At 35.1% G+C, this 116042-nt stretch overlaps 1 protein-coding gene and 1 long non-coding RNA gene across 2 annotated transcripts; one reads left to right on the forward strand and one right to left on the reverse strand.

Annotated features, from left to right (window-relative positions):
- The first annotated feature begins 6273 nt into the window (after positions 1–6273).
- LOC136026276 (uncharacterized) lies at positions 6274–8528 on the forward strand. The gene is made up of 2 exons (XR_010617253.1): positions 6274–6406; positions 8353–8528. It is a non-coding gene; the product is annotated as an uncharacterized LOC136026276 (long non-coding RNA).
- A 408-nt stretch (positions 8529–8936) lies between these two features.
- On the reverse strand, positions 8937–95599 carry LOC136026266 (probable citrate synthase 2, mitochondrial). The gene is made up of 9 exons (XM_065702657.1): positions 95447–95599; positions 91141–91290; positions 86547–86744; positions 81721–81909; positions 77008–77207; positions 67642–67774; positions 48353–48556; positions 33984–34088; positions 8937–9284 (listed from the first exon to the last, which is right to left on the reverse strand). Exons 1-9 carry the CDS (start codon positions 95498–95500, stop codon positions 9117–9119), a joined length of 1401 nt encoding a protein of 466 aa, XP_065558729.1. The 5' UTR covers positions 95501–95599; the 3' UTR covers positions 8937–9116.
- Between the last annotated feature and the right edge of the window lie 20443 nt (positions 95600–116042).

The raw sequence follows: 116042 nt of genomic DNA on the forward strand, positions 1-116042 counted from the left end.
AACGTCTGAGACACAAGGTCTTTTCAAATATCAAGTTTCATTAAGATCCGATCACCCGTTCGAAAGTTTAGTTGCCTCAAGATTCTGTATTCTCCATCCCTTCACTCCCCCAACAGTGGTCGGATCGGGAAAGTGACTATTTGTAGGTTAGTTTGGTCGGATCCTTGATGTGCCTGCCAGGTTTCATCGTCCTAGCAATTCTGGAAGTTCCCTTTGAACATGTCACAGAATTTCCGGTTCCCCATCTCCCCCCAAAAGTCATCGAACCCATTCAAGACTTGAAATGTAACGTCTGAGACATGAGGTCTTTCCAAATATCAAGTTCCGTTAAGATCCAATCAGCCGTTCAAAAGTTATAGTTGCCTCAATATTCCAGATTCCCATCCCTCTACTCCCCCACGGTGGTCGCATAGAGGAAGGTTAGTTTGGTCGGGTCCCTGATGTACCTGCCAAGTTTCATCGTCCTAGCACTTCTGGAAATACCCTAACTCGAGAACAGTGGATCGCCCAACCGACCGACAGACAGACAGAAAAGTGATTGGTAAATGGCACTTGAGCGAAGCTGCAAGTCCCATAAAAAAAAATGTACTTGTGAGCCGGAGATTAAACATTAAATTTGAATGTGAAATTTTTAAAATTTTTAACTTTGCCGGATTCTGAACAGACTAGTTGAATCCTAAACACCAATCCTAAAACTGTTATTTTTAATCAAAGAATCATTCTTACCTTCATGATGCAAGTTAACTGGTGGATTTGTATCTCCTGGTTTTGCTTTCTGTGTCGGCACAATTTTATACGACATTGCTTCTTTACTTGAACGCAAACTGGCACGCGTGTACACGGGTTTGGGAAGTGAGCAGCCCTTCGTCTCATCCCCAATTAAGGACTGAAACCTAAAATTTATCCGACCGTGGATATTTTGAGTCCTGGGCATTTTGCGTCGTGGGCATTTTGAGCCGTGGGCATTTAGAGTTGTTGGCATTGTTCGTGGCAAAAAGATCGTGGTGATTTTGGGAACCACCCATTTATTGTGTGGTTGGGCACCGTATTGCTACTGGATTTAATCATAATCATACAGCAAATCAAAGAAAAAGAACAGGATAAAGACCCCTCAGTAGTGTAATCTCTAAAACCTCCGCAAAATGAAGCTATTTTCACCTCCAACAATTTGAAAGAGAGTCAACCACTTTTAAATAAGAAGTATTTGATTAACAATTTAGTACTTAATTCGGACTAAATCCAGAATGTTAATTCCTATTTAGGCCAATTGTCAAATTTTGTCCATAAGTCTAGTATTTATCCCGAAAATTTGCAACATTTGCAATACAAATAGTGCAACAAAAATTATGATTATTAACATTAAAGGCTACACCTTCCTCTACCTTAATTTCCTATGGATGGGGCTGATCTTGAGGAACTATGTAGAATAATTAAATCGTTGACGCAGAAAGTTGTGAGTTCTTCCAACTCATCCCTCATACAAACACACGACGAAACTCACTTATAATGTACTCACAAACCTGGCTAACATACCCTTCGAAGTGTGCAAAACACGGAAAAATTATCATAGGAGCCTGAAACTGCTACAACAGCTAAACAATTTCAAATTAAATCCACTTCTTCAGGATAGTAAAGTCACTGAAATAGGGTCATAAACTATTAATTTTTATTTTCTCGCATTCTATATTTGCCTTAATCTGTTTTGTTTGAACCTTTTTCCCAGTATTTAAGCGTTTCTTAAGCGATAAACCAAAGGCTAACAATATGTCGTGTAATTTATAAAATTAATTACAAGTATTCATCATCATCATCTTTTCAATAGCATTGCTTTAGAAAAGATCTGTGTGTCTTCCATATATTGCTATCATCCCCCCCCCTCCATGCCACTTCGTATGGAAGGTGTGGTCTTGTAAACTGGCAAAGGGACTCATTTGATCTAGAATAGTAAGTTCTAGCGCTCTTTTCAAAGCCCAAAAGTGATTGGAGGGCCACCAACCCTCTTTCCATGTTCTTTTTTGCATCCTTGTAACCTGTGTTCGAGGCACTAGAAACAGTACACCCGGGTCAAGTTCTAAAGTTTCGAATACCCCTTCATTTACTAACTGTGTCAAGCTCAATCAGGAAGTAGCATCTCTTCGTGAGACCGTTCGTAAGAAAAACAAAGTGATTGCTCAGAAAGATTCAAAAGCTTCAAACATTCAAGATGAACTCAACAAAATCGCGGCCGAGTCTAGAACTTCCTACCAGGAAGTGACCAAGCAAAACCATGAAATATCCCGATTTCAGTTGAAAATTGCCCTTCGACAGGCTCGTATAGCTTTAATGGAGCAAGAGTTGACTTCTTTTCACGAAAACCAGTGCTCCCTCAGTACTCAAATAAAAAAGCTTATTGAAGACTCGCTCATAAGTGCTGCAACAATAAATCAACCAAATGACTAACTATATAGTCACAAAATAACGCAACCTTCTTCCCCTGTTGAAAAAAAATCCACCACCTAAAAACTGTTATTATCCTAACCAAAATTCAGGCAGTGACTCATCGCATGCAAAAAACCTTGCTTTAGTGCCAAGTTTACCGCATAATAGCAGTCTCGGTACCTGCAATACCTCATCACAAGAAAATAACCTTGTTTTAGTGCCATGTTCAACGCGTTATAGCCCGCAGCCGACATTTAATGAAATGACCCAAAATATGAATGCTGTGAATGCAGGTCAGGTTACACAGCGACCTTGCAGATTCAATACGATAAGTAGATTTTTTGAGAGTGGTTTTTGTAAAATCAAAAAGAAGTGCAAATTTTTACATGTATACCGTGATTTTAGGTCGACAGAACTTGTAGTTCCGCCCACGTTTCCATACCCAGACAAGAGTTCTCCCCCCTGACCAGGTTATTCCACGAAAAACCTGCAAGTCCTTGCCTGATTGAGCCTTTGCCTTATTCCCATCCAAAAAACTTCGCAAGGTGGGGTGCAATGATTAGCCCCCTAGTCGGTTTTCTCCGATCGCAAAGGACCCATTCTTCCTTCCTAACAGCACAGCCCTCCTACCGAAGAACCGGCCTCTTTCCCGATTCTTACTGACTTTTCCCTCGAATGCACAGGATAGGTCGTCCGATTTTGGCAGGGAACTTCCCCTGTCTAGTTCCCCGAATAATGATCCAGACAGCCCTTTAGACGCCTCCCCCGCCCCACTCTAAAGTTTCCTCCACTCTTACCCACATTTATGACACCATAGTCTCCCCCATTCACTCTTCAGACATCCCCCAGTTATTCGAGTTATTCCCCTAGAGCCCGTTTGGTTCAACATACCATTTTCCAAGTTTCTTACTCTGTAATGCTGAGAGTCTCAATTTCGAGAAAAATAAGAGGACTGGCTATTACGGCGAATATCAGAATTCACACCTTGTTGCCGTAACTGAAGTCCAGGCGCAAGACCCTGACTCCCTGAAAGCTTCGGGCTACAAAATTTTTTGAAAGTGAGGCCAACTGATCACCCGCTTGGTGGAGGACTTCTCTTGCTGTGCCGTGAGAAACTTAGTCCAAAACTGATCACAATCCCCGGTATTGATGATTACGATGAAATCACGAGGATAAGTATAAAACTGAAAGTACAGCCTCGTCCACTGTCTAATACCCTAGCATGTAGTTTATATTACTCCCCAGGTCAGCATGCAGGGATTCGACGAAAGTTTGTTGAAAAACTTCAAGCCAGTACCAATTTTGCTCTCTCGAGAATCCCAAACGCTGGGATGCCAATGAAATGAACTCGAATACCTATGCAGGGGACTACACCTAAAGCAAGTGGTAAATATACCCATAACCAAAGGAGGCTCCTCTTTAAATGTCATCTGTACTAACTTGCATAAGTTCTACAGTCAACCAGAAGCCTTACCACCTTTAGGGGGGGAGCTACGATTAGATTCTCAAAATGCAACCACTGGATCAAAGTTGTCGAATACAAAGTCACTGAAACGCTGCATCGGCCACTAGCCGACGAATTTATTTTTAGTTTCGGTTCCTGGATTTCTGAAGCGAGCTGTTCTGTGGTCCTAGCTTCTTCTGATGTCAATTCTAAGTTCAAATCTTTCAAAGGAAGCTATCTGATAATTATTGAAAAAGTTTTCCTGAAAAGAAAACTAAAAAGTCTTCAAATGATAAGCCCTACGTTAACGAACCTCTAAAAGCCAAGATCAAAGAAAAAATTCGTTTACTTCGTAGTGATAAAAAGATGAAGCCAACCATATGCGTAAAATGATAAAAAAAAAAACAAATTCGAAAAGCAGCTGCCACGCACATAAAAAATACTATGAAGGATATTTTTAATATAACCCCAAGAAGTAGTATGATCTAGTTAAAAAACTTTCTGGCAAGCAAATTGGTAATATTGATTTCCAGTTTGATGAGCCTAGTACTAAAACTGCTAATGATCTCAACAAACACCTCGCCAAGATTGTCCAGGCATTACCTCAACTTTCCGTAGACTCTTGAGTCTATTCCCCATATCCATGATGAAAACCTTCCCCATATATCACCAAAGGATATCGAGAGGAAGATAAATAACCTAAAAAGGACAAGTACATGCCCATCAGATATTCCGATCGTAATTGTCAAAGCATTCGCTGACAAGCTGTCCCTACCACTGGCAGATATTTTCTGCACGATCGCTGAAAAAGGATGCTGCCCTGACACCTGAAAGCAGGGATTCGTGACGCCGGTTCAGGAGAAGGGCACTGACGAGGGTTTCAATGGGGTTCGACCAACTACGGTCACCTCAGTTTTTTCGAAATTATATGAAAGCTTTCTGACTGATTGGCTCAGATCAGAAACTGAAGAACTTGTTGACCCAAAGCAATTTGGTAATCAACGTGGCCTTTCTGCTACTCAATCTTGTAAGCTTACTGGATACAATAATTGGAAGACCTTGATGTTTGGCAAGATCTATTTCAAAGAGACCTCCAAAAAGCTTTTGATCTGATTAAGCACAATGTTTTAGTTAAAACTCCTAAAAGAATTTCATGTTAACCCAAACCTTGTTAGAACAATAGCGTCTTTCCTTTCCAGTAAAACTCAATGTGTAAAGTATAAAAATATCTATTCAGATCTCCTTCCAGTTTACTGTGGTGTGCCCCAGGGTACCCCCCTTGGCCGGCTCCTGATTATGATAAACAAACTTGCTACTGAACACCCTGACCGCTGGAAATTTGTCGACAGGTCCTTACTGGAAAAATTTCAAGAGCTTCGCCATGGAAATCATGGAAGATATTTCCAGTGACGCTGCAGAGGCCGACATGACTGTGGATGCCAGAAAGTCAAGTATCATGACTATCAGTTTCTTGAAGAGTACACCTTCGTTCAAGCAACCAATCCCTCCAAAGATATCCGTTCAGCAGTGCAAACTCTTCGCTATCACTATCTCGAGCGATCTGAAGTGGGAGGTCCACGTTACTAATATCACAAAGCACGCTAATTTGGCACTTTTTACGCTTAAATTTTTCTTCAAGTTTTCTTGCCCTGCAATTCACCTTTCAAGAATTTATACAAGTTTCATCCACCCTTTTCGTGAATATTCTTGTCTGGTTTGGCATTTTGGCTTAACTACTTCCCAATCTTATTCAATAGAGTCAGTACAGAAGCAAGCATCTAGGGTCAAGGTAAACTCCCATATCACTTTCTTCTTAAGTATTTCCAGCTCACCACTGTATCAGAGAGAAGAACCCTCCTGTGTACCCGGTTTGGCAATAAACCCACGACGAGCCCCCGTTTCCAAGATTTATCCCCTCCACCTTTTCAACCTTTAAGATCCCGACCTCAAAGACCCACCTCTAAAATGTTCCCAACCTTCAAACTCTCCCATCAATCCACGAGAGATACAGGAAGTTTCATTCCTGCATTTGTCAGCATTATTAATCAGTGACTTTGTTGTATTGACTCAGTTTTTTAGTTGATGATCGGTTCTTTTAATCTGACAAGTATCTGTCTGACACTGTGTGTCTGTGTCTTTCTCTTTTCATTTGACAGGTTTTATCGGACTGTAATACCTGACGTAAAGCGCCAACTCGGCGCTAGGCGCTGTGAAAGCAATTTTGAAAATAAAAGTCTCACTCTCTCTCTCATTATGTAGGATGAAATTTCGCGATATCCATTTGATTCAGACCTGTCAAAAAGGTCTATCCAGTACGCCTCTGGGGTCAACTAGAGCTCCAAAGCCCCAGGGAGAATGGGATTAAATTTCGCCAATTACCCAGTATTCATACATCTGCTTTAGTAGAATAAGTGAAATGTTCGGTTGAGGAGGGCCAAGTTGACCAATTTTCGGAGATAACGATGAGGGATAACATTTTGTTTGTTTCAATCCGCCTAGAAGTTTTGACACTACAACTTCCTCCGGGACTGGAATCTATACATGGTAAGTTAGCATTGTAATTAAAAAAAAAACTTTATGTGCACCCAGGATATCAAAATAGCGTATCTATATCTCAGGAATGGCTTTGGGAAATGAGTAGAAAATTTCAGGAGGTATTGAGGAGCAGATTTCGAATTTTGACCTAAGCAAAGGGGACCTAGGTATATAAGAAAACACTGTTTACCCAGTTAACTGAAAAGCAGTATTCGCTAAACCTCAGGAACGGCTGGGAGTATTGGAGTGGGGCACTGTACCTCGAAACTGGACTTGACGGAGGGATTGAAGGGAATAAGGAATAATCTGTCTCCAACCTGCCTAAACAAAAAATTCACAGTAAGTCCCTATAGAACTTGGAATTTAGTCATAGTTATATTGTGAGTAAATTGAGCACTATATGTAGCGTCAAATTAGCATATCTGCAACATCTCGAAAATGGCTTGGAAGGTCGAATTAAAATATTCAGGGAGTGCTGCAGAAGCCAAGTGGACCTCAAAAGTTGACATGGAGGGAAGGAACAGAGCGAAAGGGGGCGCTAATCACTTTTGTCTCTGGTCCTTCCAAACGTCGAGTGTTACGAGCCCCAGTAGGACTTCTATATGGAAGCACAAATGACAGTCTGACCTTTAGAGGGCGATAGTCCTACTTTAATTATGTTAATTTTCATTCGTTTTAGGTCTAAATTGATTATTTAATTAATTTTCATTTCTCATCTATTTATCCATGGTAGTATCTATTATTTTTAGACTTGATGTGTTTATACATTTTAACTCCTTTTTGTGAGAAGTTTGACTTATTAAATTACATTATTTCTACTCGTTTTAGGTTTCAACATGCTTCTTGAGTTTCTCTTAAAAAAGCATTTTTGTTTGGAATATATTTATTTAAATATAAACAAAACGTGAACTGCACTTAGCCACAACTTGGAACTTGTCGAGTGCGCTGTTTTGAATACTTTTTTTTTTTGTATCCTAATCCATACTTTTTTCGTTCAGATAAATATACTTAATAATCTGCATTTAATAAGCCAGCAAATAAGAACACGTCATACTTTCTGGTGGTATTATAATGAAGACTTCTAATTTGAAGTAAAATACACAAAAAATCGTTTTTAAACAAATCTCAACTCAATATTTTTTCATTCCCAAAAATATTCTGAAAAAATTGTTGCACGTAATCTATCCCATTGTATTAACGTTTAAGTAATCTTATTAATTAATAAAGCAAAGTTTACTTGGTAATAGTTTTTCTGTGTTTAAGAAAAATTTGTGCAATAAAAGTTTCAATCTAATTATTTAAAACTCTTGACCTTGTACATCTTTATTACGAGATGTCTATAACAAACTCAAGCACAAAAAAGTAGTTTTAGGTTCGTTTAAAGCCACTTAATAACCGGAAAGTAACCATTTTATTTAATTTTAGGGAGAGACGAACAAAGCGGAGCCTCCACTTGTTCGGCCTTAATGAAGAGACGCTTTCAAATAGTCTACATCTCTCTCGGGACTAAAAAAATCGCATAGGAAATATATTCAGTTGAAAAGAGCCGAACACAGTGAGCGGAGATTTTCTTCCGAAACATTTGGAAAAAATAACAACCTTATCTTATTTGCGTTATCCGAAAATAAGAGCATAGGAAGCAAAACAATTTGACAGTATTTTCAACTAAGTTTGTTCAAAACTATGAGCTTTAATAGCTAGGGTCAAAAAAAAAGATTAAACACTTATGAAAGATAGATACCACATCACAAAACGTCTAAAGATACTTATTGGGTCATTTATTACTACAAGTGGAAGTAAGCATCATTATATTTGAATTTCAGAAACACTCAAATCGAGCTACATGATTCTTGAGTGACCCAGCTAAGATAACTGCCCATTACGCTTTGTTTTTATTGGTTTTACTTCTATTATTATTTTTATGTTATTTCTACATATTCTATTTTATCTTATAGAAACCATTCAACATCACACAGTAGACTTAGTTCGATTTCACAAACACTTCAATCGAGCTACATGAGCGGCCCAGCAAAATTGGCAGCACAATATACTATTTTTATTATTGTTCCTGTACTCATTCTATTTTATATTCTATCATTATTTGATTTCATAAAGTACATACTGCTCTGTTTCACTAATGCTCAAATCGAACTAAATGATTCTTAGTGATCCCGGGGAATTGGTAGTCCAATATGTTATTGCTAGTTTGAAATAAAAACTAACTACACTTGAATCGAGTTTTGTTTCCAGGAAATACTATTCTAAGCAGTTCCAGTCTAAAACCCAAAGCAATCAATTAATAAAATTTCTGATTGGCTCCAAGCAGAACCTCATTCATAACTTGATTGGTTTTCTAGTTAAACTCCAAATAAATCAAGATATCGAGCATTGCCGGAGTTATGTCTACTTTACCCATTTAATCTATCTGACAGTCTCTGACCTAGATCTTTGCTTTAATACAAATAACATCAACAATCTCAAAACTCCTGAACCAGACCTTCCTATCAAACCTTTCATAAAATACACCGCACAACTACAATTTAAACACTATCTTTTATTAGAGACGACTCAGTTATTATGTTCACATGAACAAGGTCATTACACCAAATTAACAAGCAACTGAACTGGATTCATAGAACGCATATTAAACAATGATAAATACAACTTATTTGTTCTGACTAAATATCCATTTTCAGTCGCGTAAGTACTTCGAATAGCTTTAATGTTTGGCTCCAACCGCTTTCATTAGTCCGTCGGTTGACATTGACTTAGGGCGCTCAAGGGGGAGACCAAGGGCTCTGTCCCAAATGAGGGAGGCAAGTGTACCCAAAGCTCTTGAAACACCAAACAGAACGGTGTAGTAGTTCATCTCCATCATTCCATAATGCTGAAATAAATTTAATGTTAGTGCTTTTACCCATCTGGAAGGTATCTGGTGGTATCTTCAAGCGAAGATTCAACGGATAGAAAAATCTAGGGCTTAAACAAAATTAAGGAATTAGCTGACACCTCGAATATATTCAGAAAATTCTTACGCTCAATAAAACGATTTAAAGAAAATTGTGGTGAAGCATAAACCTGACTTCACCATTAATTCATTTCCAATTTTTTTTACAACAAAGTTCCTTGCGCCCACCCTGCGAAGACTGAAACCGAACTCTGGACAACATGTGTCTAGGCAAAGATCAACCCATTGACCAAGGGACAGTCTTCACCAAATATAAAGTAAATATGTATTCATAAAAAATGCAGTGATTTTCGATGTTATTTTGTGAAGCACATTTTAAACCCTCTAAATCGATATTAAGTTTTTACAGTCACGAAAAAATTATTCATCTTCAGGGCCGTAGCCAAGTTTTTTTTAAGGGGGAGGGGGTTCCAAAAAACTTAAAAAAAATACATCAAAACTTGATTATAGCATACGCATTTTTGTTACGTTTTTACGAGTCAGACAAGAACTGGGGGGGAGGGGTTCATATCCCCTACCCTCCTGGATACGCCCCTGGTCATCTTTACAAGCACCTTCACAAAATAGCAAAGTGAATATTCAGGAGAAAAGCAGTTCTGCCACTCAATGTAATTTCTGGCACTAATTAAAAAAAAAATGTGTGTGTGGGAAAGGGGAGAGGCAAGGATTTTCACCAATTTATTAAAATGAATACATAAAAAAGGTTCATTTTTGCTGGGTTGGTCTTTTTTAATGGTTTCAATGGGAATACTTATCATTTTCTTATTTATGTGTATTTTTTAATTTCTTCTTGTTTCCCACTGAGGATGGGGATTCTGACGCCCAAGCCAGAAGCTAGAAATTCCGACATCATTTGGTCGTTTCTTAGTTAAACTGGTATGATACATGTCGGTTCAATAATATTTTCCAGGAAGTATGTGCTAATGACTGTCAAAAATGATCAAGAATCTGATCATAATGATCTTATAATCTGATATAATAATGATTCATAATGAGTGCCAAAAATGATCTGGGTGACAAAGCAAAAACACATTTTTAGGGTGGTTAAGTAGTACACTTCTTCATTAAGAAGAAGGCATATAGTTTAACGTTTTTTATTTAGTCGACCAATAAAGAGCCTTTTTTTTTTTTTTTTTTTTTTTTTTTTTTTTTTTTTTTTTTTTTTTTTTTTTAGCGTCACCTCTTTCTAAAAATCACTCTTCATCACATCAAGGTGAACTAAGCAAACTATTTTTATGCGCTAATTATTTTAGCTTACCATTTTCAGGGCACTCAAGCTGCAGACCTAGGGAAATCTCCCAAAAAAGGAGAACCAAAGGCCCAAACTTTTAAATGCCAAATAGAACTTACTACCATTAGTACCATTTGCTGGAATCAAACCGTAGAAATGTTAGGAAAAAACCCTCTTTAGTGGAAAACTTTGTAGTTACGAAAACGGTACCTTAGGTTTTCTTCTTTCAAAACCTAATTATATAATTATTTTAGCAGACAAAAGCTAAGCGATGCAAATCAGCATTTTTTGTTTCCAAATTTTCAAAATCTATAATTAGAATTAGATCATAAATCATATGCTGTAGGAAAGCGTGCACTTTACACTACAACTTAGAAGTCAATAAAAATACGGCGCACATTTCAGATTACTGCAACTGAGCATTTCAGAAACTATCAGCACTGACCCAGGACAAGAAAAATTCAGAAAAGCTAATAATTCAATTTTACTCTTGATTGAAACCAAAGTTGCTTTATTTGAGTAATTGTCAGAAAAATTGTCAGTTTTCTAGTCTTGAAAGCCTTTTTAATATTAAAAAATTGAGCGTTTAACTCTCTCAATCTTATCTAGTAGGGAAGCTCTGTCTTATCGAAGAGATCGATTGGACACAAATCCACCAAGACTTGAAACCATAATAAAGTGATAAAAAAGATAAAAGTTTGGAAAAACTACTAAAAACAATTCTCAAGATAAGGCACGGTGACGACCCTATCAAGTGCCACTAAAGCATCTAGGTCAAAGAAGGGAAAGAAAAATTTCCAAAGAGCGATAATTGTCCAGATGTTTCTGAAAGCAAGGAACCAATATCTAAATTGTCAAATAAAAAGTGTCAATGCAAGATTTTCCCTCCTTTCCAAGTAAGAAGTTGAAAAAAAAACGTTTGGGACTGATAGTTTCATCATGAAGGAGAAACTATCAATTTAGTTTAATTATTTCTTAATTTTATAATACATTAGTAGACTGCAAGCGTCATGTATTTGCTATCATTTTATTGTGTTGCAAAGGTTGAAGATAACTTGACGTGCGATACCGATACACTAGTGGAAACTTTCGATACACTAGTGGAAACTTTCGATACATTAGTGGAAACTTTCGATACACTATTGGAGACTTTCGATACATTAGTGGAAACTTTCGATACACTAGTGGAAACTTTCGATATACTAGTGGAAACACTAGTGTCACTGACAACACTCGTCTGCACCATCAGACCTACCCGTAAGCGTTTTATTCAATATCTACCCACCATTCACATAGTATAAATATATTTAAACAGTAGCAAAAAGTTTGTTAAAAAATGGTACACATCAAAGCGCGCTGACTGGGAAGTTACCAATACGTCAGAGCAATAGATCTCCCATAATCCCATTGTAATGTGCTAAAAATTCGGCATTGCACGTGCGCGAAAGGTGGAGCCATGAAGATATGAATGTGATTGATGTGTCCTAAAAACCTTTAATAGAGAGTATAGGACTTTTCGCTACTGTGTATATATACATTTATACTGAGCACCATTCCGCATCAGCGAAAAACTTCTGTCAAACTGCTAATAATAGTTCATCGAAATGGAAGACTACAGCCTTTTCAAGCATATTCCCAACCCAAACCATGGCAACGACACCTCTTTAAAACCATGTCGTTCAGAATATGTGAGAGGAATGTGAAAAATTGAGGAAGCATATGAGAGGAAGTCAAATGGCTTCACTTCCTACTCTCGTGTTTTTCGATTCAGATCCTTTTTTCATTATTATTATTAATTTCTTTTTAACCCGTCCCACTGAACATTTATAAGAGCTGTAATCAAATCTTGGTACATTTTATAATAATAACAATAATCGGGTTTAATGCATTAGTCTATAACAACGCCCTGAGGAGGCTGTAGCCTGTAAGGGAAAAAGTTCTTCTGACAGCATTTTAAACTGAACTTTGCACATGTACATATGCCTTTTGGCCTTTATTATAATGACCTAGGAGTCCATCTTTGCCAGCTGGTAAGCTTTCATTGAGTGATAACATGGTGTGATTTCATGGAGTAACACCAAGAATTCTATGGCTCATTTACCAAGAGTAATTTGTATAGAGACACATTCGATAGAGCTTTATACAAGCGGATTTGCATTTTGGCCTTTGGTTTTAAAGACATATTAACCATCTTTGCAACTGAAAACTTTTACTAAGTGATTACGATACAAGTGACCTCTGATTATTTTGTACCTGTACTTAATCAAAATTAACAAAAAGAAAAAAATCAGAAAATTGAGCAGCAACAAACAAACATTACAAGGACTAAAAAAACGTCTAACAGTTCATTTCTATCTCTTTACATTCAATATTTAAATCTTCGGTTTCATTCAAAATTGATTTTTATATCAGCGTTTTATGGTCGAAAACTTGCAATTCTTTCAACTTCCAATACATTTAATCAACTTGATGAAAAATAAAACTTTTTCTGATATGTATGAAAAAGAAGAAAAACACCAATATATCGTCAATTTGCTAAAGGCAAAGATGAAAGTAAACACTCAAGCTCTCTGTAATCACCGACAGAATGAATAGTATCAGAAGAAAAGACAACACTTGACAGTCCACCTCAAAGACTTTCTTAGAAGAAGTTTCCAAATAAATTCCATCGCATGAAGATCAAAGGAAAGTTATTAGAAAGCCAAGATTTGCTTTCCCAAAAGGATATTTTTCTACTTTCTTATGGCAAATATACATATTTTCAGCTGGTAAAAATATAACTTCGAAGACCACACTGCCTTTCCATGACGAAAGTATAACAGTTCAAAATAGGGATGAAACCTTTTAATAGACAGTGAACAGATATAATTTTTATTTTTTTTTAAACTGGATATTTCGAACACATATACAGTGTTCATCATCAGCAGTAAAACTAAAAAACAAACAAAATTTATACCCAATAAACTAATTACATATAGTTTATTGCTCTTATTTTTTTCAATGCAACAGCGGAGGCATATCTCCTTGACCTTTTCGGTTCCGGTTCATTAGATTTATCTGACATATCAGGTGGACATAAATATTACTTCACCTAAGAGCTATGACCTATGTCATAACTGTTATAATGGTAAAAATAATTAGAAAAACAGTGTAGCGTTTAAACTAGGGTAAACAAGCGATTATTTTCAGGAATTGATGCTGAGCTGCCTCTGATATGTTATTCATTTGACCCTACTACCTTATTTAAAACATATAATTAGTCCAGGAAGCGACGATTAACCATATAGCAACGGAATATTGAATATTTTAAGGATATTAACTTGCGCATTAGTTTAATATAATTTTATAATAATTATGGGTTTACATGAAAGGAAAAAGCAAAAGGAAAATTGCTTGCTAAACTTTTCTCTATTTGAAAAAAAAAGTTTAAATACATTATTTGCTATAATAGTGACTCTGTAAGCTTAGCCAGAGTCAACCCAGCTCTAAATGGGTACCTGGAGAAATCTGGGGAAGGTAAACAGGAAGGGTGTGCGAAAGCACAGGATGGCTGGCCCCCAACCCCCCATTGCACTTCCTGGCTGAAGGGCCAAGAAACGGAGATCAGCACCGCCGGTACGGACTGTAAAGTCTAATGCCGTATCCTTTACCTTTACCTTTATTTGCTATAAACAACTGCTTTACAGACTGGTAGACTCTTTTTTCCTGTAAATGTTAACTTACCACTGAAAATAAAATAATACTTTAATTTACCAAAAATTCGACGCAACACATACGAGGCAGTAAAACTAGATTGTTTATTTATGATTATTTGAAAAATGAGGGAGAAAATAAGGTTATACTCCCCTTTTCTTTACAATTTTGGGCGTTATGTCCCTGTCAATATAGTATACGAAAGACAATGCAAAGTTTGTCAATAAAAAATGCGCTACTTTTAGAAATAAAAACTACGAATTTTTACTTTAACGACTTTTTATGGATACTCTACGTCTAAAAACGTTTAGATTTTACTTTTGACTTTTCACAGAGGGAAAAATAAGGTTATAGTCTCCTTTTCTTTACACTTTTGCACGTTATGTCCCTGTCAATACAGTATACAAGGCAATTCACAGATTGCCAAAAAAGAAAGAAAAATGCGCTACTTTTAGAAACAAAAACTACGACTTTTTGGATACTAGACGTCTAAAAACGTTTAGGTTTTACGTTTTGACTTTTCACAGAGGGGGAAAATAAGGTTATAGTCTCCTTTTCTTTACACTTTTGCGCATTATGTCCCTGTAAATACATTATATAAGGCAATACACAGTTTGCCAATATAAAATGCGCTACTTTTGGAAATAAAAACTACCGAATTTTTACTTTAACAACTTTTTATGGAGACTCTACGCCCAAAAACGTTTAGGTTTTACGTTTGAATTTTCACAGAGGGAGAAAATAAGGTTATAGTCTCCTTTTCTTTACATATTTGCGCGCTATGTCCCCGTCAATACAAGGCAATACACAGTTTGCCAATAAAAAACGCACTACTTTTTGAAGTAAAAACTACGAATTTTTACTTTAACACTTTTTATGGAGACTCCACGTCTAAAAACGGTTTGGTTTTACGTTTGACTTTTCACAGAGGCTTTACGCTCAAAGAAGTATTAAATTTAACGTAATAAAAAGTTACATTTACCATTTCTAAGACATAGCAATGTTTGTGCTGTCTTTGCAAATATTGTGAGGATTAAACTGTTCACTTGGACAACAATGCACCAAACAGCAGAACTTTCAGCAGTTGTATTTAATTTAAAAATGTAATTTGTTCAAATAAGTGAGAGTTTTATTAAAATTAGCATCAAAACAACAAGGACGTATATAATAATTAAATACATCTATGTTTACCCCCCCCCCCCCCCCGAAACGACGAAACCACAAAAATGATGAGGAAAATGAGGGAAACGGTTAAATTCTGATTTTTATTTTATTCGGTATTTCTCAACAAATGTTCAGTTTATGTTGGGTCTATTGTAGGTATACAGTAAAAACCTTCATTGTATTTAAGTACATGAAAGAATAAAAATTTGACATATGCTTCCGAATTCAAATCTGTATTTGTTCCTTTATTTATCACGGGAAGCATTTGAAATGAGAAATAAATGCAAGGTGTTTCCGTTTTTATTTAAGAGTTGTTATTTAACTTACTGTCCAAAATGGGGCAAACTTGCTGGAGCTAAAATCTAGCTGGATTTTACAAAAACAAATATCAAAACATGAAACAAGTATATTGAACTAAACAAGTTTATATTCATTAACTAGAAAATTTCAAATTTCTTTTCCCTCCAAGACCCACCTCCCATCCCCGATAGTCAAGTTTTAGTGCTAAATTCAAATCTGTTTTTTTCTCTCTATGAGGTCGAAGCTTTTTCGACTTCGATTCGACCCTCCTAGATGTATAAAGTAAATGTAAAATAACAATTAGTAATTTGTAAAATCAGTGTAGATTATAAATACCACACGGGTTTGCCAATTACTTCCATTGTGATCCGATAAAGTAAGAGTACATATAACAAGTTCATTAGCTATTTAATTCCCATACCAGGGTAACAGAGACGCCTCAATGTTCCCTAATATTCATTTTGGAATTATAGTTCTGCAACTTAATTATCTACGGTAAGACTAAGACATTTAGTTAATATTTGTCATATTCGGAAGAAAATGAACACCCAGGAGAAATACAAAGGCAATTAATTTCATCTTCGCCTCTTGAATTACCTCTAACCCTACTATTTTTAAGAGACGCGTGGAATAATTAAAAACCAAGGACTCTTGGCAGCAAAAAATAAGCTGAACTAATCAAAATAGAAACGAGAAAATAGATGGAAAAGTTCCAGAAACATGAGAGTGGGCCGATTTGTCAACTATAGCAAGCGGAAGCAACCGCATATATATATATATATATATATATATATATATATATATATATATATATATATATATATATATATATATATATATATACTAGCTGTTGGGGTGGCGCTTCGCGCCACCCCAACACCTAGTTGGTGGGGGCGCTTCGCGCCCCCCCAAGCCCCCCCGCGCGCGTAAGTCGTTACGCGCCATTGTAGTTGTGTCCCTATGTCCCACCTGTGAATATATATATATATATATATATATATATATATATATATATATATATGTTTTTAACTACGTAAAACTTGCGAATATACAACATTCTTTGCTGTCCCATTGTCTGTGCATATAAATAGATTGTCAGGTTTACCGACTCTTGAACATGCAACATATAATGGTCCATGGGAAAACAATCCGTATTCAGATCTATACCTCATGATTCTAATGATTGCCCTTGAGCTTTGTTGATGGTGATTGCTAATCGACCATTCCCTGAGTCGCCATCGTCATTTATATATCCCCCTGTGCACCCCGGCGTCCCCTTTGTAGTTATGTCCCTGTGTCCCGGTCGTCATTTATATTCCCTGTGTCCCGGTCGTCATTTGTGTCCCGGTGTCCCAGTCTGTGATTTCTCTTTGAGCGTCCCGGGCGTCATTTATATTCCTTGTGTCCCGGTGTCCCGGTCGTCATTTATATCCCCCTGTGCCCCCGGCGTCTCCGTTGTAGTTGTGTCATTTATATTCCCTGTGTCCCGGTCGTCATCCCGGTATACATTCGTTTTTGAATTGGTATGTGATGAAATAAATTTTTAATTTTTTCCCTTTTTTTCCTTTTAGTTTTTTTTATTGGTTTTGACCTTTTTTTTAGGTTTTTTAGTTTCTTTCTTTTTCTTTTTAGTTTTTTTTTTGAAGTTTTTATCTTTTTAGTTTTTTTACTTTTATTTATATTTTTTTAGTTTTCTTTTCCTCCTTTATTTTTCAGTTTTTTTTCCTTTTTTTAGTTTTTTTTCTTTTTTAGTTCTTTTAGTTTTTACCTTTTTAGTTTTTTTTAGTTTTTTAGATTAAATTTTTTTTTAGTTTTTCACCTTTTTTCTTTTTAGTTTTTTATTGGTTTTTACCCCTTTTTTTAGCTTTTTTATTTTTTTGGTTTTTTCTTTTTAATTTATTTTTAGTTTTTATCTTTTTTATTTTTTTTTATGTTTATTTTTAATTTTATTAGTTTTCTTTTTCTCTTCTATTTTTCAGTTTTTTCCTTTTTTTAGTTTTTAGTTTTTTAAGTTTTTTCCTTTTTTTAGTTTCTTTAGTTTTTTTAGTTTTTCGGCTGTTTTATTTTTTTATTAGTTTTTATTTTTTTTTGTAGTTTTTGCCTTTTTTAGTTTTTTTCAGTTTTTTTTTAGTTTTTAGTTTTTTACCTTTTTTAGCCTAACCAGGATTTGAACCTGAGACCGGGACACCGGGACACAAATGACGACCGGGACACAGGGAATATAAATGACGACCGGGACACAGGGACACAACTACAACGGGGACACCGGGGGAAACAGGGGGATATAAATGACGACCGGGACACCGGGACAGGGAATGGTCGATTAGCAATCACCATCAACAAAGCTCAAGGGCAATCATTAGAATCATGAGGTATAGATCTGAATACAGATTGTTTTCCCATGGACCATTATATGTTGCATGTTCAAGAGTCGGTAAACCTGACAATCTATTTATATGCAAAGACAATGGGACAGCAAAGAATGTTGTATATTCGCAAGTTTTACGTAGTTAAAACCATATATATATATATATATATATATATATATATATATATATATATATATATATATATATATATATATATATATATATATATATATATATATATCTATATTCACAGGTGGGACATAGGGACACAACTACAATGGCGCGTAACTATTATGGCGCGTAACGACTTACGCGCGCGGGGGGGCTTGGAGGGGTTGGGCGCGAAGCGCCCCCACCAACTAGGTGTTGGGGTGGCGCGAAGCGCCACCCCAACAGCTAGTATAGATATATAAATAAGTTGTCTGTGTGTCGAGTGACGTCATGTTTGTGTGTCGACTGACGTCATGTTTGTCGACTGATGAAATTACAGACCGGGACATCGGAACACAAATGACGACCGGGACATAGGGAATATAAATGACGACCGGGACACTCAAAGAGAAAGCAACCGGGACACAAGGAATGTTCGATTAGCAATCATCATCAACAAAGCACCGGGACACAAATGAAGACCGGGACACAGGGAATATAAATGATGACCAGGACACTCAAAGAGAAATTACAGACCCGAACACAAATGACGACCCGGACAAAAATGACGACCGGGACACAGAGAATATAAATGACGACCGCGACACTCAAAGAGAAATTACAGACTGGGACACCGGGACACAGGGAAACAACTACAATGGGGACGCCGGGGGCACAGGGGGATATATAAATGACGACGGGGACACAGGGAATGATCGATTAGCAATCACCATCAACAAAGCTCAAGGGCAATCATTGTAAACCAGACAACCTATTTATATGCACAGACAATGGGACAGCCAAGAATGTTGTATATTCGCAAGTTTTACGTAGTTAAATATATATATATATATATATATATATATATATATATATATATATATATATATATATATATATATATATATATATATATATATATATATATATATATATCTATAATTCACAGGTGGGAAACAGGGACACAACTACAATGGCGCGTAACTAATATGGCACGTAACGACTTACGCGCGCGGGGATGCTTGGGGGGGGGGGTGCGAAGCGCCCCCACCAACTAGCTGTTGGGGCCCCACCCCAACAGCTAGTATATATATATATATATATATATATATATATATATATATATATATATATATATATTATTCCATATTTTTCGAGAAAATTAGTGTCTTGTAATATTCTTGCATAAAAAATGACAGAGCAAATTCGTTAAGAGCCTTAATTTTTGTTTTTGCAAATGAACTCATGTACTATGTTAGTCCATCATATAAGCATTGCTTATGACATCATATATGGCATCAAATAAGCATTTGCTTATATGATGTCATACATAGCATAAATCAGATTGTTGGGGTTCCAACGCAACAGTCATTTATCTATATATATATATATATATATATATATATATATTATATAATATATATATATACATATATATATATATTATATATAATATATATATATATATATATATATATATATATATATATATATATATATATATATATATATATATATATATATATATAAATAAGTTGTCTGTGTGTGTGTCTGTCGAGTGACGTTATGTTTGTGTGTCGACTGACGTCATGTTTGTCGACTGACGTCATGTTTGTCAACTGATGAAATTACATACCGGGACACCGGGACACAAATGACGACCGGGACAGAGGGAATACAAATGACGACCGGGAACCTCAAAGAGAAATTACAGACTGGGAAACCCGGACACAAATCACGACCGGGACACAGGGAATATAACTGACGACCGGGACACAGGGACACAACTACAACGGGGACGCCGGGGGCACAGGCGGGATATATAAATGACGACCGGGACACAGGGATTGTTCGAATAGATATTACAGACCGGGACACAAATGACGACTGGGACACCGGGAATATAAATGACGACCGGGACACTCAAAGAGAAATTACAAACTGGGACACCGGGACACAGGGAATATAAATGACGACCCATGGACAATTATATGTTGCATGTTCAATAGTCAGTAAACCTGACAATCTATTTATATGCATAGACAATGGGACAGCGAAGAATGTTGTATATTCGCATGTTTTACGTAGTTAAAAACACACACACACACACACACACATATATATATATATATATATATATATATATATATATATATATATATATATATATATATATATATATATATATATATATATATATATATATATATATATATATATATATATATATATACTAGCTGTTGGGGTGGCGCTTCGCGCCACCCCAACACCTAGTTGGTGGGGCGCTACGCGCCCCCCAAGCCCCCCCGAGCGCGCAAGTCGTTACGCGCCATTGTAGTTGTGTCCCTGTGTCCGACCTGTGAATAGAGATAGATATAAATATATGTTTTTAACTACGTAAAACATGCGAATATACAACATTCTTCGCTGTCCCATTGTCTGTGCATATAAATAGATTGTCAGGTTTACTGACTCTTGAACATGCAACATATAAATGTCCATGGGAAAAACAATCCGTATTCAGATCTATACCTCATTACTCTAATGATGTGTCCCTGTGTCCCGGTCGTCATTTATATTCCCTGTGTCCCGGTCGTCATTTGTGTCCCGGTGTCCCAGTTTGTAATTTCTCTTTGAGTGTCCCGGTCGTCATTTATATTCCCGGTGTCCCGGTCGTCATTTGTGTCCCGGTGTCCCGGTCTGTAATTTCTATTCGAACAATCCCTGTGTCCCGGTCGTCATTTATATATCCCGCCTGTGCCCCCGGCGTCCCCGTTGTAGTTGTGTCCCTGTGTCCCGGTAGTCATTTATATTCCCTGTGTCCCGGTCGTGATTTGTGTCCGGGTGTCCCAGTCTGTAATTTCTCTTTGAGGTTCCCGGTCGTCACTTATATTCCCTCTGTCTCGGTCTAATGACGTCACCGTCAAAGCAAAAATGACGACAACTAATTTCATGACGTCAGTCAACACAGAAACATGACGTCACCTGATCCACAGACAGACAGACAGACAACTTATTTATATATATATATAGATAGAAGATATATATATATATATATATATATATATATATATATATATATATATATATATATATATCTATATATATATATCTATATATATATATATCTATATATATGTATATATATGGGTCCCTGTGGGACACAGGGACACAACTACAATGGCGCGTAACTAATATGGCACGTAACGACTTACGCGCGCGGGGGGGCTTGGGAGGGGGCGCGAAGCGCCCCACCAACTAGGTGTTGGGGCGCCACCCCAACAGCTAGTATATATATATATATATATATATATATATATATATATATATATATAAATAAGTTGTCTGTGGGTAATGTCTGTCGAGTGACGTCATGTCATCATGTCGTCATGAAGTTAGTTGTCGTCATGTTTGTTATGACGATGACGTCATTAAAGGTATTTAAGAAAATCGTTCAAAGACAAATTTTTAATTGTAAGAAGATCGTGGACGGAAAATGGTTTAATAGTAAAATGACTGAAGAACCTACAATGGCAACAGCCGAGGAAGCTGCTGAAAGAGTCTATGCCAAAAAACTTGCGGCTGATAGAGAAAGTAAGAAAAGAAAGCGTGCCGAGGAATTACAAGAACAGCAAGAAAACAGGCTTGTGGCTGTTAGAGAAAGTAAGAACAGAAAGCGTGCCGAGGAATCACATATATAATATATATATATATATATATATATATATATATATATATATATATATATATATATATATATATATATATATATAAATAAGTTGTCTGTCTGTCTGTCTGTGGATCAGGTGACGTCATGTTTCTGTGTCGGCTGACGTCATGAAATTAGTTGTCGTCATTTTTGCTTTGACGGTGACGTCATTAACGGTATTTAAGACATTTGTTCACGGAAAAATGTTTAATTGTAAAATGACTGAAGAACCTAAAATGGGGACGCCGGGGGCACAGGCGGGATATATAAATGACGACCGGGACACAGGGATTGTTCGAATAGAAATTAAAGACCGGGACACCGGGACACAGGGAATATAAATGACGACCGGGACACTCAAAGAGAAATTACAAACTGGGACACCGGGACACAAATGACGACCGGGACACAGGGAATATAAATGACGACCGGGACACAGGGACACATCATTAGAATAATGAGGTATAGATCTGAATACGGATTGTTTTTCCCATGGACAATTATATGTTGCATGTTCAAGAGTCAGTAAACCTGACAATCTATTTATATGCACAGACAATGGGACAGCGAAGAATGTTGTATATTCGCATGTTTTACGTAGTTAAAAACATATATTTATATCTATCTCTATTCACAGGTGGGACACAGGGACACAACTACAATGGCGCGTAACTAATATGGCGCGTAACGACTTACGCGCGCGGGGGGGCTTGGGGGGGCGCGAAGCGCCCCACCAACTAGGTGTTGGGGTGGCGCGAAGCGCCACCCCAACAGCTAGTATATATATATATATATATATATATATATATATATATATATATATATATATATATATATATATATATATAAATAAGTTGTCTATGGGTTATGTCTGTCAAGTGACGTCATATCATCATGTCGTCATGAAGTTATTTGTCGTCATGTTTGTTATGACAATGACGTCATTAAAGCCATTTAAGAAAATCGTTCAAAGACAAATTTTTAATTGTAAGAAGATCGTGGACGGAAAAATGTTTAATTGTAAAATGACTGAAGAACCTACAATGGCAACAGCCGAGGAAGCTGCTCAAAGAGTCTATGCCAAAAAACTTGCGGCTGATAGAGAAAGTAAGAAAAGAAAGCGTGCCGAGGAATCATAAGAACAGCAAGAAAGCAGGCTTGCAGCTGATGGAGAAAGTAAGAACAGAAAGCGTGCCGAGGAATCACAATATATATGTATATATCTATATATATAAAAATAAGTTGTCTGTGTGTCTGTCGAGTGACGTCATGTTTGTGTGTCGACTGACGTCATGTTTGTCAACTGACGAAATTACAGACCGGGACATCGGGACAAAAATGACGAACGGGACACAGGGAATATAAATGACGACCAGGACACTCAAAGAGAAATTAAAGACCGGGACACCGGGACACAAATGACGACCGGGACACAGGGAATATAAATGACGACCGCGACACTCAAAGAGAAATTACAGACTGGGACACCGGGACACAAATGACGACCGGGACACAGGGAAACAACTACAAGGGGAACGCCGGGGGCACAGGGGGATATATAAATGACGACGGGGACACAGGGAATGTTCGATTAGCAATCACCATCAACAAAGCTCAAGGGCAATCACTAGAATAATGAGGTATAGATCTGAATACAGATTGTTTTTCAAGAGTCGGTAAACCTGACAATCTATTTATATGCACAGACAATGGGACAGCCAAGAATGTTGTATATTCGCAAGTTTTACGTAGTTAAATAAATATATATATATATATATATATATATATATATATATATATATATATATATATATATATATCTATATTCACAGGTGGGACACAGGGACACAACTACAATGGCGCGTAACTAATATGGCGCGTAACGACTTGCGCGCGCGGGGGCTTGGGGGGCGCGAAGCGCCCCCACCAACTAGGTGTTGGGGTGGCGCGAAGCGCCACCCTCGGAGCCTGAGCCATCAATTGCAACAACACCGATACGGACAGCCAAAGCAAAAGGTCATTGCTAAATAGTCTGAATTAATCGAAATCCAAAAACGTGCCAAAAATGAAAATGAAGAACAAAGACATGGGCGGTAAGATGATATGCGAAAACGACAATTAGAACGTGTTAAAAATGAAAATGAAGAGCAAAGACACACGCGGTTAGAAGACATGCGACACTGAGCATGTGAGCAAGTCAAAAATAAAAATGAAGAGCGAAAACACGCGGTTAGAAGACATGTGACACCGAGCATGTGAGCAGGTCAAAAATGAAAACGAAGAGAAAAGACGCAAACGGCTAGAAGACATGCGACACCGAACATGTGGGCGAGTCAGTGAAAATCAACCTGGACAGCGAGAGTCAAAACGTGTCAAAACTGAAAACGATAGCAATGATGATTGGGTTTGGGATTTTGACATGGATAAGGTCATCAATGCCTACCATACCTTTGTTAGAAAAACAAAGGTTCGGCGATATGTATTTCACAATGATGAAAGATAAGCCGAGGGAAAACGAACCAAATAAATCGAAAATTATAGATACAAGATTTGGTTTTGGATTTTGCTATGGATAAGGTCATCACTTCCTATTATACCTTTGAAAATAAAAAATACGGACTAGATAAATCTTTGAAAGAAAAAAACTTTTTGTCCCACCACCTGAACAATTAAAAGAAAGAGGTTCGGAGATATATCTTTCATAATGACAAAAGATAAGCCAAGGCAAACGAAGAAGTTTTTGTCCCACCATCCGAACAATTAAAAGAAACAAAAGTGGTCGTAGATGCCTTCCATGCCTTTGAAAATCAAAAACCTGGACTAGATAAATCGTTGGAAAAAAAGAATGTTTTGTCCCACCACCTGAATGATTAAAAGAAACAAAGGTTTGGCGATTTGTCTTTCATAATGACAAAAGATAAACCGAGGCAAAAGTTAAAGGTCCAATAAAAAAATAATTAATTTTACAAAGGCACTACTTCTAATCTAAGGTCATCTAAGGTCGCCTACTTCTAGTCTAAGGTCCATTTGGACGTCATGACATCAAGAAAAATACTCAAATTGTCTGCGTTTAGATAAACTCTTGGCATAGTGCCGTCAGAAAGGATTTCAAAGCATTAGGGGGTTCAAGAAGCATGGTCAAGAGCGGAACAAGAAGTGGTTGGAGTATATTCAACCATACATAGAAGACAGAACACAATGGATGCAGTTCGCGACAAGAGAAGGAAATAGTACAACTGCTCATAGACTCACTCAGAGAAAAACGCGATTAAAAATCTTAAACAATTCGTTACAAACGCTCCATAGTTCAGCTAGCAAAATTCTATAAACTTCATTTCAATCTCGACTAGCTGATTTGCTATATTTGAATTTTTCTGTTGGTATTGTACATATTCCCCAAACGGAATTCGATAAAGAGGGATTTATTTATTTTTTTTTGTTCCAGACTCCACATAAGATAAAAAAAGTAAAGGATACGGCACTAGACCCTGAAAGTCCAAATCGGCGGTGCTAATATCCGTCACAAGGCCCTTTAGCCAGGAAGTGCAATGGGGGGATGGGGGCCAGCCACCCTGTGCTTTCGCACACCCTTTTTGCTTACCTTTCCCCAAAATTCTCCAGGTGCCCATTTAGAGCTGGGTCGACACTGGCTGAGCTTACAGAGTCACACCACTGACCCCCGTCCCAAACCTAATAATAGACTGTAACGCATGTTGAAGCATTAAAATTATATTTCTTGCTAATTTCTCATACTATAGGAGGGGGGGTAAAAAAGAGGACCCCCTCCCCTCTGCTACGTACAAAAAACCATAACTAGTGTTGCACTTGCTGCATTTGGAAACTACTAATGACGTTCGTACATTTTTGGAGTAGAACCGCGTCTGTAGCAGAGAAACGTCACGATTTTTACAGAAAACTCAACATATGAATAACATATTTATTAGTAGATTGCTCGATTAGTTTGGTTTAATTTTATTCACTTAACTTTAAAACCGTATATCTCGAAACCCAAGTTTTTGGACTCATAAAAATAACTGAACCCTTCATATAGTAAACGTAAAATACTTAGAATAATTTATTCTTTTGAAGGTCTAGGAGAAAAAGATATTAACGAATTTAATATCCTTCACAGTTTAGAAAAATATTACGATAGTTAAGTAGACCTCACATTTAGGTTCTTCACAATCCGTTTTTCATCTCGCTTCGACAAAAATATAAAAAAACAACTATCCACTATTAGACAGTGTCCATGAGTAGCCCTTCAGAAACTCATAACCCCGAAGATAGCAAAATAATTGTCAGATATTGTTTTTTTTTTCCTAATGGAAAACTCTAGCTTAAATAGAACTTACTTTTTATATACAAACGAAATAAATCTTCCGTGTCTATTATTTAATGTCTTGTTAAGTGTCTTTCTGTGTTGAAGGAAATTTATCGACACAGTTCTCTTTTTCGTTTCTATCATGAAAATAAAAAACATAATGAATCACTCTATTTTACCAGAAAACACCTTTTTAAAGGATTTGCAGAAAGGGTAAGGGGGGGGGGGAGAAAATTAACGAAATTACATGCACAAGCACTAACCTATAAAAAATACGCAAAACTATCATGATATGAAATGCAATTTGTTTTCTCAAATACCGGAGCTCTAGTTACGGACTGTTCGTGAAAAGAGGGGTTTAAACTTGGAGAGCAGACTAAGACTTTACAAGCGCTGAAATAGTAAGTTACAAAAAAAAAAATGAAGTTAAAGAAATATACTAAAAAAATAAAAAAAGAAAAAACAACTTTACTCTCTTGCCTTCCGAGGAGAACTTTGCGAACGACCAATATACAGTTTGATCAGGATTTATGAATATGAAGAAAGGGAAACCTGAACAATTGGCCGCAGGCTCCTTTTCACAGATGCTTGTTCAACTTTCACACTGCGTACATAGTTTTCTATCCATAGTGGTTAAGTTACGTCACGTTAAACATAACTTTTCACTCCCATAATTTTATAACAACTTGTCACTCCAAAGCTCGGTTGCCCGTCTGAGACTTAGGTTCTCAATATTTATTCACTTCCACGAAATTGATTTAATTCCAAAAATCTTAATTTGAGGACTAGAATTCCCTGTGTATTTGGTTTATCTAACAGCGAAATTTTCCTGTTTTTCCTGATTTAAAGAGAAAATTATAAAAAAAATTCTCAAATTCGCTCAAAAGTATAGACCAGGTTGAAATTCAAGTTGTGGAAAAAAGAAATTTAAGAAATAAAAAAGTCTTATCAAGAACTCACGCAAAGTGACAGCTAGTACAGAAGAAAATGTGTGTGTTATTTCCTATGTTCTTTCAATTAAACCAGCCCTTTCCAACTAGAATCACAAAGGAATCAATAGAACCATCATAATCATCATCTGAAATTCTCACAATCATCACAAGCAAACTAATCAAAAGTTAACAAGAGCTAAGAGCTCATATGGCATGAGCTCTAGCAAGATTCTAAGAATCAATAGATTGACTTAAAAGGAAAATCAGAGGCTTAATGCCGGTCGGGATATAAAATAACAGCTCAGAGTCACGAGAACCTTCTAGCTATCAAAATTCATTAAGATCCAATCGCCCACTCGTAAGTTAAAATACCTCATTTTTCTAATTTTTCCTCTCCCTTCAGCCCCACAGATGGTCAAATCGGAGTAAACGACTTTATCAAGTCAATTTATGCAGCTCCCTAGCATGCCTACCAGTTTTCATCGCCCTAGCAAGTCCAGAAGCACCAAACTCTCCAAAGCACTGAACCCCATCCCATAACTCCCCCAGAGAGAGCGGACCTAGTCCAGTTAGGTCAATCACGTATCTACGACAGTTGCCTATTCTACCCATCAAGTTTCATCCCAATCTCTCCACTCTAAGCGTTTTCTGAGATTTCCGGTTTCCCCCTCCAACTCCCCCCAATGTAACCAGATCTGGTTGGGATTTCAAATAACAGCTCTAAAGCACAAGGTCCTTCTAAATATCAAATTTCATTAAGACCTGATCATTCGTTCCTAAGTTACAAATACCTCATTTTTTCTAATTTTTCCGAACTACCCCCCCCCCCCACTCCCAGCCCCCCCAAAGAGAGTAAATCCAGTCCAGCTATGTCAGTCACGTATCTTAGACTTGTGCTTATTCTTCGCACCAAGTTTCATCCTGATCTCTCCACTCTAAGCCATTTCCAAGATCTTCGACTCCCCCCAACTCCCCCCGACGACACTGGATCCGGTCAGGATTTAAAATAAGAGATCTGAGTTACGGGGTCCTTCTAAATACGAAGTTTCATTAAGACCCGATCACTCCTTCGTACCTTAAAAATACCAAATTTTTTCCAATTTTTCAGAATTAACCCTCCCCCAACTCCTCCAAAGAGGGCAGATCCATTCCGGTTATGTCAATCACGTATCCAGGACTTGTGCTTATTTTTCCCACCAAGTTTCATCCCGATCCCTCCACTCTAAGCGTTTTCCAAGATTTTAGGTCCCCCCCCCAAATATCACCGGATCCGGTCGGGATTGAAAATAAGAGCTCTGAGATAGGATATACTTCCAATATGGAATTTCATTAAGATCCGATTATCCATTTGTAAGTTAAAAATACCTCATTTTTTCAATTTTTTCCGATTTACCAAGTGCCATAAAAATGCGGAATGGAGATTCAAGCTCTCATCAAGCGCAAAAGGTTTGTTATGAATTGTTTCCTAACTTAATTTCATCACCCATTGTTTTCAGCCAATCGGCAAAAAAGAATTGAGTGTGTAAAAATAGTGGCGTGAAGCATCACTATTTTACTGGCTCAAATTTTTGTATAGGGGAAAGTATATGACGAAAAATCAATGAAAAAGATCTGTCTCAGCTGTTAAGAAAAAAAAAAATTAAGTAGCTATGATTGTAATATTTAATAAATCAGTCAGTAAAAATGACCAGCCAGTCGGTAAAACCCATTATCCCTCTTAACAAGTACTTCAGGTAGAACTGAACAACTGTATATCTTCAACATGCGTACATTTGGAAATATCTGATATTGATATTAAATTTTGAACATCTCAGGCCTTTCTCAGCTGTTTTAGCTTTACATAAAAAAAAATTTAATAATGTTTTAATAGAAACACAATAGGCTACATTTTAAACGATGCGTCTGATAATGAACAACAAGCCACAAGTAATCAAATATTAGTATTACATTAAATCATTCACGATCAACCATCGCTGACAGTAGATCAACAACTTATGATGTAGCCTCCTAACACTGTCACTAATGTCAGTTTTAGTCTGGGTTTCCTTTCCCCACTGGCATAGTTTTAGAGGGAATAACAGAGGAATCCCTGCTATCGTTTTGTTTTTCAATTTATTACGAAAATATGGTCCAATACCTATTTGTTCGGAAATAAGAACCGTATTTGGTGTAGAAATAGCGGAGCGAATTAGCGTGCTCTGACTCAGAATAATGCATATTTGGCATGGTTATATTTGTATACACCTGGAAAACGATGAATACTGTAGCAATAGATATGATAATATGCATAGAAGGAAAAGAAAAGAGCTTTTCTTAAAGGGAGGTCGAAAGGCTCTTCTGGGGTTTCACCCTTTATCTCAGTCGAATCTTCTTTCTCCTCTGCCAATTTTTGCTTTTCTTTGGCAAAGAACCTGTCCAGAATAGAACTCTTCAACCTTAACAGATAGATTTCATTAAAATTCATCATAGCCGTTAGTATTGTAAATGGTTTGTTCTATTTGCTGTCATGGTGTCTAGATGTATGTCCCCCGGAATAGTTCCAGTTCCCATTTTACAAACATGTCCACAATCAAGAAACATGGAGCAGTTTCCTTCGAGGCAGTAAAAGATGAGCGAACACATGAAAATCAAGTGTGGATTTCAAAGAGGGAGAAGCTGTATTGACCAGATCTTCGCTCTTCGTCTTATTCACCAGCAATGCAAAAGCTAAGGCCTTGTCATAATTAATGTGCTTTTAGATTTTGTTGCAACTTTCAACTATGTAATCCGAAAAAAAATTTGAAAAATTAGGTTAGAGGATGGTAGGCTGGTTGAATTCGTAGAAGTGCTCAAGGTCAGCTGTGAGAATAGCAAATCGACTGTAAGAGTTCTGGGTGAAGGAATTGAGCTGCCTGATGCGGAAAGTGAAGAAAAACAGAGACTGCATGTTATCCTCTGTTTTGTTTAAGAACGGTACAGACTGAATTCCAGAAATTACCCTCGAGTTTAGATGGCGTTGTTATTGGCATGGGTATCAATCTATCTGACCTGGATTGCCCGGATGATATTATCCCACAAGTTGCTCAACCAGGAAAGTAAAAACAATACAAAATAAAATAGCACATTTCTCTCAGCTGCTGGGCATGAAGACCAATACGACCAAAAATAAAGGCATGGAACTAAATATAGAGTTGAATTACCAGCTCCTAGCTTTCAGACAACTACTAGATAAAGTTGAAAAATTCACTTCCCTTGGATCACTGAAGGATTCTCGTAGTTGATCTGACCTTGGAGTACAAAATAGAACGAATAAACTTTATATAATAATAGAGCGAATAATCTCATCACCAAGACATGGAAGTTTTTGACCACCACTGTCTACAAAATTCTCAAGGGTGCGATACTCACCACAAAAACCCCGAAAGAAATGTGTGCCACCGCTGCTGTAACATTGAGTCCTTCGCCACGATTACCATACAAAGAATATAGCACTGGCTCGGCACCTCCTGAGAAGACCCAACGACCCAACTTGCAAGAGCTTCTAGATGTTCCTTTCTAAGATAAGCGTATGCAACCAGGCTATCAACTGATGAATTGGTGGGCCTTTGTCAAAAACTGCCCGGAGCCTATTGGCGGATTTCACAATTTTGGCAGAAGATGAGATTTCTAGGTAAAGAACTCACACATAAACATGCCAGATTGGACTAAATGGTATGGAATCTTCTGGATGTCAAGATACATTCGCACCTGGTCCCATAACAAATACAGGTAATTAGAGCACCCTCCCTACCCATTTTTTCAAACCTCCGATCTCAGGCGATATTTTGATATCACAACTCTTCAATGGGATAGTTAACAAAGTTAATCTACATTTGATCCAGCCACTCAGCTTTAGGCGGTTGCATTAAACTATTGGGTAAGGACTCCAATTATAAGTTTGAACAGCGTTGCATTGTTTTCTTAATTTATAATCAAAGTCCAGCTTGTTCAACTTCAGAATCACTTGACCAATGAGGTACTGCTGTATATGCAGAAATGATTCTTTGAATCTTATTAAGGTGGCAAGGAATGTTTGCAGTGGAGATGCACAAGAATGGTGGGTGACTAAATATCTATGAATCGAATAAATGGATATTTTCAACATTATTCATTTCTAAATTACGTACAGGAAAACTAAAAAAATACGAGCAGCCCAGGTCTTTCGCAGCTTCTTAAAATGCCATGTAGTATAGCATTTAGTAGTATTCGCATTTTCCTTTTCTAATAAGAAAAAACTTCTTTTCAACTAAGAACGAAAATACAATACCACCAAGCTGTTAAGCCCATTTATAAACTATGGGACTGGATTCTCACTTCAATTTCTACAGCTAGATTTTTGAAACAAAACAAATGTTACGTAATCTCCAAGGCTTCTTTTCTTCATGCAAAACGAAAAACTCCCAAACTCTACGCAATAGGCACAAGCATCACGGAACCAGAGCAATTTTTTGTTTATAGTCACCTCCTCTTTATTTCACCAGGGTATTTAATCTAACTAAGATTTAATTAGAATGAACACAAGACTGACTAAAACTTCAGTCTGGTTATATATACTGGAACAGAAAACATTTCCGAAGGTAATTTTACTTACTCAGATTTAGGTGCCTAGAGGCGCATAAGGCAGTAACGCTAGACCTCCCATTCAGTCGGTCTTGTGCCAAGGACTAGAGCTCTTTTAGAGTAGTTTTATGACTTGTTGCCTCTTTTTACAGGGGCCAACCTAGTGTGTTGTGCAAGGTGGTTTTAAAAATAGCCCTATAAAAATACCTAGTAGCAGGTATGCACGCAGTATCTTTTTCCTTGTGCGGAGGGGGAAAGCGTTAGAAAAAAAGGAATCTTCATGAAAAACATAGGAAAGGGCGTGGGGAGAGAAGGACGCAAGTGCCTGAAGAAACCCCAAGTAAAATCTTTGTATGCTTCCTGTAAAGTAGAATTTCAGCATAATATCTTCCAGTCTATTATATTGACACATAATCCTGTGACAAGATTCAAAGGACTGGACACCTGAATAACGTGCAACCTGACCACTCGATCGTTTCAAGACAACATTCTTTTTTATGTTGATGGTGGTTTTATGTAGTTTTAAGATTTTTGTCCCTTTCTCCTGGGACTGACCTTGCGTGTTGATCTAAGTGATTTTGATAAAATTTCTATAAAAATATCTAATAGTAGGCATGCACACACTTTTTTTCCTTGTGGAGGGGCAAGAGTTAGAAAAAAGACAAAAATAGACGATCTTTATGAAAAACACAGGAAATTACAAAAAAAATCGTGTGGGGGAGCACGGTTCCTAGCACTACGAAGTAGAATCTCAGCAGTCTAGAATCTTGTAGTTTATTTTAAAAGTGATATGTGATCCCGTAATACGATTCAAAGGGTAGAATCCCGTAGTTTCTTAGACTATTATATGTAAGTATTGATCGCTAGACCGTTTTAAGACAACATCTTGATGTCTCATGTTACTAACCCGAATTAACCTTCACCTGTTTCAATTACGACTATGTCTATGACTTCTGTGGGCTACTGTAAAAACTCTTTGAGTCCCTTTAAATAGTAGCTATTCCAGAAAGCGACGCAATAAAATACTGCAGAAGTCGAGGGGCCATTTATCGACTACCAAACGGGTCATTTGTCAGATTTATTTCCTAGACTAGGTCACGAACTCCACAAAATATTTATTCCACATGAAGACCAATTCCCCTAACGAACCTCAATCAGATGTGCTTTCACAGTAGAAGAGAAAGATAATTAAAAATAAGAAAATTTGGCCACATTCAGCCTAGAATAAATTTAGGTCGAGACCTGAGAAACAAGGATGGAAAAGCTGTGCAGTTAATTAAGAATCATTCACACATGTTTTTAAATTTGACTCTTTCAAAGCGACTCAATTAATACATAACGGGATGGTTTTAATTTGTATAATTTTTTTTTTTTTTTTTTTCTCTTTCATCCTTAGCTAAGTGAAACGTTTTGAAAATGACACGGTAGTAATAATTACTTTTTATTATAGAATAAACTGGAATGAGGCTATTAGCCTTTAAAAATATTCAAGAAGCATTCTTTTTCATTTTTACTGCTTTGTTTATAAATATTAAGCCCTAGAAACAATAATGATAAGAAGAGGGCTATGGCCATTAATATTGCATCCAATCTAAATGCTGCCGCATATACCAAATAACAGTTAAGTAGAGTATAAACCTTTTGCAATCGCAGAAACAACACGGCCAAATTCCACTGAAATTTATGAATACCCAACAAATTACATTATCCGAATAATTCATATTTTTTTCTAACTTATTCCATCTCCCCAGAGGCAGTTTTAGGTGGGGGGAGACAAAGGGGGCACTTGCCCTGGTAGCAAAAGTTTTAGGAGCGCAAAATTTCAAATACATAATCTAACAGCTATAATTATTTTGTAATTTTTGAAATTTTATTTTTATTGAAATTAACTAGAGGAGGTAGTTAAGAATAAAAATAATGAATAAATTATTAACTAATTAACAAAATAAAACGAATAAGAAATAATTAATAATAATTAAATTATTTTACTAACAAATTGAAACATAATTAAAAAAAACAACTTTCAATTCAGGGAAAATAATTTGTCAATAAATGAAATTTCTTTTTAAATTTTGTCCCGGGCGCAAGAGGCCAGAAAAACCTATGCCTCTCTCCCTTTAATTTCTGTTTATAAGCCTGGTAGACCCTATAAAATAAATTAGCCTGAATACCTGGAGAAGAACACCAGAGTGAGCGTCAACATTAGGCCATGGGTTCTTCACTTTTCCTGTTTCCAAAAGAATAGGTGGTACGATTTCATAGAGCTCAGCAACAAGCTAAAAAGGATGAAATAAATTATACTAACTAAGACGAATTACAAAGGAAAAAAACTGTCGTTTGGGCACAGCTAAGCAACGTAATTGACATGCAGATTCTGTCCTGTTTCTCTTTATAAACATACTTCGTAATCCATGTAGGACAAAAATGGAGGCGGAGGGATAAAGAGTCAGATGCAAAAAGTAGGTAGAGTGAAAATGAAGTAACCCTTTTCTCATTCGAGATCATGGTAATATTTGAAGAATACCTGAAACGGTACAAAATAAATGAGCGTACATGACAGGTCACATACAATGGACATTTTTCGGGGAGAGGGGGGGGGGGTGTTGTGCTTGGGGTGGATTTCTATAGGAAGAATCTCCCTTGGGGAGGGGAACTTCTGGGGGTAAATTTTCCAAGGGAAATGTTACACTGGGGGGAATTTGACAGAAGCACTATACAAAATTCTTTAATTTTTTGACTTTTTTTTGCCAGATTTTACATGTGGAGATGTTCCGTTGGATATTTGCCCTGTGTTTTGGTTTCCAAGAAATAATTGCCATGGAAGGGGACCTTTCTAGAGTGATCGAGTAACTGATTCGAGATTAATGTCTTATTCAAATGAAAGAATGCTAAGGAGAACTTTTCAGGCTGAATCGTCCGCAAGCGATTTTTCGAAGGGGGGGGGGGGATTTTCAGTGAGGATTGGACTGTCTGGAGATAATTTAATGGGTGGGGGGGGTGCTTCAGCTTTACTTTGGATGAAATTTCCATAGAGGAGTTTTACGTGAGGAGGAGGGGGGGGGGGTATATTTCATGGAGGGCGATCTAGATTTACCGGCATTATTTGAAAAATGATCAGAAATTAAATAAAAAAAGTTTTTAAAACTGAAAGTAGGGAGCAAGATTAAAACTTAAAACAAGCAGCAACTATACCATGTATGAAGGGATACCCCTTCCTAAATACCTTGCTCTTTACGCTAAAGTTTGACTGTTTGTCCTAATTTTTTAAGAGCGGCTCTTAAAACACGGGGCCGTTTAATTATTATAGGAAGCTTTTTTAAAAGTGCTAACAGCTTTAGTGTCAAGAGCAAGGTATTGACAAGGGGGCAACCCTTCATATACAGAGTAAATCTGCCAAAATTAGTATGCAAATTTCGTTTTAATTTTTCATGTACGCTGAGCTCAATTCGAGCCCGCATTGATTGAAAAACGTTCAGAAATTAATTTTTTTAAAACAAGTTCTTTTTTCCTTGACGGTAAAGAGCGACATTAAGACATAAAACGAAAAAAAAATTATTCTGTATATGAAAGGGGCACTCCCCTCCTCAACGGCTCGCTCTTTGCACTAAAGTTTGACACTGTCACAACTCTACTTTTTAAAACAATAAAACATTTAGCATAAAGGCCGAGGCGCTGAGAAGAGGACATCCCCCTTCATATACGGAATAATTTCTGTTCATTTCAAGTTTTAATGTCGCTCCTTACTTTCAGTTAAAAAAAAACTTTTTTTATAAATAGTAGTGTACCGTATAAATACACGGTTAACAGGAATGAAACAACAGGGATGAAATGTATGATATTGATAAAGGTAACTCAGAGAAGACAATATAAACTAAGAACTTCTGTCTTGGGCATTGACAGGCATTGGACTTAAACAGTAGATTATGTCCTAATCCCACCCCATACCCTCTAATAAACGCATTTTGTTATCAATACAATTGCTGAACCACCTATTAAAGGATCGAATTTCTAAATGAATATATTTACGAAGACTTTGAGTTTGAGTTTGGGATTGAGTTTGGGGCTATTTCTTAACTTTGGAACAAAAAGAGAGAAAAATAGAGGAAATCTAGCCATGTTTTGATCAGGTCATGTGTTTTGAATAGGAAAGTTGTAGAAAAATGGTAAAATGAATAGGAATAGCTAGAAGATGTGATAACCACATAGATGTGGCAATAATACGCGAATGTCTCTGTGAGCTAAAAAACGGCACTGAAGACACTAGCGTCTATTGGAAAAAATTTGGCCCTAAAGTAAACTGGTCTTAAGACCAAAATTATAGCCCACTTAATCGATAATACCAAAAGATTTAAATAGTCAAGCAGTCACCTGCCTTGGTTCACTTGTCTACTTAAGTGGAAATCCAGATGCAGACATTAGCAAGAGCGGAAAAAGCGTACCGTTTTTGGCCGTCTCCTAAGAGCAATATTTCACAAATCCCGATTAGCCGCACACGAAAGCATGCATATGCTCTGGCTCGGTAGCTAACGTTATGCTGTACTCGTTGGAGATTTGGCCGATGACTCGATCGCATATGATGAAGCTATGTATTGTCCAGACGGAGCATTTCCGCAAAAGTGAACAAGTTATATGGTTTGATAGGGTGCAGAACTTGTATCTTCAAGTCCTTGAAATTAACACGCCTGTCTGAGCAGCTCGAGCCTCGCACGCTACGTTGGTATAGTCATCTAATTCGCCAGCCCACTCAAACAATCCGCCCGACTAATCTTTGACATGGACCCAACCGCAAACGGCTGGGAAAGTGGGAACACCCCACCGGTAGACCAAGCACAAGCTGGGGGGACATAATCCACGGTCGACTTACTACCCAGAGCATCGACCCCGACGTAGCTCCAACCCTCGCCTAGGAAAATCCACTATGGAGACTAGTAACAACACTGCAGTCTGGTTCCTTATATGCTGGCGATTCTCAAGAGCAAAAGCTTCAAGTCAAGTAAATGAAGTAAAATATTTGCAGATGAAAAAATCAAATTACATTTAATAGAATTTTCCCTTTTAGTGACTTAGAATAATAAATTGTATTTGCTTGCATTAAGTATATCAGATTGGCAACTACTATACATAAATTCGTCTCTTTTTTAATTTCACCAGATTTATGCGGAGAAACAATTTCATCTTCTATGCTCAGATAACTTGCAATTCTCTTGTGTCTCGTACAGTTCTGATTGATGTAAAAGTCGTTATTTGTTTTTCTATCAGACTCTCTTTCTAGCTCCTATCCTTTTACTAAAAGTTAGTTAGGTTTCGATAAAGCAAGATTGACATGAGCTGGGAAGATGCTGAATTGATAACAAAGCACTCTAATTAAAAACAGATTACTTGCTACTTCAACAAAAAAAAAATTCTGATTGGAGAATGTCTTTCATCAGCAGATAGGTGGTTCTATGCCAGATTACTTCTAACTCCCATGAGACACGTTAAAAAACAAAAATGAAACATAATACTCTACCAGACTTTTCTGTGATATTATTTCCAGTAAAAACCTAATTAACCCAGAAGGGGTAATGATATTTACGATTTACATCCGACTATTAAGTTTAAATCGGGACAAATAAAAAGTTGCAATCTAATTCAAAGCCAATGAGTCTAATAACAAGTCACACGACCGTATTGACAAAAAAAAACAACAAGATTTATGATTAATCTATCTTTTTATTTTTTTAAAATTGAAATGGCCTTAATTTACAGAAAAATGAAAAGCCTATATCATCACTAATTTCATCCCCAGTAACGTCTACTAATACTATGTCTTTATATTACTTGTCAGATTCATCGTACGTATAGAAAAGTTGTTCTTTAACAACCAAAACACTTTACAGTCACCAACCCACAGACAAAACTAAGATTTATGACTGATTTATATTTTTGAATTTTTGAAAACTGAAATGGCAAGAAATTTGAAAAGCCTATATCATCACTAATTTGGTCCCCACTAAGGTCTACTAATATTGTGTCTTTATATCTTTCGCCACACTCATTATACATATAGGAAACCACTTTTTTAAGCTTGCACTTAAAAATTTTTTTGAAAAAGTATGCCTAAAATTACACTTGAAAATTCAGCATAGCCAAACTTTCAAATTACGAAAACCACAGGATATGTTAGTGGTACTATAGCAGAGCGAAAATTTAATTTAATTTACAAGTGTGACTATACAAGAATAGTTTATTTTTAACCCAATATAAACAACAAGACAAAGGTTGAGCAATGAATAACAAGAAAAAAGCCCAAATAAAATAAAAAACAATCAACTGGAATAAAAAAAAAGACAATGAAACGGCTGAAACTTTAAAACAGAAGACTCGGATAGCCCGTCTTGCAACAGGGCCAGTTTTGCCGTTATATCTGGAGCACTAAATTTATACACAATTTTTCTATTCTTATATCATAGTGGCAAATGAAGTAAAAATCTCGAATAGCGAAAAAATACGGAGCGGAGAGCTCGGATATCTATTTTGAGGAAAATCTGAAACAAATCAGACAAAGATAAGACAGAGTAGTCGCAGAGTAGATCGAGTACAGTTTCACCGATGCTTTATGATTATATTTACTCATACAACGATGATAGCACTTATTTAATAAGTCCTATTACTTGTTTCTTATATTAAGTGCTGTTATTTTATATTTAACACTATTTGTATTCAGCAAATAACTACTAATACTAACAACTCACCTCAGCACCAAACCGACTGAGACCAACACAGCTACGCATGATACTTCTCCATCCCAATCTATTCAAAGCCTCCCTCTTTACACCCTCCCAGGAAGCTCTCCATTTCCTTTAAATCTTTCTTTATGACATCCTCTCATCCCAGACGAGGACGACCTACTTTCCGTTTCGCCCTTGAAGGTTGGCCGAAAAGGACAATCTTCGGCAATCTGTCATCCTTCATCTGCAGAACGTGCCCTAGCCATCTCAACCTTTCTTTACTTATAGCCCTAGAAACCGGAAATGAACCACATTTTTCGTACAGCCTACTGTTTGAAATACGGTCAGTCAGCCGGGTACCCAAAACAATCTGTGGGCAATTTCTCTAGAAAACATCTAGTATATTTTCATTCACTTTTCAGAGCGCCCATGCTTCAGAGTCATATTTGACCACTGTCATCACTGTACCATCCAATATTCTAGTCTTGGTTTGCAGACTTATCTTCCTATACTTCCATATTTCCTTTAACTATGAAAAAATGCACTGAGCCTTGGCTTTCTACTTTTAACATCTTCACTGCGCCCACCGTCTTTACTAATAATACTACCAAGGTGAGTGAAGCCTCCCCCTGATCAATCTCTCTGTTACCCAAAGTCACCTTTTCATCTTCATTTATTCCTAGCCTTAGTGACTTAGTCTTCTTAAAATCAATTTCCAAACCTATTCCAGCACCCCGAACTCGCAAAACCTCAAGTTCATTCATATTGCTCATACTTTCATATAGGATGCTTAAATCATCAGCATAATCTAAGTCCAGGCGATTTTTTCCTCCCCATTTGATTCCGTGGTCTTCCATTGCCTTTCCTGTGCTCTTTAAGACAAAGTCCATCAAAATGATCCATAGAAAGAGGAAAGAACACAACCCCGCTTAGCTCTTGATTTAAAAGAAAACAAGCTGCTAACCTCATTTCCTACCTTACCCGAAGCATTGTTATTCTCGTACAGATTTAATGTATTTGTCTGTGTACCATACAAGGATAATACCTCTGCTAGAGCTCTTCTATCAAAAGAATCGAACGCTTGCTCATAATGTTTGACAGCTCAGAAACTTCTCAGTTGTTAACCTAAGAGTGAAAATTTGGTTGACACAACTAAGGTTTTCCTAAATTCGTTAGGTAACTCCCCTTTTTCAAAAATCACTAGCTGTATCTTCCGGATCCTCGGCAATTTTATCAATGACCTCCACTTCCCACCTCCTTAGTTCATATTTAAATACTTTCTCCGCTTTCTTTACATTCCTTTTGTTTTCATATTATCTATCACTCAGACAATTCTTGTACAAGTCATAATATGCCACTTTTTCCATAAAAATGTTATCCAGAGGATAAGTTACAACCCTTCCCCCGGGCTCTAAGGAGGGTGGGAGGAGGGTTATTGACCCCAAAATTTTTGTTATCTGATCGTTGGACTATTTCAAACAAACTGACAAAATCAAAACTTTGATCAGATGCATTTGGAGAAACAAGGGTGTTCGTGTGTGTGTGTGGGGGGGGGGGTGATGACCTCATTTCCTACCTTACCCGCAACAGTGTTATTCTCGTACATAGCACCAATCACTTTAATGTATTTGTCTGGTGTACCATGCAAGGATAATACCTCTGCTATAGCTCTTCTATCAAAAGAATCGAACGCTTGCTCATAATCTATAAAACTGAGAACCAAAGGTGTTAGACAATTCAGGCACTTCTCCATTGCTAACCTAAGAGTGAAAATTTGGTTGACACATCCTCTACCTTTTCTAAAACCGTACTATTCTTCTCTTAAAACTTTGTCTACACCATCTCTCAGTCTAAAAAGTATAATATTACTAAGTAATTTACAGCCTACAGAGACCAGACAAATGCCTCGATAATTACCACGCTCACTCTTAGCACCTTTCTTACACATTGGTTTAACTAAGGTTTTCCTAAAAACGTTAGGTAACTCCTCTTTTTCAAAAATCACTACCTTTATCTTCCGGATCCTCGGCAATTTTATCAATGACCTCCACTTCCCACCTCCTTAGTTCATATTCAAATACTTTCTCCGCTTTCTTTACATTCCTTTTGTTTTCACATTATCTATGACTCAAGACAATTCTTGCACTAGTCATAATATGCCACTTTTTCTCTAAAAATGTTACCCAGAGCATAAGTTACAACCCTTCCCCCGGGCTCTAGGGAAGGGGGAGGGATTGTTGACCCCAAAATTTTTGTTATCTGATCGTTTAACTATTTCAAACAAACTGACAAATCAAAACTTTGATCAGATGCATTTGGATAAACAAGGTTGTTCGTGTGTGTGTGCTTGTGTGTGTGTGGGGGGGGGGGGAGATGCCGGCTGATCCCGTTTGACTCATACAAAATCAGCTAGAATTTTCAATTTTTAATCAAATAAGCTACCTTTGAAGTTTATACCACAAACCATTACATAAATCCTTATACACCCCCTGGGCATAACTTAAAACACTTGCCCCCGAGCTCTGGTGGTGCATGTCGACCCTGGAGTTTTCTTATTTAGTGTTGGCTATCTCAAAATCTTTAACGGATGGGTTTGGGGAAGAAGGGTTTGTTTCTTTCAAAGTGAACTAGACCTTTCAATTTCCAATCAAATGAGCTCTCTCTGAAGTTTATATGAGCATCCCTTCCATAAGAACCAAATGTGCCCCCAGGGTACAACTTACAACGCCTGCCTTCGGACCCCGTGTGGTTGTGTCGACACCGGAGTTTTTGTTATCTGAACTTTGAGCTGTTTTTAACAAAATGACTATCTCAAAATTTTTATCGAATGCATTTGGGGAAAAAAGGGCGTAAGGGGGCTAGTTGTCTTCCGATCTTTTTTGACTGTTAAGAAGGGCACTAGAACTTCAAATTTCCAATCAAATGAGCCCCCCCCCCCCCCGAAGGTTATACGAACAACCATTCCATATGATTGGCCTCTGGAGAAAAAATAATAACTAATAAAACATTGGAGCTAATAAAACGTAAAACGTATAAAACTTGGATAATAAAAACGTATGGCCTTTACTATAGCCAACGCTATAGTGTTGCCTCTGATATTGCTCTTAGAGGAGTGGTCTGATTCAACCGATCAACCCTGATGGTAAGGGTTAATATCTGTGTTACTGGAAAAAAGAATAGAAATATATACTAGCTATTCGTCAAATGATGATTCTTTGTCACTTTAGTTAGTAAGTAAGTACTTTTATTACCCGAAAACTCACTGGAATTACATCGGAGTACGAATGGAAGAAGAAAAGAAAATCACAATGCGAACATAACCATAAGTATATACACACTAGTTTCGATTCCCTCGAGATCAACATAGATCTAAAACAAAGAAATGTTGAAAATAAGCTATAATTAACATATTCTTACCAACTAAAATGAGGTATTCTCGAAAATTCGTATCTATTTCTTTTCAATTACTTTTGTCCCTGATTTTTTGTTCAGTTTATTTATTGCAATATAATCTTCCGACTCAAAATACATGGTCCGATTCAAAACAAATGGCTGTTTTTTGGTTTCGTATTTTTTCTATAACTTAATTAACTAAGGTTTTTCCCAAGAAATAAGAAGCATAGAAACAACCATAAAAACGTAATAGAAAATAGCGCAACAACTATTATTTTCCGGCTATCGCTCTTTTGGGAGCGTTCTAACTCTACTGTCATTCCTGTTAGCGACAGTAATATACTTTTTCTACAGGAAAAAACGACAAAAAATATACTATTCCTTCAGAGAATAGGGGTCGCTTAACTTGCAATTTCCTTTAGATATATAAATATCTAAAAAGAAAAAAAAAGCGGAAAATTAATATGGAACAACTGACATTTTTACATTTCAAGGATTTTACTTCTACGAACATTTTTCCGTTTTTACTATTATGCTAGAAAGGGTCAATAGAATTTTTCGACCCTAAATAATAAAAAATTAGGAATTCTGCAAGCTTTTTTGTCAAACTTTTTTTTCACGCCCTTAACCCCGGCTCAAATATGTCCTAAACCTATAATCGACGCATGTAAGGTATATTGATTTCTATATATGAGTAATAAAATTAATACACAGTGTCCCAATCCCTACAAAACATTTTGTGTCTATTCCGTGCGGTAAAGCATAAGCGTGTATAAATTTCGACCAATAGATTGTTACTGACTGACACAGTACAGTCCACCGATGTCAACATCGAATCATGGTTGCATTTATGGTTGATCCAAAGCCTCAAGGTGTAAGTATGTCATTTGCAAACGTGTATGGGCGTATCGACTAAACATGAATACTGTCTGGCGAATTTACTTTAAGACGCGTATTAATTTTTAATAAATATATTTGGACTTTAAATTAAATAAAAGCAGCCTACTAGATGTTAGTTGTTTAGACGTTTCAGTGTTCTACAAAAATAAGTTTAAAATTTCAAAATAAGTTTTTTCTGCTACTATTCTCACCACTTGCTAGTCGATCTAGTAGACTTCATCAATTTTTAATTAGGCTAGCATCCATGGATAATAAATCCTCAAGAAACAACATTTGTATTCATTTATAAGTGAAAACATATGCTTTTAGGTAATGGTAAGAGTAAACAGCCGCCTTTGAAAGAATCGAAACTTTAGCATTTATTTTAACAAGATATTGCTAACTAACGATTCTTTTAAGATTAGGTCTTCTTTACAAACTTGCATTAGCTCATTTTTAATAAAGCTCGGGGTAATCGGTATCATTATCATCGTCTATTTCTCTATTGTAGGCTACTTAATCAAAATTCAGCAAGCGTGTTGCTCTTACAGGATCAAAGTGGATTAAAACCCTTTTATTCAAAAAGTGGTATTTGACACTTCGTAATTAAGCATCACTCCTAAAATTATCCCTAAGCAATCCCCCGGGAAGACCTCCAGCGTGTTCTTCCTGTCTAAACATTTAAGAAGATGGGTCTTTTTTTCCTAGAAGACAATTATAATTAAGCAGTGTTATATAACAAGAGGCTTCTTAAGAGATAATCTGGAATGTCTACACATTTTCTAGCCTAATGTGAAGATTGAACAAAGTCTGGAAAATAAGCCGACATGAGATAAAATACTTCTTTTCTTAGCTATTTCTAGGCTTACGCTAAGTAGATTAGGAACCTCTCACAGATTTTCCAGGATTGACAACAATAGTCCCATTAACAAAAGTTAGGAAGACTAGCCAAAGGGAATAGATCCGACCAAAGACACAGCAAACCATTATTTGGAAGCTATTTTTTCCTGGTATTTATGCCGGAATAGAAAAGGAATACTTACCAGAGATTTCTTTTTCTCCGACGCAATCTCATTACGTTTAGGGGCCCAGAGAAACACTTGACTTACCAATTTACTTTTCTGTTTTAATCTTATTTGATGAGTTCTAATAAATCTATTACAGCAGCGCGTATCTTAGCTAATAGGTTCTCAGGGTCTCTCTATGAGCCTATCACGTTTATGGGCCCCTGAGAAGCAATTGACTTCCCAATTTGCTTTTACTTTTTAGTCTCATTTGATGTCAGTTACTTACAAATCTCTTTAATCTGTTACAGTACCGCAGACATTAAGAAACAGGTTCTCAGGGCATCTCAAGTTTAAGAGCCCCCTGAAAAACACTTGACTTTCCAATTTAGTTATGCCCTTTAATATTATTTGAGATTGGTTATTTCTGAGTCTCCTAAACTTGAAAGATTAATACATATCTTAAGTGACAAGTTCTCACAATTTTCAGCTCAATACCTCCCTTTTAGACAAAGATTACGTATACCCCCCGTGTAAGCTCAAGCTTTCTAAGAGTTGAACGAAGCAAAATATACATATTGTCCGCAGCCAAGTAAGGAACAAAGTTTAGTCCATAGTAACCAAAATCTAAAATGTATTTTGAAAGAAAAATCCTTTAAGATATATTCATGCTTATTAAGGGTCTCCAATGCCTCTTAGGAGGATTTCATACCACCCAAAAAGGGAGCAAATACATAAAAAACGATCCTTCTAGATGTCAATTGAAAACAAGTATTGTCTAGAGCTGTGTTTCTTGCTATATTGGCACCCCAAACACAAGCAATTTCAATTGTGGAGGATATAATATAGAACTGTTTGGTCTAAATGCTTTAAATATAATCAAATGGCATGGTAATGGTAATGCTATCTCTTTATGGTAATGGTATAGTATGGTAATGGTAATGCAATGGTAATCAATGGCATGGTAATGCTTTACATGGTAGCGATTTATTCCTGACATTCGATGGCCTTATCTACAAGTTAATTCAATAATCCTTACCTATAAGAAAGTGTTTATGGCAGTTGTGAAGTTGTAAAAGAATACTCCTTTTTTTAAATTTCCAAACAGAAAGGAGTGACTTCTATCAAACTTTTAGGGAACGTATTTTTTAATTCCCTATTTTGTATTTTTTTTGAAAGCAGAAAAATATGCTCATATCTTTCTTTATCGCATCGTATCGGTCTTGTTTGTATCGGTCCTGATTTGCTCGTATCGTATCGGTCCTGTTTCTTCTACTATTAGCGTCTTTTTAAGTTTCACAACAGAACAGGTATATTGTACCTTTTTCATCAATTTGGTGCCTGTTTTAATTTTAAAATTACACACACCGTTTAGAAAAAGAAAAAGGATTGGCTCTAACTTAGAACCTATTGGATTTGCAGTTTTTACTTATTCTCCTCTATCTTTCAAATGTAGTAATTCATAAAAGGGAAGGCATAATGTTTAGAATCCTCAATTTACACAAAAGTAAGAGTAGAAAAAATCTAGATTTATCAATTCATCCAAAAAGTTATATTCATGTATTAAAAAAAGGGGGAGCAGGAATACTACAACATTTTAGCTTTCACTATTCAAATTTAGTTTTTCATGTATCCGAGCGACATATAGTGCTTTCCCATTCCTTCCAGTTTATTAGTCCATATTCAAGTTCAAATGAGCGGAAAAATCAGGCAAGCGTAAAAAAAAAAAAAATCAAGACATGCATTATTTAAGAATCAGTTAAATATAGGTTTTAACCAGGAAGCTAAATCATTAATTGGATGGGAATTAACCCTTGTCTCCTAGTTGCACGTAAAGAGAGAAAAAAAAATAAATAAAAGAATAAAAGTCTATGTTGGACGTAGTTGGTGATTTCAGTGAAATCTAGTCTAATAAGCTGGATACAAGTCGCCGCTTATTCCAGTGCGCTAAAAGTTTATGTTTTTTGTGCAAGTTATTGGTATGTTATTCTTTTGTAGTCCTACGAATTTTAATATTTTAAGGTAAAACAAGACATTTTGTTATTATTCGATAGCTAGAATTTAGCTAGATCCATCTATCAAATTACAGTTTGAAATTGATTTTTTTTCCTCTTTATTTAGATTAAAAACGTTAAAAATAAGCAAAAAAAGCGAAAAAAGAAAATTTTAATCAGATTTAAGCAAATTTAAACCCTTCTAGTAATGTAATAATTCTGGTTCGACTAATGAATACATCTTGAACTAGTGAATCAAACTAAATAAATATTTCGTCCTTTTGGTGCAAGTCAAAGCTGTCAGTTTGTCCCAAAATCACACATTTCACAGGGTACGAACATTTTAAGAAAGTTCATATAAAAAGAGGTAAAGAATACGGCACTGGACTTTATAGTCCCTACCGGGGATAATGATTTCTATTTCCTGGCTCTTAAGTCACAAAGTTCAATGGGGAGGGAAACCCATCCTGTGCCCTTTCCTGTTTCACACGCCCTTCCTGTTTACCTCTCCCGGATTTCTCAAGGTACCCATTTCAAGCTGGGGCGCTTGCTCAGGATAAACTTACTCACAACTACTGACCCTTGTTCCAAACCAAATAGCTAACGATACCACAACTCAAACCTAATCCCGAAGTACATGGGATTACAATTCAGAGGTGTGATCACAAGTAAGAGAGTACACATGGGAACAATAAACTGGCCTTATCAAAGAAAAGACGGAGTTGCAAAACAGGAGGCTAAAATAAGAAAATTCGCTTGGCAAAGCGATCAAGCAGCATATTCAGTGAGGGTGGATGACCTTGGAAAAACTATGGTAAGGACATGCATAAATCTCTTCACTTTATTTGATTCAACATCTTGACTAAAAAAATGTTAAAAAGAATTTTTAGTTCAAAAGATGAAGTAAAATTCACCTCTATTGAACAAATATGGTTGTTTTTATTAAAATATGTTCCCCTTCCCTCTATTAGATTTAAACTCACTATTGGAGTGAAAATTTTAAATATAGTTAGTTATATTATTCGGCTTACCCCCTCCCCGCGGCTATAATACATCAAAAGGAAAATAATTACCCCGATAATTTCCACTATATGAAAAATGACAGCATATAAAGGCATGGTTGTACATTTGAAAGAAGACCAGGTTTCAGGTGACAAAAAAAAATAAATACAAAAAAAAATACAAATTCACCTACCCTAATCATTTCGCCCTCCTTAGATTTTGAATCCTTGTTTTGCTTCAAATAACAAATAAAAAAACATCCTTTTATCCTACTAAACTTTACACCGAAAGATATAGAGGAACTTTTTTCCAATTTAAATGTTAATCAATAATTAAAACTTCTAAAAAATTAACATTCATTCTCCCTTATCCTCTTTTCTTCTTTTTCTATCTCTTTTTCATAGTGTATAGCTTAATTTACTAGTTTTTGGACATTTTACTTGCGTAACCTATATTTTACTAAACTATATACTCTGAACTTATTTTCGACAAGTGGAAATGACATCATTTTCATTCATTCCTGAAAAAGACTTAGGCCATCTGTGCCTCTCCACTCAGACTATCTGTCTTGGCTTTTTCTCCAATCAGCCATGGATTGATGGCAACTTGATTTTAATTCAAAATTCAACGGACTCGGCTGATTTTCAGAGTTCTCTCTTTAGAGTTCATTTCAACCTTCCCTCGCGGTACTTGTCTCCCATTGGTCTTACTTTCGTTTTTAGACTTAGATGGAGTTTCTAGATAAATCTAAAATTGAATTCATTAAAAAAAAAAAATACTTATTTTACTAGCACGATTGAATATTTATTTGTCTTAACTGGTGTTGTAGGCTAGCATCCATTGATTGAACATATTTTGTCTTTGGACATTTTCGTTAAAAAAAAATGATTTGTGCGCAAAAAAAAAAACGATTTGTGCGTGAACCAATTTCTAGTTCAATTTCACTTACCGTAGAAGCTTACCGACTGTAGGCTAACAACTTTTTGTGCCAGAGATCCCAAAATAGAATATTCCTCTTTTGTAACGTTAGTATTAAGTGTATAATTCTAATTCTGATACAAAAAAAAATGTGCTTCAACCAGTTATTTTTTCTCATAAAATCGAGTAAATTTTTGAATATACGTACGCAGAAATAATATATATTGTTAATGCGCACGTTATAACCACTTTTGCCGTTATAGTTTGTAAAAATACAATGAATCTCGTGGGTTGCAAAAAGATTCAAGACGGCCACATCCGCCCACTGACCGCAGATTATCTGCAAATGATTTAAACCCTAGATAAGTTATTTTTCCGAAAATACTTGTTGAAAAAAGAAAAACACTTTCATTTCCAACGTAATACGTTTTTATTTGATAAGTAAAAATATTTTTTTTTCTATATTTCCAACATTTTTTCTTTTTTTTTAGAAATAACTAGAAACAAATACCTGCTCAAAATGGCTTAAATCATGGCTCTTATTTTCCAATTCTTGCTATAGACGAAAGACTTGCATTGGACAAGCAAATACAACTCTTAGAACTAAATTTTGATAGTAAAAAATATCGCAGTTTCTTACCTTAAACATTTTGTCATCAGGCAAGTGTTTCAATGCAAATTCTCTCTGGCAGGTATATCTTGGGTCCGTTTTCCTCAATACAGCATGACCATAGCCTGGAACTACTTGACCAGATGCGAGAGTTTTCTTGACGAATTCTTCGACTTTTGTGCGACTGAAGTCTTCATTTAAAGCTATCTTCATCTTATTCAAGAAAACAAGTACCTATAAAATAGATCATGATAACATAAAAAATTGGCAACACTGTTTGGATAGTTGTGTCGTTATTCTGCTGTATGTCATTGAAATGGCAAATCATGCAAATTCTCTAACCGTTCCCCGTGTCGGTATGGCGCCATACCAATTTACTTGACCAAATTCAATAGTACCTCTTTGTGACTAAATATGTCATTGCAACAAAATATATACGAAAGAGAATAGATAAAAACCATGAATCTATAAAACATTTTTAGTTACAAAGAAACAATATACTAAGAAAATTTGTGGAAGATGATTATGGGTAGAGTACTCAAGGGTAAGGCCATATCCAGGGGGGGGGGGTACTGTGTTTGACCCTCCACCCCGAAATTTTTGGCTGACTCGTCAAAACCTAACAAAAATGCATATAAACAAATTGTTGATGCGTTTCCTAATGTTTTGTTTGTGTAGCACCCCCCCAAAGAAAATAATTACCCCCGAACAAAAATCCTGGATATACCCATGCACAAGGGGTCAAATACTTATACACAAACACATTTTGGACTATAATTTTTTAATTTCTCCTCGTGCAGCTATAAGGTCATAGTAATTTAATTGGCCAAATCCTACAGCCGGGTTTAGGTGGGCCATAAAATTGTAGACGAGATGGCAGCAAACTATTTACAGAAGAAGAAGACATAAACATAATAAATCTGCAACACACTTTTACTGAAGAAAGAGAATAATTTCGAAAGTCCGTTTTTATCGATCCTTCGTCGATCATTTTCGTTTGTATAGGAGCTTGAGCTAAGAAAAAAGGTTTCTATGTTGATTGTACGTCCCTCGTGACAACTATTGACATTTTTCATTAGCACCATCACTCTGGAAGAACTGCCAAGGGAATTCGTTTAAAGTGTAAGAAATTCAATTACAAGAAATAACAACACGGCTGTGTAAGGGCTTGGTTGAAACTGTTCAAAGCATCTAACTAGTGGAAATGCGATAAACCAAACTGTTGCAAAAGAGTGCTCTTGCGTCATTCTAGTAAAGCAAAGTTAGGGCTATTGCGAAGTGAATTCTTAGTAATATTTCTAGTTAGAAAAACAGAGCAAGTATCTTTAAACAAACAAATAGAAAACAGGAAAATCATAAGGGCTTTCACACATCGTACATAATTTCCTATGCTAAGTAGGTAAGTTATATTACGTGTAACTTTTCACACTTAAACAGGTCCGTTCTCTCTAGACAAACGTAAAAATCCATAAGCCACTCTAATCATTGTCTGAAATCATCCCAATCGTCATAAACGAACTATCCAAAAATTAAAAATGAGGAACAGAGCTGGAGACACGAGCTGTGATCAAGCGTGAAAGGCTTTCTAGAAAAAATATAATTTATTTTAAAAGTTTATCATTTGCTCACCCAGAAAACCCATTTTGCTGCTACATCGACTTTTCCAAGTTGCAAAATAATTTTACATAACGTGAAATTCAAAGTAGAACTAGAATTGACTTAACACAGCCTACGTTAGGGACAAACTTTGCTCCGTCAAGTTACATAACGTAGCATAAAGTCTTAAGTTAGGCTGCATTGAAAAGTTTTATGGCGTAGTGGGAAAGAGCCATTACAGGAAAACCTATGTAGCGATTCAATTAGAACTGAATGGGAACTATTAAAATAATATACAATAGAAGAACACTGAATATTCTGGCAGATTATTCAAAAACAGTGGCTTGTCGTCAAGATAAATTCAAAATTTATCGTCTTTCCTTCAAAAAGTAGCCTTCTGCTCCTACGCGCAAAATGGATAAACGAAATTCACAGATTTCAACCCCTTACACGAAATATCATCTACTGTTCAACATAAGCGAATCGGAAGCCATGGCAGCAAAATTCATGGTGCCTTCGCAGCTGAGGTTTCGTTTTACTACATTCAAATTACCTCATTTGCGTGATTTATGTTTTAGTCGAATTTTTCTAATTATTATGAAGTGCCACTGTGAAGGGAAGAAAGCTAGTGGTACGATGGGGAATTATAATTCACAAATGCTCCGAGTCAGTTTAAATCGAGCTAACCTATACGCTTGCTATTTAACGTAGAAGGGATATAAAAGAAAATCACAGAGAATGTCCTAATTCTGACTAGGATGCAATGGGGCAAGGGCTAATAAAATTTTCTAACAGAATGTAAAGCTAATGAAGCAAGAGAGTATATCTGGAAATAACTTTTCCATTGTAAGATGATACAATTTTAGGTGCTATTAACATCCTTAATGAAAATATAATGGACGAACGTTACGAAATAAAAAGATAGAATAAAGCTATTGATGGATAATGCAAGAACAAGCAGACCAAACGACTAACAAGACTATTTGGACTAGAAAAGAAAAATAAATTTGGTGAACGCATATACCAGCGTTGTTTGTTGTCTAAAATAATTTGTTATGTCTACAGCATTACTCTAAAAATTTTCCCGGGCATAAAATCATGCCTCTGACAATTTTTGGTCGTCGGATTTCTTTTGCATTAAGTCCAAATTAACTACAATACCCAACGACATCACTTAGAAATTATTTTGAGCAAACTATGATCAAAACATGCTATCTTATAAGAGCAAAAAGTTTCATGTTCACGAATTATGTCACGTGGCGGTTCTGGCCTCTCTTATGCCCGGGGCAAAATCTTGATTACCCCCCCTCCCACCTGTCTCCCGATAATTTTCGGGCCAGATTTTAACAAAATTTGAATACAAAGTAAAAAAAAATCATGAAAAATAACAAAATTCGGTCTACTTACTTTTATTTTCAAGGAATGGTGATGAAGACATGAGAAGTTTTGGATTCAATTTTCTCATACATATGCCAACTACGTCCTATACTTTACTTTATTCAAAATAAAATTCGAAATTTTAGAAAAAATGATAATATCCATTAAATTATTCATTTGAAATTTTGTGCCAAAAAAACTCTTCAGCCGAGACAAGTGCCCCCTCTGGACCCCCACCCCTCTAAAACTACTTCTTATTGTGTCGAGTCGCATCGTAGTTAAAACTTGTAAATAAAATCAAAATTAAGCACGACTACAGCGCCAATAATGCACCCCGTAAATAACTTATTGCGCTGGCCAATCTTCAACTTTGAAGCATAAACTTTGACCAGTCAGAGTGAAAACTTAAAATATATGTGCCCAGTGCAGGTTTAACTTTCCGCTCTCTAGCGGTTTTAATACATCAATGAAAGGTGAAAATTTAACTGTCACTCCATAGTTAAAGTTTAATTCTATCTATCTATCGAAATAAAAGTCAGAAAATTTGTTGAAAATCATTGGAGGACAATTTTCGTTTCTATCTAGGCAGTTTTAGAACCTTCTCTAAGAAAATGCCAAAGTGACATAATAATTCTGGATCGAAGAATGGATAAATCTGAGACTAACAAGTCCAGTGCAAAGTCTCTTGTCCTTTAAATGCAAATTGTGGCTCGCTTCGACTTGTCGCAACGACCTTTAAGCTTTTTTATGTATTATGACTCTGATTAAATAACAAATACATAGTATTAATTGACAATATGTGTTGGCAACTAGCATAGTTGGTAATAAATTACCCCTAATATAGGCTTTTCATACCACACTTGACCGTTTAAATTTTACGTAGTTCTATGAATCAAATGTAACTCTAAAATCAAGGGAAAACCATAAATCTTGACTTTTTATCAACAGTTATTAGTTTAGCGAGGCCCTAGCATTATCATTTAAAATAAGAACCATCATGAGTACGTTATCCATTAAAATGACTATAAGTGATGTTTTAGCTTTATGTACCTCGTCTATATGTGTCACGAGACTGCTTTTTACACTAGACGGTAAGCATTAGACTATTGTTTTGTAGTATTACTTACCAAAGATCTTGTATTACGACAGGCATAAAAGAGAAGAAAAGCCGTAGCGCATATCCCACTGTAACGCCTGTATAACTTTGTTATTGTCCCCACCATTCCAAAAAAACAAATTTAAGTCATCTTACCCCTCCCACCACCACGAAACAATTCTGAAAATACATATTGAATCTCACAGCCGTGAGACAAAACAAGTTAGACTTCGCAAAATATAAAATCTTCAAATTTTAATGAAAACAACCTCATGAAATGTCTATAGCAAATAACCTCGCTTGAGTTCATGCATAAAAAAGGAAAAAAAAAACTTTACTCTGTTGATTATCGAGAACATACTGCAGCTCCAGGTTGGATTATTGTCAGGACGTACTTAGACCCTTTCCCCAAGTCCTAAATTTTCTTGATTTTCTGGGCACTTCTTATTCAAATTGTAAAAAAAGTTTTTTTATTGAGTCCTCCCATTTTTTGTATTATCCCCCCCCACAAAAAAAAAATCCTATGTTCATGCCTAATAATTGTATCTTTTGAGATATTCCAGCTATTTGTTGTACAAATTATTCCATTGTGTTCACATTATAATTGCCTGTGGAGTTACCGACCTTACCAATGATATAAAGAAAGATTTCTCATAAAAACTGTTCCCACAGTCAGCCAACACAGGCAGTTCTTCACCTTCATACTTTAGTTCCGTTAATTTAGTTTTCTTTTGGTTTTCTTCCTCTGTTTCTACGAAGTAGGACTCTTTACCATTCTATTGCACCTGTTCAATTCACAGACATTAATGAAAGAAAATAAAAATCATACATCTCGTTTCTTAGGAACGTTATCATAACCAGAAGTGTTCAATCAAAACAATAAGGCATATACCAAAATGGGGACGAAAATTAGCCGATTGACAACAAATCCAAAATTTGAAAAAATATATGCGAGCATACAAATGAACCCACTGCAGTATAGACAAAAAATGGGTAAAAGGGAGTTATGCTGATTCGGATATTGAAAGCCTTGCTCTTACTGTTCAGCAACTTAAGTTGACAGTTACATAATTTGGTACTTTTGTCTTATAGCCACCACAATCAAAATCTTGTATCGCGAACAAGATACAAAAACGGGTTTACATGGTCTTTATACCAGACAATATTAGCTTCGGCTCAGTGGGAAACTACATTGTAGCTATAGTTTAATTAAATATTTAGTTGGTATTTAGGTTAGGTTACTTTAGGTAAGTATTTAATATAGTGCGGTCTGGAAAGCCCCCCTTCCATAATTCTTTGCAGTTTTCATAATTTTGATGATAAAGTATTACATTTTCATCATATTTTGTTTTATTTCATTAGCATTAACCAAACTTCACTTCTCGACAGAACTTGACTGTGGTGGCTACAAGACACAAGTACTAACAGTTTTATTTTTAGATCATGAACCGCAACATTTCAATAAAAAAAAACACACTGGCTTCGCATTTCTTAGCAAAACAGAGTAAAAGGTCATACATTTTGCTATTTTTCTGAGCTTTTTTTGGAGAAAGCCCATTTTTTGACCCAACACTAGGCTCCCTTAATTAATCTTTCCTATTTGCTCTTTCTTTTCTTTTTCTTTTCTTTATTTATTCGAAATGGTCATAACATGTGTCAATACTTCTCTGTTCTAGTTTCAACGGGCAACAAGTCCTGACGTTAGGACACTAGATAAAACAAATTTTACTTAACACATAGGAGCATCCACAATTGTACCTAATTCTATAACATCTGAATGTATTCGCCAAGTTTCATAGAATTTTATTATTTCCAAATTTCACTATAATTCTCACGAACAATATAGGCTTTCCAGCTGGATCAGATTTCCATATCAAAGTTCATCAGCTAAGCGTTCTACTTGAAAATTTTATTAAATATTTTTCCATCGTCGGGTGGAGACAAGAGATCTTTTGTAATTCCCTCCTTGTATTCATTTCACATTCAAAGGCGATCAAAGAAATAAGTTCAGTTCAAATACTTTTAAAGCCCTTGTGAAATGGACTTTCCCTTCTGCTTATACCTCCTTTCCCTCAAACATATTTAATTAGGGAAATTTGGAGAATGCTAACGAAGAAATTTTCAAATTAAAAGTCACCAAGGGACCTGACTAAAGTTCCGACAAGAAGGAAACATTATTTCCTCCTAGTTTGGAATTACTTCCTCAAGTTCAGAAGGATATATGGGAATTTTAAATGAAACTAAAACTGCAACTAAGGACAATCCTACGAGGTTATCCTCTATAAGGTTCTAACTCATTCGGCACCAGAATTAGTTTTTCCACTTTTACTGTTTTCAAACTCAAATATATAAAATAAAAATTAATCTTCGATATTGTTTCAACCCGATGATCGGTGTATTATAAAAAAAAAGTAGCATTGTGTCTTTTTTTCCTCACTTTTTTTCAATCCTTTTTTTTGCAGATTCAATAAATTTCCAAACCAGAGAAAAGATTCATTAAAAATATTGCCAAGAACATTTAAAATTTATACCAACAGGAGAAAAGCTTTATAAAAAAAAATTTTTAATAGTTTTCAAACTTAAACATCAGTAACATGCGAACATATTTTTTTTCGTAAATTGCATCTTTTTAATGATGCTCAGGGAATGACAGTTGAATCATTCGGGTAGTGTTGGAGAAGGAAAAGGGGACTGAAATTTATTGGGATGGAGTGGGGCAGGGCGAAGTTTTTCTTCCGACCATCCAAACGTTTCCTTACTACTAGACGCTATGGGAATCTATTGAAGGTTAAGTAGCGAGGTACTTCAAAAACCGCAATATGAACCAAGATTATCAAAATAAGGTACTCATAATTTCTTAGGAATAATTTTGAGGATATAGTTTAAACCTGAAGCAGGTGGTAGGGGGGAGCTAAAGTCAATTTCGAATTTTGAATTGGAGAAGGGGCGGATGTTATCCGAAAGAAACTGTTTGTCCAGGTTATCAAAACGGGATATCTTCAACACCTTAAAAACGACATGAGGGGTTGAGCTGAAACATTTGGAGAGTTGGGGAGAGGGGTTAGGGTACTTCAAATTTGTGTTCAGAGTGAGGGATGAGTGAGCCAACAAATGTTTGTTTCTGATCCATCTAAAAGTTTTAAGTGAAACTTAAATTTATTCATGGTGCAGAGGCGAAGGGAATAGAAAGACCGTAAATGCACCCAGGATATCAAAATAGCGCATCAACAATATCTCGAGAATGCCTGGAGGATCGAATTGAAACCCAAAGGGAGTGTTTAGAGAGGGCGAGGGGAATAGAAATATTAAATTTAGGGAAAGGAATAAGTGTTCCGAAACATTTTTTGTCTCCTAAATATTGATTCAATAAAAATGAGCAAATATTTTTTTTCTTAAAACCTTGAAACTTATATGATTTTGGGTCAAGAAGATACCCACCCACATAAGACACTTAAAATATATTTGTTCACCAAAAGAATAAAGACTAAAAAGACTCGAAATACACAAAACAGGGCCTTAAATTTTGTGTTTTCAATCGGCTTAAGAACTACATTCATAAGTTTCTGGGCCAGGCAAACCACTACGTCAAAAAAAAATTGAAACTAATTTTTGCTCAATAAAATAAGATTACATTGGTGCACGTAATTCCAAAATGGACCAAACATTATTTTCCTTAGTGGCTTGAAGCTTTCGGGGTAAATAAGTTGGGCCAAGGGGACCTTTGTGAGAGCAAAAAAAAATTAGAAGAAAAACGTGGTAGAAGCTATTCTTAGCAATTTTTTTTCATATTGATCTGCATCGGAGTTGCAGACCATGTAGAAACCCCAACTAAAATTTCAAGGTCAAAGGAGCCTTAATTAGGGCAAAAAATAAGGAGAAAATATTATTGTGCTGATTCGAGACGTCAGACTTTTTTATAAATGACCTTGACATGCGTTTATTTAAACATATAAACAATGAAACCAAATATTGCGGACTTTACATAAAATAGTGGATCAAAAATATATGCAATTTCAGGGGCCTAACGGATAGAGGTCAGGAACTGTTCAACCATATAAAACTCTAAAAATTAGGCAGTTTTTGAATTCTTATGAACAACAATCAATCTACCCATCCACCCAAAATTTCAAAGCAAAATATTACTTTAAAATCAAACATTTTGACTTAATATTCAGATTTTGTTCAAAATTCACATTACAATTTAACATTTTGATTGTCAATCAGAAAAACGGAAAGAAAACTAAATTAAACAGAAATAAACTAAAGCAAAGTTTACCAAAAAAGAAATTTTTCAAGGAAAAGTAAAGGGCCATATTAAAACCAAAGACATGCAGAATTGAAGCCATATAAGAGTTCAAATCTAAAACGAACAAAAGTTACTATGAATGAATAAACGAAACCCAAAACAAAAAATTAAATGAGTAATCACATGAAGCATGAAGATTAAAGACATAATTAAAAAAAAATATTAAATGTTGAATACAAATTTTGAAGTCCCCCTTTTTTTCTTCTTTTCTTTTTTTTAGCTTAAACAGTTTTACTCGTTGTTTCGTCATCTTTTCATTGTGAAAGATATTAAGTCTGGTAAACAGCTATACTTTGTCATAAAGTTTGTGAAGATCTGCTATGGCACTTTAATTAAATGTGTAAAAAAAATAATAATAATAATAATTTTGCCGATTTACGCACAATAGAAAGAAATATTTCGAACTATACTATTCACCTTCATTAGCTTAACATTCTTTCAGAAAATCTTATTAGCCCCTGTCCTATTGTATCCAAGGTAGAACTAGAAAACCTTTATGATTACCTTTTTATGTCCATTTTTACCTTCCATAGCAACCATAGAAGTTAGCTTGATTCAAACTAGTTCAAAGCCTCTTTGAATTATAATTTTCTTTTGTATCACTAGCTTTTTCTGTTGCGAAGAGACCCATTATACACTAATTAGGAAAATTCGAGGATATGTTAAATCACAAAAAAAGATAATTTGTATTTTTAGGGGTAGAAAAAAAATTTCTTTTTGTCTTTTTAAGACTACTCTGAGGTAGTAAAAGAAGACTAGCTCTTAAAGTTCGGATGCAAAAACTAAAATAGTGTTCATTTCCTGCTAAATTTCGTTAAGTCTTTTTAAAACTTAACAAAGTCTTTTTAAGTAGTCATTTTAAGACTACTCTGAGGTAGTAAAAGAAGACTAGCTCTTGAAGTTCGGATGCAAAAACTAAAATAGTGTTCATTTCCTGCTAAATTTCGTTAAGTCTTTTTAAAACTTAACAAAGTCTTTTTAAGTAGGCTTTTCAAGACTACTCTGAGGTAGTAAAAGAAGACAAAATAGTGTTCATTTCCTGCTAAATTTCGTTCAACTCTTAACATGTTTAGTGATGAGAAAATAACGGAGAAATAGCGCCCACCCCCATTCCAATTTCCCATTGAGGTAGTATCGATCCGAACCCTCAAATGGCCCAAGTAGAACACGAGTTTTTATTACCCATCACGTCTAATTGTGATTCAACAGCCACTTCTGATACGATGTTTCGATGGCAATAATCTTGGATTTCCTTTGTCCTACAGAAGTAAGGCCGGTTCCAAACGCACACACACAAAAGAAACAAAAAGCAAATTTAATTCTTATTCTTCACCAAGTTTTGTCATATAGTTCGTAGTAACGAAGTAAGTAAGGAGCAACTCGGCTCAATAGTAACTGAAATTCTAAAAACGGAATTTTGATATCAGTATTTACATAAAAAATAGATTATTGTCCTGATTCCAAATACACAAGATTCATCAAATTTAGTGCTGCCCATCAAAAGTTACGAGCCTGAGAAAATTTACCTCATTTTGGAAATAGGGGAAAAATGCCCCCTAAAATTCAAGGAATCTTAATGAACATCACACCATCATATTCAGCGTACCAGAAAACCCTTATGTAGAAGTTTCAAGCTCCTATTTACAAAAATTTAGAATTTTTCTATTTTGCCAGAAGACGCATCACGGATGCATGTTTATTTTATTTTTTCCAGGGGTGACCGTATTGAAATAATGGTCCTGAAAGATCGGGAGAGGGTTATTTGAATGGAAGTTAAAAGTTCTAGTGCCGTTTTAAGTGACCAAAAAGATTGTAGAGCAACTGGCCCTTTCCCACACCCATTTTCCTCCAAAGCTATCTGATTGAAATTTTAAGATAGTCATTTTCGATTTGAATAGCACACTTCCTGAAGAAATGTTACACGAGGGGGAATTTGCCATAATTACTATACGAAATTCTTTTTAATTGTCTTACATTCTCAGTGTCAAATTTTACATATGGAGATGTTCTGGGAGAATTATCCAGGGGCTATTTTGTGTTTTGACTTCCGAGAAATAATTTACACGGAAGATAGTATTCCTGGAGTCATCAAGAAACCGAATAGAGATTCAAGTCTTATTCAAATGAAAGAATGCTTAGGAGAATTTTTTAGGCCGAATCGTCCGCAAGCAATTTTATGGGGAGGGGAATTCTCAGCGAAGATGGCGTTGTCTAGAGAGAATTTGACGGGGGGGTGTGCACTTTACGTTGGATGAAATTTCCGAGAAGAAATTTTCCGTGAGGGGGGTGGGGTTTACTTCATGGAGGGTGAGCCATATTTACCGGCATTATCTTAAAAACGATAAAAATTATTACCCCACAATCCTCAATACCTTGCTCTTTATGCTAAACTTTGACCGTTTGTCCGAATTTTTAGGAGCGGCTACTGAAAATGGGGGCTGTTCAATTAGAATAAGAAGCTCTTCTAAAGGTATTAACAGCTTTAGCGTGAAGAGTAAGGTATTGAGGAGGGGCCAACCCTTGATATAAGGAATAAATCTGCTAATATTGAAATACAAATTTCGTTTTAATTTTTCAAGTACGTTGAGCCAAATTCTAACGTATTAGTTGAAAAAACCTCCAGAAATTAAATTTAAAAAAAAGAAAGTTTTCTTAACTGAAAGTAAGGAGCGACATTAAAAATTAAAACGAAAAGAAATTATTTTGTATATGAAAGGACCTGTCCCCTCCTCAACATCTCACTCACTACGCTGAAGTTTGACTTTATCCCAACTTTACTTTTTAAAACATGAAAAAACTTTAGCGTAAAAAGTGATGCGTTGAGGAGGGGGTAACCCCTTTCTTATACGGAATAATTTCTGTTCGTTTTAAGTTTTAATGTCGCTCCTTACTTTCGGTAAAAAAAAAATTGTTTCTTTATTTAATTTAACTCTTTAAGAACCTGTTTTGGTAAACAGACTATTACAAAATAGCGCCACCCCCTCCTCACCCATTTAAGGTAAGACAGGACATGACCCCGAAATGACGCAGGTAAGAAAGTAGTTCTTCGTTCCATCAGGTTTGATTTGACTCAATCAACCATTTCGATAATATAGTCACAATACGAATTCGGTGACCCAGCCCCCCCCCCCTCACTGAGGTCGGATCTCTATAAATCTGACATTCACATAGGTCGGGTCGAGTGTGGAACCCCCCCTCCAAATGGCCTAAGCAGAGCCTTTTCCCTTGCCTCCAATAAAATTTGGCTAGGATACAAAAATCCCCCCAAACATATGTTTGGTTCAGATTAACCAATCTTTTCTGGTAGTTGTTAAGAGGATAAGGATTTCAGGATCACCTCAGTGAAATCAGATTGGATCTGCGCTTCCAGTTTGTATAACTAGGATACTAGCTCTTATTTCCCATCACGTTTTAATGAAATCCAAAACCCTTCGGGTACATGTGCTGATGTTAAGATTCGAGGACTCTCCCCCCTCCCCATAGTCAATTTTTCAAGTCAAATTCTAGCCAAAGCTTTACTGAAATTAAAAGATCCAAATTTGATATGACTAAAATTAGAATTTCATAAAAACAGAGGCTCAAAATCGAGTAAATTTTAGATAGAACTAACTTTAAAGATAGAAACATCAGATACATCCCTTGTTTTTGAATATTAGGCAAAGGAATTAGCCAGGTGCAAATAACGTCATATCTTTAGCGAATTAAACCTATCCTTTATACCCACAATTTCTTTTCCTTGTATTTTTTTTTTTAACGTACAAAAAACATTACCACAAAAAAAAATAAGTTCGAGAGTCTAGGATAAAGTATTCAGAGTAAAAGCCAGACAGCAAAGAATACAAAAAAAGCTCCAAAACAGACAGATCACGATAGATGCACGGATATGCTCGGTGTATCGAGTATTCACATAATGGCAAGCAACTTTAGGTTTTTCCGTTTAAATTGTGATCAAATCGCAATTAGCAATTGATTTTCTCAGGTAATAAAATAATCGTAAAGGAATAACAATGGCCTGCTTCTTGTAATTAATTTGCCAATTGTGCGTAGTGAAATGTCAACTGTCCATGAAGAGTGATATGTTCATAGTTTTTATGGCAATTGGTATTTACCAAGTGACATATAACGATCCCAATTTCTGTCTGTCTATCGGTCGGTCCCGGTTTTGCTAGTTTGGGCAGGCGTAGCAGGAACCAGATCAGATTAAATTAGAAATAGTTGTTTCTCCGATTCAACGATTTGGAGGGGATTGGGGGGACGGTTAATTCGGTAAAATTAGAAAAAATGAGGTATTTTCAACTTACTAACAAGTTATCGGATCTTAAAGAAATTTGATATTTAAAAGGATACCGTGTATCAGGGCTCTTATCTTAATTGGTGACACTAGGGGGAGTTGGAGGGGGTAACCTGAAATTTTGGAAATCTTTGGTGTAGGAAAAGAAAACAGTAGTGGCTCTAGGCTTTTGCAATTTTGGAGGTATAACAACCTAGTTATAACCAATATGGTGTTTGGTCACAAAATGGCCCATAAGTTGACATGGTATTCACGTGATGGTAAGACAGCAAACCTTATTGATTATGTTATTGTAAACCAAAGACTAGCAGAATCAACAAAAGATACCAGAGTGAACAGGGGTGCTGTTATTGATGTTAAAAGTAAAGATCACCATCTAGAAGTATCTAAGTTAATTTAAAGCTGAAATTTCGGAAGGGTAACTACGTAGCGGAAAGTTAAGATGTTGGCAGACTCCAGGATGAAAATTTGAGAAAAACCTTCCAGGAACAGTTGAGTACTAAACTTGAGAGTTTAAAATTTGACAATGTGGAAGATGGATGGAATAATTTTAGACAAACAATTTGTGTAGTTGCTAATGGTGTCTTAGGGAAGAGTGCTAGGACTGCAACTAGGAATATTAGTGAAAAGGCTTTAAGTTTTAATAGAGAGTAAAAGGGGTTTGTACAAGAACTATCTGAGTAATAGATCGTATGAAAAAGAAAGGAATATTAAAGAAAGTGGAGAAAGCATTAAAATATGAACTAAGAAGATGTGAAGTGGAGGGCATGGACAAAATTGCTGAGGATCTGGAAGACGCAGCTAGACGGCATAATAGTAAAAATATTATACTGGCATGTTAATAAATTGAAAAGGAGTAGTCAATCCGGATTAGTCCCAGTTAAAGATAGAAATGGGGCCACAATTAGTGATAAGGAAAAAGTTAAAGAAAGATGGGTGGAACATTTTGAGAATGTGCTAAACCGAAATACAGTTGCAGGAAAAGATATAAATGAAAATGAAAAAGTTTGTGATAACTTGGATGGGAAGGAAGATTTGTTTAGTGAGGAAGAATTAGCGACAGTACTAAAAGGATTAAAAAAAATAACAAGGATCCAGGTGTTGATAGTGTGATAAATGAGTTTCTTAAATATGGTGGCTCTGTGGTTAGGAATAAGCTACTGAAGATTATGAATATTATTTTTGAAAAGGGGGAAGTACCTAATGATTTTAAGAAAACCTTAATTAAACCACTGTATAAGAAAGGTGACAAGAGTGAGTGTCGTAATTATCGAAGCATTAGCCTGGTCTCTGTAGGTAGACTTAGTTTTCACTCTTGGGTTAATAATTAAGAACTCCCTTCGTTGTCAAACACCTTTGGTCCTCAGTTTTATCAATTATGGGCAAGCTTTCGATTCTGTTGATAGAAGAGCAAAGGTCTTATCCTAATATGGTACACCAGAAAAATACATTAAAGTGATTTGTGCTATGCACAAGAATAATACTGCTGCGGTTAAGGTAGGAAACGAGAGCAACTGGTTTTGCATTAAATCAGGAGTTAAGCAGGGCTGTGTTCTATACCCCTTTATATGGATCATTTTGATGGACTTCGTCGTAAGGAGCACAGGAAAGGCACTTGGAGACCATGGAATCAAATGGGGAGGAAAAACGCTCCTAGACTTAGATTATGCTGATGATTTAAGCATATTAGATGGAAGTGTGAGCAAAATGAATTAATTTTTAGAGGTTTTGCGAGTTCAGGGTGCTAAAATAGGCTTGAAAATTAATGTGAAGAAGACTGAGTCACTAAGGCTAGGAATAAGTGAAGATGAAAAGATGACGTTGGGTAACGAAAAGATTGATCAGGTTGGCAGCTTCACTTACCTTGGTAGTATTAAAAGTAAAGACGGTGGGAGCAGTGCAGATGTTAAAAGTAGAATAGCTAAGGCTCAGGGTGTTTTTTCACGGTTAAAAAAGTTTGGAAGAATAGAAAGATAAGTCTGCAAACCAAGATTAGAATATTGGAAGCTACAGCAATGACAGTGGTCAAATATGGCTCCGAAGCATGTGCGCTCCGAAAAGCAGATGAAAATTTAATAGATGTTTTCCAGAGAAATTGCCTAAGGATCATTCTGGGTACCCGGCTGACTGACCGTATTTCAAACAGTAGGTTGTAGAAAAACTGTGGTTCAATCCCGCATTCTAGGGCTATAATGAAAGAAAGGTTAAGATGGCTAGGCCACATTGTGCGGATGAAGGATGACAGATTGCCGAAGATTGTCCTTTTTGGCCAACCGTCTGGGGCTACACGGAAAGCAGGTCGTCCTTGTCTGGGTTGGGGGGATGTCATAAATAAAGATTTAAAGGAAATGATAACTTCCTGGAAGGGTGTAAAGAGGGAGGCCTTGAATATATTATGTTGGAGGAGAAGCGTGCGTAGCTGTGTTGGCCTCAGCCGGCTTGGTGCTGCAGTAAGTTATTAGTAGTAGTAGCAGTAGTAGATGGGATCTTCATTAAAGTTTTTATTTAGAAGGACCTTGTGTCAGAAATCTTATTTTAAATCCTAACCGGATCCAGTGGGATTGGGGGGGTCGGATGGTAGGGAACCGGAAATGTTGGAAAACACTTAGAGTGGAGAGATCGGGACGAAACTTAGCGGGAAGAATAAGCACAAGCCCTAGATACATAATTGACATAACCAGGTCGGATTCGCTCTCATGTGCCATATGAGCTCTTGGCTCTTATTGTTTCTTAGCGTTTCTTTTTGCGTCCCCTGATATGTTTCTTTCTTTTTTTAATGTATTTGTTTTTAGTTACTGTATGTATCGGATATCCGGTTCCCAGTTCAGTCAGAAATAAAATAAATTTCTATCCTTATAAAACTCCTTCAGCAACACCTTTGATCCATAATCAACTGATTGATATCTCAGTTTTTAAATGAATTAGTTTTATTTTCAGATGATGAACTGAGAATTAAATGTTCATTAAAATAGGCTAAAACATTCAATCAGATTTGTTTATTATGAACATTTTCAAATAGCCACAGGATTTTTCAAGTTAGCTTCAGAATCAAGTAGATATTTTGCTTCCTTTCAGGTTTTTCAATATATTATTCTTATATTTTAATATTAATATATTTTTTATATTATATTAAAATATTTAAATTCAATAAATTAAATAAATAAATTAATAAATTAAATATTTATATTAAAATATTTATATTTAAATTCTTATATTAATATATTTAATATATAATATTAATATATTATGTTTTAATATTAATATATTTTCAATATATGAAAAGCTAAAATTTTACAAGCTAAAAAGGTTCATTCATTTCACCAACTGTATTTATTAAAATTGGAATAATTTCTTATTGCGATATTTGCCTTCTCTGTAGCTAATCTTGTAGTTCTTTTGGGATTGGGCTTTTTTTATTCGTTCCTATTTTTGTTTTATTTTGAATTAGATTATTTTCTATAATTAATTGTGTGTATATAGTTACATGTACATTTGTGTACATAGTGTACATGTGTTAGCTTTTATCACACGGTCTTGGCTGAACTTTTCGTTAAGAAGTAATGATGCCTAGGCTATTTTAAAAAATTGATTTTTAACCGAGAACTTTTATTGTAAGTGTGTTATTGTTTATTATTTTCTTTACTGAAGACGGCCCTTAGATATAGGGCCGAAATATTCAAATAGGTTTTGTTCGTTCACTGTCTTGGGGAAAAAAAGTCCTCATTATTCTCTCTTCTGTATTTGTAATGGGGTATTAAGCAAAATACCACAGAAAGAATGTGAAATCGCATATTATGTGTAGCAATAAAAGTCAGAGCTGCACGGCAACAAAACTACTTTTCCGATATAAATGCCAGTTGTCGCAACAAGTCTCACGTTTTGGCTATGTACAACTTGTTTCTGAAATTTATAAGCTTGTTCTTTCTGAATATTCTATTCGCCTTTCACTAAATTAAAGTCAGAATCAAGAATCATACTGTTCTTTCCTTTTTATATTCACTTGTATCTTCAAAAGATGGACAGAGGAGGTATTTGGCAAATTAGAAAAATTTCATGCAAACAAAAATTATCTTGACGATCTAATAGACAGCTTTTCAAGACAAGTCTTTTAAAAACCTCACCGAAACTAAAATATATTTTTTAATCTTTAAATTTTTTGCATTTTTTTAGTTTTTTATGATATTTCTTAAATGTGTTTATTAAGCAAAATACCACATAAGGAATGTGAAATTGCAAATCATGTGTAACAATAAAAGTCAGAGCTGCCCGGCAACACAACTTCTTGCCGATACAAATGCCAGTTGTCGCAACACGTCTCACGTTTTGGCTACACACAACTTGTTACTGAAATTTATAAGCTTGTTCTTTCTGAATATTCTATTCGCCTTTCACTAAATCAAAGTCAGAATCAATAATCATACTGTTCTTTCCTTTTTTATATTCACTTGTATCTTCAAAAGATGGACAGGGGGGGTTCAAACAAGTTGAACGTCTCCTTTATAGTCATGATCGTTTTCCATTAGAAGAGATTTGGAAAATTAGAAAAATATCATGCAAACATTATGTTGGCCATCTAATCTAAAACTTTTCAAAATAAGTGATTAAAAATCTTACTAAAACTAGAATATATTTTTTAATTTTTGAATTTGTATCCTTTTTTACAATATTTCTTAAACGACTAAGCAAAATACCACAGAAGGAATGTCGGTAAAATTCTAGTTAATTGACTTCTTGCTATCTCAGAAAGGGTTTAGGTTAAGAAAATGAAACTTTCAGGGATGAATCTACAGACTAAAGTATGTCCCGGGAAGATATATTGAAGCAACTAACTCCACTCTTTCTCCCTCAAGAGGGCCCTGACCTTTGATGACCTTTAAAAATATGTTTGTTATAAATGTGAAACCTTGCAAAATAGGTCTTCTGCTTAATTGAAGTACAACAAAATTGTTTGCTCAATTCCATTTTATAAGGTTTTAAAGATATGCAGATACATTTCCTAAATTTTGAAAAAAAACCATTGATATGGCTCAAAGTTCTACTCAAGTAACAGGAATTGCATTTTCAGAACTGAAGGCAGAGAAAAAGCAACTAGTAACTGAAAATTAAGGTAAAATGTTGTTGTGTCAAAATTTCAATAGGTATAGACTTGTCATGTAGGCAAATTTCAGGGCCCTCTAGAGGGAGAAGGAGTGAAGGTGGGTACTTTAAAATACCTTCCCAGGACATACTTTAGCCTGTAGACCCATCCCCTGAAAGTTTCATTCTCCTTCCGAGATAGAAAGAAGTCAATTAACTAGAAATTTATCGGAATGTCAAATCGCACATCATATGTAGCAATAAAAGTCAGAGCTGCACGGTAACACAAATGTTTGCTGATACAAGTGCCAGTTGTCGCAACACGTCTCACGTTTTGGCTACGCATAGCATATATCTAAAATTTAAAAACTGGTCCTTTCAGAATATGCATTTAGCCTCTTACTCGTTACAGCGGAATCAGAACCAGGATTCATGTTGTTAGTTCCTCGTTATACTCATTTTTATCTTCAAAAGATGGATAAAGGAGGTTCAAACGAACTCACAGCTTAAGCAAGTTGAATGTCTCCTTTGTATTCATGATCTTTTCTTATAAAAAAGATTCCATGATAATTAGGAAAATTTCAAGCAAACAAACGTTATGTTGGTGAACTAATTTAAAACTTTTCAAGATAAAAGTGTTTAAGAACCTGAATAAAACTAGATCCTAATTAGGAAGCTTCATTTTACAGAAACTGACAGATTAATTTATTTTAAAATATGTTAATTAGTATGTTAAATATATTGAGTATTTAAAATTTGTAAGTAGCAGTTGGCACCCACTCATATTGCACGAATAACAAAAATGAATTTTCTAAAATCTTCATCACATCCCATAGTGATAAAAATCCATTTTCTGATCAAAATTTAACATTTGCATGCCAAATAATAATGAGCGCACTTCTAGACTTCAATTTAGGAACTTTCAACGAATCACCATTATTTACTATACATTAAAGGAGTTAAGGAGATTACACTAGAGGAGATTAGCATGACCAGGGACAAATCTCCAGCAAAAGAGGTCCATATCCGGATAGTCAAGGGGCATGGGATATATAATAAATTTTTTCTTCACATTATTGGAAGGGAGAACTGCCCCCATGCCCCTCTTCCCAAAACAACGCCCCCTGAGAATGACCCTTCCACTGATATTGGGTAAAGAATCTCCCTCGATATACTAAAAAATACGGAACACCGTTTTGTGCTTTCTACTTATTGCCCTTCAACTTTCAACACTACAAAAATGACCAAATCATGTGGATAATTATAGTATAAAATTTTAGGAGTATCAAATCCGTCCATGATTTCAATTTTTGCCAGACCATATCAGCGTGATCAATTCACGAACACTCAGGGGTGGAGAGCAAAACGTACTTTTCAACAGTTTGTGGTTTTTTGAATTCTTTCAATAGAATATCAAAAAACCCATTTTCCAATGAAAAACTCCCCCCAAAAATATTTTCAAAGTCTAAAGATGGGGTGGGGGGGATCTGAGACATCAGACCACATTTGAGCTAAAAGTTATTGTTTTTAAACCAAAATACATATCAAAATAGCTACAGATCCAAAAATTCACTTACTTCTTGATTAGCTAAGCCATGAAGAGGTCCAGCCAAGCCATTCATGCCAGCGGCAAATGATAGGTATGGATCCGACAATGCTGAGCCAACCAAGTGTACAGTGTGAGCACTTACATTACCACCTTCATGATCACTAAAATATAAAAAATTGGAATTAGTCAGTTAAGCCCTTATTAGATTTATTATATTTGCTGTTCAGGTGAGAACCAAATGAGGAACATTTTTTTGGGGGGGGATGGGGGGGGGAAAGAATAGAAAACTTAATTTTTATGTTTCAGAAAATTCTCCTTTTTTGGAAAACAAACCAAAATTAACCAACGTTGCTCGGGAATTTTTATAGTGGTTTATTATATGCTTTCTTATAGTATTCCATTTTTTAAAGCTTCCTGGTCACTCAACCACCAGTTGCCCCACCACCTTCTCCTGCGACTTCCCATCGCAAAAGCAAAATAATGGATCAATCGAAGATCGACCTGAAAACCTACAACGTGTAAAACCTACAGGACTTTTGTAAATAAAATAAGCTTTCAGAGTTATGATTAAAAACTATGCAATGAAGTGGTGAAATCTGCTCCCGTGAATTCTAATTGACAAAATTGATAATTACTGTCCTTATTTCGCATTGTTTTTATTCTTCAATCTCTCTATCAAGGTATTCTATATAAGATATCTACATCGTTATATATTTTAGGAGTCATGAATAAAAGGAAGAATTTCATATTTGGTACAAAAATACAGATACAAAAAAACAAATATGAATATCAGGATTGTTTCATTACCAATGAAATGGAAGGAAATATTTTCTTCCTTCTAACACTGAAAATTATTCATCATCTTATTTACATATTCCGACACAGTAGTTTGAAAATAAGATACATTTCTGTCAACAGACGTTCAGAAATTCAAAAAGTTTCAAATAATGTATTCAAACGACAGATGAAAGAAAACCAGATGCTTTCCAGTCGTCTTTCGAATAGAATTTGCATATAAATTGATGTTTTCCCTTTGGAACTGCCTCATGACAAAAACAAAGCTGAGATTATAAATAACCAAACAAGATAAAATGTTAAAATACTTTTGGTGTTCTGATCTATAATTTTGTTCTGAAAACTCATATTTTGACACTAAGACAATATGCCATACATAGCTGACCTGCATGAATGAATTTTACCGGCGGGGGATGAGGGGAAATCATCAAAGCAACAATGGAATGATAAAGTATACCAAAATCACGGAATAAACCGATAAAATCATGAAAATATGTGAATACAGAGCCGGTAACGAGTTAACAATCATAAAACCATTTTAAAGACCGTTTGTACAAGTCAGGTTTTTCTACTTTAAATTCTGTCAATATTTATATTATTGAATTTATCTGTTATTTAGTTATTTACTATTCAACACTAGCAAGAAGACCACTTAAACAGAATATGACACATGTACCCCAACCCTAAAACATACTTATATCTACCCTATTATTATGAGTATTATCTAACGAATTTTTAGATCCTAAATTTTTTTTTATAGATTTAGGAATCAGAAGTACGACTATGTTCAATTACATTAACAAAAACAACCCAGAAGGATCGCATCTAAGATTTTCTTTCGGAGAGGGGAGAGGGTACCATGGAACTGTCGCTTGGGAAGGAGGTTAAGAGTTTTTTTTTTTACTTGCGCTTTAAAACTAATATACAAAGTGGAGAAATATATCTTGCTTTTTTAGGAGAAATAGTCTTTCCTTGCATGTTTACAGCTAATACGAAGAAATATTCCAGAGGGGAGGGGGATTAAACTCTACAAACCCCAACCTCTGCCAACGGTCGTGCAATCTAGACCTTGAGTGGCTAGAAATAATAGTACTGTATTGATTTTCGATTCATAAGCTTTCAACAAAAAAAGAAAGCAATTTAAGCTGATAGTCTTTCTCCCTGATGTATTGTTACACCTCGCTTATTATGCATTTGCGTGATACATCAGGTCACGACATACTTCAATAAAACTAGGATTATAGCAAGTACTGAAAAAGCAGAATTCATGTTCCACACTCACTCATACTTAAGTTGTTTAAGTTCGGTTGATTTATTGTTTAGTAATTTTGTTTAATCGGCTGCCATCACAAGCCCTCCAGGGCTTTATTGCAGCCGGTTGTATTTTTTCTGTTAAATATTTTTATAGTAATTATTAATATATATATATATATATATATATATATATATATATATATATATATATATATATATATATATATATATATATATATATATATATATATATATATATATATATATATATATATATAAAATGATGCTTTTAACTAGGTGATTGATTCTCCTTTCTTTTAACTTTTTTTGCTTTCACACGAAGTCCTTCTAAATCACAAAATTCATTAAGGTCCGATCACCCACTCATAAGTTAAAAATACCTCTTTTTTTATTTTTCCTCTCCCTTCAGCCCCCCAGATGGTCAAATCGAGGATGACTTTATCAAGTCAATTTGTGCCTGTCCCTGACACGCCTACCGTCCATCGTCCTAGACACGCCTATTTTCATCGTCCTAGCACGTCCTGAAGCACCGAACTCGCCAAAGCACTGGATCCCCCCCTAACTGCCCCAAAAGAGACTGGATTCAGTCAGTTTAAGTCAATCACATATCTACAACATTTGCTTATTCTACCCACCAAGTTTCATCTCGATCTCTCCACTCTAAGGGTTTTCCAAGATTTCTGGTTTCTACCTCCAACTCCCCCTAATATTACCAGATCTGGTTGGGATTTAAAATAAGAGCTCTGAGACACAAGTTCCTTCTAAATATCAAATTTCATTAAGATCCGGTCACCCGTTCTTAAGCTAAAAATACCTCAATTTTTCTAATTTTTCCGCATTAACACCCCCCCCCCCTCACTCCTTCAAAGAGGGCGGATTCAGTCCGGTTATGTCAATCACGTATCTAGGACTTTTGCTTATTCTTCCCACCAAGTTTCATCCCAATCTCTACTCAAAGCGTTTTCCAAGATTTCCCGTTTCCCATTCCAACTCCCCCAATATCACCGGATACGGTCGGGAATTAAAGTAAGGGCTCTGAGACACGAGGTCCTTCTAAATATCAAATTTCATCAAGATCCGATCACCCATACGTAAGTTAAAAATACCTCATTTTTTTAAATTTTTCCTCTTCCTCCGACCCCCCGATGGTCGAATCGGCGAAAAAACTTATCAAGTCAATTTGTGCAGGTCCCTCACATGCCTACAATATTGCATCGTCCAATTTTTAGATAAATCAATTTTTAGATATAGTCAAAAGCAATCATATTTAATAATATTTTTCTTGCCAACACTACCACCTGACCAGGGCCATGTCCAGGATTTTTGTTCGTCGGGTGATTTAAATAAGAATTTTTGTTCAGGAGGGGGGGGGGTACACAAAATCGTAAAAAGCGCATTAAAATTTTTTAATATCAATTTTTTACGTTTTTCGAGTCAGAAAAACATTCCGGAGGGGGTACAAACCCCTACCCACCCCCCCTTCCTGGATACGGTCTTGCACCTGACACCTTTATCAGTGGAGATAAACGCCATCTTTTTAGATGAATCACTATGACCATTTTATCCATTAAATCTTCACTGCGTTCTAGCCGTCACAATTGCAATTCATCGACACAATGTGTCTTAAAGAGAATAAACCCTATCTTTTTTATTGAATCAACATTACCGTTTATGTTCATATCCCACTCATGACTCGCATCCAAAGATAATTATGCCAATTATCTTTTCTTTTAAAATAAAACACAAAACTAGAGGATCATCTAGACAAGAGACAAAAGGTCCTACACAATTTAGTCGTCACATGAGAGGAATAATTCGGGAGCAATGTCATTTATTTTATAATCAAAGCATCATCCCTTAGCCCGGTTCCTTGACTAAAAATAAATTAGAAAAACGGACAGTCAATGCAATGCTTGGTCAAAAGCACAATCAGGCAAAGAAATTCACGGTCGGATTCTCAGAATTCTGAGAATTTTACTTTTTCATTTTTCTTAAAGAAGGGCGATGGCTTTATTCTATTTCTAGAAGGCTTTCTAGAAACTTTTTTAATTCTGAAATTTATTTTCTGTCTATTAAATACAACTAATACAACAACAACTCACAGAAACACCAAGCGCCCTGAGGCAAAAACTGCAACATAGACTACTCCTACATCCCAATCTATTCGAAGTGTCCTTCTTTACCCCTTCTCAAGCAGTCCAAGTTTCCTTTGAATCTTTCCTTACGACCTCTTTCAGCCCCACTCAGGATGACATACTTTTATTCGGCCCTAGATGAACGACCAAAAAGGACGATCTTTGGCAATTTGTTATCCTCCAGCCACAAAAAGTGTCTTAGCTGTCTCAATCTTTCCTTCTTTATAAACTAAAAAATTGGGATAGAACCACATTTTTCAAATGTTGTTTGATCAGTCTAACGGTACCCATAACTACCCGCAAACACTTCCTCGAAAAAAAAACATGTAACAAAACTTCCTCCTTCTTCCGAAACACCCATGTCTCATAACCATACTTCACCACTGTAGCATCCAATATTCTAATCTTGGTTAACAGGCTTATCTTCCCGCTCTTCCAACTCTATTCAACTCTTTTTTAACTCCAAGCTCCATTTTTTTTTCCCAATGGGACTCAAAGCTTAGCACTAAATACTAAGCTTCGATCTAAAAAGAGAGATTAAATCGTTGCTTCGGAAGGGGAAGGGGGAGAATGTATCCCCATCCCCACACTTGAAAATGAGTTTCTTTGTCTGATTTTGCTTCTGGATTTTTTGTTTGTTTTTATCGTATATAATCAAGAAAGCGATTTAACGAATCACGACTGACGAAATAAATGACAAGTAGGAACTGGAATGAAAGAGACTTTCCTCTCTTTAAATTTATTAATCAATTCTTCACTATTCTTGGTGACATAGCATGTGTTTTCATTTTTTAAGCTATCGATCCTTTTGAATGTATTATTAAAAGAATCTATTCTCTACGTTCGAATATGAATAAAGACATCTCCAATTCAAATATGAATAAGAAAGTTTGATTACGAGTCCAACAAAAAATAGATACACTAACAAAGGTTGTCAAAATAATCGCGCACAAAAACCCACTTTAAATAGATCTGTTTTAACAAAAATGACAAAAGAAGTCCTCCACGGAGGATTTCTTATTAACGTCTACAATAAGAAACCCTATCTCTTTGATTCGCTAATACTAATTTTTCTTTTAATTCCTTTACATAACAATAAATGATTAATAATGTTATTTTAAAATTTGCACCACAAACCCAATAACTTCATATAAACCTGAAAAAATTGCAAAAATATAATTTCATAGATTTACCTTATGTTTCGCTATTTTTTAAGGTCTTAAAACTGGGAAAAACATTTACAATTGAAGACAAATACATCATTTTCTGGCAAAAAAGCCTCATCACAGCAAAGCTATCAATTACTTCGGTTGCCATATCATTGAGGAAATTTGCTTTAAGAATTCAAAGTTTGCTCTAATTCAAGATTCAGGAATTATGTTCAAAGAATAATAATAACAATAATAATAATTTATTCCTCACGCCTCTCAATAAAAAATTTCCACATAACTGAAACCTTATTAAAAGAAAAATGTTATGGCAGGGCGAAGAGCGGATTGACTGCGGCACGTTTGCCATTTAAAGTCGTCCTACGTTGAGTCTACGTTACGTTCTAAGTCTCGAGATATGGTATGTTTATGTTTAGGCTATTGGAGAAGGCTTCCAGTGATTTCGAAGATTGAGTGATTCAAATATTCATGGATTATGTTCCAAGGACCAAAACTCTGTAAAGAACTGTACTGGTCAAAACTAAAAGGTCTAACACTGCATTCTTTATCTTTTTTGCCATAGTAAACGGAAAGGGAGGGCTAAACAGCCTCTTCTCAAGAATTAAAAGTGATGACAGACAACACTAGTTTATATGCTATTACAAGAGCTCTCATGTATTTTTTGAGGGGACTTTCATTAGCATCAATGTTCAACCAGTTCCAATAGCAACTGATTCCAAGGGGCAGATTTCAGTTTTTATTTAGATCTTGATACCAGCAAATATCGTAGTATCATACCATGATTTAGAAGACCGTGACAAATGACTATTTTTTATATAGTTTTGATTCACGTAGATTTCGACTATACACAGCTCTTGATACTAGCTATAGCCCAACAGTTAGTGATTCTAACTCATTCCTAAAATTGGCATGAACTGAAAGTCATTTAGTTGGCAAAAACTAGACTACCCGCAGATTTATCAGTGTACATCTTGGACATAAAAATGGAATTAATTTATTCGCGAATTGACACAGTCAACGTTAAAACTAAATTTAATTGAACCTCTTAAAAGGTAAACCTCAATCAATGAATTTAAATCCTCTATTATTACAACTAACAACTCATCGCAGCACCAAGCCAACTGAGGCCAACACAGCTACGCACGCTCTTCCTCCACCCAAATTTATTCAAAGCCTCCCTCTTTACACCCTCCCAAGAAGTCAACACTCCCCTTAAATCTTTCTTTGTGGACCACCTGCTCTCCGTTTAGCCCTAGACGGTTGGCCAAAAATGAATTCTTTGGTAATGTGTCATCCTTCATCGACAGATAATGCCCTTGCCATCTCATCTTCTCTCTCATTGTAGCCCTGGAAAGTGGGATTAAACCACATTTTTCGTACAATCTACTGTTTGAAATACAGTCAGTCAGCCAGATACCCAAAAACATTCGTAGGCAAATTCTCTGGAAAACATTCAGCACATCTTCTTCCGTTTTTCGGAGCGCCCAGGCTTCTGAACCACACTTGACCACTGTCATCACTGTACCTGCCAATATATTAATATTGGTTCGCAGACTTATCTTCCTATTCATCCAAAAAATTTTCAACTGTGAAAAAAAAAACTACTTTTAACATCTTCACTGCTCCCACCGTCTTTCGTAAAAATACTACCAAGGCTAGTGAAGTTGTCCACTTGATCGATCTTTTCATTATCCAACATCAACATTTCGCCTTCACTTATTCCAAACCTTAGCGTCTATTCTAGCACCCTGAACTCGCGAAACCTCAAAAAGTTCAATCATTTTGCCCACAGTTTCCTCTAGGATGCTTAAGATGCTTCTAAATATATAGAAGTTTGTTAAAGTGAATTTGATTAAATGAATTTAATGAGGTCGAACAGGTTCCAAATGCAAAAGAGTGGACACCCGTTTAATTTGTTTTCCGTTTCTGTTTTATTTTTATAATGTGTTCCCTCAACAGGATTATTCCTAGAGTCAAGAGAAAACTTTCATTCATTGGAATTTCCTGTTTGTGCTTGATTGTCAATGGGCTGTGAATGTACCGAGTTCATTTTATAATATAACTATTTTTTTTTATCTATCATTTTCTTAGTTTATGATATTCCAAACTGAACAAACCTGAAAACTCCACGAATGAAAAGACGAAAGTGAAATTAAAGAAAATATTTCGAAAAATTCTGTCAAATGCCAATTCATGAAATTTTGACAATAATCAAATTCTACTAGATAATTATACTACGAAATTATTTTCATAACCGAATATTACTAGTGAATCAGAAGAAAAAAACAACAGCTCCTTCTTACACACTCAGTACAAACGGTTCTAACTTGGTCAGTTGTATTGTAGTTGTGGAATAAAAAGGATTGATTGACAACATTTGATTAGTTAATTCTATAGCAAGAACATAAAAATAGCCTCTGTTACAAATGATAACCATTAACTAAAAATTAACAAGGAAATTTATATAAAGAAAATAAATTCACAATTTAAAAACTACAGATAGGTAAGTATTTTCTTCTATAAAACAAATGATCAATTCTGGTTTCGATGCTATAGCTGAAGTAATCCACGATTTTAATTTTGTTTTGAGAGCAGGGCTAGAGAGGTTAAAAATAATACCAGTATATTTAAAAACACTCACAGTAGCATTTTTTATAAATTTAATAGCCTTTTCCCTTACCCAGGTTTTTCTTTAAGTTAAATGAATCTTGTAAATTAGCTATTATAATAACAAAATTCATAATTAATAGTATTTAGAAAAGCTGTATTTAATACATTTAGTAAACTTAGTAAAACTGTAGGGCTTTCATTTTAATCTTTAATCTTCCATTCATTGAATACATGCCTTGTCTTTTGTTAATTTTGCATGATTTTCGCTTATGAAAAATCTGCGTTATTGTCAATTAACATAAAAAAGGCTCATCAAAATGGACACAAATGTTGTTTCGGAAAATGCTTGGGGAAAGTAGACGCAAGGATAGCACGAATCAAATGAATTTCCAAAAACATACAAAATGAACTTAAACAAGCTTAGAATAAAGTGAAAGCACTTCCAAAGATCAGAATCTTATCAGGGGCGTACGCAGAGAGAAGAGAGCTCGGGGGGCCACCCACCTCAGATATCATAACGTTCCACAAATCTCTGGACACTTCCTGTTTAAATGTCAACAAGATTTTTTAATTATCCCCACCCCTACCCCCTCCCAAAAAAACCTTTATAAGTGTCAAGCCACCTTAAATTTCAACTAAAGCCCTGTTTTTAGTTGGTCTTTTACGGACATAACAAAAAGCTAGTCAACCAATAAAAACATGGAAAATTTTAACAACCAGATAGTCACAAATTGTGGAAAGTATAAATAGTTGCAAAATCGTATTAAAGAAATAGTTGCAAATATCCCCAGCTTGTTACGAATCGTGGATAGTATAACTGGCACACTTAGCTCACTTATGTCATCGTTTTACGACCACGCTATTGTGCTCAATACGAGCGTCAAAAGTCAATAACTGTCGCTGATTCGTAATACTTATTTTCGTTACGGTAAACTTTTACTTTATTTACTTCGCCGGTGTCGTTACGGGATAGTGTCAAGGATACTGTCGTAACAGGGCACTGTCGTTACTGCCACTATAATTATTGCCAAATATGGGGCTACTGATTTTACTACGTTGTATGAGAAGCTATCGTATAAGCTGCCCGAAAAGCTTTTGTTGAATATATATATATATATATATATATATATATATATATATATATATATATATATATATATATATATATACATTTCAGCGCATTAGCGAAGTCCAATCAGGTACATTTTTTCATTAATCTTTCTTTTTGCTTTTTTTATTTCTTTTTTTGCTACATTTTAGTTTCACAAAATGATTAAAATTCCATTATTATTAGTGTTGATGCTAAAAAAAAAAAAAAGGGATTTGAATGGGCTGATTCATTCAAATTTTTTTCGGTAAAACATCCTAAGGATATGGCGCAATAGCCTCCCCAAAAAAGTGGTATCCTACCTGTGAATTGTCAAGTACAACCGGAGAAGTTCTGTAAACTGTGGATCGCTATAGCCAAGCATTGAGGCAAAGTTTGCACTCCAATCCTTTTGAGCGTCTATTGTTCCAATACTAGAGCCATCTCTATACAGATTCCTATAGATGGTGGCAGCAACAGTCGGAAGTTTAGCTATTAAATCCAATGAATCTTCGTAGACGTACTAGAATTATAATTACAATTAAAAGAACTGACAGATATCAAGCAGATTTTCTTCTTTTTTTTGCAAAAGATACGTCTATAACTTTCGTACAAAACTGTCTTTCTAGACGCAAACGGTGTATCTCATCGATTTTTTCTTTCTGTTGTTTAGGTTTTTCTACCAGTGTATCCTATATTCCTTATTAGAAAGTTATATATCGTTTATAACCCGATATGTTATAACAAAGCGAAGTAAAATCAAGTTCACAGCGTTATTGATAGGTAGAATTAAACTTGAAGTTCACCCGATTCAAACTATGATTTGTTGCGTGTGGTTTCTCTAGAATAAAATATTTCTACTTTAGTTGGTTTGATTCCCTTTTCATCCTTCTTTTTGTCATCTACATTCTGCTGTACTTTAACAATACAGGCCATATGACTAGGCCTCCACTGACAAGACCCAAAGAAAAGTTGTAGTAACTGCGATGCATGAGGCAGAATATCTGAGCAACGCAAACTAAAGTGTCTATTGGGTTACAATAATAACCCTAAAAGTGAAATAAAAGCCCTAGCGGACAATCACTTCCAAAATGTAATTGGGGATCAATTATAATAGTAACTATAATAATATACTGCAATAAAACCCCATCAACCTTGTTTGGTTGGTCCAATTACCATTTCTGTGACTCAAGAATTGAAATACTAAAATACCTTTCACTCTTTCGCTAAGGTCAGATTTCAACTCATTGACGGCATGTCATAGTATTTGGAATACCCCCCCCCCCCCTCCCTTGATGAACATGACTAGAATTTGGACTAATTTTCGTATTTTCATTGGTAATTTTCACTTGGAAATTCGCGAAAAAGCAATAGCTTTTCCATTGTAAACAGTGCAATCTCAATGTTAGTCGAGTATCGAAATAATCGATACTCAAATTGACCCCCCCTCCCCTTGATGAATATATGACTAGAATTTGGATTTGACGTTCGTGTATTTATTGACAATTTTCGGGGAGATTTCGAAGAACCCGATTTGCATTGCCTGGGCAACGGCCAAACCCAGGGCGAAAAGCAAAAAGGCCAAAAAAGTACACTTTTCGCTTGAAAAATCACGAAAAAGCAATACCTTTTCCATTATAAACGGTTCAATATCAATGTGTGTTGAGTACAAAAATAAGCCATACTCAATTTGACCCAATCCACACACCCCCCCCTCCTGCCCTCTCTCTCCAAAATTTGCGTCCAGTTCGTGAGCTGATCATCAAAATACATACAAAAACCTAGATGGCACTTGAAAATCTTGAGTGACTATATTGTCACAGTATATAAGTAATTTAGGGCAACAAGTGTGATTATAATATGAAAAACTAAATACAATAGAACAACACAAACATCAAGCAACACTAATTTAAGGAATCCCTGTGTATGTTTTATTTTTGGGCAAAATACACCATATTGGATATTAATACAGCCTTTATGTTTACTCAGCTCATAGGTAATGTCCATGACATGACACCCGTATAACCAATCGTGTGCCCATTGAGAGTCTTAATCATCGTAGGATTCCAGGATATAATTTTACCAATATTCAGTGTCCAGTAATTCAAGATCTTTGCTGAAATGGGATCTTATTTCTTGAGAAGTTTCTACTTCTCGAGTTTCTACTTGTACGAGCTTCCTGTAGTCTTCAATCCGGATTTGCTCTTCGACTTTGTGGTCCATTAAAACGACAACAGTTGAGCATAGGCACAAACGAAGAAGTTTATTGCGAGGGGAGAGACACAAATTTAAAAAAAGGAGCGACAATAAAATAAATTATATTTAAATATAATAATTATATAAGAAATAAATATAAAATATAAATAAATATTATAATATAAATAGATATAAAAAACCATCAGAGGGGATCGGTGAATGGACACAGAAGTCCTTAATGTTTATCTGTTATCATATTGACTGCAGGGGATAGAAGCTTAATATACACCTCTTTGCCAAAGGGTTATTTATAATTCATCTTATTAAACGAAATATGCTAAACCAACTGGTCGAATCCGCATTCCTATATCTTATTTGGGTGGATTTTTTTGCAAAACCCATTATATCTCCTTTTTTAGAAAATAGAAATAGTAGACGCGTGAAATTTTGACATGAAAATTCTGTTTCTCTTACCTTGACGGCTATACATAAATTCAGTGTTCTTTATTAATAATCCAAAACCCCAAAACATATTTTTCAGTTTTTGCTCTCCTAAAAAACCTAGAATGCATACTGCGGTTGAACTGAAAAATAGAACTCCGTTCAAGAAATTATTCTCGATTCTCATAGCATTCATTAAACTCAACTGTTTGAAAGATGTCAAATAGCACTTTTGTCAAAGGGGTATTTATAATCTACCCAATCTAAAGAAACACACCCAGTAGATTGGCCTAATTCATAGTCTTATTCCAATCATTTTATTCACATTAGAACTTGTAGGTACTTGTTTTATTAGAACACATTCAAGAATTTTCATCTGTATATCTGTAAAAACGGTTTCATGCTTGAGTGACAGAATGCATTGGACTATTTGGACAGCATGAAGTTCAAAACAATTATTACTTTATAATATGCAGAATAATTGTATCTAACACATTTTGCATACAGGCCCACTATACTTTACCCCCCCCCCCCCAATGTGCTAATGTATAGCCCAAATTATATAAGCCCAATGCATTCTGTCACCCGTCACTTGTCTTTGTGGCTATGAAACCGGTTTTCTCAGATACTAAATTCATACAAAGAACTTGAGTGTGTTCTGAATAATTAACAAGAATCATTTTTTTAAACAAGCAATGTTAAAGGATGTTTGGCCCCGAAACTTAAGTTGTTGGGGGCATAACTGTACAACGAAAATACATCATATAAAACAAAACATAATAATATAAAGAAACAAACGTCTAAAATAATATTATAAGATAATAATATAATATAAATCTAATAATAATATAAAACAAAATCTAACATTATAAAATAATAACAAAACAAACAAATAAAATAATATACTATAAAACAAAACATAAAACCAAACATAATATAAAACAAAATATTATAAAAACAAACGCACTAAAAAAAGACGGCACAAATCAATAAAACCAGCATGGTCCAAAGTTTTCACACGAACTATTGTCAAAGGGTTACTCACAACTTACCCTCTCGGCAGATTGGCCTAGTTCCCTTTCCTATATCTCAATTCAATCATTTTATTCCTACTATTAATTTAAAGAGCGCTGGAAAGCGTTGTTTGGCCAAAGCTTAGCTTGTTGTGGGTAAACAATGACATTACATCACGAACACACTAAAACAAAAGGCTATCAAGAAAATTAATAGGTTATATTTTTTCCAAAAACTTTTATATCTTACTATCAAAACTACAGAAATTCTTGGAAACTTGAGCTTTTGACATCGATAATAAGGTTGGTTAACCAGGTTGGTTAACCAATAAAGAGGTTTGGTAACCAAACCTCTGTTAACCAATAAAAGGGTTGGTTAATCTTGGAAGCTAGGTGTGAAAAAAGCTGGTTTCACATACAACAATAAAAAATACCGAAAGCTTCTCAAATTGCTTTTTAAATGAAAGATACACTCCTCTGTACCATTCATAATGTGTAAAATACTTACTTTTGAAATATTACTTTTACCGCAAAATAATTATTACTTGAGGTATAGATACGGAAAAAACTAAAGTGCTTAAGTAACATGTCAATGTAGACTCACAAATAGCGAAGAAAGATGTTTATCTAATTATTAATCTCAATAATCCAAATTAAAATAAGAGTCTTGAAATTGAAATCAATCGTTTATACAGTTGTATCACTTTTACCAGCATTAATCCCGAATAGACCCCCTCCCCTTGTGAAAAGTATTTTTTGATCAGAAAAACAACAAAACTGACCTTCCTCCCATTGATTTTGAAAAACTTATTCTTTACACCTTCATTTTCAAAAACAAAGAAAATCCTTGTCCTCCCTTCTATATTTTTGTAAATTAGCTCCCCTGGTCATTAGGACATCTGACTGACAGACATATTGAAAAAATATTTCACTTTTATTTTCACTGTAACATCGCCTTTTCAAATAAAAAGTCCTGTTCCAATTCTGCAGCGATACTTGGTCATGCTTGGTCGTTTAAGTTCGGTGCTACAAGCAGCTTTTTAGAATTAAACTAAATACTACACCAATCTATACATAGTGCTGTGATGACAATACGTAAGGCATACGTAGCAAATAGGACAGGGTCCTACATGTACTTCATAAATTGCTGCAGCCCTAACCTTTCTTAGAGGACTCTGTTTCCCTTAAGGGTTTTAAATGGCTTTCGGTACTTGTATGATATACGCCCTAACTAATGTTCTCCCTTCTATATATTTTTCCTCCCTCCTAAATTTTTGTAAATTGACGGCCCCGGTCATGAGGACATCTGAAAAAATATTTGATTTTCTTCCCACTATAACATCGCCTTTTCAAATAACACACTTCTTTTTATTCTGAAATACTTACCTCCCAGTATTTGGTTTTATGAACACCATCCGAATATGCTTTGGCGAATTTGCTTTCGCTATTTAAAGCAGTTATGGCAGCGGAAAACTGGGACATTGGGTGCAGATTTGCGGGGAAATTGTTCAGCATTGTGACAACGTGAGATGGCAAGTCTGCTCGGTTTGCCCATTCTTTTGAAATTGCTGCAACCTGAAATAAAAAATTAAAGTTAGTGCTCATAAGAGAGCCAGATTAATATATTTTAAGCGGAACAAGGGTTAATTAGGAATGGTTGGTTAACTTGTTCAATTCCTCGTAAAACATGTAACAGAAAAACAGAACTCATCTGTTTAATATAGATAAAATTACATTTAATTTTAAAAATTAAAGTTAGTGCTCATAAGCGCCAGATTAATATATTATAAGCGGGACAAAGGTTAAATGGGAATGGTTGGTTAACTTGTACAATTCCTCGAAAAACGTGTAACAGAAAAGCAGAAAATATGTGTTTAATATAATTAAAATTAAATTAAATTCTAAAAATTAAAGTTAGTGCTCATGAGTGCCAGATTAATATATTATAAGCGGGACAAAGATTAAATGGGAATGGTTGGTTAACTTGTACAATTCCTCGGAAAACACGTAACAGAAAAGCAGAACTCATCTGTTTAATTTAGTTAAAATTGAATTTAAAAAAATTAAAGTTATTGCTCATAAGAGTGCCAGATTAATACATTTTAAGCGGGACAAGGGTTAAAAGGGAATGGTTGGTTAACTTGAGCAGTTCCTCGAAAAACGTGTAACAGAAAAGCAGAACTAATCTGTTTCATTTAATCTTTATAGAATAAAACGACACTACTGCCTGCCCATGGATTATTCTTTGCGCTTGATTGTGTATGGCTATGCTGTTTGACCTATGTAATTGGATGGATGAGTAGGGTTAGGACCTCATTCAAGTACTGATCTATATTAATTACTAAAGTATGAAAACAGTGTTCCTTTCTCTTTCTATCTTTCTTTTTTGTTTATATGGTTATTTTTTTTTTGTGCATTTATTTCTGCGTTTGTGCTGTTGTACTGGCGATTTCTTTTTTCATTATATATATGAAATGCAGCTAAACTGAAATCAAATCTGAAATCCAATAAATCGAAATATTCTGAACGTGAATTTTCTTATAATGGTGTTTAGTTCAGCGAAGGGAATAAACTGCACCACTACCCTTGTTTGAATGAATAGAATAAAAGAATGGTTACAGCTGTAACCAGGCAACAGAGCGGTGCCCAGGGGGGAGAGGAGATTAAGGGGTTTGACTACCCCCCTCCCGAAATGTTTGTCCGACTCGTAACAACGTAACAAAAAATGCATATAAACAAATTTTTGATGCGTTCTTTAAAGTCTTTTTTGTAAACCCATCCTCCCTCGAACAAAAATCATTGATACGGCCTTGCCGGGCAATATGCTAGCAAAACAATATCCATAAGCCATATGTATTAGGAAATTCACTGCAAATATCGAGATATCTGCATCAGTATATTTAAAACCATCATATGAAAAACAAGAGAAGATAGTGCAGCATTGTATTGTGTGCCGAACGGTATTGAGATGCAAACAAACTCTCAAAACGCGATTAAGACCAAGTCTAGCCAGGAATTCTTATTGCATAATAAAAAACGTCTAAATTCTATTTTAAATCTGAAACAGTACAAGTCAAAACCAATGTTATGCAACATAACAGGTTTTCTGTCTTTATCTCAGTTGCATACTTATTAGTAATTAAAAGCATTGTCCATAGTCCTATACCATAAAATTATCCGACACTTTAATTGTTTACTTTTCAATATTGGTTTTCCTTCCTTTCAAATTGACTAGACCGAAAATGCATAAATATCAAGACCGTATCCAGGATTTTTGTTCGAATGGAGTTATCTTTTCACGGCGGGGGTTTGCAGAAAACCCTTTAAAAACGCATCAAACTTGTTTTTTATATGCATTTTTGCTCTGTTTTTACGAGCTGGACATTTTTTTTTTTTTTTTTGGGGGGGGGGGGGTCAGACCCCCTACCCCATGGATACAGCCTTGATAAATATATAAACAAATTTCCCCAAAACATTACGAAATGTCATAAAAAAGTATAAATGTCATGACAATATCCTAGATTTTTTTCGAGAGGGGGGGATACAAAAGACTGTGAAAAAAGCACCAAAAATATATTTTTATACGTTTTAACAGGTCGGACGAAAATTTAAGTGGGGGATTCAAACCCCCCCCCCCTCTGGATATAGCCTTGATAAATATATAAATAGATTTCCCCGAAATACTGCAGTGTCCTTAAAATTACTCGAAAACAATGGTCTTTTCATCCAACTTATGATTTTTTGATAATTTCTAACTTGCTGAATTTGATGATTAAAGAATACGTGAACTTTCCTTATCAAAAGTTATGAAAACTACCCTATCCACCTAAAAAATAAACACGGCATGTTTCCCCTCTCATTGTTATCACTGTAAAAATTTGACATGCTTTATGTTTGAATGAAAAGAAAAGAAAAATTTTAACATAAAAAAAAACTTATTTTCAAACTTTTGTTTTTTGCTTTCCAAGATTTTTTTTTTCTTTCGTTTAGCTTAAAGCACCAAGGACATGAAGACAAAAACATCCTCCCTAGACCATCTTAGGTCCATTTAAACCTGAAAATCTCAATTTTTAAGAATGTTAATTTGGTTGTTTCAAAACTACGAAAATTTAAGGACAGTACCAAATTCGTCAGTGTTACCACGTTTAACCGTGAAAATAAATAAGTAAAACTATATAGCTAAAATTTGACAATATTTTTGTCAGTAAAAATTCATCTTTGACGATCTGCTAATTCACCGGGACAATTAGGTCTTCCAAGAAAAGAGCACACCTAGAACGCACTACATACTGGTCATTTACCCGGTATACCAGTAGTCTAATATCTAATATGATTATAATAATATGATTATTTCTACTTATCAAAATTTTGTAGACATTATACTTGATCACCCTTATTTGACTGAAAATCTCTCTCCCTATCCATCCTTGATTTGTTGGTTAAAATAATTATTAAACAATTATATTACAAAACTACAGCTGATCAGAAATATTAACTGAATATTCAGATTTTTTCTAGAATTTAAACTATAGTCCAAAATTTTAGTCCTTAAAGAGAAAAGCTTAAAAATTGTTTACACATTTTCTGTAAATCGCACATAATAAATGTATGCTGGTTGAGGTTTGAACAGAAATAAATTTTTCAAAAAGTTTTTTTAATAAAAGTAGATAATATCTACAAAGCGTCGAACTTAAAACGAAAAGAAATTTCTTTGAACAAATAAATAAACGAGAATTTGAACGAATAAATGTGAAACATCCTTATTAGGACGTTCCAGGGTAGTAAAATCTCCCGTATAAGAGATTTAACCAAACAAATTGTTTTTTAAAATCACTGTGAAAATCATCGATGACTAAGAACTAGAAAAGACCATTTGGGAGTGTTTCAAAAAGAAAAAAAATAGGTTGTGCGAATACAAATACATCAATGAATTATCTGATCTTGAAAAAAAATGGCCTTGAAAAAGTCACTTTTCTGAGAATTAGTATAATTGTGCTATTACTACTACTATAAACAAATAACCACACCAGGCCGTCTGAGGCCAGGCCAGCAGCGCACGCTCCTCCTCCATCCCAAGCTTTATTCTTTACTGCCTTCCATTAAGTTCCAATTTCCTTTAAGCGATACCTTCCCAACTCATTCAGGACAGCCTGATAATCGTTTGGCCCTGGATGGACAGCCAGTAAACACACTCTTTGGTAATATGTCACACTTCATACATACAGTTTGGCCGAGCGATATAAAAGATTTGTATAAGAACTAACAGCAGAACCTGTTGGACGACGGATATAAAAAGAATTTGTGGTTCAATTCCTTATCTCCATACTACTCCACAATTACCAAAAAAGTAGCCTAATTTATCAATATTTTTGGCTTTTACTGATGAAAAAAAGGACAAGAGTGGGGTGCTAGTTACTACCCTCTGATTAGGAGTACTTGCAGGCATTGGTACTGGTTTTATATCTTTGGTGCATTTATATATAAAAATAGTCTAATAAAAAAAGAAGTATATTCTCAATATTTGTGCCATTTACTGACATAAAAAACGTCAAGAGTGGGGCTCCAAACCACAACCCTATGACTAGGAATATTAGAGAGACTTGGTTATTTGGTTTTACATCTCTAGTGTATTATAAATAAAAACTAATAAAAATATTAATAAATTAATAATATATTTAAAAAATATAAAACACTAAAAATATGTTTAATTATAAATAAATAAAAATTAGCGTGTTTTTACTCGATCATCCCCATTGCAATTCCAGTACTTTCCCAGTAGGCAAAACTAATACAATGAGAATAATCGGAGCTGCCTAATTGTCTTCAAAGTCCTGTGGACAAGGTCAGTCATAAATCTTTGAAAACCTTTTACTTGGGGTCTCCAATTATCTTCAAATGGCTCACAGAAACTCATAGACAATTTGAATTAACCTTATTCCATGACTATCTACCTTAATTCTGCCCTAGGATGGATGGATGAGAGACTATCTATTAACAAGCGAAATGACATCATTTTAACACAATTCTGAAAAAGGCTTATGCCAGCTTGACTCTCACTCATACTATCTGTCTTGGCTTTCTCCAATTAGCCACGGCTCTTAACTTACTCATCACAGTCCACCAACTAAATTTTGATTAAGGCATAGCCGAAAGTTTACACAGTCAATTATTAAATGTTTAAAATAATTAATTTAAGAATTATCATGAATTACCTGGGCATCAGTTGGAACATCACCAGTGACTAACAACCAAAAGAGGCCTTCTGGAAGAGGTTCTGCGCCACCTTTGCCTTTAGGAAGCTTTTCTTGACACTCAGGGATTGACAAACCTCTGAATCGAATACCTTCCTCCGGATCTAATACTGATGTTTCTGTTACTAACCCTTTGATACCACGCATACCACCATAGGCCTAAATAAAATTGGATTGAATATTTAAAAAAGTATATATTATATAAAATATACAACATATTTTTAAAAATAGAAACAGATATATATGAAAACATAATATAATAGATTAGAACCACAAAAAGAATAAATATAGGAAAACATATAAAATAGAATAGAAAAATAATGGACTTATAAAAAACAAAGATATATATAAAAATAGATATAAGAAAGTTTGTTGGATATGTTTTGGGCATAAGGTTTGTTTAGGTGGTCTCTATCTTTTGGTCCTACAACCTATAATTGCAAGGGATTGTTCAGCCACCTTAGCAAGGCATTTGTTCTGAAAAAAAAAATTAAAAAACCAACAAGATTAAGATTATAAAAAAATCTAGACCCTTCCAAGCCCCCCTAAAAATGTATAAAAAGACAGCATAACGCATGACTGAATATGGGACAAACCTGGCGTAATTTTCATTGACTGCTATGTAATCTTATAACTACAAAACCCTATTTTTTTCTGTTTTGTTTTCTTATAAATGAAGCAAATTATTTTGCATGATGAACGACAACTTGATAAATTGATCATAAGACATTCATCTCACTAAAGTGCAAAACAAATACTATAATATATGCAAAGGATTGTTGTTGAATGGATTTACAAAATATAAAAAGTATAGCATAATTACCAAAAGTTCAAATTTTACACTAATTGTTTACAAGAGTACTTTTAAACGAACGATCTTAAAATGGAAGGGATTCAAAGTTGCTTTAATTACACAAAAAAAAAACAATTAGTATTCTGTTGCCCCTGAATTATGTCTGCAGACTTAATGTATTTATTATTGTGTCCATAAATTCTTACATTTTTAACCGTTTGACAAAACCTCTCGACCACCTCTCGACCAAATTACTGTAACTGCCCATGCTATTCATACAGTCCACATTATGAAAGGGATCGGAGTTGTAGCTATTAGAGAGGTTGGTCGTTCGATGGCTGTGATGCCCAAAACGAGCACTTAGAATCATACATGGCAAAGGGAAGGTTCCATATCATTATTTAATAGATAAGTTCACACTCACCATGTTGGACTGCCTGTTCCCCATGGGAACCCTGCCTGTTCCCCAATTACGTTCTATCGTCCCTGAGCCCTACCTTCCCACCCGCACCAAACCGTCCCGACTAAGTCCCAAAACGTCCTCAAATTGACTCTCGTCCCTGCTGAACATGAAAGATATCGCAAGAGTCTTGTTCCGAGTTATGTTGAATTGTATAATAGCCAGGAAAACTATTCATTAATTTAATGTTTTTCTGATTTTTACTCAGTTTGGACTCGTTTTGTTTATGTATTTTGTACTGACGTGAACATCAACAATAACAAATGTTTTCGATACGATTAATAGGTACTAGTACTATTTCTGATGTGAAATTCAAATTCGGCAACCATGCTATGAAATTTTTTTTTAATTAAATCATATTCTTTTCTTTGACAAAGAGAGGAATCTCAATCATTTTTGAAGCGCCATTTTTCCTAGGGAGAGAATTCCTTGTAATGAGTAAATATAACCTATTTGCACAAGAAGCAATTTACACTGACATTAAAATGGAACCAGTGTAAAGATACCTTAAATCCATTATATTCTCGCAATGTTTTCTGATCTTGATATAATGACGGAAAATCATTTTTTTTTTCTTCAGATTTATATCCCGTTAATAGAGCATAAATCAGGTTCACAAATATTTGTTTAGGATTAAAAAGATAAGAATCAGAAATATTCTATTACATAAAAAAATTGTCCTTTATTACTGGAAAATTTTTTACCCTCAAGTTATTCATCCCTTATATTTAAGTTGTTTGATTCCAAAACAAGAAAATGAAGAACACAAACTGTGAAAGCATTTACAAAATATAATGTGAATACTAATTAATTAAGCCCTTTTTATGTAAAACAACATCAAACCTACTGTTATAATTCTGAGCCAACTTTTTGAATTCTGCTTAAAACTTAATACATAAGTTAGAAAAGCTTCATAACAGATGCGTTATGTTAATTATACAAATACAAGTTACGATACATATAAAAGAAATTTTTTCAGAACAAAAAAAAAACAAGATTGTGATTTACAGGATTGCAACAAAAAAATTTTAAGATTTAAAATTTCTCAGACGTTGTATTTTCGAAGCACCTTCAATTTGTGACGGTGATGAAAGGAACAATGTCAAATCTACCATTATAATTTTTGAACAAACTCTTTGGATTCTGCTTAAAAATTATCTCTCATTAATACTACTACACTAATAACTCACCAGAGCAGCAGCACCAAGCCGCCTAAGGACAACACAACTACGCGCGCTCCTCCTCAATCCCAATCTATTCAGCCTCTCTCTTTAAAGTCTCCCAGAAAGTTTGCATTTCCCTTAAATCTTTCTTTATGACCTCCCACCGCAACCTTTCCTTTAGGCCTGTAGACTTGCTTTCCGTTTAGCCCAAGACGGTTGGCCAAATGGGACAATCTTGTGCAATCTGTTATCCTTCATCTGCAGAATGTACCCTAGCCATCTCAAACTTTCTCTCATTATAGCCCAAGAAAGCAGGATTGAACCACACTTTTTGTACAGCCTATCTTTCAATTAGATAGTCAGCCGGGTACCCAGAACAATATGTAGCAAATTTCGCTGGAAAACATATAGCAAATCTCGTCCGATTTTAGAACACCCTTGCTTCAGAACCATGTTTGACCATTGTCATCACTGTAGCTTCCAATATTCCGATTTGGTTTGCAGACTTATCTTCCTATTCTCCCAAACTTTTTTTAAGTAGGAAAAAACACCCTGAGCCCTGACTATTCTACTTTTAACATCTTCACTGCTTCCATCGTATTAACTAATAATATTACCAAGGTTAGTTAAGCTGTTCATCTGATAAATCTTTTCATTGCCTAACGTCACCTTTTCACCTTCACTTATTCCTAGCCTTACTGACTTTTAACATTAATTTTCAAACCTATTCTAGCACCCTAAACTTGCAAAAACTCTAAAAGTTTATTCATTTTGCTAACACTTTAATCTAGAATGCTTGAATCATCAGCATATTCTAAGTCCAGGGAAGTGTTTCCTCCCTGTTCGATCCGATGTTCTCCATTGCCGTTCTTTTGCTCCTTAAGACTAAGTCCATCAAAATGATCCTAATAAAACAGGGTAGAACACAACCTTGCTTAGCTCCCGATTTAATACGAAACCAGCTGTTAACCTCATTTCCTACCTTAATCGCAGCAGTGTTATACAACAAAAAGACCTTTGCTCTGATTAATAACTTCTGAGTTATGTATAAAACACAGTGAATTTATTTTAATATTTAAAAACATCCTCAAGAAAAAAAAGAGAGTGATTTAAAATTTAACTTCCACTTAGTATATTCTTCATGCAAGCCATATAATTAGGAAAAGATAAACATCTTACAGGTGTTCTACAGTACTTGATCCAGCCTTTTCTGATAGAGCAGATTTTGGCAACTATTACTACTTTTGTTCTACCACAACTAATCTTACACAAAATCCTTTTGATTACAAGACAATATCAAGCCCTATACCATGCTAGTGCGGAAAAGTGACCATGGCTATTATTTTTCTTTTGCTATCTGTTGTAATCCCTCTTTTGGTCTCTGTACAAATTTAATATCTCTATATAAAATTGATCCATAGAATGAGGATTTTCTCTTTCCTTCTGTTGGAGAAGTGAGTACACATTAAAAATCTAACGGCTCTCAACATGTATTTAATGTTTCTATATAAACTTAGTAGCACAGAATGAAGACAAGATTTTTTTTCTTCTCATTTCCTCTGTTGTAAAAGCATGCATACATTATTAGAGGGCTCTCTATAGGAATGCCTCTACATCTCTATATATAACTTATGTCTGTATAAACGTTATTGCATAGGATATCATTCTCTATACAACTTTCTTTACAAATCTAATATTGCTCTATACATTTTGCTGCATCTAAGAGGATATGGTAATTTTATTCTTTGGTTTAAAGTGTGAATAAATTATTAAGTTACTCTATAGCTGTAATGGCTGTCTCTGTAAGTTTAATATTGCTAGTAAATGGCTCTATATCTCTAATGGCTTCAATATTGCTACTAATGGCTTTAGCATTAAATGGTTTATTATTACTATATTATTTTTATTTTATAAAACAAGAATATATTTTATTTTCTTTGGCTCTTGATTGAGAACGTGTGTACATTGTTAAATGCCTCTATATCTCTAACAGCTCTATATTTGGATCCAATATTTTCATATAAATATTATTGCACAGAATGCACATATGATTTTTTTTTTTTTTTTTTAGCTCGCTGTTATAAAAGTGTGAACATATTCTTGGAGTAAAAGATTAAAAAGAAAGAAAAAAAATCTTACCATATCAACAGTGACATCTCCAATTTTTGCTTGACCAAAGTCTTTTCGGAATTGTTTCACCTTTTCTTGTTCCCTTGGGATTTTATCTGCCAAAACATCTTTTAAATTTGTCACTTCTGATGAAAGAGTCCTAGACAGCAAGTTAACAAACTGAAAAATTGAACTAGATTTTCAATATGCTTTTCAATTTGGCAATGAAAGTGAAACATCAGAAGATTACAGCAAAGAAAACCTAAGAAGAAAAAGAGTAGAACTAGCCTATTTCAGCTTGGGTTAAATGCCCAAAAATCCAATTTTAGATCCTGATTCATTTTGGTAATGTCTTGGGAACCAATCTTTATAGAAGAGGTAATACTTTCTCCCCTGCATCCAGTTATAGCTCAAGCTCATCCTCCTCTCCCCCTTGGGTACAACTTGATTTATCAATTAGCTTTTCTTGTTTAGAGTTTAACTCTTGTAATCACTTTTTTGAAGCTATTGACATATTGATTTTTTATCTTTATATTTATCTGATGTGAAGACAAATTCAGCTATTTGAGTTTATTAGCAGTTGTTTGAATCAACCATCATTCATCTGAAATTGTTGTGTCCAAAACAAAAAGGTATATCTATTACTTTAACATACAATACAATAAATTCTCTATCTTAATGCACTGGTCACATTTGCTAAGACATATTTACCTCATCAAAAGCCTGCATTGTATTAAACAGCAAGTAAATAGAGATTTAAAATCTAACGAAAAGTATTTATTATGAATACAATATACCAATCAAAAGAACCTAGTTTCTTTTTTCCAAACATGAATCATGAACCACAAAGTTCAGCATGTCTGACAACCACAAGAAAGAGGTTTGAAGTTCAAATCTATAAAATAAAATATTTTGTCTTCTTCCTGCATGGTCATGGCTAATTTGTTAGTTTTTTCCAAGGATAAAATTAATGAAGAAATGATCACAAAATTTTGAAAGAGGGTTCATTCAGAAGGAAATCAAAAGTTCTAGGATACTTTGTTTTAACAATTGATACCCTACCTCAAAAAGTGCTCACTTCGGCTATTAAAGCCTAAAATAATAAAAACATTTATGAGAAGTCGCAATTAAGGGGTATGTATCCTAAGCAGGACATTGCTAGATTCCTCTTCCTTAAAATCTTCAAGCCTGAAGAGTAACTCTGCCATTTTCTAGTCCTGGTTGCAAACTTCTACCCTAATAAAACTTCCAGAATTGTGAAGGCTGAAGTTGTCAAAGAAATAGAATTGGATGAGGAAAATTGTTGGTTTCACTCTCCAAAATCTGTAACTGTATCACAAAAAGTATGTTCTAGTCTTCTTATTTTGTTCAATTTTTTCCCTTCCTTTTTTATCAATTTTGTAGCTTGAAAGCAATGTGTAATTTGGCTCATCTTCCTTAAGGTATGGAATTTAAGATAATAGCAACTGTAAATGTGTGATGCAATGCAGATATCAGATTATAAAAATTGATTCCTAATGCATTACTTTTTAAATGATCACAACTATTGCATTTACATCCCAGCCTCTTCTCTCCAAATTAGGCTAAGTTTAGGAATAGACTGTACACAGTTTCCCAATTTTGCAGTTTTTTTCCTAATTCTCTTTATTTGGCATTATGAACCAGTCATTAACAAGAAAAAGGCAAAAAACATATTGCAAACAAACAAAAAATCAGCAAACTTTAGTATATTGCCTAGAGCTATTTATATGAAGTATTTTTTTACAGGGGAATTATTATATCTTTCACACCAATCATGATAATACAATAATAATGGGACAATATCTGGCCTCATTTAAAGGGCCTGAGATGCAATTGTAATGGTAGAAATTACTATTTTTATTGAACAGAGAATATTATGATATATTTCTTTTCTTCCTTTTTAATTTCTACCCTATAGCATACATTTACCAAAAGAAATGTATCATTGGCACAGTTCTAGATGAAAGACTTTATATTTTCTTGGAAAGTAATTGAGTTAAATGAAAGAAACTTTAAGGAATGGGTCCAGAGCCTAGCTTACACCTGAAAATAATGTTGTAAAAAACATAAGTCTAGTGCCTTGACCTCCAAAGTGGAGTTACCCCTGATGAACTTTGTGGTATAAAAATGAAGGCAACTCTCTTTTGCACAGCCTCTTATGAACAAATAATCATAATAATAGAAGAGTAGCATAATTGGGTTCCCTGGTCAACTCTGATACAGCATGTTGTCACTAATACAACAATAGCAAGCAACCATCCCTAATCATGAGGTCAGATAAAACCATTGGCTATATTAAAATTTTTGTTGATTAACTATGTTTTCAAAATAACATTCTGAACCAAGTACTGATGAGATATAAAACAGAAAAATTAACAAAAACAAACCAGTAGAATTTACAAAGAAGCAACCACTTTTTTGGAAACAAGGATGAGTGGGAAACTTTTACCATTTTTGTTATACTTTTTGGTTTAGAAGAGGCCACAGACAGGAGCGTTAACCAGTAAAACTTTAAAGTGGATTTACAACAGAAATGAGGAGCAAAGAAAGTATTTTGGGCCTCATAATTTTACAGGAATTTGATTAATAACATCTAAAAATTTTGGGAAAATATGTTATGAACTAAAAAAAAAAAATCTAGAATAGTTTAGAATCCTACTTAAATTAGCAGAGTCATGTTTTCAAAACCTAGAGCCACAGATGAGTACATTCAAACCAAAATTAAGGTATGGGGTGGGCCTTCTGTCCAATTTTCTAAAGCTTATAAATAGGAACAGGACCTACAAAAAACTTTCCTTGAGTATAACTAGTGCTCTGAATTATTTTCTGAAAATTTTATTCTCCTACTGAATTTTACCATGCAACTTGAGGCTTTTTCCACCAACTAACTGTTAGCTAATAGTTTTTATTATGATGATGGGAACAGAATTGTTTGCTAAAAGACTAATTTCAAAAGAGCCTTGAATAGAGGATTTATTGGTATTATTCTGTCCTATAATTTTGGCCTTAGGCTATAATATACCTTTACCTTTTTTCTATCTGATTTCTGCAGTACAACATAGGAAATGATACTCAGTGGTTGGACAGCAAATCATCATTTCATCAACAGTCAATAACTGTAAAATCATTGTTATACCACATATAAAGTTGATTGTTTCACTATTGGATTTGTCTAAATCTATTGGTAAGTGCGTGATTAGGTTGAATATTTTAACCATATACAACAACAACAATCTTGATTTTTCACTGGTAGTCAATAACAGAGCATAATCAAGAACACACATTTAAGCTTGAGCCTGTAATTCTACTATAATATGCACCCCACCTGGGAGAAAATATATAGCCTAAATTATATATATTTGCTATATTTTTTTGTTTCTTGATTTTGTCACAGTTGATTCAATTTACAGGCACACAGGTTGAAACAAGATTGATACATGGCAAGATTTTCAGTTTACAACTTAATTCAGCTAGAATGAAAGTGAATATACCACTTAATGCATTTTCTTATGCTCTTTCATTGTTCAATAATTGTTTCAGGTGAAAATTTCATTTTGAGCCCTTGAAAAATTGTATAATCTCTATTCTAATGGAAGGCATTTCTTTAAACCAACAGAATATAAATGTAATATTTAATTAATTGCTATGATTTGCTGGAAACAGCTGGCTAGTTTGAGCTGTAAAGTGAAAGTGAACCATCTTGGATATTAGCATTAATGGATGCATGAGTTTTTTTAATTATTTTTCAACTTCCTAACCTACTAAACAGAAATTACCAGTAATGACTAGAATTGGTATTTAAAATATAATTTCATTCATATTGTACAACCCTAACTTTTTCCTTGCCTTCAATACCCTGCTCACTTTAAGCATTTATAGTTTGCCCCACAGAGGAGGAGGGTCAACCAGAAATGGATGCACTTCTAGAATTAGCATTTCTAAGTGCCATAGTATGGAAACTATGCTGCTTCACAGCATAGTTTCCAGTTTAGACAGCTTGTGGCGAAAGTACAGTTTTACCCAGCCTCAATTCTAAGCTTAAGAACTTCTAGGAATGAATTAAAGTAGGCTAGGCTATTTTAAGACTTATAGTTATTTTTGCAATTTTACAGTGTTCCTTCGGACTAGACCAAACTACAAACTAATCTCGTAAATCCTCCCCTAACTGACATCACTGAAAAGTACCAACTGTACTATTACCCAGATACCATCCTTGACAAACAACTGAGATTTGGCTATCCTATCAGGTAGATACAAATTAGGCTAGTAGTCATTAACACTAAAGACAAGAAGTACTGATTGCTATCATAATCACCTGTTGGGTTAGCTTCGATGTCAGAATTTTTGAAGTTTGACTTGTCACTGCCATTTTTCGGAAGAGGACTAAAAAATTTTCTCAGTTTTTTTAGAGGGTCAAGGATCACCTGAAAGTGATGATGCCGATGGACAGTCTATCGATAGATGGCAGATACCAATTAGAAAAGCCGAAAAGCTATAGTTTAATAGCAACCCGAACAAAATTTCTAAGGAACAGTAGACAAATGACCCACGAGGTCAGATTCTCTTACAGAGTATTTTTGGCCATAAAGTTCTTTTGGCTTTTTATCCAAAATTGTTTTTAAAAGCAAGATTGTTAAAATTTTACAAAAACCATGAAGGCAAAAATTTCTTGCTGAAATTTTATGGATGTTTTCTACTGAATTTGAGGCACATTGCTACTTATTCAAAGAACATTTTCATCCAAAGATTTCGTGATTTTTTTATTATTTTTCACCATAATTTTACGGGAACTGTGCATTAATACACTTGTGAATAGCATCTTTCTGTGATCAATATGAATGATCAATATGTCTCAAGGGAGTCTTCTAGCTGTTAAAAATAAAACGATTTTTGGTCAGCTAAGGGTAAAACTTGTCAACTATCCTTGTTTAATCAATAAATGTTTTGTTGAGATAGTGGATCATATTTATTAACGTTGATTCATAATTTAAACTTACGATATTCAAACTAAAACTGAACACTGGTGTCTTTTTAGCCATAACATTACCACTATTTGGAAAATGTGTTTTTTGGTTTCACAGAATGGTTCTTCCCGTATCATGATATCCTTCCCTCCACAAAAACTTTTCAAAAGTGTCTTCACTTGCATTTTACCAATAAGTATATTAAGTAGATTCAAAAAATGGTACACAACATGTTTGCTGATGGGAAACTTAAGATTTAAACCCAGAGCCTTCAACAGGTAGGAGTGTAAACACCCCTGAAGGTACAGATTTATCCTATAAACATCAACAAAAAGGGAAGGGAGAAATACTGCTTTGAAATTCAAAAAGATCCAAAATATAATTTGAAACCTTCCGTGTAAGTTCATATTATCAATAAAAGACAACTAAAGATACTTGCCTTTAATTTTTTACATGGCCGAAACTGTCTATCATTATCTGATATTTAACGTTATTGGTAAGGTGTGGCCCACTTAAGACACCCCTTCTCTACATTTGTTTGTTCAAAGGGCTAACTACGTTTAAATTTGGTTCTTCTTTTGACTTAATAATAATAATAATAATAATAATAATAATAATAATAATAATAATAATAATAATAATAATAATAATAATAATAATAATAATAACAGTAATTCATTTTTACCCTCTTTCATTATATTACAAAAATGCACCAAAGGAGCATAAAAAGAAATAGAAAGAAAGAAAAAAAAATACAGATAAAAAACGAAAGAACAACAAAAAAAATAAAAAAAACTCGCATAATTAATTACTATACGGCAAAATTTCCTACATATTAAACGAAGAAAGAAAAACAAGTAGAAACTTAAATCATTCCTAAAAACTAAGAATTATCAGTCTACCTCAACGTTTATATAGAGATTCTGATATTTTCTTACACCGGTCTTCAAAATGAGCCAATAATAGCCCCATCTCCTCATATATATCAAAACATGGTATTTTTTGTTTATGTATGAATTCCGAAACCACAGAGTAATGTCAATAATAATACACAGGATAACGGTAAAAACGAAACCTAATTTGCTTTTGTTTTTCAGTTATAGAGAAGAGATTTCAAAATGGAGTTATGAAGAACACTTGCGGTGTGAAAATGGATTTGTTATTCTTTACTAACGTATATTTGTCAAATTGCCTTTTATTCTGTATCAGCAGATCGTGTTTTCTTTTGAGTTTCTTTGTTTTTTCTCATTAATAACCAGAGCATATGTCGCTTTTATCGATGAACCAAATCAATAACCAAATAATTCAGAGAGTCAGATATAGAAATGCTGATCGAGGCTATTTGAATGAGGAAAGAATTTCAGCAAGAAGAAGTATACCTTCTGCATATGGCAGGTGACTGATATCAATATTAATCTGAATAATAAACGGTAGGATGTTTCTCGTCACTGTTATAAGTGGGTTCAAGACTGAGCCTTGCTTTACTCCATGCTCCGCAGGAGTAAGATTCGTCATTCCATCATGAGGACGGATCCGGTCTATTGAATTTTGGGACCAATTCTAAAGGCACACGCAAATAAAACCGTTAATTTCTCTATTTAATAAAGTAACTAATTATTGTGGATGTAAAATGGAGCCAAAAGCATTATATGTATATATATATATATATATATATATATATATATATATATATATATATATATATATATATATCAATTGCGCATAAGCACAGACTCTTTTTCATCATCTTATATCGTTTTATTATAGATTGTGTATTTCATACTCAAAATGAATTATTGCTTTTATCCACTAAAACAAAGAAGGAGAAGTAAAAGGAAAAAGCAGTAGCCGTTGGGCTGTTGGTGTCTCTTAGGCGTGGTCTTTTAAGACAGGACTTGCATCTCTCTTTTCTCCTCTTTGTAGAAGAGTCTTTCTCGCAGTATCAGTGGCCCACCATTTTCTTCCCATCCCATGGCCCCTACCTGCCAAAATTAAATTAGCTTTGGCACGCTACGCACATCCCTTCCAACTCACCATTAACCAATGATCAGAGGCAAGTAGTACTCAATCCTTCAAGACGGTTCTAGAAAGATAACATTTTCCTCTCACTTCGGATTGCTCCTCAAGAGATTTCTTATTAGAACATGGTCGTCACTTCTAATTTTGAGGGAGATCAGCTCATTTGGGGGTGTGTGGAGGCACTAAGTGTGGTGGGGGGCAATTCATACAGCGCTTCCTGTGTTTTCCCCCTAGACTTCTCCAGGTACCCATATGGAGCTGGACGGATCTCTCTAATCTTACAGAGTAAAAAAACTGACCCTGTCCCAAATCAAATAAGCAGTCACACCAGGACTAGAACACGTGTCCCAAAAGACATGAGATTGCAAGTCCAGTGAGCCAATCACTCTGGTTTTCCCATCAGTTGCAAAAGGCGGGATGAGGAGCCTAAGGTCTCCCCAGAAATGGGGCTCGAAAATTTTCAAGTACATTTTCTTGGATAAGTTGAAACTTTCAAGGGTCACTTCCTATGCCAAGAGGACCTAATGTTTTATTAGAAGAGGAGAAGAGTGCCAAAAAGACTTTAAAAATGGAACAAGGGAACCCTGATGCACAATTTAACATTTAGACTTCGGACAAAAACCCTAGAAGATTAGGGCCTGAGAAAAAGGCAACTTTTTCAACCCAATTGAAAATTATATTTTAAACAACAAGGATTCGTTGAAAATGGAGCAAAAACTGGTTCAATAGCCTATTTTTCGAGCGTGCTAAAACTTACACTCATAAATTCTCGGGCTAAGACGTCCAAATGTAAAAATAAACATCATGGCACAAAAAACAACATGTTTTTCTGTGGCTACCATGAAACATTTAGAATTCTTTATTTATCACTTTTGGACACATTTTGTTAACACACAAAGAGTTACAATAAAACGAACATGAAAAGTTGATTTTAATAAAATGATGAAATTTAATTAATATATGTATACATAGAAGTCTGTCTACAGGAGAGGTATCAGGACGGCATCAGCCCATCCTGACATCAGCCGCGCTTTAGCAATATGACTGAAAACTATGCAGATTTTCAATCCCTATAATTGGAAAGGGGCGATCTCCAGGTCAAAGTGATCTCAGCTCATATATGCGATCTATAATCACATAAAAGGCTATTAAAACTTTTGCGCAAAATTCAAAGAAGAGGATTTCACCTCTGAAAATTTTCCTTCACATGTTCTGTTTGCTAAATTTGCCCCGTAAATTCCAAGCTAATATGTGAAAAAAAAATCCTATGTTTCTTCTGAAATCCGTGGAAGGGACGGGGCGGGTGCTTGAGAACCACAAGCCCTCTTTGTGCCTACATTTATGGAAATTGAAAATGTTTATATAATTACAATTTATAAATGTGCATGGCTTCAGTTCCTTACGAAAATATTAACTGGGGAATTGGTGGCTTGTTTTTGGAAACAATATGGAACCATTACTAAAATCATATAGATTGAAAAGTGCTTAAGGTTTTCAATTTTTACATGGTAAAACATGGCTATCTTTCTGCTAAAAATCCAAAAAAGAGAGGGACGCGGTTTTGGTTGGGCTTGAGTCCGCTTTAGGCCCTCTAATGACAAAGATCAAGAGTTCTTGCATTATTTTTTGTTCAAACTTCTTGGATATGCCTACTTTGTGCTAGAAAATTGGTGACAGGGGCATGGGAGGTCATTGGAAGTTTTACAGTACTGCATTTTAAATATCTTATCAATAGCAAGTCCTTCCATGATTCACATTAAAATAAACTGAACCACACTTACCTCGGCTAATAAAGAATGGGGATATGATTGAGGGAAGAGCTTGAGGGATCATTGCTTCAGTTTGTGCTGCCTCCATTGATCACAACTGAAAATGATTGTGAACTGAATTAAACCAAGTGAAATATGCTTAAGTTCTTAATGAAAAGCTGGTAGCCATCAGGAGGGGTGTGGCTTAGAGAAGATATTGAGTACTTAGGTACATTGCATGAATTCATTCAGAACGGTATAATGTACCTACTTCCTGCAAAAAAGATGACAGTTCGACGACGTGACGGGGAGGCAACTATGTACTGCCAATAATATGGGTTAATTCTGCAAAAAAAAACTTCCCCACCGAATTCGGACTACGCTTGGTTTTTACACCGAATATAGACCTTGCTTGGTTTTTTGCAGTCATGATACAATTTCTTGTCCAAAATATGCCACAGTTATAAAGTTTACAACACCTTGAAATTTTGAAAAAGTTGCTTTAAATTAACCATTTGTTTTGCACAAATAAATTGTTTTGCACAATACATCGGCTCCTCTAATTATTCACCAGCATTAAAACTGAAGTTTTACAGTACTTAGTATAAAATCTGATTTTCTTGGAATGGGCCAATTTGCTATTACCCCTATTAAGAAAAGTCCAAAAGGCAAGCTCCAATATCTTCAGGATAGGGAAAACTATTAAACTTTAGAAGGCCCATGTGATAACCTTCCGTCGCCTCAAGCCTAAGCATAGAAAGTAGATGTAAAAGTAGATGGCAGCATTTTCCAATGTCTTCGGAAAATACTCCTATTTTGGATGCCTGAATTTTTATATTTATTAAGAAAAATTTCAGTCGTCCCGTATCTTAAGAACATTTGGATTTTACTATAACTTTAATTGAAAGGTAGTGTCCACTTGCCTAAACAGGAGTTTTTCACTTGAAAGCAGAACCATAGCTCAAAGAAACGACATTTTTCAAAACAATTTCAGATAGTCTTCTTTCTAATAGAAGGAAGAATTAAAATTTTTGATGATAATTTAAATTTTAATCAAAATTTGACTATTCAGTCAAAATTTATGGTCAGCAGTAGATTTGCACGCAAATATTTTAAAACCTTTTCCAGATAAAATTGCCAATTTCGGGCATTTTGTGCTGCAAAATAAAAATATTGGCTAGTCTAAGGGTGAAATACTATCAAAAAATTTATAGCTTCTCATTATCAGGGGTCATATTTACTTTGCGATGCATTAGGACCTAAATACGTACAGAGTACATAAAAAATGAAGGTGTATTGATTTTGAAGTACAGGTGGTGTGCCCCTGACATTTGTAGGTTATTGCATACATATTTCCCTACCAACTATTAATGTCAAAGGAGGGGGCTAATGAACCCCTTATGGAAAGAGGGGTGAAGCCTTCAAAGTTGAATTCAAGGCAGATGCTAACATCACTTCCGGTTTCTATGAGTTTTTTCCCCATTTTCTTTATTCTAATTTTAGTTGACAAACGAACCAAGTTGTGGTCCTAAAATATTTTTTATTTTGGATCTATTTTGTAGTGTTGAAGTAAAAGTGTTTCTAGTTGTCATTGTATCTAATAAAGAAGCTTAAGCTTTTTCTGTAAAAACAAATTTTGAAAGAAAACGGCATTGATTTCTAGGAATATTTTTGTCTAATGAAGCCTCTCTTATATTTCATTGATCAATAATTGGTCCTATCTTACATCGTATTTCAATAGAGAAAAATATCGCGTACTTGATGGAATGAATTACTTGTAACAGCAGTCGTGACTTCAGTTCTGGTTCAACATCACCGGAGGACTTCAGATTATAGTAGGCTATATTCGTAATGTAATTGTAATGCAACGAGGTTGAGATTTGAAATTGTTAACAGCCTTCCACTAAGCTTATCAATTTCTTTTGAACCAATAATGATAAGGTGTTTAGTGTAAGCTTCTATTTAATGCAAGATGAACGGACTAATTCCAAAATTACTCTTTGTCTAGAAACCAAAAGAGTTTGTTTCTGGAGAAATGAGCTAGTATTCAGAAGAATAAAGTTAATAGATCCATGTCTTCATTTGCCTTTTTCCGGCAAAGTTGACCATTTGAGATTAAAGTTGATAGCCATGACACAAGAGATTTCCAATCGCACACCGTCATTGTGTATACTGATTGTTTATTATTACCCATAGCCATAATTGCCTAAAAAATCAAAAGAAGACATGGATTGAATTTTAAGCTAGTGACCAGAACAGTAGCATTAATTCATGAAAATTTAGTGGAACAAAGTGTATCTTTCAAAATTCAAGCGGGGATATTTGTCGTTTTTACCTTTTTTTTAATTAAAAAAAAAACATAAAAAGAGGACTTTCAATGAAAATACCCCAAAAAACGGTAATTCTCAAAATCTAGGGTGGGGGAGGGGTAAAATGGCGCTAACGGTAGGCCAATAAGGACTATCTTTAGCAATATGTCCTCCTTCCTTCACATAAAATGTCCTAGGCATCTTAACCTTTATGTCAATATAGCCCTAGAAATTGGGATTGATTCAAATTTTTTCTACATCTTACTGTTTCAGATACGGTCAGACAGTCGGGTACCCAAAACAATCCATAGGCAATTTCTCTAGAAAACATCTAGCAAAACGTCTTCTGTCTTCCAAAGTACCCACTCTCCAAAATCTCTTCTGAACTTTTTCAAGCGTTAAAGAATACCCATAACCTTGGCCATTCTATTTTTAATATCTTCACTGCGCCCGCCGTAATTACAAATAATACTAATTATGTAAGTAAAGCTGTTCACTTGGTCGATCTTCTCATTGCCCAACATTAACTTCATGCCATCACTTATTCCTAGTCTCATCTATTTAGTCTTCTTAACATTAATTTTCGAACCTATTCTTGCACCTTGAACTCTCCAAACCGCTAAAAATTTATTCGTTTTGCTATATTTTCATCAAGGATGCTTAATTCATCAGCATAATAAAAGTTCAGGAGAGTTTCACTTTCCCGATTCATTCTATGTTCTCCCATTGCAACTTGACATTTACTACTATTAATCTCAGATTAATTCAGATTGAGAATTATTTGGTAACATTCAGCGTAATTTGAAGAAGGCAAATACTACCCATTGATCTTAAATGACAGCGCAAAACCATGTTCAATTTTCTTTTTTAATTTATTTTACCCATGTCAACGTCATCTTTCATGCACTACTTACCCAGTATTTGCTTTTCTTGTCCAATCCTTTTTTTCTAATTTTGCTTTTTATTTATTTGTTTACCTTTTTTATTTATTTGTTTACCTTTTTTTCGTGCTGAACTAAATTTTTTTATTCATACGAAATAGTACTACTACAATTACTACTACTACTACTACTGCCACTACTACTATTACTACTACTGCTACTACCACTACTACTACTGCTACTACTACTACTACTACTACTACTACTACTATTACTACTACTACTACTATTATTACTACTACTACTACTACTGCTACTGCTACTACTGCTACTACTACTACTACTACTACTACTACTACTACTACTGCTACTATTACTACTACTACTACTACTACTGCTACTGCTACTACTGCTACTACTACTACTACTACTACTACTACTAATAGCACTACTACTACTTTTACTACTACTTCCACACATACCATTTCTTTTGTGACTACCACTAAGGCTAAAGGTAAAAAGCTGAAAATTTTAGGATGTTTTGTGGGGCACGTTGAACTAAGTTAAAACAAACTATGTGAATAGTTTTATAGTTCTATATTAGTCGGGGGCAATGTCTATATTAGTCAGGGGTACTGTCTATATTAGTCGGGGGTAATGTCTAAATTAGTTGGGGATAATGTCTATATTAGTTGGGGGTCCTTTTTTTCTAATTTTCCTTTTTATTTATTTGTTTACCTTTTTTTCGTGCTGAACTAAATTTTTTCATTCATACGAAATCACACAATATAAAAAAAATACATATGATCTGTTTGATAAAATATGATTGCCTAGAACCACACAAGGTTTGATATGGAAATTTGCACCCTAAATTAACGGACAAAAATTTATTGTTTTTCTTTAGAATTATTTCCTAGCTTGTGTAAATTCGATCTTACAACAAGAATTTCCTCGAATTTCCTTCCCGTTCCTTAAAAATCTATTAATGGATTTATAGAGTAAACCAGTTCGGATATGGTTAGCAATGTATTAATTGTTTAATCATTAAATCAGTGAGCATTTTTTCCTTATGAACAAAAATTTTATCCTTCAGAAACACATTCCGCAAAACAGATCGACACGAAACACAACTTGGCAAAACTCAAATAAGAAAAACTTGCTTGGCGAGAAGCTCACCCCTTGCAATTTCTATCTAGTAAACTCAAAAAGAGTAAAATTTTGTCTAATCAAATCTACAACAAAAAATATAGCCAAGAAAAAACTTACTTTGCGCAAGCTTCAACCAACTAGCACTCAGCCAAGGAAAATATGACTTGCTAGAAAAAAAAAAAACAATTCTCAATTCATCCTAAGTGACATTCATCAAACAGTTCGTGGTAACGAACTGTAGTAAGGAGCGACCCGGCTCAATAGTAAACGAAACTCTAAAAAACGGAATTTTGATGCTTAAAGATACATCAAAAGAATCGAATTTTTATGCTGATTCTAGATATATAAGTTTCATCAAATTTAATCTTTGTCATCAAAAGTTACGAGCCTGAGAAAATTTGCCTTATTTTCGAAAATCACACCATCGTGTTCAGCGTATAAGAGAACCCTATAGCATAAATTTCAAGCTCCTATATACAAAAATGTGGAATTTCGTATTTTTTGCCAGAAGACAGATCACGGGTGCGTGTTTATTTGTTTTTGTTTTGTTTTTTTTTTCCCCAGGGGTCATCGTATCGACCAAGTGGTCCTAGAATCTCGCAAGAGGGCTCATTCTAAAGGAAATGAAAAGTTCTAGTGCACTTTTTAAGTGACCAAAAAAATTGGAGGGCACCTAGGCCCCCTCCCACGCTCATTTTTTTCCCAAAGTCAACGGATCCAAATTTTGAGATAGCCATTTTGTTCCGCATAGTCGAAAACCATATTAACTATGTCTTTGGAATGACTCACTCCCCCACAGTCCGTGGGGGAGGGGCTGCAAGTTACAAACTTTGTCCAGTGTTTACATACAGTAATGGTTATTGGGAAGTGTACAGACGTTTTCAGGGAGATTTTTTTGGTTTGGGGTGGGTTTGAGGGGAGGAGGCTATGTGGGAGGATCTTCTCTTGGAGGAACATGTCATGGGGGAAGAGAAATTCAATGAAAAGGGCGCGGGATTTTCTAGCATTACTATAAAAAAAACAATGAAAATATAAACACGAAAAAGTTTTTCAACTGAAAGTAAAGAGTAGCATTAAAACTTAAAACTAACAGAGATTATTACGCATATGAGGGGTTCTAAAAATACTTTAGCATAAAGAGCGAGGTATTTAGGAGGAGATAAATACCTTGCTCTTTATGCTAAGTGTTTTTAGTAATTTCAACTACTTATTCCACGGCCTTTCTGATTCAGGGGTCATTCTTAAAGAATTGGGACAAAACTTAAGATTTAGTGTAAAAGGCGAGGTATTAGCGAGGGTACAAACCCCCTCGTATACATAATAAAAATATAAGATTATTAAAGTTTGTTACGTAAGTTAATTCTTAAGTTACGTATATTTTTTACTAATAAAAACGAGGAAACAAACCCCCTCATATACATAATAAAAAATATAAGAGCATAAAAGTTTGTTACGCAAGTTAATTCTTAAGTTACGTATATTTTTTACTAATGGAAACTTTCGTTAAAAATTAAAAGTTCTAGTTGCCTTTTTAAGTAACCGAAAAATTTGAGGGCAACTAGGCCTCCTTCCCCACCCCTTATTTCTCAAAATCGTCTGATCAAAACTAAGAGAAAGCCGTTTAGCCAAAAAAATTAATATACAAATTTCATTTTACTAATTAATGTGCGGAGAGCCAAAATCAAAAATGCATTAATTCAAAAACGTTCAGAAATTAAATAAAAAAAAACTAGTTTTTTAAACTAAAAGTAAGGAGCGATATTAAAACTTAAAACGGACAGAAATTACTCCGTATATGAAACGGGTTGTCCCCTCCGCAATCCCTTGCTCTTTGCGCTAAAGTTTGATTCTTTGTCACAATTCTACTTTTTAAAACAATTAAAAACTTTGGCGTAAAGAGCAAGGGATTGCGGAGGGGACAACCCATTTCATATACGGAGTAATTTCTGTCCGTTTTAAGTTTTAATATCGCTCCTTACTTTCAGTTTAAAAAACTAGTTTTTTTTACTGAATAAAATACAGACATGGTACAATGAATCGAAACTAATGCAAGCTCAGCAGAAGAAAATTTTAAGTGAAGCAGGAGTGACCTGCGGCTGGGTTGAACTCAAGCAACGATTATTGCATCAAAATAAAATTTTGTCGTAGGTAGCGTAGTAGCAATGCCTAACTAAAGAGCGAAGTTTCTTTCTTGTATAATTATTCGATGTTTCTACCTTTTCATGAAAGGGGTGTTCGTAAATACTTTGAAGAGGGATCATTTGATCAAAAATTGACAATTCTAGCTTCTTTTTTACCAGTCCAAAGTGAGTGAAGGGCAACAAACCCACTCTCGGGCCTTTTTCCACGCCCCTTCTCCCCTTTAAAGACATCTATTCAAAATTGGAATTGATACTTTATTGACAATAGTTGAAAGATCGTTAAAAGATCCAGCAAGTATGCCTCCAGGGATCACCTGAACCCACATCCCCTGGGGCCAGGGATATATATTATGCAAATTGCCAATTGTTTACATATGGACTTTAAATGGAAAAACAGGGGGGAGGAGGTATGTTTGATCTTAAGAGTCCCAGTTACTCAAAACTTTCACATGTCTTTTTCTGGGATAAGAAACTCGTATATTATGTTGGAAGTGTGGGTGGGCAAGGGGTACTAAGTAGTTTCGCTTCTGAATGGTCATACTTTGAGCAAGCCTTACGGATAGTTCAATATGGCATAGAACCCAGAGTTTCAGAAGAATAACTCCCTTGAAACGACATGCGTAGTGGAGTAAATCAAAAGACGCTAGGTGTACCTAATTTTTCATTTATAATATCGCGAGAATGACAGTCAGTGCAATAACGCTGCCTCAAGGCACTTCATATAGAAGGAGTTGTCTCAGAAACTTTGGAAAGTGCTGATTTGATTGGAAATTATAAGTTTTAGTGCCCTTTTCAAGAATAAAAAATTATTATGGGGCAACCAGCCTTTTCTCCCACGCACCTTCCCCACCCCCAAAGATATCTAATAAAAATTATGAGAAAACCATCTTGTTCAGCATAGTTGAAAAGACCAATAACTATGTCAACAACACCCCCCCCCCCCCCCAAAGCCCTTAGGGCAAGGACCGCAAGTTACAGAATTCACACATAGTTCACATATAGTAATTGATGTCAGGAAAGGGGTACCTTTGAGCTTTTGTGCCCACGAACACAAAGGGCATTCGGAAAAAGTAATCAGGGAATGTTGAGGGGAGTATTGAACTAAATCAAAACACACTATGAGTATGCGGGTCTTCAAAAGGGTGTATCTTAAGAGTGACTTAGAGCATTAAGTTGGAACTCCCAGAAAATGATTGATCAATTGACCAACATGTAATATGTGTGCGCTACTTCTGCTACTATTACTGCTACTACTCCTATCGCTGCAACTACTGCTATTTCAACTACTATTTCCAATGTGACTACTTCTAAGACTAAGAATATTAAGATCAGAATTTCAGGAAATGGTGAGGTGAAAATTGAACTAAATCAAAACATTCTATATGCATACTGGTGGTGAAAAAGGTACATCAGCAATATTTTAAGAACGGCTTAGCGTTTTCAAGTTCAGACTGCCAGGGCATGATGAGGGGAATGTTCAACTGACAAAAAGACTAACATGTGTATAATGATACAGGTAATATACTGTCACTACTGCTACTGTTACTACTACTACTAACACAACAATTACTACTACTATTCCTACTACAACTATTATGACTCCTACTACTAAGGCTAAGAGTACGAAAGCCTTGTTTATATTTTACCTTTTGTGTCCAAAAAAGCCGAGGGCACTCAGGTAAAGCTTTCAGAAAATGCTAAGTGGATTGTTGAATCAAATCAAAACACACCATGTGCATGTGGTTCGTCAAAGGGTGTATCACAGGAAACTCTTAGATTATTAAGATGGAACTTTCAGGGAATTATGAGGGAATTATCAATTAACCCATAGGCAATGTATACATGCTACTACAACAACTATTACTGCTACTGCTACTATTACACCAATTACTATTGCTACTACTGCTTCTCTACATAACCACTACTACTACTGCTACTGCAACTACTATTTCTATTATGACTACTAAAAAGACTGAGGATATTAGTGTGGAAATAATCAAAAATACCGAGGGGGCTGTGATAAAGATGAAATTTTAAGGAATGATAAGGACGATAACAAATTGACGAAAAGGTAACAAGTTCACGCTACTACTACTACCACTACTGCTACTACTATTAGTACTACTACAATTACTACTACTACTACTACTGCCACTACTACTATTACTACTACTGCTACTACTACTACTACTACTGCTACTACTACTACTACTACTACTACTACTACTACTACTACTACTACTACTACTATTACTACTACTACTACTACTACTGCTGCTACTGCTACTACTGCTACTACTACTACTACTACTACTACTACTACTACTACTAATAGTACTACTACTACTTTTACTACTACTTCCACACATACCATTTCTTTTGTGACTACCACTAAGGCTAAAGGTAAAACGTTGAAAATTTTAGGATATTTTGTGGGGCACGTTGAACTAAGTTAAAACAAACTATGTGAATAGTTTTATAGTTCTATATTAGTTGGGAGTAATGTCTATATTAGTCGGGGGTAATGTCTATATAAGTTGGGGGTGATGTCTACATTAGTCGGGGGCAATGTCTATATTAGTCAGGGGTACTGTCTATATTAGTCGGGGGTAATGTCTATATTAGTCGGGGGTAATGTCTAAATTAGTTGGGGATAATGTCTATATTAGTTGGGGGTAATGTCTATATTAGTCGGGATAATGTCAAAATTAGTCGTGGGCAATCTCTATATTAGTCGGGAGTAATGTCTATATTAGTCGGGGGTAATGTCTACATTCGTTGGGTAATGCTTATATTCGTTGGGGGTAATATAAAAATTAGTTGGGGTTGTGTCTATATTAGTCAGGGGTAATTTCTATTACCCCCGTTGCAGAAAGAACATGTAAAATATACTTACTAAAGACTACTGAAAAAAAAACATTTCAAATATTCCTGTTTATTTAACTTTAAGAAATCCAAAATTAAAAATGCTTTCAGAAATGTTATTTTTAACTTTAGATCCAGATTCATTTGTTTGTTTCAGTAACCCTGTTATGGTGGCATTTTTTCCGATATTATTAGAAAAATTATGTTCTAGTCTTTAGAAGTCACTGGAGGCGTTAGCCCTACTCCTCTCAGTTTCACTTGAGTTTGACATTGTTATTTATCGTAGTTTCTGTTCGTTTTGGGTTTCATTTATTTATTGATAGTGATTTATGGTGTTGTGCTTGAATAACTAGCTGAATTTATTTTTACACATTTTTGGTTTAATGTAGCTCTTTACTTTTCGTTGAAAACTTCCTTTGGTGGATAAATTCTTTTAGAATCAATGGTTTAAAAGATCGAGTTGAAACTTTGAGGGAGTATTGGAAAGTAGGGTCAGGTAGACTTTAAATTTGGACTCGGGAAGGATATCAGAAGTAGATTTAAAGACACTGTGTACATCTAGTTAATCGAAATACCATGTCTGCAATATCTTGGGAACGGCCTAACAGATTGAGTTAAAAACTCTCAGGTGCTGGTGGAAAAAGGAAGGGGGAGCATGGGGCATGAGAAATTAAAATTTAAGTATTGGGGGAGGGGCTTGGAGCTAAAAAATTTTCAACCCAGTTATAAAGAATATTTTTATACTATAATATCCTATGGAGTTATTGTTCATGCACCGTTATGTATTGATATTTATCAAAAGACACTATATGCTGCCAGGTCGTCAAAAAGATATCATTGATATCTTTTGAATGGCTTAGATTACTTAGTTGAAACTTCCAGGGAGTGCTGCGGGGGAAACAAGAGGTCGTTGAATTATGAATTGTGGGAGCAAGTAGATTTAAATCAAAAGTCAGTATGTTCACGAGGTAATCAACATATCCGCAATATCCTAGGATATTGCAAATATTAAATTTAGTTTCTGTAGAATGTCAGTTGGAACTGAATTTCTAGTGACCTTTTTTTAGAGTCAAAAGTAATTTTAATGACATGCATCTTTCTCCCATACCCTTTTTTGAAACATATACATACGATCCGTATGACATGTGGTAAAATTTTTGAGATTGCCACTTTGTGTTATATATTAAGAGTTTCTAAGATTACGTCTTGGGGATGACATGACCTCCTACAGTGCCGGGGCAAGGGCTGTAAAGCATAAAGGTTGTTATTTGTTTACACATAAGGATAACCTCGGAAGTGACTTTAGGGACTGAATTGAAACCTTCAGAGTGTCTTATGTTGTCAAATGAGTATCTGTTGAGGGAGGAGACAAAAATAAATTGAAAGACACAACGTGTATCTAGGTTAAAATAGCATATTTGCAGTAGCTTAAGAATGACGGTAGAATGACGGTGAAGAGGTAGCTTTGGCTACCTGAAATTTCTTTTTATAAGAAATAAATGATTGAATGTATATACTTTAAATTATCTTTGACTTTTGCCAACTGAAAACATAGTCAATATGACAAAATTACCCAAACTTCACTGCAGTCGAAATCATAAGGTCACATCTTTGCAGCATTAGGTTTCGACAGAAATTAAAACTTCAGCATATTTATTATTAATATATCTAGAATTACCTTAGAATCGTAAGACACAGCGGTAATGAATTGTATATTTCTGAATAAAGTTTTCAGTAAGATCTAAGTCCTATTAATCACAGTTGTTATAGCACTGACAAAAAAAAAGACTTCTGTAACACAGTAAGGGTATTGCAAAGAACTACTTTCGTAGAATAGATCTCCCATTCTTACCTGTTTGTAGGAATATATAAACGCAATTACATGTAATTGCGCTGTTAATTGGAGGATTAAAGAAAGCTTGTGAACCTCAGCCTCTCTTGACCTCAGCCAATCTTTTAGAAAAGAGGTAGGTACGTTGCATCTTGTTTGAATTCATCTTTATCAACGACTATCAATCTCCAAAATTGGAGGGTTAGAGTAAAAATGATCCCTTTACACATCTCCCTTCAAGAAAATTTAGCATAGAGGTAGGATTTCGTGTCTTGTTCGAACTGGAATCATGCAAGGGGTTTCAATCTGTATAACTGGATAAACTTCTCCTCACTCTTTTTACTGTCAACTTTTGTTAGGATAAAGCTGAGAAAATTATATCTTATTTGAGCTGTGTTTGGGTTTAATAAGATATTCCTTGGCTAATATGTACTTAGATATAAACATTAGAAAGAATCGGTAATTCTACTTAGTGACTATCACTCGACGTACCAGAAAATGAGAAAAGGTAGTTGGTTTGGCTCGGTGGACTGCTGAGTAGTTCGTGAGTGTTACGAAATCATGTTGAACCTCGTTTTACTAAGGGTTTTACCGAGTACCTATTCTACTGAGGAGCTATTCACTTTCAAAAATCATATACGCTGTATGAGGTGCTGTCTCGGGCATCAGAAGTTTAACAGAAGGCCCAAAGAGGCACAGCAAGAATCGAGTATGCCTATGCGTGAAACGAAGCGTAAAACACTGGTTTGAGCAAGTATAACTCTGGGATCTACGCCAAGTCCTGGAGAGCGGACAACCCCTCAGTTTCTAAATTTCACCGAAGTTGTTACTAAAATATTTCTGGAAGATAAGGTGCCATGCGCTGAGTAAATTTGAGTTTTCATGTGAAAGCTCATCAGTACAGCTATTGTGTATAGACTGTTTGCGCGGCTTTCAAGAATAAAAAAAAACACAAATACACCCAAAACTCCTAGCATGGAAAAACATTTTCTATTCAAGGAAAATCTCAGAGGGAAAATGATTGTTTAACTTATGTTTCCAGCTTGTTTATTTAGCTAATGGGAAATAAAATTTACTCCCACAAGGTTAATAGAATTAAAGCTTCCATTATCAGCAAGATTTATTACCTAAAGTGACAATTTCTTGAAATGATACTTCGTGTCGATATGGTTTCAAAGAGTGCTAATTAGGCACCTACGCATAAACTTATTCGGAGGGGTAACACTAAGAAGGTACAATAAACTTTTGGTAAGGGTATCAGGGAGGAAGATCAACATTTTGAGGGGACTAAAATTGAGAAATAATACAAAATTAGACAAATTATATGAAAAATAAAGTAAATAAAGAGGAAGACATAGAATGTCTCGAAATTGTAGGGATCGGACCAAAATCTTCCCTTTTCTTTGTATATGCCTGGTGCAGTTAAGTTTAGATATAAACTTAACTGCAGATATAAGTTCAGTGAGAATCTTCTTTTTGCCATATTCATAGATCTATCTAATTATTGGATTTTTTTTTAAAGTTCCTATCGCCAGTAAGATTAAGTACATAAAACTAATTTTGCTTGAGGTGACTTTTCAGCTGTAATACAAAACGTAAAAGAAAAAAAAAAAAAAAAAAATGCGATAAACATATTTATTATGCCTACTGCTACACGCGCTCATCATAATTTTTAGTCATCTAACGCTAACACAAAGTAACTGGGCTTACTTTTATTGAATAGCTAGTAAGGAGAGACTCGCACTAATATTTGTCTATACTTGAAATTAAGATTATCGAAAACTATGTATGATACTACAGCTTTCCATGGTGATTCTAAATATGTGAAATTTATTAAAATTGAAGTTACCAAAGAAAAGTTGTTAGATTAAAAATTTTTCTGGATTTTGAAATAGGAAGTGAACACCTTCAAAGGGTCGGTAATATTGATAAAAATTACACTATACAAGTTTATGGTACTACGAAACCCTGTTGCAGAGGTTTCAAGCCCTTATCTGAAAAGCGTGAAATATACCGTTCTAAGAAGGTTGATAATGGATGCGTGTTTATTTGTTTTTGTGTGCAAAACAAACTATGAGGAGTATTCTCAAATGGTACAAATTCTATATTTTCTCTTGTCCATGATCGTTCTGGAAATATTAAAGGGAAATATCAAACACTATGTGGTAACGAACTGTAGTAAGGAGCGACCCGGCTCAGTAGTAATCGAAACTCTAAAAAATGGAATTTTGATACCAATAGTTACATCAAACAGTTCGTGGTAACGAACTGTAGTAAGGAGCGACCCGGCTCAATAGTAACCAAAACTCTAAAAAATTGAATTTTGATATCAATAGCTACATCAAAAGAATCGCATTTTAATGATGATTTTAAATATATGAGTTTCATCAAGTTTAGTCTTACCCATCAAAAGTTACGAGCCTTAGAAAATTTGCCTTATTTTAATGAATAGGGAGGAACACGCCCTAAAAGTCATAAGAATCTTAACAAAAACCGTACCACCATATTCAGCATATGAGAGAACCCAACTCTAGCAGTTTCAAGCTCATATCTACAAAAATGTGGAATTTTGCATTTTTTGCCAGAAGACAGATCACGGATGCGTGTTTATTGGTTTATTTGTTTTTTTCCCCCAGGTGTGATCGTATCGAACCAGTGGTCCTAGAATGTAGCTAAAGGGCTAATTACTACGGAAATTAAAGGTTCTAGTGCCCTTTGTAAGCGACCAAAAAATTGGAGGGCCCCCAGGCCCCCTCCCACGCTAATTTTTCTCAATGTCACCGCATCAAAACTTGGAGATAGCCATTTTGTTCAGTAAAGTCGAAAAATCTGATAACTATGTCTCTGGGGGTGACTTAATCCCCCAAAGCCCCCGGGGGAGGGGCTGCAAGTTACAAACATTGACCATTGTTTACAAATAGTAATGGTTATTGGGAAGTGTACAGATGTTTTCAGGGGAACGTTGTCGCATTGGGGAGTGGGTGGGGGGAGCGGTTACGTGGGAGGATCTTTCCATGGAGGAATTTATCACGAGGAGAGAAAATTTCCATGAAGGGGGTGCAGGATTTTCTAGAATTATTTAAAAATAAATGAAAAAGTAAATAAAAAAACTTTCTTCAACTGGAAGTAAGGAGAAGTATCAAGTCTTAAAATGAAGAGAAATTATTACGTATATAAGGGGGTCCGTCTCCTCCTCAATGCCTCGCTCTTTACGCTAAAGTATTTTTAGTAATATTAATTATTTATTCTAAGGCCTTTGTGATTCAGGGGTTATTCTTAAAGAATTGGGACATAATTCAAGCTTTAGTGTAAAGAAAAAGCGAACCCCATCATATACGTAATAAAAATATACAAGTATAGAAGTTCGTTACGTAAGTTAATTCGGAAGTTAAATATATTTATTACTAATACAAAAGTTCGTAAAAAAAAAGTTTTAGGTGCCTTTTTAAGTAACAAAAATTGGAGGGCAAGTAGGCCTCCTCCCCCTTTTTCTTATCAAAATCGTCCAATAAAAATTATAAGAAAGCCATTTAGCCCAAAAAAATAATATACAAATTTCGTTTTAATTATTCTTGCGCGGTGAGCCAAGATCGAAACATGTATTTAGTTTTAAATTAAACGTTCAGAAATTAAATAAAAACAAGAGGTTTTTTTTAACTGCAAGTAAGGAGCAATATTAAAACTTAAAACGAACAGAAATTATTCAGTATTTGAAAGGGGGTTTCCCCACCTCAACGCCTCGCTCTTTACGCTAAAGTTTTTTTTTAAAGTAGAGTTGTGAGAAAGAGTCAAACTTTAGCTTAAAGAGCGGGGCGTTGAGGAGGGAAAAGCTCAAACGGATAATATGTCTCGATTTCAATTTTTCTAGAAGAGGTGTTTAATTCATGTGAAGTTAATTCGACTTCAAGCTTTCAACGCTTTTGACAAGCAATTGGAGTACGCCAAAAATATCCTAGTTTTGGTCTAACAAATCCTCCCTCCACAAATAAATTCGACATGTTTTATTGAACGAAGATCACTGTATGGCATCTAAATATTTATAGCTTGTTTGATCAGCATTAACAAGAACAAATAGGGTTTGGCAAAACCATATGACATTTAATTTTGAACTTTGCTTTGTTCATGTTATCATATAATAATATGTAAATATTGCACAACTTTTGACACTTCTTTTCCGTTTGTACTTCAAACATGTTTGCATCTAGTTGACGACGAATGTATATGAATCAAAATAGGGAGAAGTTGTAGAACAATCAAAGTGGTTCGTCTAGTTGGACTTGAACATCTAGACCAGCGGTTTCCGACCAATTTTGGGCCATGCCCCCCCTAGGCTTTCCTAAAATTCTGAGGCCTCCTCGTGATATTTAAATTTTGTTACACAAAATTTTGCGCGCATCCACCTGAAGGAAGTTTAAAAGGCCATTAACTTGGTATGTATTTTTTAGTTGAATTTTAAGTGTATTTTATGCAAATGAAATTTTTTTCTGTATGCAACGCCTTTCTTACAATGCATGACGTCGTTGCAGTGCTATCATGTATCTGTTTTGCTCTTTAAATGTCTGGGAGTGTGACGTCATTTACACGTTTTTTTCAATAATGTCTCTAGAGTATTGTCAGTCTAAGGGTGTGTGAAAGCATAGGATGGCTGGCCCCCAACCCCCCATTGTACTTCCTGGCTGAAGGGCCAAGAAACGGAGATCAGCACCGCCGGTACGGACTGTAAAGTCTAATGCCGTATCCTTTACCTTGCCTTTACCAGTCTAAGGGTGTACGTACTGATCATGACCCACCAAAGTATTCCAATGCCCCACCGGTGGGACGAGTGCCACACGTTGGGAATTATGGATCTAGACACATGTCTGCCAAAACATCAAGGTCTGGCCAGTTTCCGTTCCAAGTAACAAGCAGTGCTTGCCTAAGACGAGCTGCAGCTAAGCATCCAGTTCGAGGGTCTACAAATCTGTGACTAGGATTTTAGATTCGGTCAGTCATGAAGCCCCTTTT

The sequence above is a fragment of the Artemia franciscana genome, chromosome 1, assembly GCF_032884065.1.
Source record: "Artemia franciscana chromosome 1, ASM3288406v1, whole genome shotgun sequence".
Lineage (NCBI taxonomy): Eukaryota > Metazoa > Arthropoda > Branchiopoda > Anostraca > Artemiidae > Artemia > Artemia franciscana.

Bases quoted from the DNA above. Each gene is read 5' to 3' on its own strand.
- LOC136026266 (XM_065702657.1), bottom strand. From the start codon at position 95,500: ATGGCAGTGACAAGTCAAACTTCAAAAATTCTGACATCGAAGCTAACC. The intron at 77,208-81,720 runs GTAAGTATTTCA...TTATAATTCTAG, and splicing joins ATAAAACCAAATACTGGGAG to TACGTCTACGAAGATTCATT. The intron at 48,557-67,641 runs GTAAGTGAATTT...TCTATTTTATAG, and splicing joins ATGGCTTAGCTAATCAAGAA to GTACTTGTTTTCTTGAATAA.